Source organism: Apodemus sylvaticus, chromosome 20 (assembly GCF_947179515.1).
Source record: "Apodemus sylvaticus chromosome 20, mApoSyl1.1, whole genome shotgun sequence".
In the NCBI taxonomy this organism is placed as follows: Eukaryota; Metazoa; Chordata; class Mammalia; order Rodentia; family Muridae; genus Apodemus; species Apodemus sylvaticus.
Window position 1 is genome coordinate 10116392 of NC_067491.1, and position 144179 is coordinate 10260570.

The following is a 144179-nucleotide window of genomic DNA, read 5'->3' on the forward strand; positions in this document are numbered from 1 at the left end:
GAGAGACTTTAGAACACTCAGCCCCAAAACAATGTCTTATCAAATTCCCCTCTTCAGGGCGCAGGGAACCCTGCAGAAGAGGTTGTGGAAGGACTGTAAGAGCCCAAGGAGGATGGAGGACACCAAGAAAGCAAGGCCCTCTAAATCAACACCATCAAAGCTCTCATGAACGCTCAGAGAGTGTGGCAGCGTGCACAGCGTTGTCACTGGTCTGTACCAGGTACCGGAAGTATTATGGCTTCCGGTTTACTGTTTGTATGGGGCTCCTGAGTGTGAGAATAGGTGGGTCTTTGTTTCTTGTGGGTCTTTGTTTCTTGTGCCTTCTCTCTTACTCTTTTCCTCTCATTTGTCTTGTCCAATCCCAGTGGGTTTATTATTATTGTATTATATTGTCATTTCCTATTATTATTTTATTATAGTTCCCTAGACACCTATTTGTTTTCAAACGAGAGACAGAAAAGGAATGAATCCAGACGGGAGGTGAGATGGGGAAAGAACTATGGAGAGGGGAAGAGGAACTGATCATTAGGCTACATTGTGTGTGTGTGTGGGGGGGGGAGATTGATTTTCAATAAAAAGAAAAGCAAAAAAAAAAAGTGTTAAACTTTTTTCAAACCCGAAAGACAAATGTATTCTTCTTTATTTAACTTACTGTGTCTGTGTCTGCACCCCGTTCATAGGAGCCCAGCTCCAAGCTCTTCTGAGAAGGAAGACACTACAGAGAGTCGCCTCACAGGCTTCTGACTCACTGAAGAGAACTCTGGAAGACTCCCACTGCGCCAGCCTCCAGGACTCGCCAGAGGCAGCAGGCAGCAGGACTCCTTCACACTAGCCTCCAAGCCCCTACGCTTTGGTGAAACAGGTTCTGCAACCACATTCCAGTCTCTAAGACTTGCAACTCCAGAGACCTCCCAGAGACTCTTTTCAGAAATCTGCATTTTTGCAAACTTGTCTGCAAGGAACCTCTCAGCTGTCGCCCAGGCCCCTCAGAGAACCTTTGAGCTGTAACACCCGCTGGTGACCCTCTTCCTGGGCACCCCAAAGCCTGCTCAGGGCTATAATGCTCACCTCTTTGTTGGCGCTCTACTACCATAGAGGGGCTCAGAGTTTGTTTTCCCATTTGAACTTTTACTCCCTTGAAGCAAAGTTCCCTCCTTTCACTGTCTGCCCACTCTGTGTTTGAAAGGCCTGTGAGAGAACAATGCTAGGTAGGAGCGTGGACACTTTGAAACGGACTCTCACTATATACTATTGTGGGCCAGCCTAGAATTCCCTATGAAGACTAAGATGGCTTCAACCTTGTGGCTGGTCCTCCTGCTCTGCCTCCCAGGAGCAGAGCTTACAAGCCACCAAGTCCAATTTTTGTTTCTTCTTCAGAATTTTTGTTTTTGTTTTCGTTTTTGTTGTTGTTGTTGTTGTTTGTTTTTTGGATTTGTTTTTTCAAGGCAGGGTTTCTCTGTATAGCCCTGGCTGTCCTGGAACTCACTCTGTAGACCAGGCCTCGAACTCAGAAATCCCAGAATTTTTAACAACCTGAAATTAGTGTTTTCCAACTGCGAACCACGGTAACAGTAGAAAATTTAGAAGTGTATTTATTTTGAAAGTCTGATATCTCTCCTTTTTTTTTCTTTTATTTGATATTTTCTTTATTTACATTTCAAATGTTATCCCCTTTCCAGGTTCCCCCTCCAGAAACCCCCCATCCCATCCCCCTCCCTCTGCTTCTATGAGGGTGCTCACCCACCTACCCACACACACACACACACACACATACACCCACACATATACCCACTCCCACCTTCCCGCGTACACTGGGACATTGAACCCCCACCGGACCAAGGGCCTCTCCTCCCACTGATGTCCAACAAGGCCGTCCTCTGCCACATATGCGGCCAGCGCCATGAGTCCCTCCATGAGTCTTTGATTGGTAGTTTAGTCCCTGGGAGCTCTGCGGGGTCTGGCCTGTTGACACTGTCTGACATCTCTTAACTGTGTCAATTTTGCAGTTTGTCTTCTCATGAAAAATGTTTAGCCGTTATTTTTTCTTTTCTCCAAGGACGTAGAGAAGCTCATTGTACGCATCACTTAGAAGAGACATTCAAAAGCAGAGAGAACGCCACGCTCTAAACCAGGGGTTCTCAACCTGTGACTCGAGAGACCCTTTCACAGGGGTCACATATCAAATAGCCTGAATATCGGGTATTTACATTACAATTCATAACAGTAGCCAGTGCAGTTATGAAGCAGTGATGACAATAATTTTATGGCTGGGGGTCAGCACAACATGAGGAACTTAAGTAAAGGGTCCCAGTTTTAGGAAGGTTTAGAACCACTGATCTAAAGGGTGTTATTACTCAATCATTGCTCTGGTTAAAATACAGGGATTTTGGTGTCGCTCTCTTTTCTTACGTTGTATAGCAATTTCCTCCAAACTGAAATATCTCCTCCTGGAGGAAGCTCATTACAAAACTCAAGACGTTCTACAAGATTCAGGAAGTAAACAACTTCAAAGTCTCAAGAACTCGCTGAGCCTTATCTGCTGCCCAAGGACTCTCTTCCACCGAAGTTTTATGAACAGTACGGACTGTTGAAGCGAGGGTGCTCCCTGCCTTGTACAGCTGCTTGCGCGATGTAAGGAGAGCTCTAGGGTCTCAGCTTTTGCACGTCGACAGCCATGATGGAGTGGGTTTTGGCTCATGCACGTTCCTATGAGCAACCCCCTCACCTCTGCTCCGTAAGTACGGCGCAATTATTTGTTCACTGACCTGTCTTTGACGGTGTTGTAACTTTGCTGCCAATTCCCTATCTAGAGATGGTCTTGGCTCAACATCTCTATAGAAGGGTCAGATGATCCTTTATCAATCTGGTTCAGCTTCCCATTCCCCATGTTAAGTAGTCAGCAGACGTAGAGCTAACCTCCCCGCAGAGTCAATCTCGCAATAAGGGCTCAACAAGAAACCACTGTCCATACAAAATTGTTATCAAATGCCTTTGGAGATAAAAAGATTGAAGGGAGGGACAGAGGTGAGAGGACAAGAGGACAAAATGGTACTGTTGGTGGGAAGGGGGTAGCGGGATGGGGACATCCTCTGGGAGAGGGGGAATGGGTTGGTGGGGCAGGGGGGATGGGGAGGAGGTATGGGATGGGGAGTGGTCTGGGGGTAGACCGGGAGGGGGATGAAGACTAGACTGTGAAAAAGGATTGAAGAATTTTTAAAAAATGAAAAAGATTCATGTACATCGATTTCTAACCTTTTTCTAAGAGTGGCGTGATACCTATCCTGGTCTATGAGTATGTATGGATTCCTCTCTCATAAGTCACCTGACTCAGTTTTCTCCGACAGTAATTCATGACTCTGTTGGTCAACTTAATGGCTAATTGTCTGTGCTGTAGATACCCGAGTGGCTAGTAAAACATTGTCTCTGGATGTGTCTTCGCAGATGCTCCAAGAACAGATTAGCATTTGAACCGAGCCGAGCAAAAATTGCACTCACCGATGAAGGCAGACATCACTGAAAACTCTAAGGAACAGACAAAAGCAGAAAGGTGGAGGAGGTGCTAAGTCCCTCTACTTGAAATAGGCTATCCATCTTCTGTTGTCTTCAAGGATTAGCTCTCCATGAGCCTTCAGTCTTAAACTGGGCGTTAACATTACTAGTTTCTACAGCTCTCAGGGCTGCGAGTTTGCAAAGAACTTGCACTTTCCTCATTTCCAGTTTTTCCTAATAAGTGTCTTTCTCTATGTCTCTATATTGTCCATGCCGGTTATAACCTGTTGACTCTTTCCACCTGGAGAACCCTAACCTAATGAGGTTGGTGAGGCGACTGTCCTAACTTGCTTGAGCTGCTTCAGAGGGCTGACTGGAAGCCTTTGTAGAATTTCTTGATTGCTTTGTGGAAGCTCATCTAGAAACTCTTTGGTCATCGACGGTTACTTATTCTTGGCTTCTGCGGCCCAGCTGAAATGCAATCAGCATGATTTATGAGCTCTAGGTGTTCCTCCTGAAGGGTCACGTACTAATATTTGATGTTAGGAAGTCGATGGCATGACCTCTGAAAGTTAGCATAGTCCCATAATCACCAAAGACTTGAGCGTACCTGTAACTCTCCACATTGTCCTTTTCAGAGCCCAATACTGAAAAGATATGCCTTCCATATATTTCCAGCTTGTAACCCGGACAGTATCAATCCAATTTCTTCTTATTTTTCATCTATGATAAACTGCCTATCTGTTTAGTACTATGGTAAGTGGATACAATAGCTAATCTCAGGCCCGACTAGATTTTTCTTTGTTTTGGCTTCCTTGAGGTACTCTGTTCTACAGTTTGTCTATTGGTTTTCTATTGCTGTATAATGAACTACAAGACACCTTGTGACTGCACGTAGTAGCAGAGCATTGTCTTTTGGCTTAGGCCCCTGATGCAAATCTAATGAGGCTAAAATCACAGTATTGGTGAGACTGTGCTCCTTGCTGGTGAGTTTAGATGGGAATTCATTATTTCCTGGCCTTTTCCAGCTTCCGAAAGGCATCCGGATCACTAACTCATGCATCTTTATCCCTTATTTTGAGCTAGTTCCTCATGGTCTTCTTGCATATAGACATATGGGAAAACATTTTTCTTTTGTGGTTAGGCTGGACTCAACTGAATAACTCCTCACTTCAAGGTCTGTAATTTTAACCACATCTACAAAGTCCCTTTAAGCCATGACTATAACACATTCCCTGATTCCAAGACTAGAACATGGATATCACTGGAAATACACTATTATGCCTTCCGGGCTATCGGATCCACAGGTAAAAATTATGTCTTTTATCTGTAATGCTCTGGCTTAATTGGAGAATATTCATAAGCATATAGACTATGCCTTATCGTTTTTCTACTTTCTGCTTCTCAGTGCATTGTTTTATCTGTAAGAATTCTTCACATGGATCTAGCATTGTTGTACAGGCTTTAATCCCAACACTCAATCAGTGGAAGACAGATGGACAAGCCAGGTTAGATGAGGCCATGTGGTGCATTCCAGCCATGCTGGCCTGATACCAAGACCGTGTCTCATAAAAACAAAAACAAGGCAGAGCAAGAATTCTTCACACACACACACACACACACACACACACACACAAAAAACATTTTGAGTAAAGTTATACTTACTATTCATCTTAACATTTTCAATAGTTGGATGTCATTGATATGATCTATTGGTTTTCTACCTGATTTTAACTAAACTGTTTGCTATGATGTAACAATTTTGTGACCTTAATAAACATTCACATTTAGTAGCAGTCCAGCAGTGTGTCCTGAGGTCTTCAAGTAGCTTTGTATTCAGTACTGAATTCAGTTTTTAGAACAAATATGAAGTTATCTTCATTTAAAAGAAATGGAGCCAAATCTTCCAGTAGTACAGAACTAGTGCACAGAAGGGAAAATGTATATGACTAAGGGAAATAGATTTTCTATGGAACTGTACAACTATTTCTTGCCCTTCTCATTAATCCCTTTGGTTGTAGTTCAATCCAGTAGCAGACTGTGGCCGTCTTGGACCACCACAAGTTTATAAAAACATTAGCATAATCCAAGGGTTCCTGAACAGAAGCATACTAACTAGCAGAACAAAGCAATGAGAAATGTTTTTATAATTTCACCAAGCCTACTGCATGTTCAGTCGTGTCTGTTGCAGGATATGTGATCATATTGTGACCCCGAGATCGTATTATTTACTTAAAAAACAAAACAAAACTGTTTCTTGTTGTGGCGTGGCTCAGCCCTTAGAATACAACTGTAGTCCCAAACAGTGAAGATAAAGTTAGTTTGTAGAAGGAAGTACCCATGTGTGACAGTGATGTCTAATTGAGTGGCAGACAAAGAGATGGATCAGAGAAAGATTTGACAGGATAGGATATGCCCAGCTTTCATGAGGAAAGAAAAAAGGGGGAGCTACTTAAGGGTCTGTGTAGAGAGAGGGAAGGAGGCTGTTTTCTTGGAACAGTTATAGAGAGACAGGTTGCTGAAAGAGAAAGCTAGATACAGGTGAAGACAGAACAAGCCAGAGAACTAGAAGCCAGAAGAGTAGAACAGATTGCCAGACTTAGTTTGAGACCAAGCAGAGCAATTCAGTTAGAGGCCGAGAGAGAGAGAAACCAGATTGAATCACTCAGCTCAGAGAGGAGTTTGAGCCAGAACAGCTGAGTTGAGCCAGCCAGCCACAGTTCAGAAAGAACCAGAAAGGGTGAGCTTATTCAGCAGTAAGCCTTAGAGGCTGAAAACATTCTAGGCCTAGATAAGATTGTATGGAGGCCGGAAGCTTCCAGGACTGGGTGTAAGTTAGCTGACTGGGGCAATAAGCCTCAGAGACAACACTTACACCAGATGAATAAAAGTTATTTTTACAAGTGTCCTGCAGCTGACAGATAACGGGAAGGCAGTGTAGTGGAAGAGTGCCTTCTCGATGTTTCATAGGTATGGGAGCACACATATCCTTTAACAATTGCTGTTATATTCGTCTAAAGCCCTTTGTCGGCAGGTTACATCTTTTCTATCCTCCAGCCAAATGAAGAGAAGGGTTGTCCAAACAGAAAAGCTGAATAATTCAGTCTTCTCTTGGGAGAAAACGATGCTGATCTCTCTGGGATCCAAGCATTTTCTGGATCAGTACACCATTAGTGTCTCTGCTTCACTTTGGGAGTTTGGCTTTCACAGTTTCACGCGCACAGATATGTTGTGAGACTCTTGGAGGAAATGGCAAAGTACAAATGGTGAAGTACATAACGTGAAAGCCATACTTAAATGTAAATGCTCAGGGTCAGCATCTTCTAAATCACTTATCTCGCTACATCCTGTCTACTGTGAGTGAGGCTTAGGAAAGGATCCAGAGGCTGCTACTTGAACATTTCTAGTTTGTTATTTATTATTGTTGTTGTTGTTGTTGTTATTAATTTTTTTGTTTTTGGTTTTTGGTTTTGGTTTTTTTGATACAGGGTTTCTCTGTGTAGCCCTGGCTGTCCTGGAACTCACTCTGTCCTCGAACTCAGAAATCCACCTGCCTCTGTCTCCCAAGTGCTGGGATTTTAAAGGCATGCGCCACCACCGCCTGGCTATTAAATGATTCTTAACAACCTTAAAGTCTACCCATTAAGTTAAATAGCAAACAAAATATATAAAATAGAGGTTGGAGAGGTGGTTCAGCACTTAAGGGCACCTGCTGCTCAGTTACCCCAACCACATGGTAACTCACATAACCACTGGTAACTTCAGTTCCAAAGGGTATGACACCGTCCTCTGACCCTCACAGGGACCAGGTATGTATATGGTGCACATATGTATACATACACAGAGACAGAACACTCACACATAAATTAAAATAAGTACTTTTTAAAAAATATTTAAATAAATATTAAAAAATTTTAAATATTTTATTTTAAATATAAGTATTAGAAAAAAGCTTCTTTTTCTAATACTAGCTTTAGTTTGGTTTACTTCACTCTTGGTTGGATAGTGTAAGTTATTTTTTGTAAGGTTTCCCACTATATGCAAATATTTCACCTAAAATATATAGAATCCAGAGACTATAATCTCTACCAAAATTCTTTTGCTATTTATTTAAACCTATTAGGCGAGGTCTAATTTATTGGTTGAAATCAGCCTGATCTTCTCATCAATTAGTAAGACGTAGCGGAAGTCTGCTGCCTACCTTTAGGTGACGTATAACCTTTCAAAGCATCTGTATGTGCTTCGGGAAAAGCAGCTACAAGTAGCAGCCAACACCAATCTGTAGGACTCACGCTCACCTCAAAATTAAACTTCCCAGATCGTATAGAACAGGAGAAATTTTATTGGTTCTGGTTTTGCTTAATACCTTTAGCTGGGGTACATAGCTCAGTGGAGTCCCCCACATTCCATACTTTCTCAAAGAGAAGTTGCCCCACCCCATTTACATTAGGTATATCTGACCTCTGCAAGCGCTTGTGCCTTAGCCGATGTTTTAAATCACCTTATGATATGACGAGAAAAACGAATGCTCACAGAGATTAAATAACTTGGCAAGGGTATTTGGTATGTTAGTGGCACCAAGCCAGAGTCAAAAGCCAAGTAGTCTGGCGTGGGGTGCTGTGTTCATTTCACGACCTTTTCATTCTTTTTTATCAGAGCCTAACATTTGACGGAGGAGCGGGGATATTTCTTAAGCTTTAAAAGCTGCGTCGTGGCGCTTACAGTTTTTATTCACACTCTCAGTTTCAAAATATCATTAACAGATTAAGCATCTTACTACACGCTATTTCGGTGTTTGCACTACTCCCCCGCCTTTTCGGCGTCTCCTGGCTGTTCGGGGAGCTGGTGAGGAGAGGGGAAGTTACAAGGTTATATAACAGGGCAAAGGGGTTTGAAAGCCGAGAAGGCGTGGGCAGTGGGGTTACAAGAGGGAACAGCTCCTGGAAGAAGCGAGAAGAGAAATGCATGACTTCAGGTAGATAGATGCTCTCTTGGGTTCGTTGAGCCAGTGCTACAAAACTGTAGGGCTAGCAAAGCTAATCTTAACACTTGTCATCGTCGTCTTCTTCTTCTTCTTCTTCTTCTTCTTCTTCTTCTTCTTCTTCTTCTTCATCATCATCATTAATTATTATTATTATTAATCTTTTTTTACAGTCTAGTCGTTATCCCCCCTCCCTGGGCCCCAAGTTTCTCCAGGGTTAGGTGCATTTTCTCTCACTGAGGCTAGAACAGGTAGTCCTCTGTTCTGTGTGTGACAGGGGCCTCGTATCAGAGTGTATGCTGCCTGCCTGGTTAACACCTGTTCTTACTTCCACTCAATTTCATTAATAAACACAACATTGACTGCATACTCTTTCTCTTTTCACCCCAGACTGTAAAACTGCTCCTCTTACAGGGGTCGGCGGTTGTTCTTTAAGAACCAACCAACAAACAAAAACGTTGACAGTTTCATAAGCAAACAAACAAACGAACACTTTGACAATTCCGTAGGGGTAAGAGGACAACATTTTCTAAAAGCCAAAGGTTCTGAAATGAAAATTCCAGTACTAGGTGTAGAATACCTTCCTATAAGTTTTGGTCAGGTAGCCCCAGAAGCCACCGCAATTACAGGCTAATGCCAGGGCCCTTAGTGTGGAAAACCTATTGCTGAAGACACCACACACTTGGGTTACTAGACACTGAGACATCACACTGGACCAGGGCTGCAGTGTCTCACTGATGGGTAGCTATCACGGGACTAAGGGATGATACAGGCAACTCGGGGGTGGGAGTCAGGCCCCAGTGTTCCTACCCAGCTATGGACCCCAGGAGCCACAGTATCTGGCAAAAAGCAGCTACTGTTGCAATAATAGCATGATAACTGTAGGAGTGGCCAGACACCACGACCAAGACAACCCTTACAAAGACAATATTAAACTGGGGCTGGCCCACAGGTCCAGAGGCTCAGTCCAGCACCATCAAGACAGGAGCATGGCAGCATCCAGGCAGGCATGGTGCTGGAGGAGCTGAGAGTTCCACATCCCCATCTGAAGGCTGCTAGCAGAATACTGGCTTCCAGGCAGCTAGGATGAGGGTCTCAAAGCCTAGGCCCACAAGGCCACACCCACCCCACCAAGGCCACACCCACCCAACAAAGCCACACCCACCCAACAAAGCCACACCTACAAATATCAGGTCTTCCCTACACACACACACACACACACACACACACACACACACACACACACACAGACAGACAGGCACACACGCTGACATACAAAGAGAAAATAGCAGCTACTAACTGAAGGTTCCAGTAGAAAAGGTCAAGTCAGGGAAGCAACTCAAAGACAGTCATTGTAAATGAGCAGTAGTAATCCCTCACTCGTAGTCACATTTCTGTGGCTGGGTGTAATACATGTGCTGGCTGTCAGTCTAGCTGAAATAAGGCTAGATTCAGAGAGACCCCCTGTTTTAAAGGAACAAGGCAGAGAGCAATGGGGAAGACCTGGTATTTGAGTGCCTTGTAAATGAAACACTGTGTGTAACCACTTTATTGACTATGATATAAACTAGTTAGGTCTCTGGGAGATGATCTCGTCGACCTGACAAATAACTGACACTGAATGGACTCAGCTTTATCAAGGACCCAGTCCCTTGAACACAGTCGAGCTGAAGATTACTGTGGCTTTGTTTTTTTTTGTTTATTTGTTTGTTTTTCTGCGTGGCTATGGGCTTCAGCAGTTCTGTGTGATGGGAAGCTAGAAGAGAGGGCGACTGGCATCATTACTTCCTGGATCTGTTATAAAACAACAGATGACACAGTTTTACCTTTAAAGTCCTGAATGCTTTATTAAAAATAGCTTTATTGAGATATAACACACATACTGTACAATTTATCCTGCTATCAGTCCAATTCTTCCTACTAACATTTGTCGATTGGCTATTTGTCCAGGCAACAAACCCATATTGTTTCATGTAATCTTCATTTTTTTAAAGTCCTTTATAGGGACTAGAGATAGGACTCAGGCAGAAGAGTGCTTACATAGCAAGCACGGGACCCTGGGCTTGATGCCCAGAGCTGCAGAAATGTCCCAGCACTGGGGAGGCGGAAGCAGACAGATAAGTTCAAAGTCGCCCTCTGTTGCACTGCCAACCTGGAGTGCATGAGATCCTTTATGAGAAAAAATAAAATAAAATAAAATAAAATAAAATACTGTTAAAAGTTTAGGTTGGCAATTCGGTTCAGCAGGCATAATTGTGACTTACTCAAGTTTGATCCCCTGGGACCCACAGAGTAGAGAGAGCTGATGTCTGCACGTTGCCTTGTGATCTCCACAGCAGGTTGTCGCAGGCACACACTCAGCTCATACAGAAACTAAATGCAATGCATGCTTTTCAAATCCTTTAAGATCAATACTATATTATCTGAGTTTGTAAATAAAGTACATATTAAGTGTTGGCAGCTAGAGGTCTGAAGTCCTGGGTGTGAGGATACAGCGGATTCTCCTCATGCCAAGTTGTTTCTCTTTGGAAACTTGCTTTGGTCTCTTTCACAGAGTGGTAGAAGGGAGGTGGGGTGGATATGTAACACCTTGCGAACGTCCATGGTTAGGGAAACTCGGTTTTATAATCAGGAGTGGTCAAATAGCATAAGAGACCGCTGTAAATGGAAATTACTTTTAGACAGTTGAGGCTGAAGGAATACAAAAGTGCTATGCAGAAACAAGCAGTCACAGGCCTGACTCACCCAAAGGATGACACCAACACATACGAATTGTGCTAGTTTGTTTTCTACTGCTGTGACAAAACATTCTGACCTAAGGCAACTTGGGAAAGAAAGGGTCTCGACAGGAACCCAGAGCAGGGTCTGTGGACCATGCTGCTTACTGGCTTGTGCTTGCTTTTTTGGCTTGCTCAGCTTGTTTTCTTACAAAACTCAGGACCCCCTGCCCACAGTGGGCTTACCACACCAATCACTAAACAAGAAAATGCCCCCTGACTCGTCACAGGCTACGCTAAGGGAAGTATTCCCATTGTTAAGGTTCCCCTCTTTCCAGGTGACTTTAGTTTCTGTCAGGCTGACAAACACTAACCAGGGAAACGTTGCTTTCCTCTGAAGGGCTAGCATTTTTTGATAATGCAGCCACGCCCTTCCTTACTGCATTTCCCACTAAATAAACTAGGAGGCATTAAAAATTGAGAGACCATTGCCCATCTTTTAACTTGTCACCTACCGCTATACTGGGGTGGCTGTCTTCAATCTTAGAAGCAGTTTTGCTTCTAAAACTGAGGCAGTTTTGCCTCAGTTAATTTTGAAACATTTGCCTCAAATGGTGTAGAATGGTACTAGACACAGGTATAGAAATTAAACCGCAGTGCGCGCGCGCACACACACAAGCCAAATTATAAAAAGAACTTAGTTCCAGCTCTTATGGAATTTAGATCTTAATTCAATCTTTCATGGAGGTACTGAGTACTCGGGATTTGAAAACTAGGTGAAAACCTTGCATTTCCAGTTGCCGTGTGTGACCTTGGTATTTGATTTTTAAGAGGCTCTATTTCCCCGTTTGTAATTGTTGCCTTCAAATGTGGCTTGTATTATCGAGTCTAACTTCAGGCATATACACCATGCAAATTAATCTAGGGAAATGATAATTTGACCCTGATGAGGTTTCTCCCACGATTCTAACCCCTTTAGTACCTGGCCTTATTAAATACATCTTTTTAACTGCCTGTTCACCTAGAAACTGGGACATGTTTTGCACTGCAGCTACGGGTGTGTGTGTGTGTCCGTGCGCGCTAGGAGGCGTCACAAAGAGCTTATGAAAGGTAGAAAAGGACCCTAGAGACAGCAAGCATGGGAGAGCTGGGAGGAACCTAGGAAGGGCACTGCGCCCAAACCTTAGGTTTCAGAGCCTTCTTTGTGCCAATATTCAGTGGGCTTGGGCTCTGCGGCTGGAAAGGAAAAGCCCCAAGTCACGGAACTGCGCGCTTTCTGCCATCTCCCAGCCGGCCCCGCCCTCCAGCAGGAGTGAACCCGCAAAAATCGGTTTGGAGGCGGCTGCGGCAAGAGAGGGGCCAGCATGGCAAGGAGAGTCCGGCCAGGGCAAAGGCAGGGAGAGAAAGCGCGGCGCCCGGCGAGAACCGTGCAAACTCAGAGGTCTCGGGCGGACCACGCCGTAGTGCGGGGCGCGCGGGGACCCGAAGGGTTAGCAGAGCGCAGGCGCGCACACAGCGCGCTCCCCGCCGAGCCACGCCCCCCGCCCCCCGCCCTCGCGTCCCATTTGGTACAGACCTGCCGGCGGGGCGGGGCCGCGGACGCCATTCCCACAATGCTCCGGGGCGTGCCGCCGCCGTCGCTGCCGCCTCCGCTGCCGCTAGTGGAAGAAGATGGCGGAAGGCGGAGCGGCGGACCTGGACACCCAGCGTTCTGACATCGCGACGCTGCTCAAAACCTCGCTCCGAAAAGGGGACACCTGGTAGGGAACGGGGTCGTGGGGCCCGCGGGGGCCCGAGGCTGGCGGAGAGCTGGGCGGGAGCGGCGGGCTGGTGTCGCCGGCTGGTGACAGGTGCGGACAGGTCCGGCGGCGGCGGCGGCCGCCCGGGCAGCAGATTTTGGGGGCAAAGGTTGGACCGGCGCAGAGGGCCGGGGCTCGCGGTGGGCGGTGCGCGCCCGGGAGCTGCGCGGAAGCGGCGGCCGGGGCTCGCGGGGCTCCCGGTCCTCCTCCCTCCGGCAGTGCCGCTCCCACTTCGGGCCTTGGCGGAGCTCGCTCGGGTGCAGTGGTTCGGCGTGAGCCTGCCGCTGTTTTTGACAGATCCCGGTCCCACCGCTCCGCCTCGCTCGCCGCGCTTCTCCGGTCACTCCTTGGCCGGCGTCGTCCGCACCCAAGAGTTCCCCATTATTCTGATCCTCGTAGTCTTCCGGGACCCCGCGCTTCAGGATGTTTTGCGGGGCGGGGACCACACAGGTAGTCTGTGTCGGGGCTCCCACTGAGAAGGAAACCCCTAATTTCCACTTCCTTGTCAAAAAGGAGGGAGCGGTGTAGGGACCTTGGGTTTTTGAGAGACACCACGTGGTCCTGTGCTTTGCCCCTGGCTCGATAGGAGCCCGCAGCGCTTCTGTTGAAGTGCAGCCCTTCCCTCCGGTTTGAAGGATAACGTAGGCCTGCAAAAAGTAGATAAGTCCGCTTGAAGCTTACAAGCTTGCTAATATTCAAACTTGTAAAATACCAAAAAAAAAAAAAAAAAAGGCGGGGGGAGGGTACTGTACCTGTACCTAAATACTAGAGGAAGCATGTACAAAATTTAACACTTGTCAGCCAAAGCAGTTGACTTACAGAATTATTTAAATAAAGGGAAAGTACTGTATTAGGGGAAGGGCAGTGTGCCTGTGTGCGTTCTTTTTTATTTTTATTTCTTTTTTAAGTTACTTTTCCTTCCTTCTGTCGCCGTATACTAGTGGTTTACTATAGCTTTTCAAGTGCTTGTTAGGTACTCCAGTGTGGCTAATGGGAAGAGACTTTAGACCTGATTTATTCACAGTTCTCAAGTGCTAATTGTTAGGCACTCTAGTGTGGCGTGATGGGAAGAGACTTAGACCTGATTTATTCACATGTCCACCTCAATCCTTTGCAGTGTGACTTGGAAGCAAATTCATCTAAGCCATTGAACCTCCGCATCTCTGGCTGTTCAATGAACAATAACAATTTTATTGTGTTTGTTCTATGTTAATTCAGTTAAATATTCTGAAATATCTGTTATTCATGAAATACTACGTTTTAGTAATCTACTTATTTCTGCCATTAATTCCAGACAAGTGCCATGGGGCTGGAATCATTTTCGAGTTAGCAAATAGGTGACACCTTGGAGACCTGAATTTAAGTACTTCCATCCTTAGTTTGTAAGGTCACATACAGTTTGTGTAATTAAGACCCTTGATGATGTAAAACACACTTGTTGATTACAGCGCTGCAGCAACTTAAGTCATTATTGCTTATATTCTATTTTTCTTTTCCTTACCGAGTTTATTGCTGAGGAGAAATTGGGCATTCCCTAGAACACCTATGCTTTCCTTGGCCTGTGCCATCTTAACAGATAAATTCAAGCTTCTTCTCTCTGGTATATTGAAGAACATTTTTTTAAAAACTAATTCATGCATTTATTGCTTCATAAAAATATAATCATGGCTACTGATAAAATAGAAATCTTTTTAACATGTGGATATTTTTCTCACAGATGTTTTTGTTTTGAGTTCATGGTGATATGTGATTTAAGAAATATGTGTATTGTGGATATTCAACTACTTTTAAAGTTGGTTATTTTTTACTGAGTATATTTTTCTTGACAGTTACCATAAACCAGGGTAAAATGTAGAAGTTAAGTCTGTATTTGAGTTATTACAGTGCCTTAATTTCAAGAAGGAAATTGAAGTCCAATTTGTAGGCAGCAGCTAAAAATGCAAGTTTTACCTCCCTGTTAATTTTCTATTGTGCAAATCAGTGGTTCTCAACCTTCCTAATGATCTACTTTTTAATATAGTCCTTCATGCTGAATCTATTGCTAAGAAAAAAAAAAAAGAAATAGGCTTACCATAATCTGGAAGCCTTCGTACGGATTTTTGAAATTATAGTCAGGTGTGTTAAATTTCACCCAATTAGCTCTTGATAACTTTGCAAACTAACTCGACTGCCTAGGCAAATGTAAAGATTTGGGTCTTCATGAATACCCATTTCTGTTTATTTGTTTATGGGTGGTATTTTTTTTACTACAAACTGAGTACACAATTTGTACTGAGGAAAAGAACCATTCTGTATAACTGGTACTGGATGTGTAGTAAGAAGTACATAGACGTTGATACAAGAGTTGTTCCTGTGAGAGGTGAGGTAGCCAAGGGCCACTAATTGACAGGGCACATTGGTGATCTCTTTCCGTTCTGACAAGACAGTGAGGAAACCATAAACAAAGTTAAATTAGAATTTAGGAAATTCAGAAAAAAGAATTGAGAAACTCAAGTTTAGCTTAGGATGAATTAAAGACACCTTTAGGATCCACATGGTGATGGTGTCCTGGGAGGATCCTAAGGAGTGGCCGTGAATGAAGTACAGGGAAAGGTGTGGGATGTAAAATGTTCCCTTTTGAGGTGGCTTTCAAAATAGACCTGTTATGAATAGATGTGTACATCATCATCAAAATAATTCCTTCAAGTTTTTCTAAATTATGTCTAATAATTATTATCAGTCATTTTGTGCTATGTTTGATAATTTGTTGTTAACCAAAATAGCTGTGTTGTTTGTTGTATTTATACAGCCCCTAGTAAGTCTAGTACATTTAAGGTAATTTTGAAGAGTAGCCTTACTTTGGTGGTTCGTTGTGTAGCATGTCTGTATTTTTGTTTCAATACATTTCCAAAGAATCTGATTACTGATGTTTGGACAGGAGACATTGATTTCAGTGTTTAGAGCTTTTCTCCATTCCTTCTGTCTTACCTAGCAACCTTTGAGGTTTTAATTGATTAAGTTTATGAACCTTTGAGTCTAACAGGATAATCTGACTAGACACTAAAAGAAATGTGCTTGGTTACTAAAGACACCATTGACATAAATTACTAAAGACACCATTGACATAAATTCCAAAACACGTACTTACAAAAGAAGCTAGTTGTGTTTGCCACCAAGTAGGGCATATATTATATCACAGGAAATGAACATAGAAAGCAAAACTTTGAAATATTAGCAAAAATTAAAATAGAAAATAGTCACATTAAAGCATAGTCTTATTTTAGATGCTTAAAATAGTAGAGAAGTTTACTTCTTTAACTCCTGACCATAAGCTTCCTAGAGAACCAAGGGCCAATGAGGCCTGTTGGGCTTAGATGTAGAGGTATTCAGTGATTTATTTTGTGACTGTCAGGCTTCTTGTTTCTGCCTTGTTTCTGCCAAATTATGCAATTTCCCCATTAGTACATTCAGAGTATTAAATGGTTTTTTGGTTTTTTTTTTTTTAATAGAGTTGTTTTTGTGACAGTTACTGTCTTGCTTGTGTATTAAGAAAATATTAGCTTGCAAGGCTCCCATTGGACAGAATAGGAAGCCTAGACCCAGAGACCTCCACGCGACTGTTGGAATTTGACAACTGGTTTGGATCTTAGTTTCATGCCCTCAAATCACCATTCTAAACTGCCTCTTATTCTTAAAGATTTATTTAAAATAGTTCTATTTTAAGGAAAAGAATACTTCTTTTCCTAATTTAAAGAAAGCCCATTTTATATTTAGCAACCGAATTCCAGCATTTTTATCCCACACTTGTCTCGTGTGGCTGTTCGTTTAGATGTGATGGAGTATGTAGAATATCTTAGCATCTTGCTTCTGGAAATTAAATAATAGTTAGAGATTGACAGGCAAATAACTGAACATAAAGGACAATTGTCATTTTATTTGAAAGCTCTTGAGACCAAATTATTCTTGATCGTTACTGATAACAGGCTTTCAAATTTTAATTATCAGTAATCATAAATTTATATTACAGGTGATGAGGCCCATTCTCACTATTTTACAGAAATATCACAAGAAACATAGTAGTAAGGTCTTGTCAAGTATTTTTAGTATTCTGTCTGTATTTTAAAAGCATTTGTTTATTGCCACTACATATTAAGTTCTTATGAAGAGCCTAACATTAAAAAAAATATATAGTTTATGATCCATAATTACCAACTGAAAAAAATTTAGTACTGTTTTAATGAACTTGTAAAGTCAAAAGAAACATTTTTAAGAAGGTGTAGGCGTAACCATGTTACCATGTCAGGAATGTGCTGAAGATCCGGCAGGCCTCACAGCTCCGTGGCCGCTGAGCGGTGTGTGGTGCTGTCTTCATCGCGGCATACGCCTGTCTCACATGAGTGTCACCTGGAGAATTGTGTGGACCAACAAGTAAAAGGGGCTTCTTAAAAACAATCGATACAGGCTGAATGTAAGCATCTTAATCCATCCGTAAAACAGGCAGCCAAAAATGTCTCTGTCTATCTTTCCTGTAGGTGAGGGATTTGAGAGGAGTGGCTCACGTGATAATGCCTCTGCAGATGAGCGTTTATTGACTTGCTTAGGCTGAGCCAGCCACTGTTTTCAGTGTCTTCAAGAGTGTGCCCTTAACTCTGGTGGATGTCTGAGTTTGTTTAAATACGAGGTTGTAATTCTAAAATCATAGGTGCTGTCATTTCCCCCTCAGTAATTTGATGCTGTTACTATTAAATGTAATCCAGGCAGTGCCTATTCTGTTTTCTTCTTAGTTCTCACACAGAAAGTTTCCAATTGCTGGGGGTTTGGTTTCTGTTTTTTTGTTTGTTTGTTTTTGTTTGTTTTCCTTCAGTACTGTTATTCCAGCTTGTCCTTTCTGTTTTCTTTCAATTCATAGTCTGTCTTAGTTATTCCCCTCAAGTTTCTTCTTTAGGCTTTCTTATCTAGTCTTTAAGTGGGGAGATAACAACATCCTTAAATTTTATCATCTAGTTCTAACAGACAAAAATCACTACTAAAGACACCTCAGATAAGACTAGCAACTAACTGTCCATGGGTTTTAGTACACATTATAGTATATAAGGAAGGCATCAAGAATTGCGCTTCAGAAATAAATTCAGATTGTGAAATAAGGTAGAAAACTCCTTTAGGAATTTGTAATATGTATTTGATTACTGTTTGCAGTGGCTTCCTTCATCACTCAGGTTTAAATGGACTTGTTTGTTTGTTTGTTTATGAGAGTAAATGGGGACATGTGAATGCCACGAGTGCACATGGGTGGGAGAACAGCATGGGAGGTGGTCCTTACCTCCCCCTGACATGGGCTGTACATCTCTGTGCAGGCCAGGATGGCTAGCCCATGCTTCTGGGGATTCTACTGCCTGCCTCCTTCTCCAGCACAGCTCTGCAGAGAGGACACAGCTCCTCAGGCCCACGAAGGTCTTTACCCTAAGTGACTATCTCCTCAGACCCCCTACATGGTTTCTCCCTAGTTTCCAAACAAAAAGGGGGGTATTGGGCTGCTTTTTCTTCTTTAGCAGGAGTTCTAAAAATAGTGACTGCCCCTTCTACCCTCTGCTAGTTTGACAGGCCCAGGTTCTAGGATGAATTCTCCACTGTTACTGAAAATTGTTTAGCAGAAGCATCCATAAAAAAGCATCCATAGACTACCCAGAGTACTTAAGGCCAGACAATTTTAAGTTATAGAGATGGTTATATCAAAGCCTGGGGATATTCAAGACAAAAGTAATTACTTTCATGAAAACAGGAACAGGGTCCTTTATTTTGGCAAAAGATAATTTATTTGATAATTTGCGCTTGTTTTTCTATTAGTTCTGCTTTTACAATCTGGCAAAGTGACAGATAAGTCAAGAGGTTTATCACTGATAGATTTAGAAAATTCATGTTCATATTGAATAAATTTAATATTGAACTTTCTGGTTCTAAGAAGATAAATCTGTGGGTGTGGTTTACAAAATTATCTCTAGTATATTAACAGTTTTCTTACACGTTTGAAATGGGTAGTGTTATTTCTATAGGTAGAGAAACGGAAGAGTTAAGTGTATACAGGCATGTGGTGGACTAGTGAGAGGGGAGGGATTCTGACCTAGGCATCCCCCCCGCCCCCAGAAGACTCTGAGTGAGCTGGGCCACACTCAGATTCACTCTCTAAAAGTATTGAAATCAAGAGATGCCAATTAAACTTTGTCATAATAGTTAAACATCATTTCATCTGTTATCCATATAGGAGACCTGTAGAATTTTCTGTTTTCACAGTCTCTGTCTTATATCTTCTAACTTGATGCATGTGGGGTTTGTCCTTTCCAGTAAATTATTTACTACATCCTGTATTACCCTGCCTTACTGGGTGTTACATTTACTTCAAATACATCTTCCTGATTCTTTCCTAAAAATTTCATCACACGTTTATTGTGTAAGTGTGTATGTATGGGCATGTGTCAGGGCGCAGATGTGGAGATGAGGACAGCTCGCTGGAGTCTGCTCATCTGGGTCTCAGGGACCCAGGCATCAGGCTTGGCAGCAAGCACCTGTAACTGGTGGTCTGTCTTCATCAATAGAGATGTGTAATCCCTCCTCCACACTTTGATTTATAAAAACATAACAACAGCTTTATTTCTATATACTTTATATACTATATAATATTCCCATTAAAAGTGGACAGCTCTCTGGATAGCAGTGTTCATAATCTTTAGAATAGTTTCATCATCCCTAAAGAAACGTCATATAATTAGCAGTCACCTCCCATTTCAGCCCAAACTCCTCCAGCAACTGTGTTTTAGTTGTTTTGGCTTTCCTGCTTCAGTATGATATATTGAAATTATGTCATATTTTGACTATATATCAGTATTTCACTACACATTATTATTAATAATCTTGTTAGCAAATTATCTCCTTCCCTGTACTTCTTAGCAATAATTAGCAGTATTTACACAGTGAATGTTGTATTTGATAGCTGAATGATAACTGACATTATTCACACTGTAAATGTACATCTTTTTACCCAGACATCTCTCTCCTGACTTTTTGCCATATATGACCTAAAGGTACAAACGCTACTCACTGTGTGAGTAACCTATATAAGGGCCAAGAAGATGCCTGAACAGGTAAAGGAGTTTGCAGCCAAGCCTAGTGACATCAGTGTCTCAGGACCCACATGGTGGAAAGAGAGAACCAGCTCCTTCCAGTTGTCCTTCTGCCACCACATGAACACTGTAGCATGTATATGTACCTTCACTTACGGAACAGTGAGGATACATGGATGGATGCATGGATAGATGATGGATGGATGGATGATAGATGGATGGATACATAGGTGGGTGGGTGGATGGATAGATAGTAGATAGATGATAGATGAGTGGGTAGATGAATGGATAGATGTGATAAAATTTAAAAGAAAAGGAAGATAAGGTGTGCTGACTATCAAAACAACAACAACAAATGGTTTTCATTGTTTCTATCTGATAAGGTAGAACAACACTATAACCCTCAGCATCTGGAAATTGTGTGGCATCTTACATAGGTGCTTAACCCACATTATTCCTCAAGTGGAAAAGCAGTCACTCACAGTTGAACTTTGAAAATATTCAATATATTTCAAACTATATATTGGGTTTGGAAATAAGTTATGTTTTTGAAAAACTAAACATGTATGGAATAATAAATGCTAAATTCAGGGTAAAAGTGTGCCAAGAGAGGGGTCCAGAAAGGGCTGTGTGTGGTGACTTTGTTCACGTGCTAAAGAGAAGCTGGTTGTCAGGACTCTTGTTTAGCATGTTTCTTTGTTCACTCCCTCCCTTCCCTCCTTACTGCCCTGGGTCCTTCATTCCTCTTCCTGCAGAAGGAGAAGTTAGATGTAAAGGCCAGGCAGGACTAACAGTGCTTCTTTCCTTCTCCTGTGCTCATCCTAACTCACATGTCTGCTAGAGTTGTGGGGTCATTTAGTTGTGGCCTCTCCATTCCGAGGTATCACTGAGTGTGTATTTGCTTTCTGGATGAACAATTTAAGAACAACATACTTGGCCTCCTTCTTGGAATCCTTATTTGTGTTAGCTTAGGCTTAAAAATGGGTCATACAAATTAGTTCTTCCTAAGTGATGGAGTTAAGGTGCAGAGCAGAAAATAGGTTAGAAATGCCTGAAATCTGAGGGATAAAGAGGCAGTGAACCAGGCCACAGGTTACCTGAGAACTACTTCACAGTTGTCTTTGCTTTCATAAAGCACTGGAAGTCTCTGTTCTAGTGGTATTTTTCTTTCTTTTTTTTTTTTTAAATCTTGCAATGGGTCCAGTAAGGTGGCTGAACAAGTAAGGGTACCCACCACACACCTGACAACCTGACTTTCCTCCTGGGACCCACATGATGGAAGGAGAGAAGCAACTCTCACAGGTGTTTTCTCCTTCAGTCATTCCCACCACACCCACCCTCAGGACAAAGTAAAAAACTTTAGTAGTCTACCTGCAGACTGGAGAACAGATTTAAGTAAGAAAAATCAGAAGTAGTGAGAAATCGAACAACGTTTACAGTACTTTGTGCCACTAGAAGTGAGGGAGTGGGGAGGCCACAGCTACGGAGCTTGGAGTTTTAGATAGTAAGAGAAGAGAGAGCTACAAGTGGTGACAGTTGTCGCTGGACGTGCCGGCTACTGCTACATAGTATGCAGCTAGGCTTCTAGCTTGGGGAATTAAATCACTGGGGAAATAATTTATCTGAATGATAATAAAAATTAGTAAAGATAAAGGTAAAGAAGATTGGGATTGAAGTTTCTATGGAAAAATCTAGTCGTATGGCCTATTAACTGGAAATAACAAGCACTGAGAGCTACCCTGCTGTGCAGAATCCCAGGGGGCCTGCAGTGATGGGGCACACAGAGTAGCTCTTTCTGACACTGACACTCAGGTGGGAACAGGCAAAAAGCAGCCTTCACCCCCCCCCCCAACCCTGCAAAATCAGCAGGACAGGTTTTACAGGGTCGGCAGCTTTGTCAAATTGGAACAGCCTTCCGTTGGTTGTCTGTTGACTATGCGGAACTGGTGTTGGCATAGGAAGATCAGCCTCCATGCTAGGTTGGAGAGAGAGCGGAGACTGTGGAAACTGGAGGTTGATGGTAAAGCCCTGTCAGAAGTGAGAATGAGGCGGAAGTGAGTAAGTTGGGAAGCGAACCTTCCGCAGAAGGGGAGAGGTAAGTTTCTGCTGGGAAACTGTCCTCAGAGTCAGGAATGTGTTAGAGCCAAGACTCAGCAGCCAGATAGTTGGCCTGGAATTTAGAGTTACACTGTCCACTAACAGGAATAATGATGTTGGGACAGATGTCATACTTCTGTCTTTCCGACAAAGTACAGAGTGAAGCAGCCTACTGTCCTCATGACATCAGACAGAATTGTCAGGAGTGTAAGACCATGTAGCCTCTTCTACCTCTTCCCTAATCCTCCTTCCTCCCTCTTGCTCAGTCGGCCACCATTCTGCCAGTGTCTTCCCAGCCTCTCACATATATTCCCATCCAACTATAACTTACACCAACTCTGCTGTAACACAGTTGTGATCTATAAACCACCGTGCTATGTAAAAGATCACAGGGATGAGGCTGGAGAAATGAGGCAACCAGTTAAGAGCTGCTCTTCAGAGGACCCAGGTTTGATTCTCAGGAACTATGTGGCGGCTTACAGCTACCCAGGTCTCCAGGTCCAGTGGGTCTGGCATGCTCCTTAGGCACTGCATGCATATATCACACAGACATACATGTGTGCAGAATACCTATACACATTAAATAATAAACATTTCTAAAATTACTAGACACATGTAGAATTGGGTTAGGATCCAACACTAAAACACAGAACATATGTAGTATTGAGCTTAGGGTACAAACACATCTATGTGTCAGTGGTCTTTTTAAAAAGCCTTATAAAGTTATAAGACAGTTTTAATGTTAAGTGGTTACAAAATACACAAATGCCACAATAAGTATGAAATTTTATTGTGAAAGATGAGATTTGCTTATAGGTGGAACTGAGAAGTATTATAGCTTATGTGTTAATATGAGTTGGTGCAAAGTGGATTCTCCAGTAAGTCCCGGGAAGATTTAAATGCAGGTGAGAGGTATATGGCTCTAACACATAGTAAATTGAGATGGGTGTCTGAGCGGCGTGTACTCGTCCATTCCTTAGGCTGAGTCCAGCAGGATTCAGTGTGTTCAGGTTCACAGTGTCTCTCTGACAAGTACAGGTAGGTTAGGGTCTGGCCTCTAGAGCACCACTGTAAGTGCCTTTCAGTCTCCAGCTCCACAGGTACGCCCCTTGCTTCCCTACTTCTGCTGGATTGTAGATAAAATACTGCTCATGTGTACAGTGTGCAGCTTGCATTGCATTCAAATTGAACCATTATCTATTACTTTTATATCCTGATAAGAACTTTTTAAAAAGCATCTTACATTTATTACTGATTTGGGGGTGGTATGTGGGTAACCCACAACACTCATGTGGGAGTCAGAGGACAAGTTAAGGGATTAGTTCTCTTCTTGTATTATGTGTGTATCAGGGATCAAGGTCTGGCAATCAGGCTTGTCCGTGTTTGTCTACCCACTTAACTGTCTCCTGGCCTTAAGATAAGAACTCTTGACATAAGATCTGCCCTGTGATAAATACAGTATTAACTGTAAGCACACAAAGCTCATCTGAACTCAGTATAACAGAGTGTAAGCACTGAACAGCAAGTCATGTCTCCTCTCATGCCTCCTGACACCGTCCATCTACTCTCCAATTCTGTGAATATTTTATATACTCAGGTCAATAAATCCTGGAACATTTGTCTTCATAACCTGTATTTCATTTAGCATAAAGCCCTGCAGGCTTATCTGTTAGTACATAGAGCAGGCTTTCCTCCCCCTTACAAGCTGCATATCACATCATGTGTCTATTGCACAATTTCTTTATTATCTGTATGTAGGTGTTTAGGTTTTTATGTCTTAATGCTTCAGTGAACATGGAAATGTATATATGTCTTCAGCATCTTGATATTATATATCATAGGAAGTAGGTTACTGGATCAGACATACTCTATTTTATTATTATTTTTGAGGAACCCCCATGCTGTTTTTCACAAGTAATGAACCATTTTTCATTCCTACCTAAAAGCTCAAGAGTTCTTCTTTCTCCTCATCCTCTCCACACCCTCACCAGCTCTTGAGCTTTCTCCTCATCATCCTAACAGGTCGAAGATGGTCTTCTCGTTTTTTTTGTTGTGAGTCACCTAATGTAACAATTCCACTCTCGCATGATGATGTTTCCAAAACATCCCTACATAACTCTGTAAAGAAGATATAGACGCCTACAGGAGAAATGTAATCTTTACAAAGAAACTAGTGCTGAAAGCAGTTAAATATCAAAGAAAAAGTATTGTAGTATCAATATATAGAAAGTTAATACTGTTGCATAAATTCTACATTTCTAATGTAGGGCACTTTAAATTATTGTATTAATGACATTTCAAGTTCACATTTCTGCTTTTTAATGCTGTAGGTATTTAAGACAACTAGTTAGGGAATCTGTGTCTCCATTTTAAAGGTAAAAGCTGAAAGTGTTTAAGAAAATTAACTAGTCATCAAAACAAATCCCCAGCAGTGACATAAGTGCTGTCAGAGGCCTAGGGATTGACCATCCCCATCCTCACAAAAGCAGCCTCTTTGAAGTAAAAAAATGAAAAGTTACAGTAATTTTATGAAATCATGCTAAATGCAGAAAATTTTCATACAATACTTAATCATGATAGTATAAAAATACATGAAATAGTAGGTGGTTTGTGTAGCACAATAGCAAATTATTTTATCAAATGGTAAAAGTTTAGATAGTCCTATTTTAAAAAAAGGTTTTGGCTGGATGTGGTAGCACAGAGGAGCCAGCCAGGCAGGCAGATCTCTAGAAGTACCAAGCCAACCTGTTCTCCTTACTTAGTTGTAAGATGACCTTGTCTCAAAAATAAGTTTTCTTCTGGCCTAATGTAGCAGTCCTGGTAAGTGCTTAGATAAGTGAAAATTGAATTAGAAAACTATTTACAGCAACAACATTACATGTTTTATACTCAACACATCAAGAAGAGCCTACTGTGTGCTGGCACATGCACTAATCCCACCACTCCTGTGGCTGATACAGGAGAGTCCAGATTAGACTGAGTTGTATGGTTGGGAGAAAAGGAAAATCTCAAGGGCATTTCCAACAAAATAGACTCAGCGCTGGAGGATATGAGACTGCTTACTTTTAAAAATGTTTCTTGTAAACAGCCTCAGTGTCCCATGACCAGCCAGTGACTGGGTAAAGAAATCATGGTGCAGGGGCACAGTGGATTATGCTCTTCCCTGAGAAAGGAGAAACCCTGTAACCCGCAGCAGGCATGGTAGTGAGTAGAATAAGGCAGGTATAAGAACATGAATCACTCAAGTGTGGGTCGAAAACTTAATCTCAGAGCAGTTAGGAGCTGAATGTTTAAAGGCTAGGGAGAATTTGGTGTGTGGACACTAGACTGTTCGGACTAAGTTCTGGTGTCACAATGGTGTTGCGGTTACTAATTATGTAGTATATATTTCAGAAGGCTAGAAGAAAGCACTTTATACACACTTGAAGGACTCCTGCATGTCCTGTGCTGTGTACATGGTAATGTATCACAGGACCCCCCATGAACGGGATTGCTACTATAGTCAGTTAAAATAACAAAGACTACCAAGGACGATAAACCATAATTGCCAGAAATTAATTTTGGTTTGGTTGATTTTTGAGATAGCATGTGGGTGTCTATTGCTGGCTTGGCTATCCAGGCTGAGCTCAGACTTTCTTCCTGCTGAGTCTCCTGGGGGCTGGGAGTGCACATGGGCCACCACACCAGGCTGACCAGTCAGATAGACCATACACCATAGGTCGCTATGAATTTGTCAGGTTTTGCTGGAGAGACAAGGGTTTTTCGTGAATTTTAAACATGTGGATGTTTTTGTAAAGTGCAAAGGGGATTGTTTTTCCTTCTTGACCCTAACTATTAACTACTTATTAGCAATGAAGTACTTTGTATGAATGAAGTGGTTTCTTCCAACAGATTAACTTGGATTCTTATGGGGAGAAATGCTAACACTTAATAGAACCTGAGAAAGATTCCATTCCTGTGGATCAGAAGACAAGCCACAGTTCCCCCCAATCTTTATATTAATTTCAGTGTAACCCAGTCATAATCTTATTTTTTGGTAGAACCTGATAAAATACTTTTAAAAATACAACACATATAGGTAAGGTAATTAAAACACTATAGATTTGGGACAATAATAAATGAGTAGATGAATGAAATAGGGGACAGGTCTCTTAGTGTGACATTTATCTCAGGAGAAAGCAAGGCAGAAAAATCTAAAAATACTAAGGCAGAAAAATAAAAAAGATTTATTGAAAGATTTCCCTTTTTTGATGTACTTATTGGTTTTAAAAAAAGAATTTAGGTGGGAGGGTCATATTTTCATGGGAAAATATCAAAATATTACACTGTACTGTGATTTTTAAACCAAGTATAATTTTAGAAATGGGTTGTCTTAAGAAGTCCTACCTCAGAAAGTTCTCCAGAGTGAGGAGGGCCTCGAGTTGTGTAACTGCAGTGGGTTGGGGCACTGCAGACTCTTCAGATCCACTGTTAGGGAGGGAAACTGGCTGCTCATGAATATTCTTTAAGAATTAGAAGGTTTTGTTCAGTTGGTGCCTTTGCTTTAGCTATTTTCAGACCTAGCTGTGGGTTTTTCATTTCTCCTGTGCTGTGTGTGGTAAGCCCACAAATGTTGGGGTGGTGATCCCCTCAGGGTTGCACTGCACTCCAAGCCTAAGCGTCTCGCTGGCCTTCACTGCTGGTCTGTCCTGCAGTCAAGCCTGGCTAATGATAATGTCCAGAAGATTGTATAGTACTGACCTGGGAAGTCGTCGGTACAAGCAGGAGTGTTGAAAAAATTGCATTTTTATATCTTATTACATTGTACTTAAATTCTTATTGATTCTTACAATTTTTGTTCAACCGACAAGGGTTTCCTTGACTATCATTTGGATGCTTTTGTACCATGCTACAGGGATTGCTTTCCATTCTTACATCAACACATGAAAATATCTTGTACAAACCAAGTTTTTCCTCTGAGTATTAAGTGCAGTGCAGCTGTAACTGTGCATTACCCTGTTCATAATCCTTTGAAGTAGACATTCTCTTCACTACAAAACAGAAGAACAGAAGTGGATTGTTGCTCTTCTTGTATTTGCAGGTGTTTTAATTAACCAGCGTCTTGTCTTTTTTAGGTATCTAGTAGATAGTCGGTGGTTCAAACAGTGGAAGAAATATGTTGGCTTTGACAGTTGGGACAAATACCAGATGGGAGATCAAAATGTCTATCCTGGACCCATCGATAACTCTGGACTTCTCAAAGGTATTATTTTCTTCAGTCAAGTTGTAAATGTGTTAAGTTTAATGAGTAGGTGTCAGTGGATATAATAATGGAGAATGTCAGTGTAGATAAGTTGGTAATTAGAAATTCATTGCAAGTATGGTGTGGGAGGTAGCACACACCTGAATTCCTTGGACAAGAGGCCAAAACAGGAGAATCACTATTGTATGTCTGCCTCAAATACATAATGAGACTCATTTAAAAAAAAAAAAAGAGGGGGAGAAAACGATACCTATTTGCAAATCATTCTGTAATTGTTTGATATGTATATGACACATTTCTCTTTCATATTTATGATGTGACCATGATTTAGAATTGAAATATTAAAATGAAGCATGTAAATTATCAAACAGTGTCTTCTGGTTTGGGGAAATGGTATCTACGCTGTTTTTCTTAATGGATATGGGACATTTTCAGGGATAGCGATCACATGTTTACAATCTTGACTTCTGCACTGTCCTTCCTCAACCCTCCCCATGTGCCAGCAAGAGCTCCTCCAGCTCTTACGCCGTCCACCACAGCACTCACACTGATCCAGTGGAGTCAGAGGGACAAGACCCACCTGGGACATCACCTGCCCTGTGTATAGCACCGCAGGAATTATATAGCCGGGAGGCGTCTCCATTTAAGAGCAAGACCAGGAGAATGTGCACTTAACTTCCTAGGCTTGAGTTTGGTTAGCCTCTAGGCTCCATTCGTGGCCAAGCTGCTTGATGTTTTCCCTCACGTGGGACACTGAGTGGACCAGGCTGGTTCTGATGTCTAAGAGCCGTTCACGGAGGACAGTAGTCCACGGACGGCTGCTGTAATAGAATACTTTGGGAGATTGAGGCTTTTCTGCCAGGATGGATGGTAAGAAACAAGGTCCGCCCCAGCATCTCAGCTTGCTGGTGACAGGTGCAGGACTGGTTTCTGTCTAGGCTCTGTGTGTAGACATACTGGTGTGGTTTGGAGGCCTAGAGGTGAGAGCAAAGGACAGTGAAGAAGACCCCCCGCTGTAGCTGCCTCAGCCCTGCGTATTAGATGTGGCAGAACTGCATCGTGGTTCCGCACACTGAAGGACTCCACTAGGCCTGTGCACGTATGCTTGCGTGGAGACTGCTGTCTGTTGCCTCACTCAGGAGCTCCTGGTGGCGGCTTAGTTTTGATAGGGAAAGCTAAAAATAAGAGGCAGTGGCTTGCTGCACCCAGCACAGCTCTGCAAGATGGAGGATCGCTCAGATGGAAGCTTCTACAGAAGAATAGGAGGAGGAGAGTGTGCCCGGCCTGTGGTCGGACATTAGAGTGAGAGATCACAGGATCCTGGGCAGAACTTAAAACTAAATAAACGAGTCCTTGTAATTGATGTACATGCAAAGGACAGAAAAGACACATCGTAGAAAGATTCTGAGAACCTCTAGCCCGACTAATGGGTATATCTGAAGAACATTTAACTGAGTGGACTGCATTCTAGGTCATAATATCTATCTCAATAAACTTAGACGCATTCACATCAAAATATATTCTCTTACCACGAAAGAATAAAACCTGCTTTTAAGAAAACATTCAGCCCAGTGGAAAAAATAGGCAAGAGACTTGGACATATCTTTACCATTACTTTTCCAGAAGAGGGAGCTAGTCAAGTAGCAGAGTAATAAGTTGTTAGTGCGTGAGGATAAGGACTTGAGCTGCCTCATGTAAGCAGCCAGACATGCTGGTGCACACCACCATCTCTGTGCTGAGGACCAGGAGACCCGCTAGTCTACTCTGCTAAGTCTTCAGACCACTGCAACATCTATCTTAAATGAGTAAGAAGACCCAGTCAAGCCTTCCCTCAATATACCTGCACATGTAACTGCACACACATGAATATACCCATACAATCTGTGCATCTGCATCTACCATGCCAAAGAAAAAAATAGTTTTCCAAAAGAGTTCACCTTAATTAAGTGTTCACCTTTATTAGTATGAAAGAAATGGGGAGTGTGCCTCAGACTTTACTTAGCTTGGGATTATTGGATACCTCATGGTACATACATACATACTATACTACACATGTATAAATTTAATTACAACTTAAGAGAATCACTGTTGACACTTGCTGACTCGGATGGACAACAAATTGAGTTAAACATCTGTTAGCCCTAGTACTCAGTCATGGTATGTGAGATATTTACCTAAGAGACTATGAAGAGTTGAAACATTTGCCCATAAGAAAAGTTCCACATGAGTGTTCACATAGTGTTATCCATAAGAGAAAAATGTGCCAGCAACCCAAGTGCCTGTCAGCATCTGAATGGATAAGCAAATGATAGTTTTTTTCATATAATGAAGCCCTGTTAGCACTTAAAAATGAATAAATTGCTGAAAACGTATCTATAGATCTCAAAAAATAATAGTATAAATGAAGCCAAACAAAAAGAGAATGTATTGTTTTATATACATTTATAGGTTATGTAGATTTATTTATAGTAACAAAAGACAGGTAATTTTTTCATAAAATTCTAGGAAATACAAATTAGTCCATTATAAAGCATAGATAATGATTTCCATAACAATAGAATCTTGACAGGTAGAGAGGAGAGATTACCGAACCACAGGAACTTTTGGATGATAGGTGAGTTATTCCCATTGTGTAGTCTCTAGGACAGAGCTTATCTCTGCTTTGCCCGTATACTTGTGGCATGAGACAGAGCTGCTTTTGCTCTGCAGCATGTGAAGACCCTGGAAGCTCATGCAACAAAAGAGAACAGGAGCTGTAGAGAATACTAGGATTTGAGATGTACAGAACTAACAGAAGAGTAAGATAGTCTTGAAAAGGACCTAGCAGTTGGAACACATAGACACTATGTTACATTTGTATTGCACAAGGAGGATCATACCCTAGGAAATTATCTGTCTTACACATACAGAAGAATCAGGAAGTGGGATTTTCTGGTTATACTACAACCTGTCCTTGAGAACAAAATTAATTTGACTGTGGGCCATGTTGGCAGGGCCTGAGTGAGCTCATTAATAGTGTCTAGCCCGTGCTTGACAAGTGAGAGGCCAGCATACAGACTGAAGATGAGAGGCAAGGAGGAGTGAGCCTTTGTTCTGGTTCATCGTGCAAGGGACAGTACGACTGCCTTTGTAAACGTGTACAACCCAGACTTAGAATCTGTGATTACAGTGTGTTCTGTCCTGTAAAAGGATGAGGCTCTTGCTGATAGCTCGTTACAGCCACTGGAATCTCTGCAAGTATAGCCTAATAAATTTCCTCCTCTTTAAAGAATTCCCAATTATGTAATCTAAGTAAATACAGATTTCTTTTCAACAGTTACATCTCATTAGATACAGAAGTGATAAAAGCTAATCCCATTCTTTAATTTGAATGGTGTTCTCCATACACACATACACACACAAAGTTCTTATTTTATTCTGTCTACTAAGTATATTATGTGAAATCTCTCACATCATCAGATTGTTTACCTAAACTTAGATATTGTCAAAAATAACATGTCTTGATTTTTAAATTCTTTCAGTTTTCTTCAGGTTATATTATACTAGATGGCAAAGCACATAGAATTAGAATATGTACATTCATGGTTGAATTCAGTCTCTGCAAATTTGTGTTTATTGGTGCTTGAATAACTTATCATCTCCTGGTCTATTTGCTAATGAAAATGGAGCTACCTAATTCTTAGTGTTACTCTGAAAAAATAAACACAGAATAAAATAACAAGGATTTTACCCTTCTTCTTTTTTTTCTTCCTTCCAAGCTCAGGTTGGCCTTTGAACAGAATATACTATGTATGTAGCTGATGTCCTTCCTTTCCACCTCCCAGGTGCTGGGGTTAACGGTGTGCACCACCTCCATACGCAGCCAGTAGCAGGAGCAAGGGTTTCTACACTATACTGCTCCCTCCATTGCTCTTGATTTCGTATGATTACCCTAGGCAAGTTACTCTGTGTCTCTGGATATATTCTTACAGTAAAGACACCCATCATGCAAGGCTGTTGAGAGAATTCACAGTAGTGAGTCTGCTGTCTTTACCTGTACCTGCTGTGTGATGTCTCATAGTATAGCTTGCTTACTTAGCATATGTGATTTTCTTTCATCCTTGGAGTTTCTGACAACTCATTCCAAATTGTATTTGCTGACAATTTAAAAAAATTACAATCACAGTTAATGAGGCTGTGCTTAAAATTCATAATCAGGGCTGGTAAAACGGCTTAGATGGTAAAGGTACTTATCACCAGGCCTGAGGGCAGGGGTTCAGCCACTAGGACCATGTGGTTGGAGGAGAGAACCAACTCCCAGAAGTTGTCCTCTGACCTCCCTCCACATGTGCTCCATGACACATATGTGTATGTACCATGTGTACACAGTAAATGTAATCATTTTTAACTTGTACTCATTTTACTTCTACTATTGAAGATAATGTAAAATTCAGATGTTTTCAACTTTTGATTCTATATAAATAAAACATAGCTTTCCCAAACTTCAGAAATCCACAAATGAATTATAAAAGAATAATATTCTATCACTCTCCTGAGCTTTTTTCCTGTAGTAGTACTATATTCTCATCATTAATGCCACAGAGAGCAATGTTTCCCCCCCCTTTGATGATTAAAGTCAACTTGGGGCAAGATTACCTTTCGGTTAGTTGTGACTCATTGAGTCAGTTCTCTTTCAGTACTTTGGAGCCTCAAATGACCAATGAATAACTGAGTCCCAGAATGGGGCAGTGACATTGTTCTGACCAGGAAATTATTCCTAGGTTTTTGCCCCAAATTATACAAAAGTTCCGAATTTAGACATTTTAAAGCATCTCAGAACTAAAGTTACTTCTGTGCAACTACCACTATTTTAGTTTTAGGGATGAATCCAGATCGTGGATCTTTTGGAATAACGTAGATGCTTTACAAAATAACTAAAATTTATTACAGTTTCTAAACTTACATACAGTGGAGTCATTTAATATGTTGTTTATCTGTTGCCAGCTTGTATAGCATGCCTATACTAACTAACTCTTGGGAGATTGAGGCAGGAGGATTGCAAATTCGTGTCCAGCCTGGATCTCATCATTACTCCTGAGTTTCCTATACTCAATTATCTAATGTAAGAATGGTTCCCACTGGATCACTGATACAATATTTGAGGAACCTCTTCTGTTGGGATTTTAGCTAATAATGTGTTAATATTTTAGGAATCTAAGAAAAACCTTGGAAAGTTTTTCAGGCAACAGTTTATAATGAAATATGCTGATTTGAACTATCTTGGAGTTTTTCTCTGAGTTCGTCGCTGCAAATCCTTGAGACTGTGTTAAGGGTTTCAGTCTTTGTGTCTTGTGCAGCTGTGCACTGAGCGCTGTGGGCTGGGCTTTCCTGCTCCATGCTGACTCACTCTCTGTCTGCAGATGGTGATGCACAGTCTCTCAAGGAGCACCTTATCGATGAGCTGGATTACATACTGCTGCCTACTGAGGGCTGGAACAAGCTTGTCAGCTGGTACACGCTGATGGAAGGCCAAGAGCCAATAGCAAGAAAGGTATGCTCAAGAGTTACCGAGTAGAAGTATGTTCTTGTTGAGTAGCTCATATTGGTAATTCAATGAATTCCCAAGCCTTCTTAATGCACATTGGGAGAAAAGCCAGAAAATCTTTCCTATGCACTGGATTCTATAATGGCTGACCACAAATGCAGCAACTTACCTACATTCTCAGCATTCTAAGGACATAACAATGTGATTAGCTGGTTAACGCAGAATTAATGTCATCTTCACTGTATAGTTGAGGACACGAGGACAAAATGCAAGCACTCCTTTTTCTTTAAGACAATTTTAAAAATGAACTAAAAGTTGAAGTGGGTTTTGGAACATAAAATATTTTTTAAAATGAAAATATAATCTTTTTCAGTCTTTTTGATGTTTTACAATTATAATTTAGAAAAATGAACATTTTTTTCAAATAATATGGGCATTATTCCTGTAAAATACAAAGTTTCAAACTAAATGAGCTGACTGTATATATCGAATAATTTTGTCTGGTTTGTGTAATGTAGGTCCTTTCTTTTTTTTTGTCATTTTTGGAGAATTGAGTGCTCTGACCTGCTGAAGGACAGCCTGCACCCATGAAATGGCACTGGAAGAAAACTTCATTTAAAAACAAAATAAACAAAAGCAAAATATTTTTCTTTAAAATTTTTTTGGCAGTTTCATATGTAATATAAATGTTGTAATGTGAATGTTTATCCTACAGTCCCTTCTCATCCCCCAGAACTCACTTGTTAAATGTATGTATCTATTACATTTCCTTACAAGCACATTACAGTATCTTTGCAGCGCATTGGACACTACAGACTTCAGTGTGGGACTAGATCCACCAAGCAGTCTGTTGACATGCAAACAGCCTTAGTCTTTCTAAAACGATTTGTGCTGACGTGTGGGTTTGAAAACTATGGAGATTAGAGAGCAAAGTAAATCAGAAGTTCACACAGAGCCCAGGGAAATCCGAGAAGTCTGTTAGAGGGTCAGACATTTGTTCTTAATAAGGTGAACATTTTTTTTGAAATATGCAAATTTCAACATATAGTTTTCAAATGTTCATATACACGAAGTTGTTTGAATGCATCTTTGTTAGAGATGCATCATTCCTCCACATTAAATCAGTAGGTCTAAGAACGTGCATTTTACTCTACCCATACAGACAGAAGTTGCTTTAAGAAATAAACACTAACTTCTTAGAGTCCAATGTCCAGCTCTGAATTTTATCAATCTGGTTACATTAAAAAAAGAATGTATGATATATAAACAAAGTAATTATGTCCTGGGGACTCAGTCTTAGAAGTATTTCAACTTCAGTGTCAGGCATTCAGCCTTAAAAACAGACTGACCAGAAAGCAGGGTAATAAGGAGAGAAGCAGTGTGGCCAAACTAGAAATGTAACAGTAAGCTGGGCGGTGGTGGCGTATGCCTATAACCCCAGCACTCTGGGAGGCAGAGGCAGGCAGATTTCTGAGTTCGAGGCCAGCCTGGTCTACAGAGTGAGTTCCAGGACAGCCAGGGCTACACAGAGAAACCGTCTTGAAAAAACCAAATCAAAAAAAAAAAAAGAAAGAAAGAAAGAAATGTAACAATATTCTTCTTTCTCAGCATCTTCACCAACACCTACTGTCTCCTGAGTTTTTGATCTTAGCCATTCTGACTGGTGTGAGGTGAAATCTCAGGGTTGTTTTGATTTGCATTTCCCTAATGACTAATGATGTTGAACATTTCTTAAGGTGCTTCTTGGCCATCCAAATTTCTTCAGGTGAAAATTCCTTGTTTAGCTCTGTACCCCATTTTGTAATAGGGTTATTTGGTTCCCTGGGGTCTAACTGCTGGAGTTCTTTGTATATATTAGATATTAGCCCTGTATCAGATGTAGGGTTGGTGAATATACTTTCCCAATTTGTTGGTTGCTGTTTTGTCCTTTTAACAGTGTCCTTTGCCTTTACAGAAGCTTTGTAATTTGATGAGGTCCCATTTGTCAATTGTTGATCTTAGAGCATAAGCTATTGGTGTTCTGTTCAGGAACTTTTCCCCTGTGCCCATGTCCTCAAGGGTCTTCCCCAGTTTCTTTTCTATTCCTCCACTGCTGGTGGGATTGTAAGATGGTACAACAGCTCTGCAAATCAGTCTGGCGGTTCCTCAGAAAACTGGGCATGACACTTCTGGAGGACCTGGCTATACCACTCCTGGGCATATACCCAGAGGATTCCCCAGCATGCAATAAGGATACATGCTCCACTATGTTCATAGCAGCCTTATTTATAATAGCCAGAAGCTGGAAAGAACCCAGATGTCCATCAATGGAGGAATGGATACAGAAAATGTGGTATATATTTATACAATGGAATACTACTCAGCAATTAAAAACAATGAATTTATGAAATTTTTAGGCAAATGGTTGGAACTGGAAAATATCATCCTAAGTGAGGTAACCCAATCACAAAAGAATACACAGGGAATGCAGTCATTGATAAGTGGATATTAATTAGCCCAGAAGCTCTGAATACTGAAGACACAATTAGCATAACAAATGACTCCCATGAAGAAGGAAAGAGAGGGCTCTGATCCTGGAAAGGCTTGATCCAGCATTGTAGGGGATTACCAGGACAGAGAAAAGGGAGGGGTGTGATTGGGGAATGGGTGGAGAGAAGAGGGCTTATGGGACATATGGGGAGGGGGGAACTGGGAAGGGGGAAAGCATTTGGGATGTAAACAAAGAATATAGAAAATAAAATTTTAAAAAATCAATTAAAAAAGAAAGAAATGTAACAGTAGAGGGGGCTCGTGAGCACAGCTAATGGTGGCGAAACAACTGAAAAGTTGTCCAAGACTGTTCAACAAGATGCCACACTTCTGAAAGTAAGGAGTAACTCCCTTTACATCTCAGTGTGGTGGTGAACAGTGAGAAGTGAGCCTTCAAACCAGGTGGTGTCAGTGGAAAATATGCAGATACCAAAGCTAGTCAGGAAACAGAGTCTCAGACTGAAAAAATATAAACACAAATCAAAAAGTTACTCCTCAGTAGTGCTAGGATACAGTGTCCTCAAAAAAGCATAAATCAAAGAAATGGTTTCCCAGCAGGGACAATGGAAGCCAGGAAACAGTGTACTACTTTCAGTATACAAGAAAATAACTGCCAATTCAGAATTCTGTGGGCCAGGAAAGGGATCCTTCAAAAGGGAGAGGAAGATGAAAAGGCCTTAAATTCTTCATCTTCCTGTCTATTTTCCTGATGCTAATTTCCTGGTTTTAGGATTACTGGTCTTTACAGGTTAGGTGATACATAACCCTGCAGTTTAAATCTTAGGTATATTCCCCCACCCCCCACTCCTCTTATTTCTCTGTCATGTAGAATTATACTGTGCATAGCAAGGACATGCAAATACTCTAGGAAGAAACCAGCCTGGACAGAAATGTGGATATCAGTTCAAAATGAGTCTTCAGATGTTTGAAGCATTAGCCTAGGGCTTGACAGGAACTTCATGAGAAGTCACACCCCAGATCAGCATAGCTTAAATCTACATGTTTTTATCCTCAGAAATGATGTGAGGATTGTTAGTAAGTCCAAGATAATTTATCATGTAGTGGTGGGTTGTTCATACTAGTTATCTGGATGCTCTAATATTAACATAGCAAGAACTGTGACTTTGGCTCCACAGTGAGCAGAAGGTATAAAACATGAGTATCAGTAAAAACCTAACCAGCCTTAAGCAAGCTGAGGAGAATTTGGGGTTGAGGAGCATACCAGTGAATACTTAAAGGAGAAGCAGGAGTAGGGAAGTCTTGGAAACCGTAGCTATATGATAGAACCTTTGCACATGTCTCTACTATAAACTGAAAGGTTAAAACACCATGTCATGGATTTAGTGATTTGCCAAAGTAGTGCCCAACATCTACTTGTATTGCTTAGAGTCCTTGTATAAGGATAATAAGCTAACAATAGAATCCTTAAATATAACAGAACAATAATTTACTAGTTTTGAGGATTTTATTCCTTTCAGAATTCAAATAACAGTAAAAACCAAGAAATGTTTATGAAAACATGGTCTTAATAATGTTAAAGCCAAAGTGTGGACTGTGACATTACCATGGGAAAGTCAGAGATATATCTCACGGAAACATTTTGACCAAGTCCATTCAGAATTAAGGACGTCATACTCTTAATAATAATCACTGATAAGTTGGTAAAATATCCTGGGTCATCAAACTCCCAAAATAACAAAAGAAATTATCCAGTGTATTTCCAAGTCTCTAGTTAGAATTAAGCTAGGAATTTACAAAGAAGAGACACTTGATAATCCCTATCTACCAGCAGAGAGACAAAAAAATCAAAATTTAAGCTAAATGATAATATAAATAAAATTTAAAAAATGGTCAAAGAGCGTACTCTGCCTCCCAAATACTGAACACTGAAATTTCCGGTGGAGGGGGCTAGCTTCAGCTCCTTGCCGAAACTCTTTCCATTTCTACAAAGGAAAAGAAAAGGAGTTAGTAAAGTCACCGTGGAGGGTGTTGACAGCTAAATACAGATATCGAGAGAAAGGAAACAACAGCAGTCTTTTTCAAGTTAAGAAACTGAAATTTAATTTTAGAAAAGAAATATTGTAATGTAGACATCAGTGAAGTAAAATATAATTACAGTAGTGTAGTATCTTAGGGTTTTACTCCTATTTTTTTAATTATTAATTAGCTACAAGAAAGTTATAAAAATTCCTTATATTGTTGCATTCTTTAAACTCAGCATCGTTCTGTGTAAGAGACTTAGAGCATCTAAGTTGAGTCAAAATTTAAGTTTTACACTGAATTAAGCCTATGAGACTATATATCAGATATATAGTCTATGAGACTTTTAAAGATTTGTAACAAAAATAATTAAGAGAACATATCCAAGGAATTAAATTCATGTTAGATTATACAGGAAACTTCAGATAAACTCTTTTAAAACCCTGGATTGAAACAGTTTTTCCTGAACGTGAAAGAGTACGTAATTCTTGTATTGAGTTTGATATCAGGCTGCTAGTGTGCATACGTCATTGCAGCCTGCCTCCCTTTGCCATATCTGTCTAATGTATCATGTATCAGGCCAGTTACTATTTTCAGAAACAGTGTTCACGACTGAAATCCTACAGTTAACCTTTAGAAGAGCAAAAGGAAATATACTTATTTAAAAGGTGAACCTCATATATTTTATCATTTCTACTTTATTTACTTGCATGCTTGACTGCTTGTTTACTTGCTTGTGTGTTAGATAGACTAAGTACACATTTGAAGGGCAGACAAAGTCATTTCAGAGCGAAATGGATATATCTACTGCAGGGCCAGAACTGTCATTTTTAAAGTCATATTTTAATATAAATAGTAATAATGGACCTCGTAGATACAGTTACAAAAGTATTTAGAGTTACATGCACATTTTCTATCTCAGAGCATTGTTAAAAAGTAGGCATCTGTTCATATCTTTATTCAGAGCTATACATGAGTTATATAGAAAAGACTTGTATATAGTCATTTTGATTAAACTTGAGTAAATTTATTGTTTATGACATACCAAAATATTAACAGATTAGTAGAATGCCTTTCTAAACTGTTACTGTTTTAAATTATGATTACACTTGCTAATTATATTTCCTTGGCTGTCTGTAGTTTTTTCTTAAGCCTTGTTGAAGATCCGTGTTACTAAGAGAATGCGCTATACTAATAGAATTCGCACTAATTTGCTTCTTTTCCTCTTTAAGGTGGTAGAGCAGGGCATGTTTGTGAAACACTGCAAAGTAGAGGTGTACCTCACAGAACTGAAGCTCTGTGAAAACGGGGACATGAGCAGCGTCGTAACACGGAGGTTCAGCAAGGCTGACACCATAGGTAGGTACCGGAGGCTCCTTCCTGTCCCAGACACCACCTCAGATGCTTACCCCTGCCTCAGGCGTTCAGTTGGGATTCCTGGTTGGGTCTCCTGTGGTGCTAACCTTTTGAGAGGTATTCATAAACATGGTGGCTTCTCATGGTGCTTATAGTGGGCTAGCTTGTTTTCACTGTTTATTAAATGAACTTAGTGTTTGTGCCACTTTTAATTTAAGAAAAGCAAATAGCATTTGAAAAATTGCATGCCATATTTATAACAACAACATACAAATCTAAGTCAAAACTTGGTCAAGTATGGAGAAAGAAAATCCAGGTGGTATTTCCTTCATTACAGGTAAGTAGCTGAGGCCGCAGGCTTGATATTATTATAGCATATTGAGGGTTTGTTCATGTATAAGTTTGAAAAACAGACGCAAGCTCTCAATGGACCTACTTCTCTGTAACCATAAAAAATATAAATGTACAAATGCTGACAGTCAATCTACCACATTAAACTTCTTATTATACATGTTAATTATGTATGCTAATAAGTTAACTGTGAAATGTTCATATATATGTGATATAATTAGATTTTATTTGCCCCCATTAGCCTATCCTATTACCTTTATAATGCACAGTGTTAACAAATAAGAACACATTTTTCTTCAAATAAAGTATTTATTAAAAAGAGAGTAATAACTGTGATCTTGTTGGAAAATACAAGCCACTAAGAGACCATACTCACGGTTATAAGAAGAAATGCTGTAAGACAACTGGACCAGTTTAGCAAACTAGTAATCGAAAATCATCATGCAGGAGGGTGGCCGACAGCCTTGGGCCTGTCCAGGCGTGCAGTACCCAGCACAAGCTCCATCTGTTGGGTTAGCCCTAGCTCCAGGTAGTCAGACTGCCACGGGGACCTGCACGATGCTCTTGCCACTGTGCTCCAAGGCATATCACTGCCTGGGGCAGGCCGGGGCAGGCTGAGGTTGGCCGGGGCAGGCTGGGGTTGGCTGGGGCAGGCTGGGGCTGGCTGGGGCAGGCTGGGGCTGGCTGGGGCAGGCTGGGGCTGGCTGAGGCTGGCTGGGGCAGGCTGGGGCAGGCTGGGGCTGGCTGAGGCAGGCTGAGGCTGGCTGGGGCAGGCTGGGGCTGGCTGGGGCAGGCCACTGAAAACTTTCTCCCCTAGCACCTGCATACCACCTTCTGGCTCTGGAAAAGCCAGCTGGAGATCAATAGCCAAGTGGAATATCAATAAACTACATTTTAAGTAATCATAAAATCTCTAGCAATCTATAAATATTTATTAAAAATGTTATAGAAAATCAGTTCATCAGAAACTTTTGTTTAGGTGATTATTTTACTTACAAACTCCAGAAATCAACTGATTTTAATTTCTACATTGAAAACAACCATCAGGAAATTTTACTTGACATACTAAATAAAAATTTACAGAGGATAAATGTAATTTATGCAGAATTTCTGTTTATCAGAAAGCTTGATCTGATGCAGATTTTAACCCAAATACTTTAAATATCCTAACAGTTTAAGAGTATAGACATTGAATACATGTCATAAAATTGTAAATGAACTGAATTTTTGTATAACTTGAAATTTCTTATTCTTTTAAATGGATATTTATCAAATTGCTTAGAATTAGGATAATAAGGAAAACATATATATATATAGATAATATATATGTGTGTGTGTGTGTGTGTGTGTGTGTGTGTATGTAAACACACCCTGTGGTCTTTTTAAAAACTTGATTGAAACTGATTTTTTAAAAGCTCTACTAAATTGTCTACCCAGAATTAGAAAATTAAATTTCCATTTTTGTGTTGCTGCTAAATTAATAAAATACTCTTTCAGCTTCTCCTGCCCATATGATTTGTAGTAAAATAACAACAAAAGACTTTGAAATAGTTTGGTATGTTAGGGCTGAAATACTTGTCTTCACTATTTTACTTTCTAAGTTGTTAAGTGGCACTGAGTATGTCTAGTAGGAGATAAAATTCAACATTATATATTTGAGGCCAACTGCTAAGAACATAATTTTTTTCTAAGGCTTCCTAAAATTCTTTATTAATAAAAATTAATAATTTATCTAATTTTCTGGCTTAAGTATTTTACTAATGTTCTACCCAACACTTTTACTTACCATTTCAGCCATCTTATATCTTCACATATATCTGGTAAGAATCTTAATCATATGTAAAGGTAGACTTGGCTGAGAAGTCTTCTATTGTTTGTTCTTCCCTGTCTCAGTAATTAACTGCCTTTGCAGTGGCCCAGGTAACCACCTCGGGTCCCCTGGGCCAGCAGCGTGGCTCAGCAGGGAGAGCTGTGCTTGCGGCCACACTGGCGGTCTGTGCTCGTTCCTGGAGTCTGCATGGTAGAAGGAGAGAGCCAGCTCATTCAAGTTGTATTCTGCCCACAGTACATGCATGCCCATGCCCTCTCACATGCAAATAAAGAAACACACATTAGATCAGTGTAACAATTGCCTTCCTGTTTGAAAAGAAATCTTGAAGAAAAAAAAATGTGATATTTGGGTGTATTTTTACCATCCTATACATAACTTCACAACATAAAGTGTGTGTTTTAGCGTGAGATAGTCTTCAATTGACTGCATTATGAATACAAATATTTTTTCCATTGTTGACTTTTCCTTCCCATAGTTTAGTGTCTTAAAAACACATTGATTTTACGTTGTGTTAAAAGTTTACCCTGTGGAACAAATTACATTTTAGTGTTAGACAATTTAATTTTAAATTAATTTTAACTTAATTTTACAGTCTTAAATTCCTCAAATAATCATCTGTTGATGTTAAAATTATCATTTTCCCCCTTAACAGCACATAAGAAATCTTAAGACAAAATTTTGAAAATTATTTCTTACATATATCTGGCTTTTTACAATTTTATCCTTATTTTAATAAATTTATAATGTTTAGTCTTATAAGAATTTAGCTCTTTGTAGCTAATAAACTATTTTTAAATGTACCATATTTATATATCTTCTCTTCTTAAATCTCAGATACGATTGAAAAGGAAATAAGAAAAATCTTCAATATTCCCGATGAGAAGGAGGCCAGACTGTGGAACAAGTACATGAGTAACACCTTCGAGCCACTGAACAAGCCCGACAGCACCATCCAGGACGCCGGCCTGTACCAAGGACAGGTACTCCTTAGCGATGTGTCTCTGTGAGGTTATTTTGTTTTGTGTGCATGTGTGAGTACCTGCATGGATGTACCACCATACATGCCTGGTGCCTGTGGAGACCAGAAGACAGCGTTGGATTCCTTGGACCTGGAGTCACCCGTGGTTGTAAGCCACCTGGGTGCTGGGAACTGAACTTAGGTCCTCTGCAAGAGCAGCAAATGCCCCTAAACGCTGAGCCATCTCTCCAGCCCAACAGTGATGTTTATCTTAAGTGCAACTTTTTGCAATAAAAGACTTTGTGGGTGTTGTGTAGTTTATGGTGGGTTCTGTCTCATGATCTCTCTAACTCTTCTCCAGCCTCCTTAGTCAATAACAGCAATTTCTAATTTCCTTCTTGCACTTCGAAACACTCTATTTCTTAAGAATGTCTTCAATAACAAGAGCTAATGTTGTAAGATCAAAAGATTTCCTATAAAAGATCAAATAGTGGTTTGTCTCTATGGCCATACATAATAAGGTCTCTGTTGTGACTCTCCCATATTAACAGTATAGAGCAGCTATATAGGTTACATGCACCTGTGTTACAGTAACCCCAACAACTGTAGGCTAATTGAACCTTATTAAGTTTGCCCATCCTTCTTGGGTCAGTCCCCTCTCCATTTCATTTTTCTTTATTGATATAATTCAAAAAATTCAATATATTGAGGAAGGTGGGGTGTTTAATTATAGTGAGGGACTGGTCCTACCTTATAGCTATCTCTCTATCTCTGTTCTGTCCCAGCACTTAGCTTTCATGCTCAACACATCTTGCTCCTCTAGTTTCTTACATATTTACAAAGTCCTCCTTTACCAGAATTCATCCTGAAATACAAATCTAGTTATTTGCCTTTCAGAAATATTTTCTGAGTCCTTAAGGATTGTGAAGTTCAGACCCCTAGCTAGAATGCAGGTCCTGGTAGAGCCTCTTGTCTGGCTAGCCACCTTTAGATTATTCTTGTCTTTTGGTTACCTAGGATTGCTACAGTGTGCTTTTAGATGCATTATCCATCTTCCTGATGTACCATTCTTCCCATTTCCCTGCATCTGTCCTTTCAGATGTTCATAGTAGCCATCTCATCCCATTATGTAGGTGCATCGGATTACATTAATTTACCCTTCGGATTCCAACCCAGGGGTCAGAGCACCTCTTCAGCTCTCCCTCTTTGCCTCAATATCCATTGATCTTCTTTAAAGAATTTTCCCCCCTTATTTCTCCATTATTAGTATTTTTAAAAAATATATACTTAGACTATAAGGCTCGTGTTTTGATTAGTTTGTTTTTTTAGTAGCTAGTACCTAACAGTGACTGGTGATTCAGTGATGGCTTTCTTTTGCCGACTTATTTGAAAATTACTGACATCAATAATGTGATAGAGTAATAAAAAACTCAGAGAAAGTAAGATAAATTAATTGGTAGTAAATGCCTGCTCTATGTCAAGTATTATATGAGGCTAGCCAAGACAGTATTTTGGGGAGCCACCTACGGAGTTGATCCAGTGTGACAGCGCTTGCTCTTATGCAGGCGTAAGGGCCTGAGTTTGATTCTCTAGCACTGCAGCACTGGAAACAGGCAAGTCCTGGGGCACCTCGTGTAACTGGCAAGCCTGGTTCCAGGGAGACCCTACCTCAACAAACACGATGAATCACTGCTGAAGAATGATGCCGGGATTGCCCTCTGGCCGCACATGCATGTGTGCACATGCATGCACACCTGACCTCAGCATGCAATTAAAATCTCAGAGAAATGGTACAGTTAGCCATGTGCCTCCCTCCAGGATCTCTTCAAAACAGCAATTTTCAAACACATTTTGGCCTTTACATTCTTAAGTGAAACTACAAAACTCAGTATACACAGTAGAGAAGTTGCCTGATTGAAGATCAAATAAGACCTAGTCAGTCTCCTCACAGCAAGTGAGTCCTCGTCACCCCAGCAGACACAAACCCCTGCTCGGATTATCTAGCAGCTGCTACTTGAAGTAAGAGTGCTGTTCGAAATGCTGTAGAGTTCATTCATGCAGGGTTTTAGTAGCCTTGTCTTTGTGTTTTTAAGAGGCAAATGCTTGCAGCCAATAGTATAGCCTTATCTAATGTTATTTTCCCAGTCATAGAGAAAATGTGGTCTTAGAAAGTTAAAGAATTTGGTGTTCTTGATAGATATACATTTGTCAAATTGAAGATTAGACTTGATGAGAGAATTAAGCTAGTTTAATGAGATTAAATATTTGTGACAACTTCTGTTCATTTGGGAGGAGATATGACTCAAAGAATATACACTTAAAATTTTCAGAATAAAAATATTGTGTATGTAATATGAATATAGAAACCAGAGAAGAATATCAGTATTGTCTTCTTTATGTTTACCTTATTCTCTTGACAGGGCTCAGTGTTTTGAGTTCCCCAAATCTACTTTCTCATCCCAGTACCTAGCCCCTAGTGCTGCAGTTCTAGGCACACACACAGTCCTGCCCAGTTATATGCATGCTGAGCATTTGAAATCAGAACACGCAAGCGAGCACTCCTATTCACTGAGCTGTCTCCTTAACCCAAATTTTATCTTTCCCACTCCACTCTTACTGTAAGGTAAAGCACCTTGATTAGAAAGAGCAGAATGGGATTTGAGAAATGGCTCAGTGCTTAAGAGCGCATACTGTTCTTGCAGAGGGGCCTGAGTTTGCTTCTCAGGACCCACAGCCATCTGTAACTCCAGGTTCAAAGGACTCCAAGCCTCTTTGGGCCTCTTCAGGTTCCTGGACTCATGTGTACATACCAATACATATACACAAAAATGCATTACTGAAAAATAAACAGGTAAAAGAAAGTAAGAGAGAGGTTATTGAAGATTTTGCCTGCTCATATTGATTGATTTTTCCCTGTTCTTTTAAATTTTGGATTTTTCAAAAATTTTAACAATAAGCAAAACTACTCAAAAAACTGTGATACATTTATATAAAGTATTGAATTTTATTATTTCTTGTGGCTTATTAATACTATCTATGGCTGTAAAATATGGAATTTAAGTAAAAATGCTATTAGATATTGAAGTGTTGATAAACAACAGTAAATGCTAACTGGAAAATTTTAATAGTTGAAGTTCTTTGTTTTTATATCTCATTTAACTCCTCCAAATGATCATAATATTTATATATGAACAGATATAGTTGATAATGTATCACAGTAGTTACAAGTTGTAGTGAAGAAAATCTTAGGCTGTGAATTACTCGATAAATTCTACTTAATAAATCTTTTAAAGAATATACTTTCATGTAGAAATTATATTTAGAAACTTGAGATTGTGCATACCTGATAGGCAAGGAGAAGGATATCAGGGAGAGGTCAGGTGTTAGGGGCTTGGTGTGCTTACTCCGAAAGCTACACACGCAGCAGAAAGCTTTTCTGAGTGTGAAACGCATTAGTTAAAGACAACTTTAGGATTTAATATAGCTATGCTCATCTAGTGTTTTGGATGAATATTGCAGTATCACTTACATTTCACACTTCATGCTTTACCCGTTATTTTTTATCTGTTGCATTTTATGTGACTAAGGTCAAAAAGCTAATTTCTAAGTGGTTTGTAAGCACACAGTCCACCAAAGAATATTGCTATAGTATGTACAGTACTTTAAGTGAATTGTAACTATAAGTAAAACTTAATAAAACTAAATATGTAGGATATATTCAAGTTTATAATTAGCTATATTTCAGTTCATATTTGTTTTGCATTATAGTTTTACCATGAAAATTTAGATTTTTAGTTGCTCGCTAGTAATATCACAATTTTTTTTTCAGTGTTTTTAAGTTTTTTTTCTTCCTTACATAGACTGGTCCTAATTAGGAGCTACAAGAGAGGCTTCTTTATTCATCTAGAACATAAAAGGAAAGAGCTGGGGATGTTTTCGGGTAGCTTTATCTTGGCATAGATTCTGTACTGACAGAGCTGGCTTGTCTACCTGACCCGTGCTGCAGCAGGGGACTTGAGTGCTCATCGCTTTACTGTGAGATTCTTCTCACTATGCCTGTCAGCTGTGGACTAAAAGATTTCACAATGCAAGGCTGGCAAGACGGCTCAGTGGGTAAAGGCACTGGCTGCCAAGTCTGACGCTTTGAGGTCCACGTGCACTAGTGGAGGGAGAGAAATGGCTCCTGGAACTTCTCCTCCTCTCTGTGTGTGCCTCAGGCACACATATGCCATATATCACGGGTGCCTATACACATTGGCACCCATGCACTACAAACAAATACATAAATGTAATAAAAAGATTTCTAAAAAAGTTTCAGAATTCATATAAATAATATAAATGAACACTAACTTCAAAGCCCAAAATAAATTATAAGTAATGTATAGTTTGGAATTATTTTGCCAATATTTGCATAATAGTTAAATCATCATATATCCAGTGATAGGGTATTTATTAATTGTATAATATATTACAAATATAAATACAATTTAAAAGCGTACAGTTTAAACAGAAACATTTATTCTATTATTTGGCTTATACTTTCTTAAAGGTATAGAACGAGTGATATTTCCCCTTTTTTCTTCTGCACTATCAATGCTGACTTATTTCAGACCATTTTGTCTTGTGTCCTTTAAATAATCGGTTACTGTAGTCCTTATCCACTTGTCTCCTGAAGCTGTTGTGCCTTCATAGCTGTGGAAAAACACCCTTTGTTGTGTCATGTTTGCAGGTGTTAGTGATAGAACAAAAAAATGAAGATGGAACGTGGCCCAGGGGTCCCTCTGCTCCTAAGTAAGTGCTCCTCTTGTGGTTTATTGCATGATGTTGAGTCTCACTCAGATGCTGAAATCCAAATTATAGCGAAACATAACTGAATTGCAAGAATACATACATTCGTCATCTTTTATAGTTCACTCTTGGAGACATCGTCTAAGTTTATACTTACACTTAGATTACTATGTTACAAATCTCAAGCCTTCAAGGTCAAATAGCTTTTAGAATAAGTTACAATGTAAATAAATGTTGCATTGTCTAATATAGTCAGATTCTTAAACATTTTGTTAATGTTTTCTTGAGTATTTTTGTGATGTATACTTGTTTTTTAAATGCTTCTTTATGAAGGGCAGTCTGGGCAGAGAATAGTATTTTTATTATACAAATGTTTTAGAGTTTAAGTGAATAAGTAAAGATAGTATCTGGAATATTAAGAGTGCTTTTGATGGTAAACAAAGGAAGAGTTGAAAATGTTTTTAAAATGATAAGATCTGCATTATCAAAAACACTTAATCCTGTTTATATTTCAATACATAAACTTCAGATCTCTGAGACGTAATCCATGTATTTATAGCTGTAATATTTCTGTAGTGTAAAGAGAGTGTGTACATTTACACTAAGTGAGGTTCCTTCCTCAAATACTGTGCTAAGATGAATGAGGTCTGTGGACAGCTTCACAGCCATTGAGCCGCAGCTCACTGTCAGGTAACTGGAGGACATTTAATTGTCTATAACTTGGAATTTCAGGTTCTCTGATAAGGGATTGGAGATCTGAATTTTAAAATAATGATTTGTAATTAAATGAGTAATTTATTATGAGCTGAGATAGCAAATCTGTAAAAGAGGACAGCCTTGCTACTTGACTGCAAATTTTCTTCTAAAAGAAATGGCACCTTCAAGAAGAGGTTCTATCTTTTTTATCTTGGGTGAAATTTTGTTGTCATTATCCATTCAAATTTCTTGTGAGTTGGTTCCTAAATACGTTACTTAGAAGTGTGTATTGCTCAGTGCCCTGCTTAGTGGAGCATAATAACCAGGGTATAATTTAGAATAAAAGTAGAAGTTTTAATAGGAAGAGTCAAAAGCATGTGAGTTGAATCATCAATATCTTAACAGGTAGAAATTACAGGAAATTACAGACTTTTATTCACTTTAGTGTTTAATCAAAATAGTATTTATCTTTCTTACTTGTGTTTATATTGTTATATTTTTACTGACTCTTGAAACCATTTTAAAGTAAAATTGTCTGAGTTCTAAACTTGAGAAACCTTTTCTGTATAAAATTACTGAGTTCTTCTGGCTGTCTCCTCTCACCATTCCCTCTTCTTAGAAACTGGCGATTGCCTGTGCTGACCTTGAACTCAGGAGCTCACATAATTCTGTGTCAGCTTCCAGATTAGGTGGGGCTGCACTCTGTAGGCCACACTCAGGCCAGATCAGTTCTCCACAGCCATTGTCATCTGGTCACATAGCTGAAGTATTTGTATTATGTCAGAGTAGAAAACAGTTTCTCAATACCTAATACACCATACTCGTGTAATAAATTCTGGGAATGTAATAAATTCTGGGATGTAAGAATGGAGAGGCATGGAGCACAGTTAGAGCACCTGTCAGTTCAGTAAGGGTGCTAACAAAAATGTTAGGACTGCTTAATAAACATAATACTACACTGTAATGTATTGTCAAATGACAGTTTGTCAAAATATAAAATGTTTATTTAATATTGCACTTGCGTATGAAAGGATTCTTAGAAAGTTAAAAGAAAATTCTCGTAGCTTAAGAAATCTCATGTAGCCAAAATCAGTAATAGTAAACAGTGTATTTCCTTGTGAAATAAGAACGCATTTCAATTAATATAAAAGATAGATAAATTCACATTGACACATACTGTGGAAGGGCCTGTAACACTGTAACACTAATGACCCAATATCTAGATGGGAAGGGCACACCAAATGGTCATTCAATGCCAGATGATCGCCAAATGGTTGATCAATGCCAAATGATCAGCCCTGAAAACATATATACAAGTAACATATGAGATGTTTGTATATACATAAGATAAACATAATAATAATAATTAATTAATGATGAGGCTATGGATCTGAAGGAAGACAGGGAGGATATATGACAAGAGTTGAGGGGGAAAAGAGAAGGGAGAAATGTAATTATATGATAATTCAAAGAAAAATAAATCATCTAGATCTACAACCTGCTGAGAGCTATAGAAACTGAGCAGATTGGCATATTATAAATCAACAGGCTTTCTCCGTGCCCTTTTCCTGGTAGGATATCTGATGGAGATTTTCAGTTTTATGGATCTCATATATGATCTGCAACTTTGCTGATGTGGCATGCCAAGCCCCCTTAGCATTGTTATCACAAAGCTGTACTTGTATTACAGTAATTTTTTATTTATATATAAGCAAAATGCTTGAATTTCTTTCATGATCAATACATCTGTGTGCTCTGGTATATACTAATACTAAACCACATAGAAAATAAAATGTAAGATGCAAAATTTTATCTGGTCGATAACTGAGAATTAGTATACAACTAAGTGAAAGACCTCTAATGTCACCTCATCCAGTAAGTGGGGGTGGGGGCAAAGGAGCCGTAAAACATAAAAGACAAATGGCCGGAAGAAAGAGAGACCTCTGCTGAACTCAGCGCAGTCTGGTTGTTTAGAAAATCAGGATATTGTTCTCTCTAGAGTATAATGAGGTTTGGTTTTGTTTCATCGTTTTTGTTTGCTTGGTGTTTGGAGGCACATCTTAGGGTTTCTACTGGTCTGATAAAATACCATGGCCTAAAGCAACTTGAGGAGCAACTCAGAAGGAGGCAGGAGGCAGGAACTGGAGAGATGCTATTCACCGACGCGCAAGGCTTGCTCAGCCTTCTCACTGAGGCCCCTCTGACCACCTGCTCATGGATGGCACCAACCCCAGGAGTCAGGGTTAGCCCGTCATGTTAACCCCGAGTCAAGAAAATAGAATACAGTGTGTCTGGAGGCAGGCTCTATGAGGCCCATTTTGATCATTATTGAAATCATTAGCATTTATGTTAAGCCATTAATTTTAAGTGGCAGTTGAAGAAATGTTAAGTAATATAAATATTAAAGAGAAAACATTTTACTTAAAACAGCTAAAATATGCATTTTAGTTTGCATGAAAAGCAACCCAAAATCTGTTAGAAATCTAAAACTATAAGAACCCCTCAAGAGGCTGGAGAGATGGCTCAGCATAAGAGCACCAACTACTCTTCTGAAGGTCATGAGTTCAAATCCCAGCACCCACTCACAACCATCTGTAAAGATATCTGACACCCTCTTCTGGTATCTGAAGACAATTACCGTGTACTTACATATAATAAATAAATAAATCTTTTTTTTAAAAAAAGCCCCTCAAAAGTGATTTAAATTTTCATGCTAAATATCAACATACAATTTGATGTTTATATATATATAAATATGTGTGTGTGTATGTATACATACATATATACATATATACGTACATACATGTATAATAAATTTGAAAGGTTCCATGTTTATTGGTTGCTTTAGAAATTGCATGTATAATCCACTTTTTGAGTATCCACTGTCTTAAACAACACAAAAACCAGTCTTTTCCAGTTTTACCGTGAAAGTTTACTCCTAAGTTTCTATTGTGTTTATTGCCATTGTGTCTGCTCTTCAAAGACCCCAGTGTTAGAGGACGAGCTATTGTAAGAGCATGGGTGCTTAACTCGTGCCTCAGATGAGAAACTGTAAGGTAAGAAACCATGGAAGCCCTGCGGTTCCTAAAAAGAAAAGTACATCAGTATAACCAAAAAAAGAAAAAACAGCTCTTTATTCCGGTGCTGACTTCCAGGATGCAAGCTCATTTTGACTATATTTGCCATTATAATTTTTTCTATATTGTTTCATTTAGGTATAACTATTTCAAAATGCCTTAAGTTATTAAAAATTATATAGCAAAGAAAATGGGATTGTTTTTCTGAACTAGTAAAAATTCTAGTTTGTGAAAATAACATCAGAATTTAATTCATTCATTTTCATTAATTACTAAAAAAAAAAAAAAAAAATCCTGACAAAAAACGTGAGAAGGTATTTAGAGGGAAGAAGATGAAATCCGGGATGGTTCTGTGTCTCGAGGACAAATAAGCATCAGAGAAGTTCATCAACAAAGCATGTGTGACTGAAAGACAAACTGTGCTAGTAATTCTTTTGTTCTAGGTTGTGAGTAGCTTGCCACATGTTTGTATGTGTCACACGGGGGCCTAGTGCACACATGCAGAGCTCAGCATGCCCTCGGCACAGGAGTCATGTGTGGCTGTGAGCCCTCACACAGGCCTCCAGTCCTCCGTGAGCCCTCCTTCCGAGTGCTCTCCCTGCTGAGCCTGCCTCTCATGACAGTAATTCTTACACTGCCTCTCTGTTCCTTACGGTGTTCTGATAACAGATGCCCGAAACCCTAGAGCATTGTAGTACTTTTACATCATTCTTCCAGGAAAGAAGAAGTAGTCTAGGTAATACAGTGCTTATCACTTGCTTGTTGGGATATATAAGTGCAGTATATGAGTGACTGGTAACTGTTTCTCTGCTTCTCTGCCGCTGTATAAAGTACCACTTTGAACATTTAAGAGAAGCAGCCCCATCATATAACCAGAAGGATAAAAAGAGCTGGCACACATCAGTCCCTGGGTTACAGGTTTTAAGTGCCTGTTAGGAAACTCAGCACACAGAGTGCCTGTTTCCCTAACAGTCACCCGGTCCCCAGACCTCTGCAGTACACAGAGTGCCCGTCTCCCTAACAGTCACCCGGTACCCAGACCTCTGCAGCACACAGAGTGCCCGTCTCCCTAACAGTCACCCGGTACCCAGACCTCTGCAGCACACAGAGTGCCCGTCTCCCTAACAGTCACCCGGTACCCAGACCTCTGCAGCACACAGAGTGCCCGTCTCCCTAACAGTCACCCGGTACCCAGACCTCTGCAGCACACAGAGTGCCCGTCTCCCTAACAGTCACCCGGTACCCAGACCTCTGCAGCACACAGAGTGCCCGTCTCCCTAACAGTCACCCGGTACCCAGACCTCTGCAGCACACAGAGTGCCCGTCTCCCTAACAGTCACCCGGTACCCAGACCTCTGCAGCACACAGAGTGCCCGTCTCCCTAACAGTCACCCGGTACCCAGACCTCTGCAGCACACAGAGTGCCCGTCTCCCTAACAGTCACCCGGTACCCAGACCTCTGCAGCACACAGAGTGCCCGTCTCCCTAACAGTCACCCGGTACCCAGACCTCTGCGCTGGTTACCTTGTCGTCCGTCATGTTGCTCAGACTTTGAATGTGTAAGACAGGGAACAGCCAAATCCAAACCATGTTTGACATGAATTCATAAAGGAAGCCGAGCTTGAGAATAAGAACTGTGGGCTTGGATAACAAGTTGTTTTAAGTCTTCCTTGGCTTGTGGGAGATGCAGGCAGATGGAAGCACAGAAGCTTCACAACATAAATGTGTGTAACACTGAAGAAGTTTAAATTCTCCTTTAACAACTTGTTTTAGAATAATTGGTAGAAATATATATTGTCTTCTTTTTTGTTTTTTCTAACTTTGTCATTAGATTTCATAAAGTTAGAATGATTTACTCTGTCAAAACAATTACCTCAGTTTTAGCTGCTCATTAGTGTCGTGTTAGCTTTTAATGTATGTTAAGTATTTACTTAATTTAACAAGAACAAGTTGACAAATTGTTTTCCTTTTGAAGAAAGAGTGTAAGCTTAGTATTGAATTGCATTCATTTAATTGAAACACCATATTGGGCATAAAATTCACATACTACAGGCATGGGACTGTTGAGGTGTAATGTCCTCTTAAGTTGGTGTCTGACCTTTCTGACTTTTAAGGAGATCAATACGCAGTCTTACATTACACGCAGCCTGCACTGGCCAGAATTAGTGTCCTGCTAGGCGATGGGCTTGCTGTCCAGTCCGCCCCTAGGTAGTATCCCAAACATGTCCGTTGTTCTCTGTAGAAAACCATCGGAACATGAGCAGGGTGGTTTTCAAATTAGATCATGGAGCCCAGTGCCACTGCTCATCCCCGGAAGACGGGCTAACTTATAAATATCACAGCATTAGCTCTAAAGGTTAGCGAGGAAGGGCTATGTGAAATCTGGTTTGGAAGTCTAAATCAATACATGAGCTGTGTTTTCATTTATCAATAATTCTTTAACAGCAAACTTCAACTTTATCTGTAGCCAACATCTGTCCTTTTTGCGCTCTGGTTTCCTTGGTCATTAAGGACAACCTTTATCTGTTGTTTTGTGTCAGTACATCCTAGGCTTTTCCCTGCTGCTTCTCGTATTAATCTGCCCTTCATGTGCACGCACTACCCACCATACTGTCCATACAGGAGGCCCTGATCTGTCTCTGCTGTCGTTCTCTTAAGAATATAAGAAAACCCACTACGTTATGAAACAAACCATCAGTTTTGCCCAAGAATCTTCTGGGCCTTTGTTTTGTTTTAGTGGACTACCATCACCCCTTGTCTGTCTTCTAACATCGAGCTGTTTCCAGCGCTGTCCTAAACTACCACTCACAATTTAGTAAGATCCTTCTTTCTCTTGGGGTGGGGGAAATCATTCACAGTGAATCTGTGAAACTGTCCTTGGCTTCCCTGAACCCGTGCAGAGCTGTCCTTCTCTCTCTATGTGCATTAGTAATCCTCAGATTTGGGTAAAGTTCTTCATTCATAGTAGGCACTCAGAGACCAGAGATGGTTCAGTGCTGAGCCTTTCTCGTAAAGCAAGCTAATTCTGTTAGTAGTTTTAGAACTTATATAATGTCATCAAAATTCCTTGTTTTTCCAGATAACATGCAGGACACTACGTCTATTTGAACCAGATAATTTGTTCTCTGTTTTGCATGCCTAAATATATACATTCCCTGCATTGATTTAATCAGGCGCCATTCAGGGATCCTGATTCCTTAGTCACACTTTCCTTCCCTAACTAGTCCATCTCCCTGGCAGCACCTGGGAAATGGTGACTGCTAAGCACTGCTGCTGCATCCTGTTGTTTCTAGCCACCCAAGAACTTCTTCTTTGTGGATTTTATGAGTTTATCATAATTAAAATTAAGTGTAAAATATTTATAAATATAAATATTAAACAATTATATTTTAACATCAGAACATTCTCATAAAATTAACTATTTTAAAATTAAGACACTTTGAGAGTAGCATTAAAACACTTCTGCAAAACTTTTTATTTGTATTCTTTTTTCATATAGTATATTCTGATCACACTTTCCCTCCCCTAATCCCCCCTGATCCTCCTCCCCACTTCCCCAAACAGTCAATGCCCTTCCTTCCTTCCTTCCTTCCTTTATAAAACAAGCAGACAAGCAAACAAAAGAAAAATGCACAAGAACCACCACAAAACACTTACACATTGGAAACCATAATATTCAAACATAAGACAGAAAAAGTGCCAAAACAGCAGAATGAGAAAAGGTTACAAGAACAGCATTACCTTCCGCCTATGTGGGCATCTGCTACTGGGCATGACGCCTACCCTGAGGGAGGAGGCAACTTTAATACTCTCAGTGACAGTATTCTAGTTAACTGTTCTAAGTGTCACACAGCTAATCTCTCGGACTTCTATGTGCAGGTGTGACACACTGTCTGATAGAGCACAGGATGAGTCCCTGTGGGCTTGTAGTTGGAAAGGGAAAGCACTTTGCAGGTAAATCAGCACTTGACACAAGTTTCATTGCAATATGGAAATCTGAAGGTTAATCCAATGACTTGTAGTCTGACACTAAGATCTATATTTAACTATGGTATTAATAGGTCACTTGGAAAATATTCACTAAGTTATACAGGCCTTCAGAACATTGGTGTTTTATAATACAACTTTCTCATAAACTCATATTTTAAAAAATTAGTTTTATGGGAAAAGTCTGAAATTATCAACATTATAATTGGAAAGTCAGCATTATTAGGTATCTTGCTTGAAAGTTCAGACTTTGTCACTGCTGGTTATTAGGTTCATTTTCCTTGGAGTAGTCAGCCCACTCTGTCTATTTCTGAGAGAATGTCTATAGATACACTTGTCTGAGGAACCACAGGCTGTCACTGATGCAGAAGTGGAATGGGTAAGGCCTAGTGACTAGTTCACACTCGGGTTCACACTTGTGTTCATACTAGCTGTGCAGCTTCAGCATGCAACACATCTGCCTTATGCAAGCTTTCAATTTGCCAGACAATATTTAAAGAAGTTTTGTGGGTGGAGTTTTGTGGGCTCCGTAGTCAAGAGTCCATACTGTTCTTCCAGAGGGCCTGCATTTGGTTCCTTCCAGCACCCACTTGAGGCACCCCTCAGTTGATTAGAAGTCCATTTTTAAGGGACTTCCAATACCTCTGGCTTCTGCTACTACAGGGACGTGCACTCAGGTGCACACACCCACACCCACATGTCCAAACACCTACCCCTGGTGAAAGTCATTTTGAAGTATTTTTTTTCTTTTTTGTATTTTTAATGGGGTTAAGGAAGATAAACTTGTCAAACTATGTTTTTCATTTTAATATACTGACATTATTTTCACAGGAAAGTTTCCAAGATAAAAGCTTCCAATCCTTCAGTCAACACTCATACCCCTGAGACATTTCTTTTCCTAGTACCAGTCTGTCTGTGCATTGAATCTCATCCCTTTCCTATGTAAGATGGTCTCGATCTTTGTCCCACCCACTCCCATCTTCCACTTTCTCACTGTGTGCCACAGTGTCTATTGTGACGTGTTGTTAGGAACAGGGGTTAGAGTGGTAAAGACTGCAGTATGGTAGTGTGTTGTAATTCATCCGCGTGTGCCAGGAGTGTGATCAACATTCACTTTGAATATTGATCTAGAAAAAGGTATCAAGCGACATTCCCATGTCTCACCTCAGATGCCACGAAAGTGTCTTGGGTCTTCATCGAGTCCATGCATACCACTCTGCGAACTGCCTTTTCCACAACTTCCTCCACTCCACCCTTTATTGAATCCCCCCTTGTTGCCTTGATAGTTTCCTAATGTATACTCTATTCATCACTGCATTTCTCTCCCCTAGTAGGTAATCTTAGGAGAATGTAAATCTGATTACACTGACAATTCCCATTAAAATCTATAGCGTCCCATCAGTCAGGTGAGATTTCAATTCCTTCATAAGCCATAAAAGGCTCCCTGTTACTGCCCCTGTCCCAGTGCCTCCTCTGCTTACACCATATGCCTATGCCAGCCAGGGACAATTTACTATTAATTCTCTAAACATAATTGTGTCTACAATCCCACACATTTACAGATGCTGCTTTTTTCCTACTTTGAATACTCCTAATTCCTTTGTATACATATACTCTAACTGCATCATTTTTCCAGTTGTTTAGATGTTTCTTGGTACACCTGCAGAACTTTGCATTAGAAGTTGTTAAAGCACTTAGTGTTTTACATCTGCTTTGCTTATGTCATTTGCTTGCTTGTGATCAGGAGCTATATCTACTTATATTCTCAGACTCACTAAAAACAAAGCATGTAGTAGTAATTTGCTGAATGTTGTAAGTTCAGCTACTCATCAATAGTAAAAGCTCTAGACAGGCAGGAAATGTCTTTGTAAATATGTCTTCACCTAAATGGAGACCATCTTTATTTTCATAATTTTTACTCAAAGTAAATTGGAAGAGAACATAAAACTGAATTGAGTTTTAGAAATTAATATATTCAGTTCATTGCTGAAACTCAAACTCTAATCCCATTAAATTTTTTTCCCTCTACATAAAAATGTTTAAGAAGTGGCCAGTATTTGATACACACCTTCAGCCCCAGCCCTGGGGCAGCAGAGACAGGTGTATCTCTGAGATCTGGGCCAGCAAGCCAGAAACCCTATCTCAAAAAGCAAGTAAACAAAAGACTTTAATTATCAAAGGCAAAGATTTCTGTTTATTAATATTGGAAAAATACTAGCATTAAAGCTTTAAAATGTTTTTTCTACTGTATTTTCTTTCAAAACTCAGTAGACTTGTATCTTCTGTTTTAGCTTGCCACAGTAAAATATTATCCTGTGAAGGGCCTCCTGTTGGAAAGGCATCTAACATAGTCCATCAATATGCAGTTTTCAACAAAAAGAATCTTCTTCACAAAGAAAGGCAATTTCCATATGTATTTTTTTTAAACTCTTGCACTTTAAAAATTTTTTTCTTTAAGAAATTTTATTGTCCACCATTTCATGTAACATATATGTTTATATAAAGACTAAATGTAAATTAAGTAAATTTTGTAGATTATATTGCCCTGCCTGTTTGTCACCCGAGTGGAGGAGGTTCAGAGTCTGTCCATCACTTTGGGCCTTGTTTAAGTTTTTGTAACTGAGTTATCACCACACAGGTTTCACAGTGGCCAACTAGATTTACATAGGAAATAGGAATGGTTTACAGAACTCAAGGAAAATTGAATTCTCAGACACCTTTATGTCCTTTAATTATTTGTTTGTAATAGATTTATTGATTTTTCTGTCCGTCTTTAAAGTACATTTAGTATATAAAAGCCAGTCATGGTAGAAATTACTACCCCCCATCCCAAAAAGATTCTCAATTAATGAAGTGTATATCATAAAGTCAATAGATATATGTTCTTCAGTTTTTCCAAACAGTTTTGTCCAAACACTGTTTCTTGGGATTATGTTTGGAGTTCTCTTTGCTCTTTCCAAGTGACATCAGGGTTTATGAATCAGTGACCTCATTCTCTGGGGACTGCCTGTGTTAGCACCATGTGTAACTACAGTACCCTGGTACCTATGGGGAAAGTACACAGCTTCATCCCTTTAAATGCACAGAGCCTGGTTGGCAAGTGCTAGGAACTGTTACCCTGTGAAGTGATGCATGGAGTTAGTAGATTTATAAGAATAGCAGCAAGTTTTATAATTTCATACATTTTATTTGAAAAAGTTCCCTTTATACCATTATATTTCAAAGGAAAATACATTGAAAATTAAAAACCAAATGATAATTAGTTTGACCTTAAAATCTGTTTTCCAGTATTCATTTACTATAAACATTGTCATCTGTTTCTTTTCTTTATTTCATAATTTCATAATTTTTCATTTTTTATCTAATTTGACATTTTCATATTTTTAAAGGTCCCCAGGTGCATCCAATTTTTCAACTTTACCAAAGATCTCTCCTTCATCTCTATCAAATAATTATAACAACATCAACAACAGAAAGTAAGCACTGAATCTTAAAACCTCTTTGTTTAATTGGTTGGCCCTACTATGGTTGCAAAAAGATCTCTTGTATCTAAGTTTAGGGTAAAAGTCTTTGTGAATCAAAATTTGCTTTCCTTTAAATTACTGATAGTTCTCAAGAGTCACTTTTTAAGAAATAAAACACCTTTAAAATGACTTGACTTCATATAGACTAGTGTAAGGACAGATATAACTCATGTGACACCATAGTCCAGTCAGTCACCCATGAGAAAGCATGTGTCAGCAAGTACTACCTGGAAAGCAAATACCATGGAAAAGCTCTTTTTTTAAATATTAAAAAGGTTTTTTTCCATGTTAAGTGGTATTTAGAATTATGCAGTTTGTGAAAATATGTGGTTGGCTTAATTGTATTTTAAAAGGTTGAAAGTCACATGGACCTTCCTGTATCGTGTGAACTGTATGTACAGTGAACTCAGGAGACCAGGCTTGTTAGGATGACATGCTGAGCCATCTTACTGGCAAAACATGACATTTTAATTTTACTGGGAAAGAGAGAAATACAAATATTTAATTGAGATTTACCCAACCCAGTGTGTGAGAACTTCTGTCCAAATAAGATTACCTGCCTTTATTGATAGGTGTGCTGTGTACCCTGTGGTTAAGTGTTACTGTAACACTGAAGATGGTTTAACTTGTTAGTGTGCCTCTCCAGTGGCACTGGATTTATAAATTTGAAAACACTAAAGCAGTTTGTGAAGTACTCGTAAATCAAGCGGTAATTCTATTTACCATCTTAACTTCCCTGTTAAAATTCTCACGTTTTGTAAGAACTTGGTAAAGTGCTTCAGTCATGTCTGGGTTTTAAGGAGATGACAAGAGCTAAGGTCATTTTAAAGGGAGAAATAACAAGGAGGGTTAGACCTGACATCCTAGAAAATAAGACATGTACGCAGCACAATTTCCAGAGAGTTCACATGCAAGCCAGTGGGTCAGCAACCCAGAACACCCGTAGATGGAAAGTAATTTCAGGACTGCACAGTCTCTTCTGCATAGTTTCTCTGTAGAACTTTTAATCCAAGATTAATCAAGCATTTAAAAGATGGTAAATAAAAAAGAAAATCACTTTTGGGGTTTTTTTTTATGAAAAATAAAAGTAAAACATTTTCTGAATCAGAAAACTAAATAATATAAGTGGTAATAAAAAAAATTGAGGGTAAGTATTTTACATTGTCAAACTTCCCACAGTTTAGTCTTGTAAACTAAAACCATAAAAAATTAAACTAATATCTGTTCCTGTAAGGTTTTTTTCTGAATGGCTGGAATATTGACACCTTTTTAGTGATGTTTCCCAGGTCAAGCAATCTTAAAACAAAACTTCATTTTATAATTCACAAAAAAAATGCGATATATGTTAGCTTTGCACTGTCATGTAACAGGGAAGCGAGGCCAGTGAGAATATTCAGGTGCTACATTGATTTCTCTTCCGTGTAAATGTTCATACCAGCACAAAAGACTTTGGGAAAGAAATACTTTCCAACCCAGCTTATGTTTTCTTTGTATTTTAATTGTCAAAATTTCTTTTTGTAGGGGATGAAATTTTGTTTACTAGTTGCAGAGGGCTCCCACATTTACTATAAAATAAGTAAATTTCAGGTGTACTATACCCTTAACGCTCCTTTTAACAGGATATAGTGGTATTTACTAACAGACTGTATTTTGGCTAGAGTCATTGTGTGGGTGTATGTGTTCTCTTGTTTTTCTGTTTTGTCTTATGTTTTCCCTTCATAAATGAAAAATATCCTAGTGTACTCTAGTCTCAGAACCTCTGAAATGAGAAACTCCTGCGGGTTGCTGGAGGTCATTTTAGGGACTTGCGACAGAAGCTACCTCCCGAGAAGCTCCTCTGGGGTCCATGGTGAGCATGAAATAAAGTTAGATGCATGATTTACCTTTCCAAGTAACAGAGTTTAGGAGAGAGAGGGAAAGGAGGAAAGAGAAAGAGAGGGAGAGACAAGAGAGAGAGAGACAGACAGACAGACAGACAGACAGACAGAGAGGAGACTGTGTGTGTGTGTGTGTGTGTGTGTGTGTGTGTGTGTGTGTGTGTGTGTGTGTGTGTTGTGATTTGAATTAATATACTTAGTGACTATTTTACATAAGGCTATCTCTTGATTTTCATTTGAGTTGAAATAAGTAGCAGCCAGAGACTTCAGATAGAAATGGTGCAGTTTCAGTAAGAGTAGGGTGACAAGATAGTGACCTCTCTAGGTAAGGCAGTTTTACAACTTGATATATGTGTCTACAGATTTAAATTGTATGTTAGAATCTGTAGTTAAACTGCAGATTTATTATATAGTAAGAACGGTAGATTGTATAAAACATTTGCAAGTCCAGAAATAAAACTGTTATTTTAAATGTGATAAAGAATACTTACAATTATTTAAGTTTAATAAAACTTTTTTTATTTAAAAATTATGAAGCGTCTGTTTTTAGAGTGCACTTCATTTACCCTGTACAGGAATGTTATCTCTTAGGTGATAAAATATTTTTGCCCTAGTTATAACTTATAAACATTTTTAAATCTGCCAATTTTTAAAATTGTTAAACGGTTTTATTGCCTTATTTTTCTATACTGCTATATTTGATATATTACTAACATTGCTACTCAAGGTATTTTAATGATCTACTGTCTAGATTTTTAACACTCCATATCACAGTAGGTGTCTTGTCGATTTTATTCATCCTCCTTTGAAATCAATGATGCCCTGTAAGCCATAGCAGTAGCTGCAGATTTCCTAGACACCTGGAACTGGCCATCTGTTTCTGCTAAGTACCCTTGTTGAGCACATTCTCGTTAACTGCAGAGTAAGCTTAGTCACGTGTTTACAATGTCAAACAGTAATACTGATTGAAAGTTCAATCTGAACATTATATTAAGAAGTCAGATCTGATTCCATTTAAAACTTTACATTTTCATGTATTAAAGAGAGTTTACAATACAGAGTTAACACAGTTTACTTTTTGTTTTGTTTTGTTTTGTTTGGAGACAGGGTTTCTCTGTGTAGCACTGGCTGTCCTGGAACTTGCACTGCAGACCACGCTGGCCTCAAACTCAGAGATCTTTCTGACTCTGCCTCCTGAATGTTGGGATTAGAGGCATGCACCACCACTGCCCAGCCTAACACACTATACTTTTAAAACTCCTACTAATATTTCTGTAAATTGAATTTTTCAAAGTAGCATATGCTTCAGGTGTGATGTCTAGCTCCCAGTCATTAGCAAAACAGAGAGAGAGGTGTCTCTAGAGGACAGGAAAGCTTCCTGTATATTTTGTTGAATGGATAGACAGCTGTTAGCTTTTGTGTTTTCCTTGAAACGCTTTAATGTGGAGTATAATTCACTAGAAGAGGTTACTAGTTAAGTGTTTGGAATTTGTTGACTTTCATTATCATCTTTGAGCAGATAGACTGTCTTAATCTTTGGGTAAGCACTATACTGATGCCCATCATTTAAGCCAAAGTAGAGACACTGCTTAAAAGGTTCTGATTTTAAAACAGTGAGAAAACTGCTTTGCTCATAAAGTTTCTGAGTAAGTAAAAATTTTAGCCCATCAAAATTGTCTTTTAGCATAAGACTTATTCTAATGAATAAAGAATCACTGCGCTCTCTCTCTCTCTCTCTCTCTCTCTCCCCCCTCCCCTGAGATAAGCATGCAGATGTGCTTTAATTGTGGGAGGATGCACAGGAGGGCTCAGGACTATGTAGTAGGAAGGGTACTTTGCTCTTTTGCTGTGGCTCTTTAAATCTCACTATTATTTCACAGCCAGGTGTATCTGGTTTTCCTTCTCTTATGTGTAGAAATGTGCAGCAAATACTGACCTTTTTAAAGACTGTCTAGAAGATCTTGATTTAATTCTGATACATTAGGTTGCCAGTGTGTGCCTGGCAAGCTTTTAGTTACTAAGACTAGAAAACAAAAGCAATAAGGCAAGTGATTTTACAAAAACAAAGAAACTTGAAGTGTGTCTGTGTCTGAAACAAACACAAGTCCTGAATTGTGAATTTGATTTCATCAAGCTTGCATTTCTCTGGACCTTGACATTTTCATTTAATCTTTGAGTAGATCCCTTTTAGGAACACTGAGCTGATGTTTGTTTGTTTGCTTGCTTATTATTTATAAAGAGGTATATTTTTTAACTGAAAAAATTGGCATAGTCTCATTAAACGTGACTCAGAAGGATGATCTTACTGGATTGTATTAGAGTGCTAGAGACAACTTACAGGATAAACAAGCTGGAAATGTCCGCATCAGCTGGGAGGATGGACAGAGCAACGGGAAAGAGAAAACAGAAAGAGATAGAGAGTGTGAGGCAGCCCTGACTGCTAGGGCAAGCATGCTTAGGGATTGGGATTGTATCCAGGGGAGGGGGAGCCGTGAACAGAGAGAGAGGCGTCAGGGTCTCTTAGGCTTAGCAGTGACGATTTGTGTCGAAGCAGAAACCTCTAGAGTCTGTAAGTGCTGCCTCCTTAGAGAAGAGGATCCTTTTAGCACAGTCTCTGTCGCTTAGGAAAGGGAGCAGCAGTAGTATGTTTTTGTCATTTTGTAACCTTTAGGGAAGTTTAGAATGTCATGTCTCCATTCTGGACCAGAGATAAAACTCAGATCGAGTTCTGTTGGCTAAAACTCACTGACAAAGAGGATTTAAAAGTAATTAAAGAAAAAAATTTGAAAAGTAGCCATGCTTTATCAGGAGGAAGCTTTCCTATAAAGTGCCTCAGCTAAGCTCTGAGTGAGGTTTCTAGTCCTGGAGACAGAAATTGGGATAATTTCTGGTCTGAAACTCAGCTTCAGTGCCTGATCACAGGAGTTAAGGTCTGTCCTTGATGACCTCAGCTGCTGACTGACTGGCCAGCTGCCCACCACTTATCTACTCTTGGGCTGACTTGTTCTTTTTGTATTACCTGTTTGGTATGGTATCTGTATGTTTACTAAAACCTTTTCAGAATAAGCAGTAATGTAGTTCATGTAAACCATTATAATACCCTAGTGGGAGTATATAGAACAATAAAATGAAATATTTTATTTTGAAATGAGCTATCCTAAATTATAACCAATCAGTATTATTAGTTACTTGTTTATTATATTTGTAAAGCTGCATTTTATTTACATCATTTACTTTTAGCCCCTGAATTTGATCTGTGTTCAAGTTCAGTTCAGCCTGAGGAATAAATAAAAAAAAAAAAAAAAAAAAAAAAATCTTGAAAGTCTGATATTTTAAAACTGCTCTAAAGACTCTTATAAATATTCTTATAAAACAGCCAGTCTCTAAAAAGTTAAGACTTCACCTTATTATATGTAAAAATAAGATTTAGCCAATTGACTTAAATCTTTCTAAAATTAATATGATTTGCTAAATTTTAGATTATAGAGGGGTTTAGAACAGTTTTTGAATTGATAAAGTTAAAGCACAGTATTGCAGCAACTGGAAGAAAGGGCAGTCAGTAGCACTGGATCTCCGTGCACATGGTCCTTCAGGGTTCCTGGTCAGGGCAGCTCTCTGCATCAGGGCTGACTTTGCTAGTCAAGCACAGAAGCTATAAATAGAACTTTCAATGCATCTCAACAGTGACATCACAGTGGCCTTGGGCTTCTCAGTGCTCATCTGTGACTAAAGCCCAACTCTTCCTGCCCCTGCAGTCCTCACCCTTACGCTAGCAGACTAATTCAAAAGGGACATAAATGAGATGATTTATTGCTGCGGGTGGTGTCTAAAATCTGAGTGTTTTAATTTTGATGGAGCAATGCAGAGTGGAGCAAGCCGTGATGCTGCTCCCATTAACCCAGGGTAGAACGATATAATAGTGGGGTTTATTGCGTGACGTGCTGTGACAGAAATATCATTTATGATGTTCTGTTGCTTGGATAAAGAATGCCATAATTGAGGAGGTTTCTTTGAAAATGCTATCTTAAAAAGTACTAGTTGAATGTTCAAGAAAAGATATTTAATGATTAACCACATATCTAATGAATACTATTTCTTGTAACTATATTGTAATGTAATTGGCTGCATTTTTATAATTTTTTTCTTCCAGTGTGAAAAACTCAAATTATTGTCTCCCGTCATATACTGCTTATAAGAACTATGATTATTCAGAACCTGGAAGAAACAATGAACAGCCAGGCCTGTGCGGCTTAAGTAACTTGGGAAATACGTGTTTCATGAACTCTGCCATCCAGGTAGGTCTTTCCCAGCAGAGGGACACTTGTGTTCATGGAATCATTGCTACAAGAACAGTTGTTTCGTCTTCATCTTTTCATGTTAGTTCCAGAACAGTATGTTTTGAGAGTGTGTAATTTGTGGGATAGCTAGGCATGTGCTTCTGGCTCATATACTGCTTGACTTAGGATGTCACCCTGCCTCTCAGTCCGGTAGCCTGGTTTATTGCTATTCAGACTGATTGCTACTTCGTGCAAAACATCATTTCAAGCAGGAAATTTAAATTCCCAGAGTAGAAGCAATGGCACTCCTCCTTTACTCAGTATAACTCTGTTGCTTGCTGTAAAAAAAACAAAATGTTAAAACTTCAGCTAGGGCTTGATAGTTAAGAATGAACAACCTTTCAACCACTTTCTCTTCCGGAGCTGTTTTTGGGTGTACCAGAAAGATGACTGCTTTCTTCCCATGTCTTCTGTGGAGTTTTTCTTTGTGTTGTGTCCCGTGCGGTCTTTCATATTTGTTAGATATTTATGTCTCCAATTCTGAGGTAATGAAAGAAATGTATATTGAGGTTGCTATCATATATATAAATTAGAACAGGTTGTTCCATTCCCTTATTATAGATAAAATCATATGTTTTTAAAGCTCAGAGTAAGGCTAGACTAAGGTGCAGAGCATGGCTGGTGGATTACCATGAACAACACGGCTTTGTCATCTAGACATTGTCATTAACCCACCTGAGTCCTAACTTAACCCTTCTCTTCACAGCCTCTCAGCCTCTCAGTTAAAGTGGAGCCGAACTGTCCAGGCCAAGAGTTGGCAACAAACAGAGGGACAGAGACCTAGCTTCTTAGTGGGACCATTCAGGAAATACCTGTGTGTCAGACAAAAACTGAATAAATTAGCAAACTTCTTTAAACTTTTTGGGTTGTGCGGCGTTCCTGCTTGAACGTGGATTGCTTTATCCTGTTACTGTTGGAAGGCTTCTTACTGGCTGGACATTATTTAACAATAGTTACCCTCATAGTTGCGTACGAAGCAGTCAGAGAAGAGCACAGGAAAAGCAAGCTGGCTGCCTCTGTAGGTTGTGTGCTGGAGGCTAACTCTAATACTCCAGTGTGGAGAACCTTGCTGTGCTATCTCACAGACACCTAGTGTCTGAAGAAGGTACAGTTGCCGTGCGTCCTCCTCGCCGTGCGCTGTTATGGCAGCCCTTTCCATCTTCCTATCGTGTTCTGTTGTGACAGCACGGGACTGAGTGGTGTTCTCTCAGGGTTAGTTCTGGCAGTCCCCTCCAAGGTGACACCACAGGCTGGTAGTCTGCTTTCCTCTTCATGCTGACCTGCAATTTCTTGAAAACAGTTATTACAATTTGATCTTTTGGGGAAATTCTTTTTCTTTTTCTTTCTTTTTTTGTTCTTTTTCTTTTTGAGACAGTGTCCACTCTTACTCTAGTGTAGGCTAACCTAACTAGGCTGACCTCCCTCATGGGTCATTGTAGTCCTTTTCATGGATGAAGGACTGGTAGGCGTGAGCCATTCATTATACCTGTCAAATACTAAATACAGCTATTTTGTTCAGCTAGAATTGGCTTTAAGTTTTTCTTCTTTTCATTTTAATGCAATTAATTGGTAAACCGTAATCATGTCTTTTAATATAGCTCAGTGTGGCCATGACAGTAATGGCTTTTAAGTTTTGAGTAGTAATCATAGATTGTGGATGGAAATTCAGCAGCAGCTGTGTTAAATAGTGGATAGTATCCAATGCTTGTATCTTAATTTTGTTGAAAACTATACTTTCTCTAAAACAAAACTCTTCCAAATAAATTAGAAAAAGGAAAAAATGATTTGACTTATTTCCACGAACATTGATGTCTGCTTGTTTCCTTGTCTATGCTCCACATGCCTGTCTGGTGCTCACCAGAGGAGGTGTCAGGTCATGGGGACAGGATTACAGGCAGGTGAGAGCTGGGGATCAGGGCCTGGTCCTTTAGAAAAGCAGACAGTGCCCTTTCACGGGGGTCCTGTCTCCAGCCTCCAAAATGATTTTTTTTTCTGCTCTCATCTTTTAATATAAATCTAGGGTCTCAAAGATAGAGCTTCAGTTATATTCTTTTCAGAGTTTCCTTACTTACGTTTTGTTTTTTTCTCTTTATAACTTTAGAACTGAAGCCTAGTCATGAGCTTCTAAACATATTTTAACAGTTTTACTCATGATGAATTTTAATGTAACATCTTTCAGTAATTCAGATGTGTGTGAAAATTAGCCTTTTTTTGAGAGAATGGGTTATCTTTAGCAGTGACATTCGATCACCAATGATTAATAGCATGATTTAACATTATTTTAGTTATTTATACTCAGTATGTTTCTGATAAAATGATATATTTGCTTTTTCTACTGCAGAGTCTTGCCATGTAGTTTTATTTGGCTAAAATTTAATTCCATTTATATGTGAGATACTTTGGGCAGTCTTGTAGCGTGAGATTGAGAAAAGCAATGTCCGCTATGCTGGCAGGCCAGCAGGCTGGCGTGTTTTCATCTTTGCAGACTCTCCACCCCACTCCCTAAGTTCCCAGCCCCACGATTCCAAATCCCCATAACCCCATGGGGTGCACTTCTCAAAAGCCTACACGTTGCTGCCATACCTCTCTCTCTCTGGAACACAGTTGAGTCACCGCATGAAGGAAAACACCACACAAACTTAGTTCATAATTAACAGGTAACACAATTGATGTGCACAGCAACTAGCATCCGAATGTGTAAGCCATTCTAAGTCAAATCCTCCAGTAGCAGAGCCCAACGGCCTGGAAGGCCCGCCCACTTCTCCGCCCTATGATTGGCCCCCCTGAAATCTCTATTCATTAGGGGAAGGTTCTCCTGAAGTCACCTGAGGATAGGAAGCACTCCTCATCCCAGGCAGACCCTCTTGGGGAAGCAGAATTAGCATCAAAATACAAACAGCACCAGGGCTATCCACAACACAGTCTAACTTGATTATTATAAATACTATGTTATAGGTACTACAGAATCAGTTTTTGGTTTCTAGTTATGAAAACTTTTTTTATTATGTGAAAAGTTTAATGTCCTCAGTAATTAAATGGACATGGTAAAGTTGCTTAGTTTGTATGGACTTCTCAAATCCTATCTCCAGTGTTAAATTTTTTCAGTGTTGGAGGTGATTTAACTAGTATTAGATGAGTAAATTTCAGGGGCTCCCCAACCCTGGTCATTTCCTGGGGGCAGGCCTGTGGATGGATTTGAAGTATGGAGTGGTAGGGTGATCCTACTGGAAGGCAGCACAGCCTAAGGGGTGTTTTTAGTCTCTTAACAGACACAATAAGGCTCCAAACAGATTCTAGGAAATCAATTTTCTTGTCATACAGTATAAAGTGAGCTGATATCCCAAACATTTCTAAAGTCAACCTCTTTTCTCCAAGCTATTGAATTGGGAAAAAAATATAAATTCAGGAGAATGATAAATAGAAGATAGATAAAATAAATACTTCTCAAATAATATAAAAAGTAATGCTATACAGAAATAGCATTCTTTGGGGCCCATAGAATGGATCAGGGTGGGTGGAGAATCTGTCACCAAGCCTTGTGACCTGGATTCAGTCCTAAGGTCCCTTATGGTAGAAGAAGGGAGCTGGGTCCCACGGGTTGCCTCTGGCTTCAGCTCACATACTTTGGTGTGCTCATCCAGGTAAGCACACACTGACAGCATCCTATAAAGAAACAAGGTCGTCATATTGTAGAACAGCAAGACTGCGTCTGACCGGGCGCCCTTTACATTGTTTCACAGCTTTACATACGATTTGTTAGCCCCCTCTCCACTCATCTGGAGGACTTCTATTTTATTGACACAACATTTAACATAAAACTTTGTAATTTTATTAGTTTCTGATTTTCAGTTGTAGTTGTGACTGATCCAGTACTTCACACATAGTAGGCAAGTACTTTACTGTTACTATCCTCAGGCCTCTTTTTAGTTTTTGCTTTGGGAGAAGTCCAAGTTGTCCTTAACCTCGCTCAAGTTGGCCAGGTAGCTGGGAAAGAAAAATTGTCATTCTTGAGACATAAGAAACTTTAAAACAATAGTTTCAGATCTTTTAAGAAAATAATTAGTTCTGGTAACCTAAGAATGTAGCCAATTAAAAATTCAAATCATACTTTCCAGGACAGGTGTTTAGAGTATATGCCTAATTATTAAATTCAGTCTTTCTACAAAAACTTGAAAACAACTGTTATCAAAACCACCTGTAAGACAGTCCACGCAGTCAGTGCCTTTCTCAAGTCATGCACTCATTGTGCAGACATTAGCAGGGCTGTGGTCACTTTGTCCTCTCTGGATTCAGGCAGGGGGGAAGTGCCCCTTCCTTTACAGGCTTGGTGCTGAGGACCGAGACCCTGTGAACTACACAGGTGGTTTTAGGAAACACTGTATCTATAGTATAGTAGTGTGAGAATTTAGTATTCACAACTGTAGAGAAGAAATTGTGCCTCTAAAGCAACATCCTGCAGTTGTGTGGCCCCACTAACATTGGTTTCCTGTCCTGAAAATAAGTCTTTGTCTCAGCTGAGGAGAAAGTGTGTAACTTCTCTGTCCTGTCCTATTATTGAGCAAATTTCTCTAGAACCAGTGATTTCATTAACTGATAGAGTTAAATGTTTTTCTGTGTCATGAGAGTGATACATAGTTATAGATCATAGAAACAATATTTTAAAGAATGTTAGAATAAGTCTGTCAGATTGTAAAGTACAGAATGTTTGTGCATTACCCTGGCTAACATGGTCAGCAGTGATTTCAAAATCTAATCAACCTATATCTGTGGTTTCTCAATCCACAGACTCAGACAACTACAGACAAAAAAATATTTTAATTTGCATATGAACTTAGCATTATTTTTTGTCTTTATCCCTGAAACAGACCATGAACCGCTGAATGACCTTGACATTGTATTGCTGAGTATAAGTAATATAAATCTGGAAATATACAAGGTCTACAAGAGAATAAGTTACATGCAGAATACCAGTTCATGTAAAGGACTTGAGCAGCCCCAGGTTTTGGCATCCATGGATATTTAAGAGCTGACTTACTAAGAGGAATCATAATGGTTACCTCTGTTAACAGCACTTAGTATCAGTAGGCAGAGGCAACCTGTTTTTTTTTTTTTAAGTTATTTTAATGTAGGAAAATTTTGCCTCTAAATTTTTCCACATTAATTTGTGTGTGTGTGTGTGTGTGTGTGTGTGTACACACGCATGTGTATGCACGTAGAGAAACTTGAGAGTCAGCTCTCTTCTGCCTTGTGGATCCAAGGGATTGACTAAAGTCCCTGACTTTAGTCGGTGGCAGTGCTCTGACTTGCTGTGTTGTCCCACCACCCCATTGTAGGTTCTGTTTGGGGAACTAGAGAACGGTGAAATTTAACTTATTTCTGTAATATAAAAATGTCATTTAAATTAACCTCCTTTACCAAGTGCTTTTCAGCATCAACTCATTTTAGGAAGTCTTTAAGTTTCAGATTCCTTTTTTCTTTTGAAAATAAAACGTAGTTACATCATTTTTCCATTTTCCTCCTCCCGGTTGCTCCCACAACAACCCCTCCCTCCTCAATTATAGCCTCCTTTTCTGTGTCACTGGTACTGAATTGTCATGCATATACTTAAATAGTAAATACAGCTCTGAGTCCCTGTAGTGTCACTTGTTTATGATTTCAGGGCTGTAGTAGTGATGGCCAGTTAGAGGTCGCCCTTGAAGACACTACCTTCCCCCTCAGCCCTCCTTTGGTGCTTGGGGCTCTTTGTGTTGATCTGAGGTTGTGTGAAATTTCTTCCTGCCGTGTTAGCGTGCCTGTGGCCATTGTTCAAAGCAGGGTTAGCAGCTGTGTCAACAAGGCATCCTCAGTCCATCCGTCTGTCCGGGTGGAGCATCCCATCCCCTCTGGGAGGCACAATCTGAGCAGATCTCCCACCTAGGCCCCCAGGTTCTCTGCTCTCAGTATTTTCTCCCTCTCTTCTACAATGAGATTTCTACTAAATTGCACATTAGTATTATCAAATAATCACTATAAAATGTGGTAGATTACTATGGTAAGTTCTTGAAAGAATGAGAACCATACTGGGTCCGTCATACTCTGTCTTTTGCTGACTTGTTTAAACTAGACCCATTTCAATTCTAACTAGGTCAGTGTATGCTTACTGCAGTTTTCAGTCCCTTCTCTCCCCAGTCCCCACAGTCACACTTTGTTCTTGATCCTGTTTTCTTTCTTTTTTAAAATATCTAGAAACAGTTTGTGATTGTGCATTTTACACATAGTCAGCATTCTGAGTTCAGTAGTCTTTGTAGTGTATGTACAAACTGTATACTAAATAATGTCAACCACTATTTTACAATGATTGAAGACTATAGTTTGGAGCAGGAAAAGGGTTAATGAATTGTTTACTGGAACCACAGTCCAATGACTATCTACAAATGAATTACAAGCTCTCAAAATAAGCCATAGAGAGACATTAACAGTCCAGGGTTGAAGGGGTCGTCAGCTGATAGAGTGTGGGCTGCGGGCTACACGGCACCCTCCATGTCGTTTTCATGTCTGAGCTTTCTCTCCAGACACACCAGTCAGTTAAGGACTGAGTGTCCCTGGGTGACTACTAAGGACACAGACAAGGGGAGTTTGCATGACTAAGATAAATAAATGAGTTGAATAGAATTATTATTTAGAATATTTTGAGATAACCTCTTTTTTCAAAATTATGCTAATCAGAGGCTGGACAAATGGCTGTGCTGTTCTGTGCGCTTGGCAGGATGGGTGTCCAGGACCACAGAGAGGCTCACACCCACCTCCATGTCCAGTTCAAGGGGTCCAACACTCCCTTCTCTGTAAGGTCCCCACACAGTACATGTGTACAGTGCAGACAGAATACTCATTCACATAAAAATTAAAAATAAATATTTTTAAATTATGCTAATCAGCTAGCAGGAAATTTTGTTAGCACCTTTCATTTTGTTATAGTAAACTAACATACTAAAATTGACTGTTTTAATGATAAAGTGTCAAGTTCAGTGACATTAAAGGTTTTCTTATTCTATGTAACCATCACAAACATACCCATGACACATGAATGGTCCCTAAAATTCACAGCAATTCCATTATATAGCACTCTCGTTTTAAGTCATCAAAGCAGTTTCCTTGAAAGTTATATGTGCACATAATGGTTTGATCAGAAGCATGGTCGAAATAGTTCACACTTTGTCTTGAGATTTTGTTCTAATATCATTGCTATTTTTATTCCATTTATAAAAAAATTAATGTCTTAGATTTATATAATCACATGTATGAAGTCCTAGTTGTCTAATATTAGGCTTAAAAAAGTTTGAAAATATATCTGTATATGCTTGTCAGGTATATAATTAAAATAAATTTTTCTATAATTTTTCAAAAACCAAAAGTTGTTCTGACCATTATGTTCAGAATATTATATGTTAACAAATGCAATAGTTTTCAGGTAAGCTACATCTGTAATGTCATTTATTAATTTATCTACAAATATTGAAGTCCTATTGAGCATCTTCACTCTGATAGGAACTAATTATACTATGGCAACACAGTTTTGTTTCTGTCAGGTTTAGAGTGTACAGTAGGGGGAGATCAGAGGAAAAATGGAATGTGATTGTAACAAGAGTCCAGATATCTCTTAATTGATGCTGAGTGCCGTGCTTCTTTCATATTTGAGCTATGACCGAACAATGGGGATGACATAGGCATATGTGAGTTCAAGTTAGATGCGGAAAAAACATGTCTGAAGCCCCTGAAGTTCATCAGGTGTGAGGATCCACAGGAGCACTGACTGAGAAGTAATAAGTGATATTTGTGAGGAGGACATGGGAGCACTGAGGAGTAATAATAAGTGAGGCTTGTCGGGAAACACTCATAGAAGCAAGGAGGGGGAGGATGAGATAGGGGGTTTCTGGAGGGAAAACGGGAAAGTGGATAACATCTGAAAAAGAAAAAAAAAGAATTGCGCATATATAGAAAACGCTGAATTTAAGGAAAGATAAAAGGAGTCTAAGTGTCTCTAGTTTGTCTTGTGCATTATAGTGATGAATACTAACATTGTTGAAATCATTGTAGTGGAAAAGAGGGCTACATTTGAGTGCAGGAGTATTATGAATTAATTATAGGTGTGTTTGTTCCATGGTACTTTATGAAACATACAAATAAATACATTATAAATAGCCAGATATTCTTGTTTAGGAATATAGGACAAAAGCCTTGGTTGAGGAAGAAAATATGTGTAGACAGGAAGCTATTGTATCTAAGGAGGGCATCTTTAAAAGCCCTACAGTATTTGTATAGAGGACAGACACTTAGTTTGATAGAATGCAAATATCTTCTAGGTTTTGTACTGAGTTAGTTCTTTTATCTCTGAAAAACAGCACTCAATCACTTGTAGAGAATTAGATTGGGAGCTCATTTGAGATCAGGCAACACTAATTTAAAATGGAATTCATTTGTTCACTTTAAGTTTTTCCCAGCAAAATTTAGTTATACGGTACATGAGACAAATTGACTAAATGCATCTAGAAAAAAATAAGCAAAGTTCAACTGAGAAGAGGGTGAAGCAACTAAGAAAAATAAACTAATTGTTTTTGCTGTTTATCGCTCAAAAAAAATATTCATTGAATATGTATTCCAGACATTACTAATACAGAATTCAAAAAGACACTGCCTGTCTCTAGGAGTTCATAGTCTGGTGAATGTATGGTCTATGAATTCCTAAAATATATTGGAATATTTGATGTCCATAATGTTTGACAAAGAAAGCCATCAGAAAATAAGTATCAGCACAAAGTGGGTGTTTATTGCTTTTTAAGATAATTTATTACTCCCATGCACATGTTAGGCATGTGTTCTAACATACTTCAGCAGATGCTGCCTTTTGAATTAATCTTAATTGGTAGAGAACATTACATCTTGATTCAGGTCACCCATACTATATATGATACTATAGCAGAGAATTACCAGACTTACAGACTATACATTATACTTCATGTCTTATTTCTATTTTTTTCTCCATAGAAATCTCTGTGACAGAATTCTGCTTCACCACAACAAAACCCTATCATTCATACACTTAATACATGCATTAGAACTCTCCATGGCTGTGATACTGTGTTACACTTAATAAGTGCACTTTAGAACCCTCCATACTAGTGATATGTTTTTTATGTTGGAATGTTCTTTAAAAAAAAAAAAAAAGTATTTACAATGCCTATTTATAGTGCTTCAATTATATGCCAGATTTTATGTATACCAGATTGGACTGCCTTGGTTATACAGACATTGATATGAGTTAAGAATAAATTGCTAAGAGTCTTTCTAAATATTATGTAATTTGGTCAGAAGAATTATTTCAGTATTTGTTTTTTCAAAAACAAAACAAGCTGGGTGGTGGTGGCGGCGTGTGCCTTTAATCCCAGCACTTGGGAGGGAGAGGCAGGTAGATTTCTGAGTTTGAGGCTAGCCTGTTTTACAGAGTGAGTTCCAAAACAGCCAGTGCTACACAGAGAAACCCTGTCTGGTGGGGGGAGGGGGGAGTTATTACTTCATAGGAAAAGTCTTCTGAGAGAAATGGAATCTAATTCCAGATTTCTTTTACACTTACAGAACTATCACCAGATGCTATACTAAAAATAGTAACACACAATAAGTTGTCATGATTATATCGCCATCTTCCTGGAGTCCCATGCTGTGCCAGACCATTTGCATCCCCTGCATTTTAGCTTCATTTCCCCTCTGTTTGTTTCAGTTCATCTACAGTTCTAACTGGAACCTGTGGGTAGGATGACCCAGCGCCTTGAAAGGAGTAGACTCTCCTTCCTCCTGTGCTCTCATCGCTGTTTGAGTCAGCTAAGCAGCTGGGCTAGCACATGGATGTCAAACCATACTGCCGCTTTCAAACTGGAGCACCTTGAGTAAAGAAACTTCATAGTTTCTTTATCTGCAAAGATGAAGAGCTTACAGATGTACTCGACACACCATGGGCTGGCTGGCTGTCAGCTAATGCCATTCGGTACACTACTTCTTGAAGATGTCTGTGTATACACTGACATCTCAAACCTATCCCTGATGTAATTGTCTCTCCTGAGTTTCAACTTTAACATACAATGTACAGTGCATATTTGCACCAAGAGAGTTTACAAATGACTCAGACTCAACCTGTCTACTAAGGCTGATCCTGATCTTGATTGGTTGTTGTGGTCCCTGTCTTGTCACTGTACTGAAACTTTCTGTGTAGACAAGATGAGACTGAATTCATAACAGTACTCCTGCCTTTGCCCACCAGATGCTGTGATTATCAGTACACAGCCACACTGAAATCCTTTTATACTTGCTGAAAGACACAACCATTTACCTACTAACCCAGGTCAGCATTCCCACTCCTGTTGACTATATCATCTTTTATAGCACAACGGTCCTTTCCTCCAAGTGTACATTATTTCAATACTCTGCTGCTTTTTCTGGTGTGAATGGATCCCTGCCGTTCATCTCTCATGTGCCATGTGTCATCGTCCAGGCCATTCAGTGTACTGCTTCTAAATTCATAGCTTGAAGAAGCAAACAGGATTAGATATGCTGTACATTTTTTAAGTCACCTAAAGGATAAAATTTACATTATAACCAGCTATCTCTTAAGGCAGATCCATATGAAGGACTTTCAGTTCTTCTTTGTCATCCTTTCCCCTTTCCTTCTGTTACTTCCTAAGAGTGAGCTACAGTGGTCATTGTGACTGCACAGACTGTCATTCATTTTCTTCATATCTTGAGTATTTAGTATGATACCAGATAAAAATAATGCCACCACAGTGATTCACACCGGACTAGTCAATGATGAAAAAGGTTTAGAAATTGTAAGTGGTCCAAGTTTTCCGCTCAATTTGATAGTCATTTTATACTCTATAATAATCAGACATGGGTTTTGTATGGTGTATTTAATTTTTTCCATTTTGTTTCACAAAAGTGCCAGTCTTTGGTGATTTGAAAGTGGTATTTTCTTTTGATTGATCTCTTCACAGAACTGATTTAAGAAATAGTGCATTAGAAAAAACTCATTACCAGACGCGTACTTGATTCGTACCTGATTAGCAGTATTAGCTGTCAGACTGCATAGGAGCACAACAATTTTAAAAGAATACAACATGCAATAGTTAACTTTCTGCAACTGAAAAACGGAAGCACTATAAACACATTTTGTGTAGCTCGCACGGGGCAAGTGTAGCCATTGTGATGGCCAGTGGCTCAGGCTGCCGTGTTGGTCACAGGTGGCAGGCTGGACCAGCACTGCACTGCAGGGCACACCCTCATGCTGTTACACTGAACGCTGTGGACAGAACCCTCAGAATTTTACTCCGGTCACTAAAGTTCTCTTCAAATACTAGTTTTCCATAATAAATACTTTAGAATGATTGCCTAAAGGGTTTTTTTTTTCTTTTTTACAAAAATAATTTGAAGCTTCATATTTCACACTGTCCTGTGACCCATGAGGGTTCAGCTTGTGTTCATTGCAGTGTGGCTGCTATAGTGGATGGATACAGAGGAGTGCATGACTCATGTTTCTCTTATTTACTCCTTTGAAAGAGTTGAGATAGGTCATTTAACACTCAAATTAAATTAGACAAACTATGAAAATAAGTAGAACTTAATACTATTTCTTAAAACTATTCTAACCACGTGGTTTTGACTTGTTTTCCATAAAATTATAAACATAAATCACGCATAAATAGCTTGTTTGTAAAAAATATTTTATATTAGCTCATTGCTGCAGAAGTGTTAAAGCCTCGTTAAAGTCTTCCATACCCAGAGTCTGCAGTAGCATCCCAGCCTGGCGGTGCTGTGGTTATCTCCAGTCTCTTCTGCTATTCAATATGAGAATCATGTTAGCTTTGTGAAACAATGAATCCATAAGTAAAGGATAAACTTACTATAAGGAATCATTCTTACAAATTTAGGATTATCCTTTCTCAGTCTTAATGAGAAGGAAAGAAATTAATCTTTCTTTGTTACCCAAAAAAAAGTATATGTCATAATCGCTTTGATAATTCTTTACTGGATTTCATACAATATAAAGAGATGTCATAAAGAGGGAGTGACAGTGCAATTGGTGAAGTTTGAGAGTGTCATACGCGGGTTACACTAACAGTGATAGGGTAAAAACAGCACCTTTGCCAAACCTTCCCTTGAATACAAATCTGCTCAGCTAGATGTCGAGCAGGCTGTTCCAGTCACCTGGGAGGCACAGGCAGAAAGATTGTGACATTAAGGCCAGCCTGAATCACCTAGCTAGACCCCATCTCAGAAGATGATAGAGAGGTCGGAAAGGGAAGGAAAGCAGGTGGGAGGAGAGTTTACTTTATGTAAGATCCCAGCATTATAACAGAGCTACTTCTCAAAGTTTGGAAGATCCTTAATACTTTTCAAGGGTGTTGAGATCTTACTTTTCTAGAAGAAATTCTTAAAAAGTGTCCATTAAACAGGTTTGGTTTTTTTTTCCTTAAGTCTAGTTGGCAAAGGCCTGTATATGTAGCCCGTCACCTGAATGGTCGTCATGTCAGACTGCCCAGTGCCCACTGGGTGCAGAACTAGAGCGGCTGATCATAGGTGCTGTGGAGCACACAGTACCACTCACAGTGCTCATACTGTTGTCATCACAGACAGGACAACAGCTGATTGGAAAAAATCTAAAGATTCTTCATTCACCTAAGTTAAAATCAAGAAAAAGTTCCTTGATAATATTCTGAAATGATCATAAACATGAATAACTTCAGGTTTTATTTTTAAAATCATCAGAAAATAAAAGCAAGTCCCTTACTTTGGACTGAGCTTTTATTTTCAGTTTGAAGGTATAGCTATTGAAAAAGTGTTGAGTGACATCCATTTTGATCAGGTACGGAATGACTTACAAAACTCAAAAGCTGTAGGTCATGAAAACTTAAGTGTGTTTTCTTTCCTGTTCTAGTTACCGGTTTTCTAAAGTAGTGAGCGTACATGAGCGCTTGCGAATCGGTGCTGGAGCGCCTGAGCAGAGAGGGCGAGGTTCATATCAGCTTTACAAAAGACAACTTTCTCTTTTTGAAGGGGATTACTTTGACTGTTTTCCAGGTACTGGGGCAATTCCAGATTCATTACTACTTATGGATAACGTTGATTTCAGACTTGGTTTGGGTTATATAGTAAGACTGAGTCCTTCAGTTTGACAAAAACAAAAAAACTAAATAGAAGTTTATAATTAAGACTCGACATCAATTAACTAAATGTTTTATCAGAGAATTTACAAGGTATCAGTCTCATTGACCAGAGCATACTTAATATAAGAATAAGTCTTACTTTTGAAAACTAATGGGAATTATGAAAGACTATGTGTATATAAATGAAAATTAGGTGAAATCCCTTCCACCTTTTTAAGTAACAAAAGATTTCACCTGGTATCCCAGTTCTAGCATGTTGGGCTAAGGACATTTAAAACTGGGTTGTTTTTCATAGGTTAATTCTTTATGAAATACTTGAAGCTTTCTGTATTTGTTTATAGTATAGGTCTTGGGGTTTGTAGTAGGTAAAGATCTGTTTACATTGAAGCACACAGAAGAATGCCCAGGACATAAGACATTATGTTTAGGAGTCTCTGTAGAATTTTCGCTTGGTTTCTACTTACAGATTTATAACAGTTTTTAGCTCGTATAGATGTAGCTTGGCAGACATTGGGATGTTGACAGGCGTTGTTTTCCTGCATTAGGAAGTGTGCATGGGATCTCTGTAGGCATTGAGAGGACATTTTTACTTATGTAACTGTTGGGTAAGAATTATAACCCGGAGCAGTTTAAGAGTCCTTTTGAGTCCCTTCCTGTGCCAGTATTCAGAGTCTCTCCTGGGACTCTTTGTGCCTATCCTTCCTACGCTGTCTGTCACTGGACTAGATGGTGAGGCAGGATGGGAGTGTGTTAGAAGTGCAGGTACCCGGAGAGGAAGCATCAGTCCCTTGGTCTGCTGAGGAAGGTGGGGCATGGATGCCAGAGGATCCATGGCTTCCTGTAGGAAGGAGGGCATGTCCATGAAACTCAGGAGTAGACATGTGGATTCAGACTGCTAATTCAGAGTCAATAATAACAATTTCCAGTGTCCAGTATAAAATTCACACACACACACACACACACACACAAAACCCCTTTAAGAAACAGATATTGAGTAGTCATTCTCATTGATTGCTTATATCCTCATCATAAATTTTTTTTAGTTCTTTGGGAATTCTGTAATGTGTTTGCTCATGGTCACCCCAACCCCCTATTGTTCCCATGTCCACCTAACTTTGTGTCCTTCGGTTTTTTTATTGTTTTTAAACAAATCAAATCCAATTTGTATTGCCCTTTTATTTCTGGATGTGTGGCCTGCCAGCTTATCACAGACTACTCTCTCAGAAAAAATGACTCTCCATTTCCCCGCACCTGTCACTTATCCCTAGCTCCTTGGCCAGGGTGGGACTCCATGCCACCACCTTTGTTTGTGCTGGGTTGGTCTGGCCTCTGTGGCCTAGTCTTGTGCATGCTCTCATGACGGTGGGGTGGCACATCACCTCGCCTTCCGTCTGTCTCACCTGCATCGCTGACTTTCTGTAGTGCTCGTCCACCAGCCCTTCTCTTCATTCTGTAAGCAGAACTACGTTAGAGATGCAAACAGATGACTATAGAGACACCATGAACAAGTTAGTTTGCTCACACTTAAATGTCTGTTGTCCTTGACAGTTTTGTACACTGTTAGCTTACTTGATCATTTTTTAAATATTTAAATATAGAAGTATTTAGCCTAGTTGCCAAGTACATTACTATTTATTAGCATAAGTTGCTTACTTTTTTCCTCTTTTACATTAACAATTGTAGATACTATTAAAAATCTCTTATATCTGATTATTGTTTTTTAATTAGTATAGATATTTTATACTTGATAATAGCTTCATCATGACATTTTCAAGAATAGTATTACTTCCTTTTTAATATAATCTTCAAAAACTTTCTTCCATTTGAGGAACAAACTCTTAAGCCCAATTATAATTAAAACAAAACTTGGCTTAAGAGCTCAGTATTCTATTCCCAGCACTGCGAAAGCTAAGGAGGAAGAGCATCAGGATTTCACATTCAACCTTGGCTGGATAATAGGCCCATATCTCAAAACCATATATACGTGTGTGTCTTAATACATTCCTCGTATTTGAGACCCATTTTATACAGGTTATTAGGAAGTCTAATTTTATTGATTTTTGATGTTTGATAGTGTCAGATGGTTGAATTTCAACAAATTAACAGAGACAGGTGTCATGTCAGAAATTTTGGAAGCAGTAGATTAATTCTGTTTATGCATTTGCTGTCTCATACAGCATGCTCATGTCTGGCTCTGCTGACCACTGCCATGGGTCTTATGCAGCTAGAGGTGGCTTGTTCAGTTTTACAGGCACAGGAGCATTTAGACTTCTGGTAGAGTCTAACATTAGACTTTTAGCCCATATTCTATCAACCAAAGATCTTTGTGGCTAAGAGGATAATTTCCTGCTTTAAATGTGAAGAAATGTGCACATATGTATACTTAAGGAGGGACTTGTTCTTTAGAGCACCATGTTTAATAGCAGCAGTGTAAGCATCTGTTTCAGTCATCAAAGACTTTATGATTTTAAGATAGGCTCATATGAAAGCTCTAAATAATGAGTTGCATGTAATAATTTCAGATCAAACAGCAACACAACCAAAATTTAAGAAACTGTTTTCTTCTTTTCTCCCAGAATGATGATGTTGAATGTGGATAGGACAGCTCCTGCAATATGGAAACACTTGGGTGCTTGACCTTTACTTTAGTTGTATCTTGAAGTTTGTATGAACAGTTATAGTAACTAGTCCTTACATGTTTTAAAGAACATAACTTCTGATGTACCAGTATTTTCAAGATTCAGAGAAATTTCTGATAACACTTTAGTTTTTAAGTTATTGTGGTTTGTATTAGTCAAATGATAACTGTATTCATGTGCTCTTACAAATAGTCCAAAAAATATAACCTGAAAGCTTTTTAGCACATTATATTAAGCAAGTGGAATGTTTAAATTCAAATATTAGTTAGACATCTCCATGGGTAATACAGGCCCTACTTGATAAAAGTATTTGTATTTTATTATTTAGTTTGGCACTACTGAATTATTATAATTCAGTTCAAAATGAGTTCAGACTGGCATATGTCCCTGTGAAAATAAATGGTAGTCTAGAAAATCCGAAGAGTCTAAAGCCAACAGAAGGCAGACATAGAGGTGGAGTGCCTCCCGTGCACACTCGCCTCTTGCTTCTTCCCCGGGCTTTTGAGGTGCTTTTGATACCATTCATTATAAGCAAATATATATTTACCACATGTGCAAAGATTTCATTTGATAAAAATCAGTTGAGTCTTGTGTGCTAAGATTGAGAATAAAGGCGTTAGTAAATCCTGGTAGACCGGTGTTAATAAACATGTATACTTACTCATGGACTAAGTGATATACTCAGTGCTGAGATCACAGATGCATAGGCTGTCATGGAGGTCACAGCCCACCAGACATAGACCAACAATAACGTTGTGACATGTTAAAATCCGTTCTGGGCTCAGAGGGCACTGAGCAGTACAAGCGCAGCAGGAGACACTGTTGGGGAACTGGCGGGTCCCCAGTAGGACGCCTGACTCCGTCAGTAACGAGGAGCTGTGTGCGCTGCAGAGAGAGGAGCGTAGCAGTCACAGGGCTGTCAGCGAGCAGAGGAGAGGAATTGTGGAGGGACAAGGATGAGTAAAGAGGTTCGTCTAAGACCTGGGGTTCCAGTATGAATACAAGGACGCATTAAAGGTTTTATATGCATTAACATGCTTAAACACATATTTAAAAGATCACTGGTTGCAAATAGAGTTAATTTTTCTTCCGCTGTATTTGGAGGGCCTTGCAAGTAGAGGATATGTAGCACATGAGTAATTAAGCAGAAATGACATTCAGAATTTACTCATGTTTGCAACGCTTGTTTTTGAGCTATCTGTAAAGCCATAAATTTGGTTGTGTAAGTATAATAATGGACTTTACTGGAGTGCGGTGCAATGCTGCATTACTATAACCCTGACTAAATCACAAAATGAGAATTTGCAAGGTGCTAATTGTCAAATACTGCTGTGACTGGCCCCTTTACCCAGTATCTACTTGTGGCAGATCAGGATACTTATTGCTAAATAATGGCATCTGTGTGGTGGTGTGGTCCGTATGGCCTGCCCCTTCTCCAGTGCTGGGTCTGTAATTAAAGTGAAGTGTAGTACCAAAAGAAGAAAATGAAACTCAGGTGGGACACAAAGGACTTGGGAAGAAACATAGGAAGTGTCCTTCCCCTTAATCACCTTCTACACTATAAACTGCCCTATGTGTGTCTCTTAATACAAAGAAAATTCTATACTGGAAGCAAATGTCAGGGCCTCTGGCGGCCTGCAGAGCCCGACTGAACATGCCGCAGCTGTTTCTGATACAAAGTGAGTTCAAGGCCAGCCTGGGCAACTGAAAATCTTGTCTCAGAATCAAAAGTATAGTAGGAGGGTGGGAGTGGGGAGGGTGGGACTCAGCCCAAGAGACTGATTCCTCTCTGGCAGTCAGGGCACCTCAGGAGGGAGGGGGAGAGTCAGAGTAATGCATGCCCTCCATGAGCAAGTCCCAGGTTCCTCCTGAGGATGGGGACTCGACTTAGACAACTGTCAGATTGCATGGATATTGGGACTGCTCAGAAAACGTACTTTTGTAAATAAATGAGACCAAAAAAAAAAAATGAGTAACATAATTTACTTGAAAAAACTAAATAAAGGTAAAATATGCTTATTTTGGTGTTTTGGTATAGTCATAATTGAAATTACCTGTACGAACACCCAACAAGCTCAACTTTTCATAGCTACGAAGCCTGTTTAACTTAATGCAACTTGGTGAAATACCAGCTCTCCAAAACTTTGACTTCCATGAATATTAATTGAGACTCAACAAAATGGATTTTTAAAACTTGACATGCAAACAACTGGTTTCTCATACAGAACTTTGTCACTGTCCCCAAGACACATATATTCCTCCTTAAAAATATGTGTATGGGTATTTATGACTTACCTGAGTATGGATGTATTTGAGACATTGCATATTTGAAACATTCATTAATAAAGCAACATGGTGTTCCCTCTGAGGTGAAATCATGAGGCATCATCAATTTAAAATTATTCCAAATAATTTTGGAATTTTATATAATATAATTTTGGAATAAAATATTATGGAAAATATTTCTACCATCTTTTAAATTTTTTAAGAACTTAGTCAAAATAAAGAATTGGAGAAAAAGTTTGCAGTTTTTTATAAACAAAAATTAGATTGTTATTATTAAGAGTTTTGAAAGAAATATCCAGAGTTTGCCTAAAGTTGGTTTTCGGTAGGCTTTTTCTACCCTTTCCAAACACCTCTACCAGCTGAACAACAGGTTTAAAAACTGCATCTTCATGGTAAGGTGCTGGCTGCAGCAGCAGTAGATACAGGCGTTGGTTGTGATGGTGTTCGCAAGGTGTTGGGATCAAAATCCATAGGTCTACAAGCACTTTATAGTAAGGGGTTTATGGTCATCACATAGCCTGCATTTCTCCTACTACATACTTTAAATCCTCTCTAGATTGCTTGAAATACTTTATATTGTACTGGCTAAAGTATAATGACCAAAAAAATTTTTGTTCAGTATGAATGTAATTTTTTTCCAAATATTTTCCCATCTGCAATTGATTTGAGTCCATGGATACCACAAACCATCTGTTCCTTTTTTAAGCTGATCTTTTTTGCTTGCACGCCATCTCAGTTTTTATCTACTCAGGCTACTTGGCAGGTGCCTATGGTGCTTAGGCAGTCCATAGTTTACCAATCAAATAAAAGGAAAGAAAGCATTGAGCTTCTCTTCCAGTTAACAGGTAGTTTGCTGTGGTTAAAATTATGCTGATTTTGCAGCAACAAGTGGTGGTGGTGGTGGTGGTGGTGGTGGTGGTGGTGGTGGTGGTGTTTATTAGCAGTAACTGAGCGTTGGGAGTGAGTATGTGAATGCCTCATTTAGTGTTTAACTGTTACTCAGCACAAGGACCCATCTGTGTTTCTGTGTGTGTGTCACACTAAATTGACTTGCTTCATTCTTCATTTTAACATTTTAAGTATGCATGTAGTGTCTTTTACTTAAAAATATGTTTTGTTCCTTGCAGTGTTTGAGCAACACGCCTCCGCTTACTGAATATTTCCTCAATGATAAGTACCAAGAAGAGCTGAATTTTGACAATCCCTTAGGAATGAGAGGTGAAATAGCTAAATCCTATGCTGAACTCATCAAGCAGATGTGGTCCGGGAAGTTCAGCTACGTCACTCCAAGAGCATTTAAGGTTAGTGTGGTAAACCTACTGTCAGCAAGTGTGCTTTCATCTCCAGAGGATCAACACAACAACAGACTCCTCATCTGAGGGGTGAGAGTCGCATAGCAGTGTCTCCTGGCCTCCCAAAGACACAGACAGGACATGCAGCAGGACAGTGATTAGGGGTTTTTATTTGGGTTTTGTTTTCTTAATGTCTAGAAACAGTCAGGAGGGGAATAGCTTAGAGGTTAAGAGCAGTTGCTGCCCTCCCAGAGGACCTGGGTTTGATTTTCAGTACCAACATCAGGTGGCTCAGAAAAACCTCTGTAACTAAGGCTGGAGTAAATCTGATGCCCCCTTCTGACCTCCATGGGCATTTGCACTCATATGTGCACATAGTTACACTGATGTGGTTCAGAATAGTTGGACTGTCTCTGGAAGCCCTAGATGAATGTTCTTTGTTGTAAAGAACTTCATTTGGACATGCCACTAAGTTTAAGAAATCTAGTTTATCTTCAATCCTGTTCCATTGATCCTCCTGCCTGTCACTGTACCAATACCATGCAGTTTTTAACACTATTGCTCTGTAGTATTGCTTGAGGTCAGGGATACTGATTCCCCCAGATTTTCTTTTGTTGCTGAGAATAGTTTTAGCTATCCTGGGTTTTTTGTTGTTCCAGATGAATTTGATAATTGCTCTTTCTAACTCTGTGAAGAATTGAGTTGGGATTTTGATGGGTATTGCATTGAATCTGTATAGTGCTTTAGGCAAAATGGCCATTTTAACTATATTGATTCTACCGATCCATGAGCATGGGAGGTTTTCCCATTTTTTGAGGTCTTCTTCCATTTCCTTCTTCAGAGTCTTGAAGTTCTTGTCATACAGATCTTTCGCATGTTTGGTAAGAGTCACCCCAAGATACTTTATACTGTTTGTGGCTATTGTGAAGGGGGTCATTTCCCTAATTTCTTTCTCAGCCTGCTTATCCTTTGAGTATAGGAAGGCCACTGATTTGCTTGAGTTGATTTTGTAACCTGCCACTTTGCTGAAGTTGTTTATCAGCTGTAGGAGCTCTCTAGTGGAGTTCTTTGGGTCACTTAGGTAGACGATCATGTCGTCTGCAAATAATGATAGTTTGACTTCCTCCTTTCCAATTTGTATCCCCTTGACCTCCTTATGTTGTCGAATTGCCCGAGCTAGTACCTCAAGTACAATATTGAAAAGATAAGGAGAAAGGGGGCAGCCTTGTCTGGTCCCTGATTTCAGTGGGATTGCTTCAAGTTTCTCTCCGTTTAGTTTGATGATGGCTACCGGTTTGCTGTATATTGCTTTTACTATGTTTAGGTATGGGCCTTGAATTCCTGTTCTCTCCAAGACTTTAAGCATGAAAGGATGCTGAATTTTGTCAAATGCTTTTTCAGCATCCAGTGAAATGACCATGTGGTTTTGTTCTTTGAGTTTGTTTATGTAGTGGATTGTATTGATGGATTTCCGTATATTGAACCAACCCTGCATTCCCGGGATAAAGCCTACTTGATCATGGTGGATGATCGTTTTGATGTGTTCTTGGATTCGGTTGGCAAGAATTTTATTGAGTATTTTTGCATCGATGTTCATAAGGGAAATTGGTCTGAAGTTCTCTTTCTTTGTTGGATCTTTGTGTGGCTTTGGTATCAGCGTAATTGTGGCTTCGTAGAAGGAATTGGGTAGTGTTCCTTCTGTTTCTATTTTGTGGAATAGTTTGAAGAGTATTGGTGTTAACTCTTCTTTGAAGGTCTGGTAGAATTCTGCACTGAAACCATCTGGTCCTGTGCTTTTTTTGGTTGGAAGACTTTCTAATGAACCCACACACCTATGGCCACTTGATCCTCGACAAAGAGGCTGAAAACATCCAATGGAAAAAAGATAGCCTTTTCAACAAATGGTGCTGGTTCAACTGGAGGTCAGCATGCAGAAGAATGCGAATTGATCCATCCTTGTCTCCTTGTACTAAGCTCAAATCCAAATGGATCAAGGACCTCCACATAAAGCCAGACACTCTGAAGCTAATAGAAAAGAAACTGGGGAAGACCCTTGAGGACATCGGTACAGGGAGAAAGTTTCTGAACAGAACACCAATAGCGTATGCTCTAAGAGCAAGAATTGACAAATGGGACCTCATAAGGTTACAGAGTTTCTGTAAGGCAAAGGACACCATCAAGAGGACAGATCGGCAACCAACAAATTGGGAAAAGATCTTCACCAATCCTACATCAGATAGAGGGCTAATATCCAATATATATAAAGAACTCAAGAAGTTAGACTCCAGAAAACCGAACAACCCTATTAAAAAATGGGGTGCAGAGTTAAACAAAGAATTCTCACCTGAAGAACTTCGGATGGCGGAGAAGCATCTTAAAAAATGCTCAACTTCATTAGTCATTAGGGAAATGCAAATCAAAACAACCCTAAGATTTCATCTTACACCAGTCAGAATGGCTAAGATTAAAAATTCAGGAGACAGCAGGTGTTGGAGAGGGTGCGGAGAAAGAGGAACACTCCTCCACTGCTGGTGGGGTTGCAAATTGGTACAACCACTCTGGAAAGCAGTCTGGCGGTTCCTCCGAAAACTGGGCACCTCACTTCCAGAAGATCCTGCTATACCACTCCTGGGCATATACCCAGAGGATTCCCCACCATGTAATAAGGATACATGCTCTACTATGTTCATAGCAGCCCTATTTATAATTGCCAGATGCTGGAAAGAACCCAGGTATCCCTCAACAGAAGAGTGGATACAAAAAATGTGGTATATCTACACAATGGAGTACTATTCAGCCATTAGAAACAATGAATTCATGAAATTCTTAGGCAAATGGATGGAGCTAGAGAACATCATACTAAGTGAGGTAACCCAGACTCAAAAGGTGAATCATGGTATGCACTCACTAATAAGTGGTTATTAACCTAGAAAACTGGAATACCCAAAACATAATCCACACATCAAATGAGATACAAGAAGAAAGCAGGAGTGGTCCCTGGTTCTGGAAAGACTCAGTGAAACAGTATTTGGCAAAACCAGAACGGGGAACTGGGAAGGGGTGGGAGGGAGGACAGGGGAAGAGAAGGGGGCTTACGGGACTTTCGGGGAGTGGGGGGGGGCTAGAAAAGGGGAAATCATTTGAAATGTAAATAAATTATATCGAATAAAAAAAAAAAGAAATCTAGTTTATCCTTGTGGTCACTGTAGACTATAAAAAAAAACATCAGAATGAAACTAGTTTATAAACAACTGTCAGACTGTCACTGTTGTATTTTCAATGTGGTTTATGTGGGTGTTTTTATGATTTAGTTACTTAGATCTTACCCTCAATGAGAAGTTACTATGAGCCATAGTCCTTACAGGTAAGTGACATTCATAGGACATCTAAGAAATATTTTGTTAATCATCTAGCTGTTTCTAAAAAAATGAATCAGAGCTGAAGGGATGGCTCTGTGGTTAAGAGCACTGGCCACTCTTCCAGTGGACCAGGGTTCAGTTCCTACCACTTGCATGGTAGCTGCCTACCTAGTCTGTAACTCCAGTTCAAGTGCAGGCTGTATGCAAATGCTGCAGAGACAGTGTAGGCAGAATACCAGTTTTGATTCTTCACAAGTTACTTTCCATAAAGATATCACAAACGAAATGGACACACACAGAAGCACATCCCTAGGGACGCGCAAGGTTTGAGTCCATCGAGCCCTGGTCACAGTTTCACCAATTAGTGTGTTATGTGGGTCTGTTTGAAAGCGCAGGGTTTATTGTATATGGTTAACACATTAACACTGATTTTACAACCAACCCTATAACTCATTGCTTAACAAAATGTATCTAATTGTATTTTCCCCATAAAGTATATGACTACCCCTGTGTTTATGAACTCTAGATGACACCTTAACACTCTGCTTGGGAACGGTTTCAAGCACTAGCTAGCCTGGCAGGAAGTGTAAAGAAGAAAACACTAAATTACAAAATGATGCTGAAACTAAAAGGCAGTATAGCTTGCCTTCTTCCTGGAGGGGAGTGCACATCAGTGACAGGGCTTTCCTGGAGTACATCTTCGGATGGTTTAAAATGTATCACAACTTGACTTGGAACTTAGAAGTAATTTATAATAAAATGTAAAATGAGAACAACCTTGTGCTTTTTAAGGAATCCTGTCTCTAGCTGATTTTGTGATTTTGTTTGTCTTACAGACACAGGTAGGACGTTTTGCACCTCAGTTCTCTGGATATCAACAGCAAGACTGCCAAGAACTACTAGCTTTCCTATTAGATGGATTACATGAGGATTTGAATAGAATTAGGAAAAAACCATATATCCAGTTAAAAGATGCTGATGGGAGGCCAGACAAGGTAAATGAATGAACATCATGTCTTCATTGTTACAGTTTTCCAACACCTCTTAGTAACTGTGTCTATTTCCTTTATAGGTGGTTGCTGAAGAAGCCTGGGAAAACCATTTAAAAAGGAACGATTCCATCATAGTAGATATATTCCATGGTCTTTTCAAGTCTACTTTAGTGTGTCCTGAGTGTGCCAAGATCTCAGTGACCTTTGACCCTTTCTGTTACTTGACACTTCCACTGCCTATGAAAAAAGAACGTAGCTTGGAAGTTTATTTAGTTAGAATGGATCCCCTCGCTAAGCCTATGCAAGTAAGTAATGACTTCTTTCTTTACATTTCTTATTTTGACTTAATTCTTGGTGAGACTTTTAAAATTTGTTGGTTTCTCTAGCACTATTCAATAATAAAATTTATTGGATGATAGATTTTATAAGCTAAATACTCTGGAAGTTACACCTGTTTAGAATTACGTGAAGTTAAAGGATGTCGTAGAAAAATAAATATAATCAAATTTCTTTGTCATATTAAAAACAACTAAGGTGTTTGTTTTACAATTTGGGATGGATATCTGCTTAGATTAATAATAATATTAGTGTCTGTGTTTTCTATCAAGAATTTTTAAATATATTTATTTCCTATGTATGGGTATTTTGCCTGCCTGTGTCTCTGTACCACATGTGTTTGGATCCCCTGGGCTTGGAGTATTAGATGGTTGTGTGTTCCCATGTGGGGCTAAGAATGGATCCTGGCTCTTACAGAGGAGCGGCCACTGCTCTTAGCCCCTGAGTTATCTCTAGTGCCCCTCTATTCTTTATGTTGTAGGTTTTTCCTGGTTACTTCTAGAAGTGAAGCTACTATTCTATGTTACTTATGTATTTATTATTGTCTATGTATATGTTATGTAAATACCTATTGTATTTATTGTAAGTCATGATATGATCATGTAGAAGTAGAAGTAACCTTCAGGCATTTCAAATTTTGATGAGAAATAAAAAATTCATATAAAAGTACTTAGTTCAGGGCCAGCAGGATTCCTCAGCGAGGTAAAGGCACTTGCTGCCAAACTTGACAGACCTGAGTTGTATCTCTAGCACTGGTGTAAGGGAGAACCTGCTCCTACAAGTACACTCTGACTCCCGTACTCATGACGTGACATGCACAGAGACACAGTTAATAAAACCTTAGTAGTAAAAACACTTGTTCAGAATCAATTATTCCTTCACATTTGAACCCCTTCTAGTGACAGCACCTCCTGCTCCACTAGACTCTGCTACAGTGCCTAAGAGATCCCAGCATCACCGTATCTTCCTGTCCCGGCTACCCAGGCTCTGTGGGCAGGGAACTTGTACCCAGTGCTGTGACTTGAGAATATTAATGCAGAAGTGCATGCAGATCTTCATACTTACTTCGTGCCTTTCTCCCCAAACAAAGCAGATTTGCTTCTGACTCTTAGATTATTTTCTATAAATTCTTATCTTAGGGTCTGTCCAAATATCTCAGATTCATAGATACATAGTGGAAGTGAAGTCTGTGTGAAAAATATCCTGTGAAGTAAACTACCTTTACTTCCTCTTAGAAGGAGCAGTGTGTGCGCAGTGTTGTTAAAGCTAAGCGGCTCCTCCACGGAGAGGGATAGCTCAGGCAAGGCTGAGCCTGTGCTCAGTGGCCCAGCTGCTGGGATCCAGGAGGACAGTGTAAGGGGAGACTCAGCCGGCCTTGAGTGTGTGTATTTAGGATGGAGAGAAACTGCTTGAGTTACAAATTGACCAGTGGGCTTGAGGAGCTAAGGCATTGGTAGGGGATGAATGAGTAAAGGACTGTTGTGTTTTGAGGCTTGGGATTATTTGGTTTGGTTTTTCTTTTTTTTTAAACTGGTGTGTATTTCAGCACTCACAGCAAGTTAAGGTAAATAAAGAAGGGGTAATTGCTGGGTTTGGGCATCAAAGAAACGAGAAGACAGAACTCAGGCCCGGGTGCTAGGGTCAGGTATGCACAGACACAAAGGTGTCTCTCCCCAGAGGCTCCGAGAGAGGAGCAACCACCTCTGGATTCAAGTTAGACTTCCCTAATCAAAGTAGTCATTTCCTAAGTGAAGTTCGTGTTGTGCAGCTAGTGAGATGAGGAAGTTAAAGAATGGGGAAGGTTTGCAGCGGTTCCTGCAGGCTGAGCGAGTGGCACAGAATGTCCCTGGCAGTGGGAGAAGTGTCAGATGAGACTGTCCTTGTAGCTCACCAAGGCTAAAGGTGGGACACTTCCATCAGCAGACACAAACAGGAGAGAGTTCACATCTTAGTGAGAGCTCTGGTGCTGTGCCCACACACCATGACCATGGCGGGTCATTTCAAGTTTCTGAGGTTTAGTCCATTGCTATCCTCGTGGAGACACCATGTTCACATGGTGTCATGCATGCAGACATGATACAGGACAAGTACCTAGCAGTTCTAGGTCTGGATCCACAGGCATCAGGAAGAGGGGGCCCTTGGCCTGGCTTGTGCTTCTGAAACTTCAAAGCCCATCCAAGGCCCCGCCTCCTAATCCTTTCAAATAGTGCCTTTCCCTGATGACTAAGCACTCAACATGGGCCTGAGGGACAGCTCAATAAAACATAGAACGAGTGTAGTAGCAGGGAAGCTGACAGCATAACAGTAGGATCATGGTGAAAAGAGAAAAATCCATCCTAAGGACTGGAAACCTCTGCACTGCCCAGTAGGCAGGTGAGCGGAGGGGGAGGGGCAGTAAGCACAGGCCGGGAGTCAGTGAGCCGCGGCAGAGCACAGCCCGCCAAGCTGTGTGCATGGGCTTCTCACCCCTGTGTTCTCGGGCTCACAGGCCCAGAGCACTCCGAGCCTCGTGACTGTGGGAGCCCAGGCTCAGCTGCGCATTGTTTTCCCAATGTAATAAATTCATTACGAATTTTTGTTTGTTTTTTAGTACAAAGTTATTGTGCCCAAAATTGGAAATATACTAGATCTTTGTACAGCATTGTCTGCATTGTCGGGAGTACCTGCAGATAAGGTGAGGTGTTTCTGAAATTAAAGTGTGTAAATTGGTCTTTAGTTTCTCAGTATTGGAAAACCAACTTAATAGACATTTATTTCCTTCTAGATGATAGTCACTGACATATACAATCATAGATTTCATAGGATATTTGCCATGGATGAAAACCTGAGTAGTATTATGGAGCGGGATGATATTTATGTGTAAGTATACTATCCATTCACAGGCTGTGGTCCGGGGAAATCTATAGAACCAACACAAAACTTAGAGTTCATGGTCATTCTTGCCCTTGTAGGTTTGAAATTAACATCAACAGGACAGAAGACACAGAACATGTAGTTATTCCTGTTTGCCTAAGAGAAAAGTTCAGACACTCGAGTTACACTCACCATACAGGCTCGTCACTGTTCGGCCAGCCTTTCCTCATGGCTGTACCACGGAACAATACTGAAGATAAACTCTATAACCTCCTCCTCTTGAGAATGTGGTAAGTGCCAAAGGAGCTATACAAAATAAGCATAATAACATAAAATATCTAAAGAAAGTCATCATGCAAGGTACTACCAGAATGTTAGACAAGCCTCTGTTCAGCTTTTTTTAGACAGAGAGTGAACCAGATAGAAATCAGATTACAGCCAGGGATGGTGGTGTCTACACCTGTGATCTAAGCCTAAGGTGTGGCCTGCTGCATGAATTGGTCGTAGGATACAGACCTATAATCCCAGCTCTTCTGATGTGGGAAGGGGAACATTCAGGGATTCTTATACTACTTCTTTTACGTAGCAAATTTGAGGACAGCCTGGGCTACAAAAAGAGTGCCTTTAAATGCCCAAAATAAATAATAAAAATGAAATTACATTCTAATTCATTGACTTGGTCACATTGAGTTCATTACTGATGTTATTTCAAATGTAAAAACACAATTCTTAGCTGTTTTATACCAGTAGGAAGTCAGTTTTAGTGCAAATGACTCTACGAGTTCAGAGTGGAATCCTAGTATGTCTTAGATGACCTCTTGTATGCATGCAGCTGGATCAAGACCAAGCAATATTAACATAGGACATGGTGCCAACACACACGTGTGGTTACGTACATGTGTATACACACACACACACACACACACACACACACACGAATGTAATTAAAACAGACCATGTACCTAAGTGTGGTGGCACACACCTTAAATTGGAGAACTGAGATGGAGGAGCTAGGAGAGCTAGGAGTTCAGTGCCAGCCTCAGATATCCAGTGAGACCGGTCTCGGAAACAAACATAAAAGCCTGGAGCTATAAAGGGGGAAAAGCACTAGAAGTAAATAGTCACTTCTATATTAAAAACACAGATATAGATTATTACTCAGCTTTACTTAAAGTGTGAGTTTAGGTTAAAATAGCTAGTTTTCTTAAGTAAAATTTGCAGGTTAATTTTATAGCAAACTCATTTATTACCTGATATTTATTTATTTATTTATTTATTTATTTATTTATTTATTTTGTAGCCGGTATGTCAAGATGTCTACTGATACTGAGGAAACTGATGGACACCTGCGCTGCTGTGAGGACCAGAATATTAATGGGAATGGGCCAAATGGCATTCATGAAGAAGGTTCACCAAGTAAGACTTTCTGGGCATGTTTTAAGTACTTCTGACCTAGACAGTTATTTCCCCAAAGACAAGGTTATGCTATGGATTACTAAGCTAAAGCATACGAGTAGATACGGAAAGCTATACGGTGATTTCAGAGTGCAGTACAAGGTTGACTTAAAGACCTCCTTCCATTCTTCCTTCCACTAAGGTGAGATGGAGACGGATGAACCAGATGATGAGTCTAGCCAGGATCAAGAGCTTCCCTCAGAGAATGAGAACAGTCAGTCTGAAGACTCGGTCGGAGGAGATAACGATTCTGAAAATGGGTTGTGTACTGAAGAAACATGCAAGGGGCAACTTACGGGACACAAAAAGCGATTGTTTACATTCCAGTTCAACAATTTAGGCAGCACCGATACCAACTATATCAAAGATGACACCAGGCATATCAGATTCGATGACAGGCAGCTCCGCCTAGACGGTGAGTACCTGAGCATAGCTTAGACACTGGACTTGAGCGTAGCTAATTGTTTTCAGGCTATGTTGCACCCGACAGGAGCAAAGTACGTTTGCTTATCTGCAAGTAATAATTCTGAGCTGTACTTAACATCTTCAGTGGTGACAGCATTTACCCAAGTGGGAAGTGGGGTTAGTCTTTGTATCACTTTAGCTCTTAGATTGTGTCAGCCGAGCAGGAACAGCCTCAGTCTTGCCCGACCACCTCGTGCAAGTAGAAAACATGACGGTTCCTTCTCTATGGTGTATATGTAGGCACGAAGATACGTTTATTTTAACATTTAAAGCTTATGACATTTTTAATGAAAAAAGTTTTTTTCATCTCAGAAAGATCTTTTCTCGCTTTGGACTGGGACCCTGACTTGAGGAAGAGATATTTTGATGAGAATGCTGCAGAGGTAAGACACCCCCACCCCCACCCCCACCCCTTCCTGACCTAGTCGTCTTCTGCGCTCTCTCTCTCTCTCGGTAACTAAGAGTTAATGATACTCTTCTTTCTAATCTTGCTTCTACAAATATGTTGATTTTAGCAGAAAACAAAGTCAACCTTTTTAGTCTTTAAGGTAGAGTTAGTTTTTGAACATGCTTTCCATGAGATTATTCAGGTAGAAGTTGCTGCCTGCACCTGTGAGCTGACATGAGCTATATGATGCTTCTAAAAGTTGGTGTTGTTTAAGCATAATCCATGTGTGACTACGAGCAGTTTCATTTTATTCTCGTTACTAAAGAAATACTTCTCTTTAGGATTTTGAAAAACATGAAAGTGTGGAATATAAACCTCCAAAAAGGCCCTTTGTGAAGTTAAAAGACTGCATTGAGCTCTTCACAACAAAAGAGAAACTAGGTGCTGAAGATCCCTGGTAAGAAACTGAAATGACTGTCTGTTTCCTCCGAGCTTGTGCTGGGCGTGCTGGCCAAGTTCTGAGTTCCCTTGACATTTGAGTGAGGTATTTTTATATATTTATTCTTGTGAGTATTTCTTCATATTGCTTACATGTTCACCTCTGTTAGGTATACAGTAATTACTGATAAGATGGAGACCTGCCCAGACGGCGACTGTGATTTACAGTTTTCATTAATGCAGCCATGGTTCTGCCCCGTCAAGCGTTATGCTTTTCTCCTTGATAGGTATTGTCCAAACTGTAAAGAGCATCAGCAAGCCACAAAGAAACTAGACCTGTGGTCCCTGCCTCCGGTCCTCGTGGTGCATCTCAAGAGATTCTCCTATAGTCGCTACATGAGAGACAAGCTAGATACCTTAGTCGATTTTCCCATCAGGTAAGTTACACTACTCAGTAAGCAACAGGCTTTCTGTTTTTCAAATTTATGTGATAATTTCCTTATTTTGCTTTAGGAAACATAAGGTGTAATTAGACCAGTTTAAACATTGAACTTTTGAGTAGTTCTAAAAATGTTAGAATTAATATTTCACGATTTTTTTCATAGAGGTTTTTCATACACCAAAGGAAACATTTTTTGTGTGTTTTGTTTGTTTGTTTTTTTAAAGATACATTGTAACTCAGTCTGTACTGCGTTACCTTTGGTTACAGCATCATTTATAAGATACTTTCTGGGTTTAGTGGCTTTATGTTTTCCTAATATTTTATTATCCATCAGTCACTCCTAAATATACTTTTCTAGAAAAAACTAAAATGATACAAATGTATAAGGGAAGGCTTAGAATAAAACATCAGATGCTATCCTTGACATTTCCTTCTTATATGGTGTGACGTATGTAAAGAGGGAACAATCTAAGGGCAAAAATAAAAATCAATTTTCAAAAATCTGAGGCCAACGTCTCTGGGGTTTTTGGCTGGCTGGCTGGCTGGCTGGCTGGCTGTTTGGCTGATTAGTTTTTGCTACACATAATTGGAAATTGAGAAAGTGAACAGTAAGCACGGTATTTGCCTTCCACACTGGATGACACACAGCCATGAGCAGGACACTGCTGTGTTAGAGGACATAACAGTGTCTCTCACCCTGTGTGCCAGAGTGTACTCCAAATAGACACGCTGATGTCATGTGTATTAACAAAGACACTGGAAGGGTATCAGGAATGTGAATGGGAAGGTATTTATTGCGCTCGGTTTACTGATATTTATTGATTGAAGACCTATTACAGTCACTGAGTGTGAAAGGGTTAGGGTTGAGCATATTACCGTGCACCTCTAACCCCAGCCTTGATGCAGTGGGTCATGAGTATGGTCAAGGCCATTCTGTCTATAAAATCAAATAAGGCATTTTTCTCTTAAAATACTGAGCTATAATGTTTCAAGAGTATGTCATTTTAACAGTATAAGTATTGGAAAGCAAGATTCCGTGGCAGCATAAAATTGAGAAACAGTACTACCTTCTAATGCTGCAAGCATGAGGATGAGGCGCAGAATTGAGGCGGGTTTGTTCTCGGGTCACACGCGGTAGATACTGATCATCGTGCTGCAGTCACAAGCTGCTCCCATTAGTGGACAAGTCATTCAGGCCACAAAGCATAAAATAGGAATTTTTTTAATATTTTTACTAATTCTTTGAAAATGTAACACAATGTATTTAACCACATTCAAGACTCTTCCCAACTCCTGTAGATCTACTTTCTCCTGTACACAGTGCCTTCATGTCCCCTTTTTTCTTAAGATTTAGTTTTACTTTTAGATGATTTGCGTCCTCGGTCTAAGCACCACATGTATGCAGTGACTGCAGAGGCCAGAGCTGCCCATGTGGGGCTGGGAATTGGACCTGGATCCTCTGGAAGAGCAGCTGGTGGTCTTCCATGCTGAGCCATCTCTCCAGCACTGCCACCCTATTGTTATCAGTAGAAGACAGAATTCTCTCACAGTCTTTTCTTCCCCTGCCATACTGTTCCTGAAGACTTAAGTGTAGGGTTGGGTTGTAATGCATTAAGTGAAAACAAGTACCCCACAGTTGGTCCATTGGTCTCTGTGTTTGACCAGCTGTGGCTGGATGGAGCCACCCTCTTCTGTGAGCATGGAACACTGTGTAGAGTGCAGAGAGCTTATACTAGTTTATGGAAGCAGCATCAGGGGGTTCTCCCAAGTTTTTAATTTATGAATATTCCTAAGAAAATTGGTTTTCACTTTTCATTTTAATTTTTTCCTCTGGAACATTGAAAGTCAATGTGGTATCTTGAAAACATCAGTTAGAATAGCATTCAGTGTTAAATTATTAACCCCTAAACAAGGATTAGTGGTTTGGGAAAACACTAAATTTTCAGGGGTACGTGTATAAATCATTTGGTAAGTTATATCTAGGTAATTTCTTATATGTGTGTGTTGCTGTTGTATTAATACACATGCATGAATACATATAGGAGAGTCAGTATTAGCAGAAGGCACTATTTGTTGCTTTAGAAGAGAAATATTTCATCACGTTTAAAGCAAGCATACCTTCACCTCTGGTTTCCTTTCTAACAGTGACTTGGATATGTCCGAATTCCTGATTAACCCAAACGCAGGCCCTTGCCGCTATAATCTGATCGCCGTTTCCAACCACTATGGCGGGATGGGAGGAGGACATTGTAAGTGACAGTTAACCTTTTCCATTCCATAGACTGTTTCCTGGAACATAGTTAATACTTTTTAAAGTAAATAAAATACCAGATGGATCTCACTTATAATCATTGTTCAATACCTTTAAATGAATGAATCACCTGTATAACTTGTATTTTAAGAACCAGTTCTACAAAGAAATAATAGCTAATGCTCCCAGCGGACGCCAGCAAGGCACATGTTGTCTGGCTAAGGTGCTGTCCCTCCCCACTCTTCAGCCTCTCTCCTCAGGTATCTGGGGCTGTGTTCTTCCGCAAGCCTTTACTTTTTTAAAATTTATTTATTATGGCACTCTGGATGCCCGCAAGCCAGAAGAGGGCACCAGATCCCATTACAGGGTGGTTGTGAGCCACAATGCGGCTGCTGGGAATTGAACTCAGGACCTCTGGAAGAGCAGTCAGTTCTTTTTGACTGCTGAGCCATCTCTCCAGCCCCTGTGTTCTTTTAAGCCATTTATATTTATTTGTTAACTTAAGCAATAGGTACTGTTGATCTCAATGACTCTTTCTTGTCTATTTAATCTTTCGCTTTGTATGATTTATAATTATGGCATTTATCTTTCCACTCCAAATTGCACTTAACTTTCTACAGCTGTAAGACTGTAGAAAAAAAGTCATTATTTATGGTCTGTTATCCAAGGACTCCTTTGAGCTGCCCAGAGTGCCACTTCTTCACATGATGGGCGTGCCCGATTGTAGTTGAGGCTGACTGTGACAGCTCGCTCTCTCTGCTTGGCAGACTGCCATCCCCGTCAGTCGCCACATCCTTTTCAGTACCTGCTTGGTTTCATTAACTGAGTAGAGTTCATTCATAAGTGAAATAGTCTTTTTTATATATATTTCACTTTGAAATCAAATCTATGGTTCTAAAATAAGCTATGTTGCTTTTGTTTTTCTTTCTGAAATCACCAAAATATGGGAAGTAACTATCCCAACAAGTCTACTAGATTTCATCTCTACATCTGGGCTTGACCCCAGAGGATTTTCTATTTCGTGTCATTATGGACGATCAGTTTTCTTTTGTCGTTGTCATTGTTGCTGTTGCCTCCATCTGGACATTGTTGCCTCTGTGAAAGTCTACCCACTGCACCCCAGTCCAGCGTACGTCACCCGGTCTTCATGGTCGCTCTTGGGTTGTGTGGTGGCTTTATCACTCTCGTCTCACTGTTGCTTCGTAATCTTCCTCATCAAAGGTCTAGCTTGCTAAGATGTTCAAAGAATTTTACTAAATCCTTTATTTAGTTTATCTCATAGTTTTCATATTTTCTTTAAGACTGAGAATGTTTCTTCTGTAAGTGCATTGTCTTCTCTGCAGTTCTCTTGAGTTCAGACTGGCAAACTCAGCACATGCAATGGGTTTCACTCAGCTGATCAGATTTAAGAAGGGATGCAGAACAAATGACTCACACAGCTGGTTACTGTGCATCTGAGTGGTTGGAGGGAGGAAAATGGTTTAAGGCTGCCCAAGGGAAGCTATGATGCACACTGTTCCCAGCTCCTCGTAATGTTGATGGTTAATGGTATGTGTGTTTAACTATGGTTGGAACGTGATCTGTGAGCACATGAGGGATTTGAGAGCTTCATTTATACAGAGTAGAAAGTAGCTCTTCTTATCTTTCAACCTGTTCTGTACTATGTTAAAGGTAGAGAAATCCTACTATGTAAGAACCATAGGCGACTAAACAAGGTTGTCAGAATGGAAAATGCCATAGGAAACTTAAGTAATAAAAATGCTAGACTTAGGCGTCAGACATAGCCTGGGTTTAAGTCCCAGATCGGCTGCGTAACAGCTACACTGCCTGGAACAAACTGTCCTTTGGAAACCTAAGTTTCCTAGCACTCCAGCAAGAATGGGGATGATAACCTGAATGTGGGTACAGTGCACAGTGCTGCGCCTGCTTACAGAACCACTGCATAAATATCTCTAATTGCCACTGGTATATTTTTTCTGTAAATTAAAAAAATCATAACTATATTATTTTCTTCCTCTGAAAAAGTCACAAGTTTCAACTTAGAAAAAAAAAAGTATTTCTTAGGCTTTTAAATTTGCTAGAAATGATTCGCAAAACCTTTGTTAAATCTCGTGAATATGCTCCGGCCTCATACAGACGCTCACGTCAGGTGAATGTGCACATCCTCATACAGACGCTCACATCAGGTGAGCGCACATCCTCATACAGATGCTCACATCAGGTGAACGTGTTCTATCCTCATATAGATAGATACTTATTGTGCCTTTAGTGGAGATTACTTAGGCACATGATTATGGAGTTGTGAGGATTCCAGTCAAGAAGTAATTGTATTCTTTCATTAGATACTGCTTTTGCAAAAAACAAAGATGATGGAAAATGGTACTATTTTGATGACAGTAGCGTCTCCACTGCATCTGAAGACCAAATTGTGGTAAGTATGTCTTCAGTTTCTGAAGTCATGGGGTCAGCCTCTTGGGAAGACATGCAAGTTAACGGAAGGGAGGACTGGGGCCAGAATATGCTCGTGTACCAGGTCAGGCATGGCAGCACGTCTGTTGAGGCCAGCCTGATCCACACAGTGAGTTCCAGGACAGCCAGGGCTACAGAGAAAGCCTGTTTGGAGGAGATAAGAGGAGAGAAGCCATGGAATACTGTGTTCCGTACTGTAGCAGCTTGCTGCAAGCTTCATTCTGACTTCCAGAAACAGAAAATTGCTTGTGTGGAAATGTATCTTGAGGATTTTCTCATTATCACACACATAAGTCACACTGTGGACATTTCTTGCTGTTTTCAGATGAAACAACTTTCTGATAGGAGTTGTTTTCCTCTGGAGAAAGAGGAGTAGCGCTGAGCTTCTCAGACATGGGCTCCTATGGTTGGGGTACTGGACCGCTGTGAGTTAGTCATGTGAGGCTTTAAACCTGACAGCCCATGACAGCTCATGAGTGAGTAAAAGGACTTAGAGATTTTCTTAAGAGCTTAATCCTCGTCATGTGTCACTCTGAAAGGTTAGCCCACTGTCACTTTGGCATTCTCTGGTCAGTAGAGAGACAGACGTAGCTGGTCTCTCTGCACTGGTGTTTGTTTTATGTCACAACAGAACACATTTTTATTGGCAGATATTGGTAGAAGGTAACTATGGTATGTTTTAAAAAGAAAAAGAGTTATTCCGTAGATGTTTGTTCCTCTCTAAATTACAATATTATAAAGAGTAAGAAATGTAACAGGGCTGAAGAGATGACTCAGAAGTAAACACTGACCACTCTTCCAGAGGACCAGGCTCCTTTCCCAGAACCCACAATGTGACCTGGAATTCTAATTCTAGATCTGCTGTCCTCTTGGCCTTCACAGCATCAGACCTGCACAGGGTACACAGGCACACATGCAGACAAAACCCTACACATGTAAACTTTTCAATGTTTGGGGTTTTTTGTTTGTTTGTTTTTTGGTTTTTTTACTTAAAAAGAGAAGTAGTAATATTTTCTTGTGGTATTTCCAATACATGTGTCCATGATGTTAGAAATGCTGACTCCTGTGTTTTCCAGATTAAATACTACTTAAGAGTAGACAGTAGGTTTTAGTTTACAATATTTCAAGGATTCAGCTTTCTAAAGCAAATTAATAAGCTTCTGAACCCATTTACTGGCACAGACTTAGAAACAAATAGGTCTAAAATAACTTTTGTCTCTTTTCCCTCCTGTCCCACCCACATGTGTTTGTGGTGTTCTGAGTGTGAGTCTGAAACAGTGTTGCCCTCATGTACCTGTCAGAATGTCCTCACACAAGCCTGTGTGGAACTCAGACCTAGGCAATATGCTGAATCCTGTACTAGCTTTTAAAAACAGGTAGATGACTCCTTTAGCCCCTCCCATCTGTGTTGGAGTATGTCTCCCACACTTCTGTTTCTCTAATCTTTCATCCCAAACATCCAAAAATAAATTGCCCTAATCCTGCCTTTCAGATATCTTGTTTATAAAGCAGGTTTGAGGGTGATAATGTTGATAGAGGCCATTAGTTTCCACACACTACATCTAGCAGATTTAGTGCTCTACTCCTGTGTGCTCCTGTGATCCCAGGGCCCAGGCAGTAGAGGCAGCAAGCCAGATTCAAGGATGAAATTGACGTTATTGCGTACTTTAACCGTGATTCTTCATTTAATCAAGAAATACTTGAGTCCGTGTGTCAGGGACAGCCTAGTTCCATTCTAAACCACTGTATATATTTCACTGTCCTCCTTAACTACTCGGTACAGGCAAATTAACAATCGTGATATAACCATTAAATGCCATTACCATTAATTGTGTTTCTTTGAGACAGAAAGAGGATGGCTGTGCTTGAGGAAATAAGTACAGAAACCTCGGGCCTGAAGGCGGCGTGTGGCCTGAAGGCAGCATGTGGCCGACCTCTGTTCATACAAATAAGCATAAGTTAAACAAGCATCACAGATGTGCCAAACACAAGACACCTGAAAAGACAAAGAGACCTTACAGAGCGTGACATCTTGAGGAATTAGAGGATCATTTGGCATGACTGAACAAGAAAGCTGCCATGGGGTTTGGGGACAGAATTAGCCTGAGGTCAGATTAAGTGCTCAGGTAAAGAACATGGTACCCAAAGTTCAACTCTGAGCATCTCTTAGGTGGTTGATTGGCAGGTAGTGTGACAGCACCGTGTTTTATATCTTCCTATCTCTCTGGTATTACTGGAGCAAGGGGTGTGAAGGCATTGAGTTGAGCAGAAAGGCTATACAGGAGGCTGACAAGGTGATTTAGAAAGGGTGTAAGGTTGGAATGAAAGTTCTCATAGTAGGTATTTTGATGCAGAATAAAACAAGTATTTTTTAAGCCAGAGAGTCATGTCTGGTGTAGTGCATTATGCATCCTGTTGTGGCACATGCCTGTCATTTTAGCATTTGAGACTCAGACTGGGAGATCACAAGTTCCAGACTATCCTGTACTACATGGCAAATCCCAGCTCAGCATGGACTGTGTTGTTGGCTTACCGAGTGTTAGATCTCATGATGACATATGTTCCCCTGCCCTTCATACCCTGAGCCCCATAGGTGTTATGTGTCCTTCTGCCCATACCATTTGCTGTCCCTTTTTCATGGCTGCCATTATGGTCTACCTGCCTGTATCCACTCTCACACACACTCCTATGTACATAGGAACATACATGCGCACATAAGACTTTAACAAGTGAGGATCTATTTATGAGGAAACGTGACTTTTGTCTTTTTGAGTCCAGGATATCTCCCTTAATATAATACTTTTCCAGATCATTTATTTTCATGAAAATTTATTATTTCGTTTTCTTGACTGCTGAATAAAATGTGTGTGTGTGTGTGTGTGTGTGTGTGTGTGTGTGTGTGTGTGTGTGTGTCTACATGCACCTCATTCGCACTCTCCAGTCATCTGCTGGTGAACATGCGGACTGGTCTGCTTCCCTCACAGCAGTAAACGTAGATGTGCAGTGTCCCTGGAAGGGTGTGAGGGTGGTGTGAGGGTGGGTGGGTGGGTGGGTTCCTGCCACCATCCCAGCAGTGGACGGCAGGCACTTCTCATCTCAGGCGTGAGAGGCCTCCACACTGAGGTCCTAAGGTGGCGCTGGCTCTCACTCCACCTGCAGTGGAAGTTCCCACCTCCCTGCATCCTGCAGCATCTGGGTCTCACCTCAGCCATCCTGACTCACCATGAGGTGGACTCGGAATTTGCATTTTCTTGTTGGCTAAGCATAGCTGATATTTCCAACCCTTTGTTGTCTGTTCAAGTTGTTTCTTGGAGAACTGTTTACTTCACTGGCCCATTTTTTAGTGGACACTTCTGCTGTGGGGTTGAAATTTTGTAGTTCTTTATTTAGATTTCAGCCGTTTGAGATAGAAGTAGTAAAGATTTTCTCCCATTCTGTCAACTATCAGTTCACTCTGCTCATAGTTTCCTTTGCTGTGCAGAACTCTTCCTTTCCTGTAGACTCCTAGGTTCATTCTTGGTCGCCTGGGCTATCTCTTAAAACGATACAGGAGCCATGAAGATGGCTCCGTGGTTAAAGGCACAGGCTGCTCTTCCAGTGGACCCTGGGTGCCATCCCAGCAGCCACATGGCAGCTCACAAATGTCTAACTCCAGTTTCAGGGATCCAGTGCCCTCTGTGGGTTTCCCATTGATGCTCAGACATATAGGCAGACCAAACACCTATTCAAAGTAAAGCAATTTTAAATAAATTTTTAAAAGTACAGTGATAATTGATGAGGAATTTTTTTTTCACCTGAACCAGTCACCTTTTATTGGACACTAGTTCTCAGTCAGGACATGAGGTTCAGTCACAGTTGAATTCTTCATGGATAGGAGTGGGGCAGCTGTCCCATTCTCCCCCAGGGGCTCAGCCCTACCATCCTGCAGTCCTGGGTTAGCGAAACCCAGTTGCCTTCAAGGGCTGCTGGGAAAGGAAAGCATGCCCTGGAGCATAGTCCTTTAAAATGAGTATTTTCCAGTTGGGAGTAGTAGCACACACCTTTAGTCCCAGCACTCAGGAAGCAGAGGCAGGCAGATCTCTGAATACAAGAGCAGCCTGGACCCCAGATGGAGCTCCAGGACAGCCAGGGCTGCTCAAGGGAAGCATGACTCAGAACATCAAGAAGGAAGCCAGATGTCGTTAGCATTGTTGATTATACCAAGAGCAGGTTTCTGTGTGACATTCCCAGGGATGTGAGTGGTATCGTCCGGTGAGCTTTCCCTGTGTGACTGTCCACCTACTCCTGCCCGCTTCTGTTCCCTGTTGTCCTTCTGGTACTTTCTTTAAAAAAAAAAAAAAAAAAAAAAAAACAGTGTTCTCCCAATAAATACCAGAGAGGCATTGAGCATTTTTAACCACCAGGGGAAATGTTACATAATACAGAAGGTTCACTAGAGGTCAGACATACACTGATGACAGACAGTGTTAGATAGAAAGACACTCACCTTCAAGTAAATCAAAACAAGCATATTGCATGGTAAGTATGCTAATTTGTGTTTTGGCTGTATAGATTTCTTAGTTCAAATTATTTAGAATTAACCTGTTTATTTTTAAATATATAAATAATTACACTTAGCCAATTTTAGTAGCTTCCATGTGATCATGTGTAGTTTTGCTATTTGATTGGGTTTTTTTTTTTCACTAAAATTGGTTATTAGCTAAAAATTCATACTGTATCAGCTGTGATCTTTGTATGTTGCCACCATTGACACACCTTGCTTGTTCGACAGTCCAAAGCTGCCTACGTGCTCTTCTACCAGAGACAGGACACTTTCAGTGGAACTGGCTTCTTCCCTCTTGACCGAGAAACTAAAGGTGCTTCAGCTGCCACAGGTATCCCCCTGGAAAGTGACGAAGACAGCAATGATAATGACAATGACCTAGAAAATGAAAACTGTATGCACACTAATTAACGAAAGTCCAAGAAGCCATAGGAGAGACTTTCCTGCTGGTGGTGTGTGGAGATGGAGTCATCACCACGTGAAAGAGAAGTCTGGAGGAGGAGTGCAGATGCCCGAATGTAAACCCTATCAGATTTAACTTGTGCAGTACTTGAAGTGAAACACAATGAAAACTTTAACAGAAATTGTCTCAATACATTTACAGTCTTGTATTTACAAGCTAAATATATATAGGAAATCACAAATAAATCCCTTTTAAGTTTGCTGCTGTTTTGATGAATTATGTTTTCTTTAATTTTTTTGGATGTGACTTAATTGATGACAAATGTTAAATTTGTGGATGTCGGTCATTAATTTTGCTCTAATAATACTGCAAGAAAACTATGGCTGAACTTAGTTCTTGGGTAATCTAGTTCCTGTGCGTTAGGCTGCCTGTCTGCGCTACTCGGGTACTTAGCTGCTGTGTCAGTGTGGCTCGAATACTGCAGAGTGTCCTTGGTACACCAAATTTTCCAATCTGTCCCTGGTAATCAGTGTGGGGCTGTTACCACAACATGAGGAACAGTCTTGAGGAAGTTCCCTTTTGTTATATCATTAAAGTGCAGAACATTACGTTTACTTCACTCATTGTGGGAATGCGTTCTAGATTTCACACGCCATCAAAATCATTTTCAGCTACATGTAAGTATTTTTCACTGCAATTGGAATCTATTTAAATATTTCAATTTTGCTTTGGTTTAAAATGCTTATCTTCAATCCACTGTTGGTTCAAAATTAAAGGTTTTTGCTGTCTATTATTCTCTACTCCATTTTGGCAATTTGGCAACTTTTTAGCTCTCCCAGTTACTATAGCTTTAAGGCAGGCTGGTTATTACTCTATCTGTAGTAAGAAGTGCATCAAAGTTAGGTGAGGTTTTCTGTTCGTGTACTAGCCTTTAACTCATTGATAACTTGGCTATAGAGGTAGGTCTGTTAACTTTCTGTGTGTTCCTGATGGAATTCACCATAGCCTTACAGCTTTTCTCAGAAGGTAACTTGTATAAGAGAAATAGCATTTGCATGTTGCAGAATCAGAACCTGTGCAGCACATGATGCATACAAACCTTGGGTTTCATTTAGCTCCTCACAGTCAAGGATCCAAGACGCCAAATCTATGTGTGAGCATCCGACACATTTTCATTAGCTGCTTTTCTCTCCCTCTGGTCCAGTTGAAAGAATGTATGGGTGATGGGCAGGCAGTACTGCCTTTAATAGGAAACTACATGCTGGGGCGTGCTTCACATCCGACTACCTGAGAAATCGCTTCGAGGCCCACTGTCATTAAAGCAAAAAGTATAATGTTCTTCACTTGAACTAATCAAATACAATAGATTATAAATTGTGTATTGTAAATAAAAGTTCACTCTGTGAGTGCACATTTTGGTAAATTATTTATTTATGTTAGCATTTTAAAAGAAAGGGGGGAAAATACATCTGACCGGGATGAGTAAGGTGTGTTTCTTCTCATGGCTTTGCTTTATACATTGATATTAAAGCTGGTTTTTGATCCTGGTCTTTTAAAAGCTGCTTTGGGTATCTATTCTTTTTTCTTTTCTTTTCTGTTCTTTTCTATTTTTTCTCTCTTTTTCTCTCTTTTTTTTTAAATGTAAACTGACCTCCTGCATGACAGAGGTTGATATTTTGTCTGCACTTGGGTTCACTTGAGTTTACATTTGAAATGTGCATGTTTATTTATACAGATTTCAATAAAGCTATTGACGGCCTTATTTAGTCTTTTATTTCTTACTCTGAAACCATTGAAGTAAATTCCCTGTTTTCTGCATAGGCGTCCTGACTGTACAGTGACATTTATAGTTAGTATTACAGAGGGAATCAGGTCCTGTCTCGGATGTTTTAAACTTGGGTTGGTTTTATTTAACTCATGAATTCGCTGAGCGGACTGCGCAGTTTCCTGCTCACCTTTGGAGCATGCGTGCATTCTATCCTTGAGCTTTCTTTCATGTGTTTAAAGTCCACGCATGACTTCTCCTAGACTTGGATTATCGTACCCGCCCTGACTCTCCAGAGACTAGTCCATTCCTGTTTGGCTGCTTTCTGTTGTGTTTCATTTGTGTTGTTTACTTCCTAATCCACTTGTTTGGTTTTCAAGTGGGCCTCAGGCTGGTCTTCATCTCCTCTGAAGCCAAGGCCAGGCTCAGTCTTGACAGTCCTGCCCAGTCCACTGAGGTGCCGGGATGGCAGATGAGAACCACCATGCCCTGACTAAGACCACACCCTTTCAATGCATGCCATTAATTTCTTTCTCACTGAAAAGAAACATTTAGAGAATGCTGTGGTGCCATTGAGTCTGTGGAATGATAGCTTCATCTGCAAAAGTTAACCTTGTAGCATTAAAAAAAGAAAAGAACTAAAACGGAGATATTCATATGGAATACAGGGTCATTAGGAATAGATTTAGCTTAGAATTCTACTTGTAACTTTGCCTGTTAGTAATCGTATAATTTTGAACTTACTCTTTCTTAGCCCGTCTCTTGACCTATAAAGTAATGACTCCAGTAGTCGCTGTTTATCGAGGGCTTGCTCTAAACCAGTCACTCCATTAAAGTGTGTGTGTGCATCCTCTCATCTCCTCCCGCAAACGCTGTGTGGTAGGACCCGTCATCCTCACCTCCCCTACGTGTGTCCCAGAGTCCCCACAGTTACTGTGTGGTGATCCCTCAGATGCACACCGCCTCACTGTGTTACAGTGCCTTTCTCACCAGACAACTCAAATGAGATCATGTCTTCCAGCGGGCAGGCTTTGAACAATGTGGTCCTTGTCCCTGATGGCTTCCGTCTGCACGGAAAGTGCTGCGCTAGAGAGCTTAGCTTCCCCCGAATCCCTTCTCTTCCAGTAAGAAGAGGATCCGCTGGCATACTTAACCTTTCGTTCCACAACGAACTTTATCGACTTATCACACTGTTCACGATTTTGGTTAAATGTTAAATATTATGTGGTATATGATCTAAATCACTTCCCCAGTTCAAACCTGAATTTCAAAACTTTTTTTTTAAGTTAACATAAGTTTTCTATTACGTTTCATTTTATTTGGGAGGGAGAGTGCACGTGATGGCAGGCGTGGAGTTCAAAGGACAATTTGCAGAACTGTGGTCTCTTCTCCTACCATGTGGGCCCCTGAGATGGATGGAAGTGCCTTACCTGCTGAGCCATCCTACCTTAATGTGTTTTATTAGTTCAGGGAAGGGCACATGTATACTGTGGTGAGCACAGGGTGGCCAAAGGATACGGGCCTTCATCTCTCTCCTCCCAGAGATGGAGCGTGGGACATCAGGGTTTCATAGGAAGCGCCCTTACCCACTGAGCCATTTCACAGGCCCTGGGTTTGCATTTAAATGACCTCTGGCAAAGCTGTAGCCTGGTTCTAAGTAATTCTTGCTTTGGCTTATAATCTGATTTTAGTAACTGTGTTTATCCTTGCGTGGCAGACAGCCAGGTATTAAGAGCTACGAGTGTAAAGAGAATGAGCTGGTGCCAACATAGAAATTGCACAAGCGCAGTGCTTTGTCTTTCTGAGCTAACTTTGGAGACCTAAGGCTGTCTTAGTAGAAGAAAGCCAGGAGAGATTCTACCAAAGGAGAAAGTCGAGGAGTCGGCCTGAGGAGGTGTTTCCCACCTGCAGCCACGTTAAGCACTGGTACACAGCTGATTTTTAGTTGGGCTTTCTTCCTCCCAACTCTATGGCATGCTGGTTCACGGCTGTCTGCTCCCAGCCCTGCTGTTTGTCCCGGGGTGCAGTTGCACAGATTAGATACTCTTGCCAGTGTAGCTAAGATAGCAATGTGAAGAGACCTGTGTCCCATTGAGGAGTCGGGTCCTCTGAAAGAACGAATGTCACCTTGTCTGAAGCCAAAGACCAGTAGCAGTCTTCATAGTTCTTACTCTATAACAAAATTGTTTTTTTTAATTGCCTGAATTTTAATCTGCCTGAAGAATTTTTAAATAGTTTCTTTTAAAAATAATGTTGATGCTTCCAGATTAAATTTTTGAGTGCTGCTTAACCAAAAGATAAAGGGAAAAAACAAGTGTGTTTATACCCTTGGTGGCACAGGCGTAGGTGTGAGTTATATATTGTTTCATGGCCAAATTTTCCTAATGAGAAAAAATATTTTTCTTAAGCATTCCAGATTTGGAAAATTTTAATCCAGTATGTATATGCTTTGTGTATTCATATTTACTATAAATTACAGAAGAAATTGCTAAATGGTTTAGATGGCATGTTTATTTAAAGCTAAATATATTAAATTTTATAAGGTACTTGGTTTCCAAAATAACACATTTGGAAAAAGAAAGTACGTGTATAGTAAAAATTCAAATACTAAGCAAGCCTTGTGTTCACTGTTTGAAAGATAAGGAATATTGTCTTTAAAGGAGTGGCTAGTATAAAACACAGTCCAAAGATTATTTTTGGCAAATTTAAGCAGTGAGATACATATCTGTATCTCATACCATGCTCTAATTATTCCCCAACTATTTGGGATATCTGCAACTAGCCAGAGTAATTGAAGGGAAAGACCCTAAGTTATGGGAATTCAAAAGCAGATAAACTACTAAAAAAAAAAAAAAAATCAAGTTATATTTTGGACAATAGTTTTTAAAAGTGAAGAAAAAAATCAGTCAAATGGGTTTCAGTGTTGGTTTGTTGTTGAGGTCTGGTCCCTGCCAAATTCTGCAAAGGTGCTAAAAATACAACCATCTCTTTGGAAATGGGATTTTAAATAATACTGTGAAAGTAAAGCTACATTTTTAAATAATTTTTTCTTTCTATGTGCGTGTGTGAGTGTATGCCGTATATGAGTATATGCTGTGTGAATGTACAGCACATGTGTGTGCTGTGTGTGTTGTGTGTGTGAATGTGTGCTGCATGTGTATGTGCCGCGTGTGTGAGTGTGTGCTGCATGTGTGAGGAAGCCCACAGGCCAGAAGAAGGCATTGGGTGCCCTGGAGCTGGAGTTCCAGGTGCTTGTGAACGGCCTTACATGAGTGCTGGGAACTGCTGAGCCATCTTTCTAGCCCCAAGACTGCATTTTTAATATGCACAAAATCAAATACTGTAAATGTTTAAGTTGTTTTGGCAGCTGACTGTTTTCCAGGAGAAAAACTTGCCAGTTGTGCTGGTTATTTTGCTAATGTTTCCCCCCACATCAGGAATTTATAACTTCATCTGTATAATTGGACGGCTGGGGAGGAGATGTAAGTTTCATCTGCTCTGACCTTTCAGATTTGTTTGTGGCTAACATACTTGTCTGCCTCCTCCCGTGGTCAAGAGAGCGGGGGAACAGACTGCTGTCCCTGTTCATAAGGCCCCACCATAAGGCAGCCTTAGCCATTATAGCGGAAGGGTCACTGAATGACAGCCTATGACGTGGGCTCCATCTTTACAAAGGTCTGCTCTCCAGGGTTGTATTCCTCAGGCCAGTCCTTGCTACTTCAGTGCATTCTCTGTTCTACCAGAGTGGCCTCTATCAAGTTTTGATCTTAACATTATCTTTTTGTCTTCAGATTCTCCACAAAAACAAAACCAGTAGGCTGTACAACTAGAAAGTAATAAGAATTTGTTTTCTGTGCTGAAGCTGACAGCTTCTAAGACCCACAGTTATCAAGCCAAACCCAAGATTGGCAGTAGCTGTAGTCACCATTCAAGGCCCGATTACCTGGAAAACCAGGGACATCCTTCCAGCCTAAAAGCCAGCAAGCTTGAGAACAAGAAAAGTCGGTTCCCTTTTGAATCCAGGGTGCCAGCTCAGGGCAGTCAAGCACACGGGAAGAAGTAACCCTTTCTTTCGTTCATTCTGACCTTTAGTTGGGATGAGAGTCAACACCGGGCAGACAAACGTTTGCTGTACATATTTAATGTTCATCTCATCCAAGAACATGCTCAGAAGCAGCCAGAATGCTCCTTACCAAAATAGTTGGGTACTCTGTGACCCAGGCTAGCAGATACAAACTTAATCATTAAACCCTTTCGCGTCTAAGTGTGCTTTAGACACAGGACTAGATCACTAGAGTTCTGAGCCGATCTCTTGTGTGCGCTCAGTCTTCTCACTTTCCTGATTTATAAAGTAGGACAAGTCCAGAACCTCCTCAAAAAAAGACTTAGATGTTAATTAGAAGACAGAAATCTGGTCTACGAAAACTGTTCGCTTAGCCAACTGGTGAATTTCCTACAGCTGTACTGTCCTATCGCTGAGGACCAGTGTGAAAACCTCATTCCCCATGCACCTAAGTCAGGCCCCCAGCACTAATGAACTCCCTTGAGACTGATCCTAAGACTTAGATTGTCTCAAGCTTTATGAAGAGTATAATGGATGTTTTTACTAAGGAAACAGACACAGGCTGCTAGAATCACGTCATCTGCTACAATTGTGCTTGCAGAAAAAGATTAAGAATTGCCTCCATCCAACTTCTTACCTTTCCTTGAATACATCCTTCACCTTTACCGTCTAGGTCTAGGGCTTTCCCATGCATTCTCTTTGCCTGGTCTGCTTTCTCTACCACCAGAAGCTTCTTCCTAAGACATAGCTATCCAAGATGCACTTATCTATCTGTTCAGTCAGTTGTGCACTGTAAGTCATGAGTCTCTCCTGCCCCACTACACCTGATAGGATATAGCTGTATGGGGTATAGTATTTCTGTACATAAACTGTTAACACAGAGGAATTTTCTCAAGGCAACCCTGTACTCCCATTCCAGGAGGCTGGGACAGAAGCCAAAGGATCATAAATTTTAAGGGCCCTCTGAACTACAGAGTGAGTTCAAGTCCAGACTTAGCACCTGTCTCAGCATAGGCTGGGGACGTAGCTTAGTGGTAGAGCATTCCCTTAAGCCCCCAGCATACACACAAGTTTCTCAGGCATCACTGCCCTTGTGATTGTATGTTCCTAGCATTACTGAGCACATGCTTTAAGGTTTAAAACTATATGCTCTTTTTGAGTGTGCATTAAAAAAAATAGTGGAAGGCTAGGAATGCCCTATGTCCCCAGTATGGGGTGGGCTTGGGGGGGGGGAATGCTAGATACAGTAACATTTTAAATCCAGTACATTTATGAAATCCAAGTTAATCCAACTTGGAGGTATATTGATTTTCACTTGGATTAACTTCCCTAAAGTCAGAAGTGCTGTGCCTATCTGTAAGCTTTCAATAGATAACATTGAGGCTCTCGTCTGCATGTTTATGGATTTACAGTCTAATACTTAGTTGTTTTTTTTTTTAATAAGAATGCTCCCTACGTCAGCTTTTATATTTTTTAGAAAGGCGTATGTTGGACTCAAAGTAAAATAGAGTGTGTGAGTGGCTCTTATTAAGTGGTTCTTTTTTCATGTAGATTTTCTGGGGGATTTTTACTGTATGGGATTCTTTGTTCCAATAAAGACATTGCTGCTATCTTTTGGTCCTATCAGAGATCAATCCAGATTTCCATTTGTGCGGGGCCCTTTCCATATAATAGACACCCTTGCCTGAAAGCAGCCAAGAATAGTCTTTTTTATCTGAGGGGTACCTCAAATGTCTCCCTGCTATGCTCAGATAGTTACATGATTCAGTTTCCTGGTTTTACTTTTGGGTGTTTTGTTGTGACTCGTTTGCCTCAATCATGTAGATAAGACCATAGAAAATGTTTAGATGACAGTATAAACTGTCCGCTAGGACTGTTGAGATGGCTACTGGGTAAGGGCCCTGACCTGTAAGCCTGACGACTCTAACTCCATCCATGGGGCCCACATGTCGGATGGGAGAGAAACAAATTCTGTCAAATTGTATTAAAAGTCCTTTAAAACTTGTCAGTTTGGAATATTCTAATACTGCTCTGCAAATTCTGGATTTTTTTTTTTAAAGTAATTCTACTCGTGCCAATGTTTCTCGTTGAGTTAGACCTGTTGGAGCCGGGGTCCAGAAGGGTGGTCAGCTGGCAGACTTCACCTTTTAGAAAGTAGAGGGTCTTTCGTTAACAAAAGCTCTGGTTTTTTGTTTGTTTGGTTGGTTTGGTTTGGTTTGGTTTTTTGGGGGGTTTTTTTGGTCAAAAGCCACAAAGTAGTATCTTGAAACTGGGGTGAAAATCCAGAGGTATGGCACATCAGCTGTGATCACCTTCTTAGTCTTTGTGACCAGTGTCCAAGAATATAGTCCTTGGAACCAAGCCCTTCCGTCTCTAAACCCACAAGCTTTGTCTCGGGAAGTTTGATCTTGGAAAGCAAGAAAAAAACAGATTTTTTTTTTTTAACTCTAGCACAAAGCTCATGAAATTCACAATCCGGGGACCGTTTCTTTTCAGGTGCTATGACTCGAACCCAGGGCCTCACACATGGTAGGCAAACACCCACCCTTCAGCTCCATCCGCAGCCTCTGGCATGGTCATATCAAGTGACATGGTTCACGGTGTAGATGAATGTACACTATGTAAACAGCTACTGCATTTGCCATGTATGAAATTGCCATTTGTAATATCAATAAATGTAATAAACCTGTTTTGGTCAATCTAACCGCTATATCTGTACATTTAATTTTCTTGCCACTTCTCCAAAAGATTCATCATCCCTTATGCTCTTCCGGTTCTCATTCTTAGTTGCCTTGCAAGGGAAGACATGTGCTGTGCGGGTAGCGCAGTAACAATGCTGTGATCCAGTTTTGTTATTTGCTAATTTAAAAGAACAAAGATTTGGGTTATAGTGTTGCATGCCTTTATCATTAATCTCAGAACTTGAGAGTCACACACAGGTAAAAGCAGGCAGATCTCTGAGTTTAAAGTCAACCTGGTCTACAAAGCGAAGTTTCAGGCCAGTCAGAAGGACACAGTGAAACCCTGTCTTTAAAAAGTGTAATTTTTTTTTCAAAGAATTGTTTAATGTAGCTGTCTGCAGACACACCACAAGAGGGCATCAGATCTCATTACAGATGGTTGTGAGCTACCACGTGCTTGCTGGGAATTGAACTCAGGACCTCTGGAAGAACAGTCAGTGTTCTTAACTGCTGAGTCATCTCTCCAGCCCAAAAAATGTAAAAAAGAATTTTTTTAAGTAAACAAAATTTCCAAGCATGGTGATGCATGCCTGTAATCCCAGCGCTTTGGTGTGGAGGCAAAAGAATCAAGAATTTAAGATAATCCTTGGCTATAGAATGAGTTCTAGTCAATCTCAGCTGCATGAAACCCTGTCTCCAAAAAATAAAAAATAAATAAATAAATAAATAAATAAAGTAAAACCTATCAAAACCACAATGACAAAGTGTCTAGATATAAAATGGCATTAACTAGGGCACTGAGACATTTGGTTGTGATCATGACGAACTCCATTTTGTTCAGAGAGCTTCCATGTACAGTGCTGGCTGGTAATAAGGACTCTCATCGTTTGGGGAAGCCCAAGTATCTCTAATAACCAAAAGAGAGATTTTTAAAATGGCAGTACCATTGTAGGCAGCCACAATGTCTACCTTCAAACTCCAATTCCTGGCTTACTCCTCTACTGATCCAGAGTAGAAACTACAGGGAAAATCATAACTGCTAAGCATCAGTGGTTTCTGACATAGTTCAGCACAAAGGAGACAGTTTGGAGTTCAGGTGTGACCAAAGAGAGGAACTTTACAAAGAATTTGGCTTTTCCATCAAAACTTAAATGACTGGGGATTAGGAGTAGAAGTCATGAACTAGACCTATGCTTTTAAAAAGGGTGGGAAAGGCCTTAAGATCAAGGAACTAGTCGGTAACTAAGCTCCCTACTGAAAAGAACGATAGTTAGGAAAATAAATAAATAAAAGGGGGCCTGAAGAGATAGTTGAGTGTTAAGAGGAAACTTGCCTCTTGATGCTAGGACACAATCTCACAGCAAACACCTTGATGTCCAAACAAGCTGAGCAAGGATGAAACCAAGGACCCTGCCACACTGGATCAGACATGCCCATGAGCCCTCACCCCTACACAAGTCTGGAGGACTGAAGGAAGATGGGAGCAGGAGAGGTGGCCTTCCCCAAGGAGGAGCACATCAATTGGCTGTCCATTGCCAATGGTCGGTCCTGAAAACATACATACATACATGCATACAGTTAACATTAAATAGGCTAAACAGGTTATGTTTAGAAATATATGCATACACATATATGCATGCAGTAGGAAAGAAGCCATGAATTTGAAGGACAGCAGGGAAGGGTATGTGGTAAATGAGAAATGTAATTCAATAATCTAAAAAATTAATTAATTTTGGGATTAATTCCCAGGACCATAATGGTGGCTCACAATGGTCTCTAACTTCAGCTAGGATGTCCTGTGATAACCTCCCCATGCACCAGGCATACAAGTGGTATACAGTCAGTCAGACACACAAGCAAAACATCCATGCACATGAAAATAAAAAATTAACATGTACTTTGTGATCCACCTTTCCTGAACATGTGTACCAGCCCTCACCAAAGAAGCCTCTCTATGGCAAATGAAGACCATAGAAAACCACAACTGGACCCTGGGCAGAGATGACAGGTCATGGAGAGCCTGACACCAATGCATACATAAATAGCACAGCTCCTGTATCTCCTGAAGAGTGGGCAGAAAGATGGTAAAAGTCAGAACTCTAGGAAATCTGCTGTGAAACAGTCTCTCTTAGAAATGACTGCACAGGAGGCTGGAGAGGTGGCTCAGCGGTTAAGAGCACCGACTGCTCTTAAGAGGGTCCTGAGTTCAATTCCCAGCAACCACATGGTGGTTCACAACCATCTGTAACAAGATCTGACCCCCTGGAGTGTCTGAAGACAACTACAATGTACTTACATATAATAAATAAATCTTTAAAAAGAAAAAAATGACTGCACAGACAAGACTGGAACCACGTCAACACCCATGGACGTGTTCTTAGCAAAATTACTCCCTCAGGGATGATACCCTTTATCTCACCTAACCAGAGTGGCGATCAGCCCTGCACTGGCCAACAAAAACAGACTCAGCACCAATATAAATATATATAAACACACACACATAAATACCATTTTATAGCGATGATCAAAGAAGCTATTGACAAGAGAGGAGTGGGAAAGGTTTGGGGAAGGTAACTTGGAAGAGCTAAAGTAAAGTGTGGGAAAGGTTTGGGGAGAGCTAGTTGAGAAGAGCTAAAGTAAAAAGGGGGAGGGAAAGTGATATAATTCTCTATCAACTAAAAATGTCACAAAATAAACTACAGGTAGTAACAATATAAACTAGAAATCATAATGTATGGTCAATAGGAAAAACAAAAAAAAAACTTAAGATGGTAACATCTAACAAGAAAGACTTTCAAACTTAAAAACACATTAAAGTAGATCGAAAGGATGAAGACATAAAGAGTGAAAACAGAATTCAGGAAGGATATAGACTGAAAGAACAAAGCTAAAGAACGTGGTATAACACCTGGAGCCAGTAGACACATATCAGCAAGATCAATGGCAAGAAGAGCATTTGTAAAATCAAATATCCAGAGGAGTGGGGAAATGGCTTGTACATTTGACACACAAGCATGAGGCCCTGACTACTATAGGGAGGCAGACAGTAGAGATGCCCTGGAACTCTCTGGCCATCTGGTCAACCTAATACTCTTCAGGCTGAGGTTGTGCTCAAAAAGTAAAGAGGAAAATAAGGAACACACCCAACATCAGCCTGTGGTCTCTGCACGCTCACACACATGCACATACACATAGACAAGCACATACAAAATCTCATAGTCAAAAGCAAACACGATGCTGCTATTGTTTGCTTTCTGTAGTTTCGGGGATGGCATCAAGGGCCTTGTGAACAAACCCCTGAGCTACATCCTCTGCCTTTGATCTGTTTTTAAAATAAGGGACCCCTGTAACTGACATGGCTACTCGACTCTGTGCAGCCCAGGATGGGCTCAAGTTCTCAGTACTCATCCATCAAGGCTGAGTGCCTGAATTACAGGGATGTGCCACCACAACCAACTATATTTTTTTTCTGAATGGCTAGGACCCTGAGGACCTGTGAGACAAAACCAAACAAGAGAGAGATAGGAACACCAGAATATATTTAAAGAAATATAGGTGAACTTTTTCTTAACTTGACATTTAAAAAAAAATCAGCTGATAGAAAAAGCCAACGGGTCCTAAGTAAACAGAAAGAAAAAACACACATAATAATTAAAATGAAATCAGCATAGTGAAGAGGAAGGATGAACAACAGACACGGGAAGAAAGTCTCATCAGAAAGCCATGTAACTGTTGACAGTTCATTAGAAAGGAGGAAGGTGACAAAAAAAAAAAAAAAAAAAAAAGTCACAGCCTTTGAGGTTCTAAAACCCAGGTGGTTGGATAGGAAAGAAAACAAAGGATTCTATCTGCAAGAAGATGGCTTCAAAATTGAAAGAAAATTCAGAATATTTTCACATAAACAAAAATGAGAATGTGGTCATTAGATGCCCATGGTACTGGAAAGCAAAGGTTGATACCAGAAGAATTTCTAGTTGGAAAATTCAGAGCCGTGGTTGCACAAAGTTAAGCTAGGTTTTCTTTCTGAAAAAACTAAATGACTATTCCAAAGGTTAAAATGGTTCTTTGTTTTAAAATCAGTTTTTTTTTACATTTATTTATTTACAAAAGACACTACACACACTAGGAAGAATATACTCAACATCAGTGCCTTTAGTGACAAAATTCTCAATAAACCAAGAACAGCAGTACTTTCCCCAGCCAGATAAAGGCTCTCTGTGGAAAAAGCCTACAAGAAACACTAGGGTTTAGAGTGAAAGACTTAAATGTATTTTACTCAAAATTGCTGTCCACCAAAAACTGGGAATATTGCAAAAATATATGCTTTTATTACTTCTATTACACATTGTACTAAAGTTTCTAGATAAACATGGAAAAATATTTGGTTGTAATGCCAGGACACTGTAAAGAGAATAACACTGTGTTTTGTTTTGAGCGGTGTGAATGATCTACTTTGGTATGGCTTTAGTTATGGTTCTGGTGTTTTCTGTGGTTTTCCATTCTCCGTGTGTGGGTTAATCATTAGCTTCACTGAGTCTGGAAAATTTTCAGCTTTTATTTCTTTCCTTTTATACACATTCTTTTCTCGGTGTAAGAATTCACTTCACACAACCTCAGAGACTGACCCATTTTTGTTTTGGACTGGGCTACTTTGTTAGTTGCCTGTCTGTCTGATCTCTGCCATTGGTATTATTTTTATTATTACTTTTATTATTACGTAGGGATGCTTTTATTTTCCCAAAGTTTCATTTTGAGTAATTTCTGTAATGCTATGCTTAAGCTTACAAACTCTCTGCTTTCCGATCTAGTGCTAATCACACACACCAAGTTGGGTTTTTTTGGTTTGTTTTTTTGTTTTTGTTTTTGTTTTTATTTGTTTGGGTTTTTTGTTTTTGTTTTTGTTTTTCGAGACAAGGTTTCTCTATATAGCCTTAGCTGTCCTGGAACTCAGTTTGTAGACCAGGCTGGCCTCGAACTCAGAAATATGCCTGCCTCTTCCTCCCAAGTGCTGGGATTAAAGGCGTGCGCCACCACAGCCCGGCTCACACCAAGTTTTTTAAACTTGTGTTTTAGCATTGTCTTGCCCTCCAATATCTCTGATATCCTCAATACAGCGTTATTATTTTAATATCTTTTTTCTGCTAATTGTAATCAGTTTTGTATCAGTTTAAAATCAATTTCGATAGTGTTAGCATTTTCCTATTTTGGATCTTATTTTCTACAACTATGTATGTCTGATTGATATATATATATATATATATATCCAGTTCTTACTGGATGCCAGACTTGTGAATTTTTTTAGTCTGTTGAGTGATGGATATTTTTCTGTATTTCTATAAATGTCCCAGAGCTTTGTTCGGGGATGAGATTAAATTACTTGGAAACTGCTTGCTTCAGATCTTTTTATACTTGGTTGGCAGGTTGAGAACAGTTTCCAACCCAGCACCCACTGCTAACAATCACCCTCCATGAAGCAATCCCCCCCCCTTCTTTCTAACTTCTCATGCTTGAGTTCTGCCCACAGCTGGCGTGAAGCAGCTGTGCAGGCTTCGTGTGATTACCTGCTGTATTATTTCCATGCTTTCTTATAAAGCCCCATTCAAGTAGCCCATTAGCACCTGTATGCCGATAAATGACGAAAACACGCCAGCTTTAGCTGTCTTTTTTGTTCATTTGTTTTTCGAGACAGGGTTTCTCTGTGTAGCCCTGGCTGTCCTGGAACTCACTCTGTAGACCAGGCTGGCCTCGAACTCAGAAATCCGCCTGCCTCTGCCTTCCAAGTGTGGGGATTACAGGCCTGTGGTTTAGCTGTCTGAGTCAAGAGCCTCCTCTCTAGCAAATTCTAGCTACCTTGGTTTCCGTGGACTGTCAGCTTAGAGTGTCTTCCTGGCACAATTCTGCCAACTCTCAGAGCAATAAGGGAGGAAATCTCCAGACTTGCTCGGTTTGCCATTCCACAGCTGAAAATCTTCCTACGATGACATTGTCTTAACTGTTGTCTTATATTTGGGGTATTTCAGACATGGGGCTAAATTTAGTCCCTGTTAATCTTGATTTAAAACAGAACTCAAGGCCTTATGAAGGGGGGAAAGCAATCACTGGCCTTATCTGGTTTTGCTTCAAAATCTATGTAATTGTAACTCATAACACTGTTTGGAGGAAGGGATTAAAGGAAAAATGGAAATTTTTATTAGAAATAACACAGAAAAAAAATCCCCACCTAATAATAAAATGAACAAGTGATAGCAGAGATCAGACAGACAGGCAGGCAGGCAGGCAGACAGTAAAGCAGGTCAGTCCAAATTCCAGCCCACCTAAGCTCTAATGGACCATATATGTCCAATTCTTAAAATGAAAATATGCTGATTCCCTAAACTGTAAGTGAATATGATCACTCATTGTATCTGTCCAAAGTCAGCATATACTCCAACTACAGACCAAGGGCAAAGGACAAAGACACCTGAATCTGAGGTGTCTTGCCAGACTTCACCCATAGTGGACGTGACAACTTACACAATTCTAACTTACACAAGAGACTCAACTACAGAGTCTCCTCAACCAGAGAGAGGGCTTGCTATCAGCAATGTATCTGGGTTCTTCATGCCACCTGTTGTGTGAATATGATCTGTGTGCAAACCTCCTCCTCCTCTACATGTAACTTCCATAACTCAGCCACAGACTCCACGGGTACAAAGACTGCAGCTTTAGACTGAAGAAGCAGCCTTGTATTCCAGCCAATCATGCTGACAAGTGAAAGACTGAGTTCCTCCTGACACTGATTACTGGATCTTAACAAGGGCACACGAAGGGGCTGGAGAGATGGCTGTCCCAGAAGTTAGGAGCATGTGTTGCTCCTGCAGAGGGAATCGTTTCAGCTCTCAGCACCTACAAGGAAGGCATCTGTTCCCAACATACAACCATCTGTAACTCTAGTCCCAGGGTGTCTAACACCCTCTTCTGGCCTCAGTGAGCACCAGGTACACACAGCGTACATAAGACATGCAAGCAGACACATATATACATGAAAATAAAAATAAAAAAAAATTAACGTTGTTCTTTGAGGCAGGGTTTCACTATATAGTGTTGCCTGGCTTGGAACTCACTATGTAGACCAGGCTGGCCTCAAACTCACAGAGATCAGCCCGTCTTTGCCTACCAAGTGCTAAGATTAAAGGCATGTATCACTACACCTAGATAAAAATAAATCCTTGAAAAAGTACACTGAGTTTCACTAAATACGAAGTCTATGTCTTATATGATAGATAGATGGTACAGAAGTAGATAGATAGATAGACAGAGATAGATGACTCATTGATAAATCATAGATACATAGACAGATGATACATGGATACATAGATGGTAGCTGATAGATAGATAGATAGATAGATAGATAGATAGGACAGTAAAGAGATAGAGATAGATGGTAGATGCTTGGTAGATAGATAGTAGATGATAGATTAATTGATAGATGATAGTAGATAGATGATTGACATATATAAATAGAAGATAATAGAGACAGTATATGATAGATAATAGCTGCTAGATAGATGATAGATAGATAAATAGATAGATGGTAGATAGACATACAAATAGAGATAGATGATTCACTGATAAATGATAGATACATAGATAGATGATACATGGATACATAGATGGCAGCTAATAGATAGATAGATAGATAGATAGATAGATAGATAGATAGATGATACATGGATACATAGATGGTAGCTAATAGATAGATAGATAGATAGATAGTCATATTAACCAAACTTTTCTATGTTAAAGAAGACATTCTTAGGCAATGAGAAGAATGTAAAGGAAGTAGACATGTAAGCCACAAAAATATGTGATATAAAGTCAATTTTCTAGTTTTCTAGTTTCAACCGTGTCACAGTTTGTTTATTGGAGGATTTTTTATGGCAGATAAATCCAACTTTCTGTGTATTAAAAATGTGGGAACTATTCTACATTGCGAACGACTCCAACAACTGTTTGTTTTCTGTGGCAGTGAAAGTCAGGCTTTCTTTTCCATCTCATTGACCATTGGTGTAGCAGGAATCACACATGACTAATCACTGGGTACGTTTGTCCCATTTATCCTTACAAAAAAGTGCAGTCTTTTTAAAAAAAAATTGTTTTGGGGAAGAGGACTTTTAGAAACTGAAATTTTTCTCTGTCTCCTTCTATTTACGACTTACCAAATCATTCTACTATGATGTTACTTAATATATAAATCACATTGCTATATATAAAATATAGTCAATAAAAACAAATAAATTCAAGGCAAGACATTATTGCAGAAAATTGAAAGAACACCCTGAATCCTATCAGACTACCATGGATAAAAGTTGGATATCAACAAAAAAGAGAAATGACAGAAAGCTTACAAACTCATGGAAAATGAACAACTCACTACTAAGTGAAAAAAAAATGGGTCAGAACAGAAATTAAGAAATTAAAGACTTTCTTGCATTGAATGAAAATGAATACACAACATATGCAAACTCATGGGACACTGTTATGGATAGCCCTGGGCTTGTATTCTGATGCTAATTCCACTCCTCAGAGGGGCTGCAGATGAGGAGTTGCCTTGTGAACCTTCTCCACACCTTAACTTTTCAAGTAAAGGCTTGAGCCAATGATTGGGCAGGAGGAAGTGGGAGGAGCTGAGAGTTTGGGGGAGGAGAAAAGGATCCCGGAAGGGGAGGAGCTACAGAGGATCAAGGGAAAGCAGAGGAGCTACAAGGGAATCAGGGATCGACTGAGAGGCTACAGAGAGAGAAGCTCGTGGCCTGGAGAAACTGCAAGTTATATGGGATAATATAGATGGAAATAGTGTAGTGTAGTGGGAGATCTGCCCAATCTAAGCTTATAGCTTGTATTGTTACTGATTGAGTTGAGATTTCTTTTACCAGGGAATTGGGTTGGAAACAAAGTAGCAACCAGACACAATGAAGGCAGCTCCAAGAGGCAAATTCACAGAACTAAGCGCTTATGTGAAAAAGTTGGAGAGACCTCATAGCAGTAACCTAACAGCACCTGAAAGCTCTAGAACCAACAGAAGAAATCACACCTGGGATGAGTCACACAAAAATCCCCCCCCCAAACAACCCAGGCTGTTGCCAAGACTAGATATTGCTCTCCACAAACTGACAGCCGTGCCCCATTGATGAAGACACCACCCACACAACTCTACGAACAGGGAGAAGCCGAGCTTGCGCCTACCTGGAGCCTTCATCCCAACATGCTTCCAGAGGAGAAACATAACACATTTGATCTACAATGGTGTCCAGCATGCAAGATGCAGAATGCTAGGGCAATTGTGGCACAAAGCTTGTGGGAGTGACCAACCAACATCTTACTGGGGAAACAAAGTATTTTTTTTATTGTTTTTTTTTATTCGACATATTTTTATTTACATTTCAAATGATTTCCCCTTTTCTGGCCCCCCCACTCCCTGAAAGTCACATAAGTCCCCTTCCCTCCCCCTGTTCTCCCATCCACCCCTTCCCACTTCCCTGTTCTGCTTTTGCCTTATACTGCTACACTGAGTCTTTCCATAACCAGGGGCCACTCCTCCGTTCTTCTTATACCTCATTTGATGTGTGGATTATGTTTTGTGTATTTCAGTTTTCCAGGCTAATATCTACTTATTAGTGAGTGCATACCATGATTGATCTTTTGAGACTGGGTTACCTCACTTAGTATGATGTTCTCCAGCTCCATCCATTTGCCTAAGAATTTCATGAATTCATTGTTTCTAATGGCCAAATAGTACTCCATTGTGTATATATACCACATTTTTTTGCATCTATTCTTCTGTTGAGGGATACCTAGGTTCTTTCCAGCTTCTGGCTATTATAAATAGGGCTGCTATGAACATAGTGGAGCATATATCCTTATTACATGCTGGGGAATCCTCTGGATATATGCCCAGGAGTGGTATACCAGGATCTTTCGGAAGTGACATGCCCAGTTTTCTGAGGAACCGCCAGACTGATTTCCAGAGTGGTTGTACCAATTTGCAACCCCACCAGCAGTGAAGGAGTGTTCCTCTTTCTCCACATCCTTGCCAACACTTGCTGTCTCCTGAGTTTTTAATCTTAGCCATTCTGACTGGTGTAAAAATCAAAGTATTCTTAAGGACCCTTTGTTTATGTATTATGGCTTCCTGTATAGTGTTTTTATGAGATGTGTGACAAAGTGGGTCTCTGTTTCTTGTGCCTTCTCTTGAGTTCTTTTCCTTCTGTTTTTCTCCCCAATTCTGATGTGTTAGTTTTTGTTTTAGATATATTATATTATATTATATTATATTATATTATATTATATTATATTATATTATATTATTATATTCTGTTAGAAGCCTATTGTTTTTTAATGAGAAACAGAAAAGAGGTGGATTTGAATGGGAGGGAGGTGGGGAGGACCTGAGAGTAAAGGGGAGGAAGTGTAATCAGTATATATTATATAAGAAGAGGCTATTTTAAATAAATGGAAAAATCATATTTGAAGGCATCTTTAATGCTGGCTGTATCTGATCATTAGAATCCTACCTCTCAAGATGATGTGTAACTTTCACGTTTAAACAAAGGTTTCTTTGCTATAGACACCACTACTCTTTTTTTTTTCTAGATTTATTTATTTATTTATTATATGTAAGTATGCTGTAGCTGTCTTCAGACACTCCAGAAGGAGTCAGATTTCATTACAGATGGTTGTGAGCCACCATGCAGTTGCTGGGAATTGAACTCAGGACCTTGGGAAGAGCAATCAGTGCTCTTCACCGCTGAGCCGTCTCTCCAGCCCCACCACTGCTCTTTTTAGCACCTCCCCTTCTTCAGTTTGTTTGAAGGTTTGGGAAGCTTCTGTACTAACGGAGAAAGAAAGGGAAGCTTGTATCTGTGCCTTCACACTGGGGAGAGCACCACAGCAGAGTCCCAAGGTGTATGCCCTGCAGATCACGAATATCCCTTTCACTGAACAAACTGAATTTTTGAATATTCTAGAGCAAAATAACTGGTTGGATGGAAAAAGAACGCATTATTAAGCTCTTAGAGAACTGCTATGACCTTTGTCTTGGTAAACCACCCCACGTGGGCTTCACCTCTTCCATAGGTCTTTTGTTGGAGTGTGGGAAGCAAGTATGCGAAGCCAGAGTCTCTACTGTAGTGACATCATTTCCGGTGTATTGATGCTCCCGGCACTGGAAAGCTTCTTTTATAGGTACAAGTCTTCTTATACAATGTATCTCCTCTGTCTCTGTTCTTCCTCTGTCTTTAGAGATACCTTGCTCCCAACTGTGGAGTTGAACTGCCTGAATTCAAGTCCCAGCTGCACTCCTTAGGTTTTAACATTGAAGGAACTTGACTCAGTCTCTTCCCTTCAGCTTGAATCACCACATCTGGAGAGAAGATGTGCAATCCGATAGCATTAGCATAGGACTATGTAGGGATGTCTATAATGAGGAGACATGGAGACATGACTCAGCAGTTAAGAGCACTGGATGCTCTTCTAGAGGACCTTGGTTCGAGTCCCAGCACCCATATGGCAGTTCACAATCTTCTGTAATTCCAGGCCCAGGGGATCTGATGCCTTTTCCAGCTTCTGTGGGCACTGCATGCAAGTGGAGCACAGGCAGATATGCTGACAAAACATATACACATAAAATGAAAGTTAAGGTTAAATTTTTTTAAAGAATATAAAGTTCTTAAGACAATGGCAGCTTGTATGAACTATTTACTCTACCTGGCACCTCCTAAGAGTCATATGGATTTCATTAAGGAACCCCATCCATTCAGTAAGGAACCTCCCAAGTAAAAATGGCGTCCTCTTCTCTGCTTCCTCCTAAGTCTTCGTGGCTGTCTCTGCCTGCCTGCCTTCCAGGGGCTTAACAAACATTGACTGTATTTTATAGTATTTTAGGCTGGTTAAATTCAAATTTTAAAAGCCTTGTCCTTTCATTCATTACATATAATAAAACGAATCAATACTTAAGCAGTCTAATGCAAGGGATGAGTGGAAGAGAAGGGAAGGTATACATACTAGATATTCTAGTCTAGTCTAGTCTGGTCTATTCCATGCTGTGCCATGCTATGCTATGCTATGCTATGCTATGCTATGCTATGCTATGCTATTGCCAGTTTATTCCATTTGATTCCATTCTATTCTAGTCTATTCCATTCCATCCTATTCTAGTCTATGCTATTCTAGTCTACTCCATTCTATGCTATGCCATGCCAGTCTAGTCTACTCCATTCCATTCTATGCTATTCTAGTCCATTCTGTTCTATGCTATTCTAGTCAATTCTGTTCTATGCTATTCTAGTCAATTCCATTCCATTCTATTCTATGCTATGCTAGTATAGTCTATTGCATTCTATTCTATGCTATGCCAGTATAGTCTATTCCATTTCATTCCATTCCATTCCATTCTAGTCTATTTCATTCTGTTCTATTCTATGCTGTGTCTCGTCTGGTCTAGTCTATTTCATTCTATTGTATTCTATTGTATTCTATTCTATGCTATGCTATGCTAGCCTGTTCCATTCTATTCTATGCTATGCTATGCTAGCCTAGGCTAAGCTAGTCTGTGCTGTGCTGTCCTGTCCTATCCTATCTCATTCTCTCTGTCCCTCCACCTCCTCCCTCCTGAAGAAAACACCCTAGGAAATTGATTAGTGGGGCTACAGGAGGGTGTGGGTTTTTTTTAATTAAAAAAAGATGAGAAAGCAAATGATCATCTAGTTGTCACCAGTTCTGGCCATTAGGGGGTAGTAATGTCCAGCTATAGAAACCATCAAGGTTCCACTGCTCCTTGCCAGAGCACACAGAGGGACAGTTCTCTGACTTGATTAGGGTTGGAACTTCTTTATTTTATTTTATTTTATTTTATTTTATTTTATTTTATTTTATTTTATTTTCTACATTCTTTGTTTACATTCCAAATGATTTCCCCTTTCCCAGTTCCCCCCTCCCCATATGTCCCATAAGCCTTCTTCTCTCCACCCATTCTCCAATCACCTCCCTCCTTTTTCTCTATCCTGGTACTCCCCTACAATGCTAAATCAAGCCTTTCCAGGATCAGGACCCTCTCCTTACTTCTTCATGGGAGTCATAAATTACAAAGTTTCTGTAAGGCAAAGGCCACTGTCAAAAGGACAAAATGGCAACCAACAAATTGGGAAAAGATCTTCACCAACCCTGCATCCAATAGAGGGGCTGATATCCAATATATACAAAGAACTCAAGAAGTTAGACCCCAGGGAACCAAATAACCCTATTAAAAATGGGGTACAGATCTAAACAAAGAATTTTCACCTGAAGAAATTCGGATGGCCAGGAAGTACCTTAAGAAGTGCTCAACATCATTAGTCATTAGGGAAATACAAATCAAAACAACCCTGAGATTTCACCTCACACCAGTCAGAATGGCTAAGGTTAAAAACTCAGGAGACAAGAGGTGTTGACGAGGATGTGGAGAAAGAGAAACACTCCTCCACTGCTGGTGGGGCTGTAAGATGGTACAACCACTATGGAAATCAGTCTGGCGGTTCCTCAGAAAACTGGAGATGACACTTCCGGAGGACCCTGCTATACCTCTCCTGGCCATATACCCAGAGGATTCCCTAGCATGCAATAAGGACACATGCTCTACTATGTTCATAGCAGCCTTATTTATAATAACCAGAAGCTGGAAAGAACCCAGATGTCCCTCAATGGAGGAATGGATATAGAAAATGTGGTATATTTATACAATGGAATGCTACTCAGCAATTAAAAACAATGAATTCATGAAATTTGTAGGCAAATGGTTGGAACTGGAAAATATCATCCTAAGTGAGGTAACCCAACCACAAAAGAATACACATGGGTTGGCTCTTCAAGTACTTAAACTGTGCTGTTGGTGCCTGGCAGCAAGGGGAGGGAAGACCGTTAGTTCTGTCCTGTTAGTACCGGGAACCTGCACCTACTGATGCTAATGTTACCTGAAACTCTGGCTTGCCTCAGACCTGTAAGAAAGTAAAAGGCTAAAAATTGGTTCAGTTGCTTGTTTTCTTTTTTCTTTTCTTTTTTTTTTTTTGTTGTTGTTTTTTTACATTCATCAAATATTCTCAGCTGCGGATATGGAAAACATGATTCATTCTCTCAGGAAGGTCTTGACACTAGCTCCCCAGCCCTGACTCCTGACTTCTTATTTAACTTCTTGGAGTTTTTGCTTAAGACATTTGCAGAAAGTAGCTAAAGGCAAGCTGGACTAGTAGGGGAAAATACACCTGTTAGGGACTGGGGACAAGATAAGGCAGTCCTCAGCATGACAGTAAAATCCAAGGATGTCACCCCATGTCCTGAGCTCTTGCTTTCTGCACTCACCACAGCTCAACAGAGGCCGTGCACTGCCCAAGACAGCCCAGCTCAGATCTGTGTATAGAAGTTGTTTACCTTGTCTGGGGTACTGGCACTCTGGAGTCAGCAGGAGCTAAGACCAGCCTGCTCCATAGGATCCTGTTTTAAAACAAAACAAAAAGTGTGTGTGTGTGTTTCCAGGAAAATAATGTTTCTCCTTTTTAGTGACATTGTTTTATATAAACTTCTCTTCAGCTTTCTACACAGCATATGTATCTAGTATGTGGAGAGTTTGTTACATCTTTCATTTGTGTATTTTTAAGCTTTTCTTTAAATTTTCTCTCTCTCTTTATAGCTTTATTTAAAATAAAAGGATCTGGTACAGAGAAAACATCCAATCTTTTGTTCCTTATTAATCTTGACGGTTACAGTCTTGTTTAAAAATGCATAATTTTAAAACTTAAGTCACGTGTTTAAAGTAAAAAGTGTTCAGCATCTCACACTAACTAGAGATAACTGCTAGGTCTCAAACCCCGGGGGGGAAAAATGGCTACCAGAGGTGCCTAGTTAACACACCAAAGCAGAGGACGTCTCCCAACCTCTCTCAGCATCACCATTATCTGTTACAGAGACATCCTGGCAGGCATGTCCTGCTGCCTACCCTAAAGTTTCCAGACCAGGGACTGGTCCGGCCCCTCCCGCTCCTGCATTTCCCTATTAGCCCAGCCATTTTGGCTCTTCTTATCCCTTGGCCTCTTGGCTCCAGGTCCCTCCCTCTCTCTCACTCTCCCTGGCCCTCCTCTCGCAGCATTTGGACCCTTCCAGATGCTTCTGTCTATGTCTTGCTTATCTCTACAATAAATCTCCTCACCACACCTAGGAACAGTCATGTCCTCCTTTTTGTCATTTTTTTCATTCAGTAACCATTGCCAGCGATTTCGTACTTCGTGTTCAATCAGCAAGAGAGTAGCCCTGCAGTCCCCAGGGCATGCAAGGCAGAGAGAACACTCTCCACCCCTGGCTCTTTGCTTCCCAAGTCTTTGGCCCCTTGGTCTAAAGTTACAGCCTTCTCTGGTCATGTGACTCAAACTCTAGCCAATAAGTACGGATGCAATAAATTCCGCGCAAAGCGGCAAACTTCATTTAAATGGGCGTTCCCTTACTTCTTATAATTAGCCTGGGATTTGCTCTAATTAGCCTGGGAGACTTGACGACAGAGCAATAACACAGAGGACTTTGTGTTCCTGACAGTTTGAAAGGGCTGGATGAACCTTACTCTATGTGGGTGGAGCCAGCCCTGGGCCTCCGGTCCTGGCTTGTATAATCGAGCAGGCTGAGCAGACCATGCTGAGCAAGCCAGTAGGCGGCTCCCTCCACGGCCTCTGCGTCTGATCCTGCCACCAGGTTCCTGTCTTGAGGCCTTGCCCTGACTCCCCTTCATGATAAACAGAAATAAATTCTTTCCTTCTCGGGTTACATTTAGTTATGGTGTTTTATCACTGCAATAGAAACCTAAGTAGAACTTTGTCCTACCCTGTTTCTGGGTCAGGTTAAATAAACATGGTTCATCTAAGAAGACAGCATCATATGCACTGATCAAATGATATCCTGGCCGGGCGGGTGGTGGCGCTCGCCTGTAATCCCAGCACTTGGGAGGCAGAGGCAGGCGGATTTCTGAGTTTGAGGCCAGCCTGGTCTACAGAGTGAGTTCCAGGACAGCCAGGGCTACACAGAGAAACCCTGTCTCAAAAAACAAACAAACAAACAAACAAACAGAAAAACAAAAACAAAAAAAACCAAAAAAACAAAATCCAAAAAAACAAAAACCAAAACAAAAAAAACCCCGATATTCTAAGTAATGCTCTTACTTGCAAGATCACTGCCCAAGACACTGTTGAGGTGAACAGACTCTAGGGCAATATATTGATAAGATCAATTCTTTGCCTAGTAAATAAATTTCCTTGCCTTCTTTCCATGGACACTAAAACGTTTCAATTGGTCTCCTTATTCCTCTTACGGACTGCCTTTGGTAAGTCACCCAGTCTCCTGTATAAAGAAGCTAGCCACGCCTTTTCAAGAAACTGTTTGCAAAGCAACTGCCTCAGCCTTTTCACTTCCTGAATGCCTGACGTTTGCCACTATGTTAATTAAACAGGAGTATTTGGAAGAAGGGGCCATCTGAAATTTTAGTTTGCTGCTTTCATATCTCATACAGATACACTCTAGTGGGCGTGGGGGACAGACCTGCATTTCAGGAAAAAAAGCCATTGTGCTCTGTCTTGGATCAACAGTAACCCTTATTTTTTGTGCATGTGCATGTTCCTGAAATGTAAATAGTAAAAGGGGACTCCTCCTTTTCTCTCTAGTTACTCCTGTTTATGATAATAACAAGAAAGTCACAGCACTCATGGGAAAATTCTCTTTAGAGGTGATTCTCTTGGTCCCATCTTAACTTCAGTAACACCTAGCCCTGAAGTAGGTTCTCATTACATGTTACCTTAAAACCAAACTGTTGTGTATATGTCACTGTGTCTTTAGAAACCATTGTTACGTGGTTATAGATCTACTGTCTCTCTGCTCAGAGCTCTGGGACCCAGAGGGAATCTGGCCACCTGAGCTAAAGAAACACCCAATACCATGATGAGGTCATAGAAGTTGGGAGTGTCTAGCCCCAGAATAAGGAAGTCAGAACTGTGAAGACTAGATATCTGATTGTGTGTGCGCGTGTGTGGACACACACGCATGTTCCTGCTTGTGAGAGTGTGTGTACATATGTTTGTGTGTCTGTACATGTGTGCATGTGTGTGCATATGTGTGCATGTATGTGTGTATATGTGCTGGCTAGTCTTATGTCAACTTGACACAAGCTAGAGTCATCTCATAGGAGTGAACCTCAACAGGTATTCTCTTAGGTCCTAGATCACAGTATCTGCTTGCCTTTGAATATACTGATCATAACACTGTGAAAAAAGTTCAATATATTTGGATTGTATCGTCAGGAAATTCAATGTAATTCCTTGTCTGTTTGGAAATGCATTAGCTAAAGAATTAGATCCTTAATTCCAAAGAATGATAATTTACTTTGGTATGTAGATGATCTTCTTTATAGTCTCATAAAATTAGACTTTGATAAAAGAACTATTCAAGTTTTGTTTCTGAGAGTTTGGGGACAATAAATATCTCCACAAAAAGCACAAATTTCTTGAAAAGGGTAAACCATGTAGGACATACACAACCCCTAGACTCTAGTGTTAGTTAGCTGTAGAGTCTAGAGCACTGGTTCTCAACCGTCCTAACACTGCAACCTATCAATACAGTTCCTCATGTTGTGGTGACCCCCATCCATAAAATTATTTCCTTGCTACTTCATAACTGTAATTTTACTACTGTTATGAATCATAATGTAAATATCTGCTATGCATATGGCCTTAGGAAACCCCTGTGAAAGGGTCATTTGATCCTCCAACAGGGTTTTGACCCACAGGTTGAGGACTATTGGTTTAGAGCAATAGGCTTTGGCCTCTGGAAGGAAGGAAGTGCTCTCAAATATAGGACCATGAGCTTGTTAATCTTCATGGTCAACTTGACTGGATTTAGAATCATGTAGGAAACATACTTTGAGGTGTGTCCATGAGGGTGTTCTCATTTTTAGCTAAGGAGGAAAGATCCATCTTGAAAGCAGCTAGAGTTTCAGGAAGAATGGTAAAGGAGAAAGGGGAGCACACAGAAACACCGTGTTCCTCTTTCTCTGCTTCCTGATTGGTTGCAAGATGACCTGCCATCTTGCTCACTGTGCCTTGACTTCCACACTATGAACTATATCCAAAGCCAAAGCAGCTGCTTCCCTCTTTCCTCAAGTTGTGGATACTGTGTTACAGTTTCCTTTGTTACATTGTAACAGTTTCCTTTCAGTCTGAAACATTGCACCAAGCTGAGAAACTGACCAGATTCCCTCTCAAGAATAAAGAATAAAAGACTAGGAGTCCCTCTCAGACAAGCCAGAAAAGCCAGTAATGCGACCCAGAAGAGGCTCAGAGCAACTAAGTTGCCTGGAAAGGACACTCTCCAACCTGCTGAGCTGCCTGCAGGTATGTAGTATGCTCCAGGCCCCCAGCTTTGTGAGGTGGCACCCATGCTAGGGTGGGCTTAGGCGATGTGGCTGTCTTCAAGTCATTCTTACTGAAGGGGCTTAAAAGGGGAAAGTATAGGGGGTTAGGGGAGTGTGGCATGGCGGCGTGGGGAAGGGAATGTCCAGGCGGGCCCTTGCCTGGGCACCTCTGCCCCTGAGGGACCACACACACACACACACACAGGCATAGTATAGAATAGAGTTTATTCAGAGTAGGGGATGGGAGTTAGTGGTAGAGAGGGGCAGAGAGAGAGAGAGAGAGAGAGAGAGAGAGAGAATAGAGAGAGAGAATAGAGAGAGTGGAGTGGAGGCCGGCCATGACCACATGGAGGGGGAAGAGCCCAAGGGGCGGAGAGGTGAGAATATGGGAGAGTGGAGAGCAAAGAGGGAGAGGAGGAGCAAGTAGCCCCTCTTATAGTGGGCCAGATCTCTGGGGCGGGGCATACCTGGCTATCGCCAGGTAGGTGTGGGGTGGAGCTTAGACAGAACCCCAACACTTACTCCTACAAGTAACCCCTCTCCCATATTCCTGCAAGTAACCCCAATAAAACTCATTGGCTCACCAAGGTGGACTTTGATGGCATTAGTAGTTTATTCTGTTATAGGCTCCCTATTTGGGGTGAGGAGACTCGTGTGTGTGTGTGTGTGTGTGTGTGTGTGTGTGTGTGTGTGGTCTCCCTGGGAAATTCTGTCACACAACAAACAAGAAAAGGAAAGTAGCAAATAAAGACCACTAAAAATTAAAAGACATCTCCAAGGCTGTGACGGCCTGCCTAAATCCTGCCTAATCTGGATTTCATATTTTGGTATAATAGCTAAGTAGCTTCGTGGGGCTGCACTGTACTGTACTGTACTGTACAGGACCAGACTGTAGACACTAAACAGATGAACATGGAGAAGTTTTCAAAGGCTAAAGACTATTATTGGCCCCAGTGTTGGAAACCCCTGATTTAGAAAAGCCTTTTATAGAAGTAAAAAGTAGTATGGTACAGCAGAGTCACAACGAGGCGTGGCATTGGGAATCTTCACCCCCACTTCAGGGCAGTGTCAGACTTGTAGTTTCTTTCTCCCAACAACTCTGTAGCTTTCAGCCTAAAACAGCTTTTAGGATGTGCCTAAGAGCTAGCGCCGTGTTGGTGGTCACTCTGGGATACTCAGTCAAGGTCTCAACTCTTCGTCAAGTTCTAAGTGTCCTTCTGGTCAAAAGATATCTGTGTTGAACTGTGCCTTGACTTCCACACTATGAACTATATCCAAAGCCAAAGCAGCTGCTTCCCTCTTTCCTCAAGTTTTGGATACTGTGTTACAGTTTCCTTTGCTACATTGTACCAGTTTCCTTTCAGTCTGAAACATTGCACCAAGCTGAGAAACTGACCAGATTCCCTCTCAAAAATAAAGAATAAAAGACTAGGAGTCGCTCTCAGACAAGCCAGAAAAGCCAGTAATGTGACCCAGAAGAGGCTCAGAGCAACTAAGTCGCCTGGAAAGTCCAAATCCAGTCAAGGCTGTCAGAATTGCCAGCAATTGCTCTCAACGTTTGCCATGTGCTGACTCCGGCAATCTTGCAACTATTTCCTGCAGCGAACGAAAAGCCATGCCATTTCTGTGAAGAAGACGTGTGGCCGCCGTTCTCCCTCCAGGCCTGACGTGAGCCTGAAATAGAGAAGTTTACTGCGGAAGCAGCTGTATGAGCAGTCAGGAAGGCGTGTGAGCAGAATGGTCTTCCTGAGGGGACAACAGTGGCTAAGGCCCTTTCATTTCCCCTGTAAAGAAGCAGATGTAAGGGTACAGGGTGATTTGACTCTGTAGTTTGCAGCCAATGGACCCTGGACCCTCTCCTTGTTTCCCTGGCAAAAGGAAAAGGCACACACACACACACACAAAATCAGCCAGCCAAACCACCTATACTGGCTGGTTTTGTGTGTCAACTTGACACAGGCTGAAGTTATCACAGTGAAAGGAGCTTCAAAGCCGGGCAGTGGTGGCACACGCCTTTGATCCCAGCACTTGGGAGGCAGAGACAGGTGAATTTCCGAGTTCGAGGCCAGCCTGGTCTACAGAGTGAGTTCCAGGACAGCCAGGGCTACACAGAGAAGCCCTGTCTCAAAAAAACAACAAAACAACAAAACAACAAAACAAAAAACAAAAAAACAAAAACAAAAAAAAAGAAGAAAAAAAAGATAAAAGGAAATTAAAAAAAAAAAAGAAAGGAGCTTCAATTGGGGAAGTACCTCCATGAGATCCAACTGTAAGGCATTTTCTCAATTAGTGATCAAGGGGAGAGGGGAGGGCCTCTTGTGGGTGGTCTCTTTCCTTGGACTGGTAATCTTGGGTTCTATAAGAGAGCAGGCTGAGCAAGCCAGGGGAAGCAAGCCAGTAAGGAACATCCCTCCATGGCTTCTGCATCAGCTCCTGCTTCCTGGCCTGCTTGAGTTCCAGTCCTGACTTCCTTTGGTGATGAACAGCAGTGTGGAAAGTGTAAGCTGAATAAACCCTTTCCTCCCCAACTTGCTTCTTGGTCATGATGTTTGAGCAGGAATAGAACTCTAAGACACCACCTTTATAACAGTGCTATTTGGAACACTCTGCAGATGCTTGGGGAAGCCAATAAACAACCACACTGCCTGCTGCAGCACCTATGGGTGCAGCACCAGACACAACTGTTCCAAGCAGCCTGCACAGGGTTTTGTCTGCAATCATTGCTTGGACCTGAGGGCGACACATCTCGTGGTGGCTTAAAACTGAGGGATTGCTGTGCCTGGTAGAAAAGGAACAATGCTATGATTGTTGTCAATGTGAACCATTGTTTGCACAAACGTTTTCTGTGATTGCTACAAACACCCCCTTTCAGACTATGCCAGCAAACTGTTGAGCCATCTTGGTGAGCCTGTTGGCTTCTTTCGCGGTGCAACATTAGGCCTGACAAAAGGTTTACTTACAGTGGGATAAACGGGGCCTCAAAATGAAGCAAGCAGCAGCAGTAGAGTGACAAACAAGTCAGGCTGTGAGCTTTTTACAAAGGAGTAAACCAAGCACCCGGCAGGCAGAGCCAAGAAAGGGGCGGTGAGCACAGCAGCATTTGTGAGCTGCGGAAGAGATGAGGCTTCTTGCAGAAGCAGCAGTAGCAGCAAAGGGGGGCTGTGAGTGGTAGCCCCTCCCCTTGGTGGCCATAACCATAGCAACTAGACGCTACTACAGTTTGAGAGGAAGAGGGACAGAAGCAGAAAGAACGGGAATGGGCAGATCAAGGCTGAAATCAAGCCAGTAAGATAAAATGAGAGCGCAAGAGCTTAGAATGCTACAGAAATAGCAGAATTGCTTAAAGAAATGCCCACTCGGACCAACATTTGTGAGCATTAAGTATTTCCAGAGAATTCGGTTATACAATGAAGGAGTCAAAATTTGTCCCGTCTAATAAGCAACGCAGGGACAAAGATGGAGCAGAGACTGAAGGAATGGCTAACCAATAGCCAGCCCAACTTGAACCCCATCCCATGGGCAAGCACCAATCCCTGACACTATTAATGATACTCTGTTACGCTTGCAGACAGGAGCCTAATATAACTGTCTTCTGAGAGGCTCCACCCAGCATCTGACTCAGACAGAGACACCCACAGCCAAACATTGGATGGAGCTTAGGGTCTCTTATGGAAGATTTGGGGAAAGGATTGAGGACCCCAAAGGGGATAGGGACTCCACAGGAAGACCAACAGAGTCAACTAACCTGGACCCTTGGGGACTTCCAGAGTCTGAGCCACCAACCGAAGGACATACATGAGCTGCACTGTGTATGTTTCCCCCCCCCCCCACTCACACACACACACATATGTAGCAAATGTGCAGTTGGTCTTCATGTGGGTCCTGAACAACTGAGGTGGGGGAGGGGAGGCTATCAAAAAGCTGTAGCCTGTCTGTGGAATGTTCTTCTAGCTGGGCTGCCTTGTCTGGCCTCAGTGGGAGAGGAGATGTGCGGAAACCCTGCAGAGTCTTAATGCACCAGGGTGGGGGATAGCAAGTGGAGGCCTACCTTCTCAGCAAAGGGAAAGGGGATGGGAGGAGGGACTCTGACTGGGGAGTGGAGGGGCAGCATTTGGGATGTAAAATAAAATGGAGTCTTCAATCCTCAGGGCTGTGAGCATGCTGCTGGGGATACTGTGTTCCATCTCTGTGGCTACTGTATTCCATCTCTGTGGCTACTGTGTTCCATCTCTGTGGATACTGTGTTTCCATCTCTGTGGCTACTGTGTTTCCATCTCTGTGGATACTGTGTTCCATCTCTGTGGATACTGTGTTCCATCTCTGTGGCTACTGTGTTTCCATCTCTGTGGATACTGTGTTTCCATCTCTGTGGATACTGTGTTCCATCTCTGTGGCTATTGTGTTCCATCTCTGTGGTTACTGTGTTCCATCTCTGTGGATACTGTGTTCCATCTCTGTGGATACTGTGTTCCATCTCTGTGGCTACTGTGTTCCATCTCTGTGGATACTGTGTTCCATCTCTGTGGCTACTGTGTTCCATCTCTGTGGTTACTGTGTTCCATCTCTGTGGTTACTGTGTTTCATCTCTGTGGATACTGTGTTCCATCTCTGTGGCTACTGTGTTCCATCTCTGTGGTTACTGTGTTCCATCTCTGTGGATACTGTGTTCCATCTCTGTGGATACTGTGTTCCATCTCTGTGGCTACTGTGTTCCATCTCTGTGGATACTGTGTTCCATCTCTGTGGATACTGTGTTCCATCTCTGTGGCTACTGTGTTCCATCTCTGTGGATACTGTGTTCCATCTCTGTGGATACTGTGTTCCATCTCTGTGGCTACTGTGTTCCATCTCTGTGGATACTGTGTTCCATCTCTGTGGATACTGTGTTTCCATCTCTGTGGTTACTGTGTTCCATCTCTGTGGCTACTGTGTTCCATCTCTGTGGCTACTGTGTTCCATCTCTGTGGATACTGTGTTCCATCTCTGTGGATACTGTGTTCCATCTCTGTGGTTACTGTGTTCCATCTCTGTGGATACTGTGCTCCATCTCTGTGGCTACTGTGTTTCATCTCTGTGGATACTGTGTTCCATCTCTGTGGCTACTGTGTTTCCATCTCTGTGGATACTGTGTTCCATCTCTGTGGCTACTGTGTTCCATCTCTGTGGATACTGTGTTCCATCTCTGTGGCTACTGTGTTCCATCTCTGTGGATACTGTGTTCCATCTCTGTGGATACTGTGTTCCATCTCTGTGGTTACTGTGTTCCATCTCTGTGGATACTGTGTTTCCATCTCTGTGGATACTGTGTTCCATCTCTGTGGATACTGTGTTCCATCTCTGTGGCTACTGTGTTCCATCTCTGTGGATACTGTGTTCCATCTCTGTGGATACTGTGTTTCCATCTCTGTGGATACTGTATTCCATCTCTGTGGCTACTGTGTTCCATCTCTGTGGATACTGTGTTCCATCTCTGTGGATACTGCGTTCCATCTCTGTGGATACTGTGTTCCATCTCTGTGGATACTGTGTTCCATCTCTGTGGCTACTGCGTTCCATCTCTGTGGATACTGCGTTCCATCTCTGTGGATACTGTGTTCCATCTCTGTGGATACTGCGTTCCATCTCTGTGGATACTGTGTTTCATCTCTGTGGATACTGTGTTCCATCTCTGTGGCTACTGTGTTTCCATCTCTGTGGCTACTGTGTTCCATCTCTGTGGATACTGTGTTCCATCTCTGTGGCTACTGTGTTTCCATCTCTGTGGCTACTGTGTTCCATCTCTGTGGATACTGTGTTCCATCTCTGTGGATACTGTGTTCCATCTCTGTGGATACTGTGTTCCATCTCTGTGGCTACTGTGTTCCATCTCTGTGGATACTGTGTTCAATCTCTGTGGATACTGTGTTTCCATCTCTGTGGATACTGTATTCCATCTCTGTGGATACTGTGTTCCATCTCTGTGGATACTGTGTTTCATCTCTGTGGATACTGTGTTCCATCTCTGTGGCTACTGTGTTCCATCTCTGTGGATACTGTGTTCCATCTCTGTGGCTACTGTGTTCCATCTCTGTGGATACTGTGTTCAATCTCTATGGATACTGTGTTTCCATCTCTGTGGATACTGTATTCCATCTCTGTGGCTACTGTGTTCCATCTCTGTGGATACTGTGTTCCATCTCTGTGGATACTGTGTTCCATCTCTGTGGCTACTGTGTTTCCATCTCTGTGGATACTGTATTCCATCTCTGTGGATACTGTGTTCCATCTCTGTGGATACTGTGTTTCATCTCTGTGGCTACTGTGTTCCATCTCTGTGGATACTGTGTTTCCATCTCTGTGGATACTGTATTCCATCTCTGTGGATACTGTGCTCCATCTCTGTGGATACTGTGTTTCATCTCTGTGGCTACTGTGTTTCATCTCTGTGGATACTGTGTTCCATCTCTGTGGCTACTGTGTTTCCATCTCTGTGGATACTGTATTCCATCTCTGTGGCTACTGTGTTCCATCTCTGTGGCTACTGTGTTTCCATCTCTGTGGCTACTGTGTTCCATCTCTGTGGATACTGTGTTCCATCTCTGTGGATACTGTGTTTCCATCTCTGTGGCTACTGTGTTCCATCTCTGTGGATACTGTATTCCATCTCTGTGGATACTGTGTTCCATCTCTGTGGCTACTGTGTTTCCATCTCTGTGGATACTGTATTCCATCTCTGTGGATACTGTGTTCCATCTCTGTGGATACTGTGTTTCATCTCTGTGGCTACTGTGTTCCATCTCTGTGGCTACTGTGTTTCCATCTCTGTGGATACTGTGTTTCATCTCTGTGGCTACTGTGTTCCATCTCTGTGGCTACTGTGTTTCCATCTCTGTGGATACTGTATTCCATCTCTGTGGCTACTGTGTTCCATCTCTGTGGCTACTGTGTTCCATCTCTGTGGCTACTGTGTTCCATCTCTGTGGATACTGTGTTCCATCTCTGTGGATACTGTGTTTCCATCTCTGTGGATACTGTGTTCCATCTCTGTGGATACTGTATTCCATCTCTGTGGATACTGTGTTCCATCTCTGTGGCTACTGTGTTTCCATCTCTGTGGATACTGTATTCCATCTCTGTGGATACTGTGTTCCATCTCTGTGGATACTGTGTTCCATCTCTGTGGATACTGTGTTCCATCTCTGTGGCTACTGTGTTTCCATCTCTGTGGATACTGTGTTTCATCTCTGTGGCTACTGTGTTCCATCTCTGTGGCTACTGTGTTTCCATCTCTGTGGATACTGTGTTCCATCTCTGTGGCTACTGTGTTCCATCTCTGTGGCTACTGTGTTCCATCTCTGTGGCTACTGTGTTCCATCTCTGTGGATACTGTGTTCCATCTCTGTGGCTACTGTGTTTCCATCTCTGTGGATACTGTGTTTCCATCTCTGGGGATACTGTATTCCATCTCTGTGGCTACTGTGTTCCATCTCTGTGGATACTGTGTTTCCATCTCTGTGGACACTGTGTTTCCATCTCTGTAGATACTGTGTTCCATCTCTGTGGCTACTGTGTTTCCATCTCTGTGGATACTGTGTTTCCATCTCTGGGGATACTGTATTCCATCTCTGTGGCTACTGTGTTCCATCTCTGTGGATACTGTGTTTCCATCTCTGTGGATACTGTGTTTCCATCTCTGGGGATACTGTATTCCATCTCTGTGGCTACTGTGTTCCATCTCTGTGGATACTGTGTTTCCATCTCTGTGGATACTGTGTTTCCATCTCTGTGGCTACTGTGTTCCATCTCTGTGGATACTGTGTTCCATCTCTGTGGATACTGTGTTTCCATCTCTGTGGCTACTGTGTTCCATCTCTGTGGATACTGTGTTTCCATCTCTGTAGATACTGTGTTTCCATCTCTACCTCTCTAACACACACACACACAAAAGTCTTGCCCAGATGTGCACTGGCTCCCCACCCAACCCTACTTCTGCTTTAACCATTTGTTGACACCTTGGTGAGAAGGAGATGGACCTGGGCGGCCACTGCTCCCTCTTCAAGGCAGAGCTCTTTCTACAACTTTTGTGTTCCAGTGGCCAGCTGACGTAAAGACTTTAGGGTGGCCCAGAGGAGACGAGGTTTGATTTAATTAAAGCTTGTCAAAAATTCTTCACTGCCACCACCTTTCCTCACAAGAGGGACCAAACTTTGATGTAGTGGTGTAAGTAGGGTGTGCAGTGATGCATGTCAGGTGTCCTGATTGTTTCTTTAGACCCAGCACTAGGGAAGCTCTCAGAGTTTGCCTCCAGCCTAGTCTATATGGTGAGTTCCAGGATAGTTAAGGCTGTCCAGTAATATCTTCACACACACACACACACACACACACACACACACACACAAACACATATACAAACACTCAGGCACACATATACACACAGAGAATCACACCCCCTTGGAATGATTTTTTGTTTTTTTTTTTCAAAACTATTACAATAAAGACAGAAAAATATTTAATTTTTTAGAGTAACTAAGAATCATATAAACAAGTTTATTAGGAAAGACCGTGTTACAAATAGTAAATTATAGGTTCTCACCATAATTCTCTTTTTTTTTTAATTTATTTTATTCATATGAGTACACTGTTGCTGTCTTCAGACACACCAGAAGAGACCCTTACAGATGGTTGTGAGCCACCATGTGGTTGCTGGGAATTGAACTCAGGACCTCTGGAAGAGCAGTCGGTGCTCTTAACCACTGAGCCATCACTCCAGCCCCATAATTCGCTTTTTGTAATAATGTTTTTATTCTCTAAATGAATCATCTGTTAAACAAAAAGGAAAAAAATCATCTGTATTCTCCCATTGGCATGTAATTTATGACATACAACTAATATTATGTAATTCTGAAATTTGAGTATACATTTTAAGACATACTTATGGGTGGGTAAGGATAAAGCCAAATAAAGGGTTTCTCTTCTAATGTTGGTTTTGGTTGTATTATAATAGCAAGAGAGACAAAACTACAACACTAAGTATGTATTCTCTCTCTCTCTCTCTCACACATACATGTGTATCATGTGTGTCTCATGTGTGTCTCATGTGTGTTTGTGTGTGTGTGTGCATGTCATGTGTGGTGGTAGAAGCATGTGCCAAACCAAGCATGTAGAGGCCAGAGGACACCCTCACAGCATAGCTTCCTTCCTCTGTGTGGATTCCGGAGACCCAGGGCAGGAACTCAAGCAGTTAATCATATCACATCCACAATGGGGACCAAATACAGAATACATGCATCATTGCTGGCTAAATGCCTCTGCTCAATGAGTTTTCCTCACTTTTATACGGTTCGCAGCTCAGACCATGAAATGGAGTGACCTGAAGGGCAGGCGGGTCCTACCATAACTAACAACTTCGAGACTAATCCCCACGAACCTGCCAAACCTGATCTAGATAAGTCCCCTCCTCTCCAGGTTCCAGGATGGTTCCAGGTGTGGCCAGTGAGCACTTACAGCTGCCCATCACATACAGTAAGTGTGTGCCGGTTGGCATCAGGGACTAACCACTCTTGGACTAGGTAAGGTTCTTTGAGAAAGAAATGTATAGAAATGAGTTGATTTTAGGAAAGGTAGATTCAGAGAGGGATTTAGTGATAACGATGAAAAACATAATACTGGGCCACTACAATAAACTCTGTGTGTGTGTGTGTGTGTGTGTGTGTGTGTGTGTTGTGTGTGTGTGTATATATATATATATATATATATATATATATATATATATACACATATATAAAATACTGTTTTTTTTTTTGAGACAGGGTTTCTCTGTGTAGCCCTGGCTGTCTTGGAACTCACCCTATAGACAGGGGTGGCCTGGAACTCAGAAACCCATCTGCTTCTGCCTTCCAAGTGCTGGGATTAAAGGCATGAGCCACCACTGCCCCGTGATCAACTGTATTTTAATGAGCACTCTCAGCCCTATGTTTAGCCCAATTGTAATTCACAAACACAAGAGCTTCATACTATAAATCCTATCTAAGATGTGATTATAGACCCCACATGGGTAAGTAACCATATACACACTGGCAGGTAAAGTTTTTTTGTTAACTTACACAATGAACTTCTGATCTAGCTTCTTCGATACAGATAGCTGTATTATGTACCACGTGAATTTATCAAACTGACCACAGAAGCTAATGATCCTACTGAAGATGTTTACACCACCTACTTAGTACCCTCTGCCCCATGGACAAATGACTCGCACTCTTTTTAGTGACGTGGGAGGCAGTCCCACAAAAGCCAGAGCAAAATTATAATTCTCCACACAAGTTCCACATTCTGAACTACTTAGATTATTTTTTTGTTTGTTTAGAAACGGGAATTTGATACATAAAGAAAATGAGTTCTAAGCTGGGCAGTGGTGGCGCACGCCTTTAATCCCAGCACTTGGGAGGCAGAGGCAGGCAGATTTCTGAGTTCGAGCCCAGCCTGGTCTACAGAGTGAGTTCCAGGACAGCCAGAGCTACACAGAGAAACCCTGTCTCGAAAAAACCAAAAACCAAACCAAACAACCAAACAAAAAAAACCAAAAGGAAAAAAAAATAAAAAAGAAAATGAGTATACTGGGGACAGAAGTTAGACATGGAGGAGAGGACAGGTGTAAACTTTTCAGAGTAAAAGGATTCGAATGGGTTATGGAGGACGAAACGACGGAACTCCGTCCATCTTAGATATGGCAGACAAGGGGGCAGGAAGAGCCATCTGTTCAGATATCTAGGCAAATGGATGTGAGTTCAGTCCTCTGCGGGGAGGAGCCTGAGGCCTTCGTGAGGCATCCAGGTAGAGATGTCTATGGCCAGGTGAATGCTCAGGTCAGGACAGTGTTGTGAGTGACTGACCATCCTCCAAGCCAAGCAAGCAACATCTTGGGGAGTTTGGCTGTGCCCCTGTGTAAAAATACCTCACGCAGGCTTCTTGGCTGTTTACCTTCCCTCGTGGAGGCCTCAGGGAGGCTCAGAAGACCCGCACCCCCGTCTGAATATCCGGAGCTTCTGGCTCTGCCTTAATTCTGCATAGCCTCGGTGGCCCTTGAGAGAGGCTATACGAGGGGCTTACACTGGAGGGAAGCTTCATCTATTCCGCTACATTAAAGCCCTCGCCCCTGTTGGGTAATGACTTTCCAGTTATGACCTTTTAGAGGTAAGAGCCTGCACAGACCCGTAACGACCCTCCCCCTACCCATGTGCTGTAAGGAAGCCCAAGAAACTTTTCAGCCGGGTGAGTTTCAGTCGGGTCGCGCCTTGGTGTGTTTGCGGAACCTTAGAAGGAGGGGTAGACACTGCTTATGTCTCCGTTTACGACGGACTTTTAGTCACAGCTTGACATGATAACTTTCAGAAACAGCGAAGTGACAGGCTATGTTGTTTGTTTTAATTCCCATAGTGTCTGGGAGGAAGAGGCGGGCAGATTTATGAATTCGAGGCCAGCCTGGTCTACAGAGTGAGCTCCAGGACAGCCAGGGCTATGCAGAGAAACCCTGTCTCGAAAAAACCAAATCCCCCAAAACAAAAACAAAAAGCAAAAACAAAAAACAAAAAAAAACAAAAAGACTTTAACGCTGGGCGGTGATGGCACACACCTTTAATCCCAGCACTTGGGAGGCAGAGGCAGGCAGATTTCTGAGTACAAGGCCAGCCTGGTCTACAGAGTGAGTTCCAGGACAGCCAGGGCTACACAGAGAAACCCTGTCTTGAAAAACCAAAATAAATAAATAAACAAATAAATAAATAAACAAACAAATAAATTTAAGTGAGGCTCTGTTACCATGGGGGAGGGGAGGACACGCGATTTGCTCGTGTCTAAATATCTTTAACAGTCACATTCTGCACTTTGTAACTGAGATGGATGAGCTAGCCCACCTAGGCGAACTAGTGTCTGGAGGTTCCGTGCAGGACCAGTGCGGTTCTGTGTATATAAGCCTGGGGAAGGCTGAAGACGATTCCATAACATCTGATGTTAGTACTGCAGGAGGTTTGGACCTTTGGAAGGTTTAGAAGCTCGTGCTTTCAAATAGTACTCAGCTGACACTATAATGAAGTTTTGGGTTTATCTCATATATGACGAGCAAACTCAAATGGTGTGTATGGCGGATCATTCCCGTTGATCTACAGTGTTCACTGGAATTTGTCAGCGTTGGCTTATGAAGAGTAATACAATCAGGGTAGCAGTCACTGAAATCATTGCTGAGAATAACGTCACTGAGAGAATAAATGGAAACGAGTGCAGAGTGGAATTCTGGGAAACACCAGTATCTAAGATAGAGAAAAAAGAATATTAGTGGTGTTCAAGTCTTCAGGATGGGACAAATGTAAGTTAGGTGGAGTAACATTTGCATTCTGTCCTTTGACTGAGACAAATATTTCAGAATGACAGTAGACAAGTTTTTCTGTGGTAGGTCAGTAATTGCTCATTGTTTTAAATAGATAAAAGTTCGGGGACCTAGTAGCAGCTGTCGGTTGCAGTGGGAGAGGGGCCATTTTCTTCAGTGGTGTACCTACTGGAAAGTAACCCATGCTCCAGAAATAATCTCCTAGCCATGCTCATGCAAACAATCTTAAATTCAGCGACACACACACACACACACACACACACACACACACACACACGCACGCACATGTGCACATAAATGGGCACACTTCCACAAATAAACACACTTATGCACACACAAATATGCACACATGTGTACACATGTGTGAACAAACACACATATAGGTACACAGATGTACTGTACACATACACACACACACACATGATATGAAAGTTAGAGGAAACTTCTTGGGATGGAGAGTTTCAGCAGAGGGAAGAGAAATATGAGAATGAGATAGTAATGAGGATGGAAATTATTAAAACCTAATATACACATATATGAAACTGACAAAAATAAGTAAACTAATCAAAATAAAATATTCTTAAAAGGTATCAGGAGAATGGGTAGGCTTCCCATTTTTCAATATGAAGAGTGAACATCAAAAGAAAAAGAAAACCTCACTGATTAATATGTTTGGACATCAATGAAGACCTAGGCGAGTGATGACCAGTAAAGTGACCTTATTTTCTAACATCACTTTAAAGCACATGTCTTTACTCTCAGCTCTGGAGAGGCAGAGGCAGGCAGATTTGAGGCTAGCCTGGTCTACATAGTGAGTTTCAGGCCAGCC

The 144179-nt window shown here is 40.6% G+C and overlaps 2 protein-coding genes across 3 annotated transcripts; one reads left to right on the forward strand and one right to left on the reverse strand.

Annotated features, from left to right (window-relative positions):
- The first annotated feature begins 12790 nt into the window (after nt 1–12790).
- On the forward strand, nt 12791–104292 carry Usp15 (ubiquitin specific peptidase 15). 2 transcript variants are annotated; one of them, XM_052165797.1, is made up of 22 exons: nt 12791–12947; nt 27292–27419; nt 32819–32949; nt 38685–38811; nt 41825–41970; nt 46678–46739; nt 57886–57972; nt 64048–64192; nt 83474–83647; nt 87834–87992; nt 88070–88294; nt 90916–90999; nt 91090–91184; nt 91277–91468; nt 92479–92594; nt 92776–93048; nt 93411–93481; nt 93828–93943; nt 94212–94361; nt 96512–96615; nt 98960–99048; nt 103858–104292. In XM_052165797.1, the coding sequence occupies exons 1-22, from the start codon at nt 12859–12861 to the stop codon at nt 104038–104040; spliced, it is 2946 nt and encodes a 981-aa protein (XP_052021757.1). In that variant the 5' UTR covers nt 12791–12858; the 3' UTR covers nt 104041–104292. The 2 variants fall into 2 exon arrangements, with proteins under 2 accessions (XP_052021757.1, XP_052021758.1); XM_052165798.1 differs by lacking the exon at nt 57886–57972.
- LOC127671119 (uncharacterized) lies at nt 12917–17447 on the reverse strand. Its single transcript, XM_052165799.1, has 2 exons — nt 17261–17447; nt 12917–13633 (listed from the first exon to the last, which is right to left on the reverse strand). Exons 1-2 carry the CDS (start codon nt 17261–17263, stop codon nt 12917–12919), a joined length of 720 nt encoding a protein of 239 aa, XP_052021759.1. The 5' UTR covers nt 17264–17447.
- Nucleotides 104293–144179: the final 39887 nt, after the last annotated feature.

Coding starts and splice junctions, on each gene's coding strand:
- Usp15 (XM_052165797.1), top strand. CDS start 12,859: ATGGCGGAAGGCGGAGCGGCGGACCTGGACACCCAGCGTTCTGACATC. Junction 41,971..46,677: donor CCGGCCTGTACCAAGGACAG/GTACTCCTTAGC, acceptor TCATGTTTGCAG/GTGTTAGTGATAGAACAAAA. Junction 57,973..64,047: donor AACAACATCAACAACAGAAA/GTAAGCACTGAA, acceptor TTTTTCTTCCAG/TGTGAAAAACTCAAATTATT.